This window comes from Strix uralensis, chromosome 6 (assembly GCF_047716275.1).
Source record: "Strix uralensis isolate ZFMK-TIS-50842 chromosome 6, bStrUra1, whole genome shotgun sequence".
NCBI lineage: Eukaryota > Metazoa > Chordata > Aves > Strigiformes > Strigidae > Strix > Strix uralensis.
The window spans coordinates 2449118-2590585 of record NC_133977.1 but is presented as its reverse complement, the minus strand read 5'-3'; the positions used below and the strand labels follow the sequence as shown (position 1 = coordinate 2590585).

The following is a 141468-nucleotide window of genomic DNA, read 5'->3' as shown; positions in this document are numbered from 1 at the left end:
GGAAGTCACGTCAGGCATGGTTTGTGCAAATGGAGGTAACAAATGGCTGCCTGCCAAGCAAGAAAAAGTTTGTATATAGTCTTCTCTGAACCATGAGCAAAGGGTTTTTCCAGAGGCAGTGGTTGGCAAAGCCTGTGCAGACCTTGGGAGGGCATTTCAGTAATGGTGGGTGAACAGGCCTGCATGTCAGCGGGAAGCTGCTGCAGTCACCCGGGTGATGCCCGCAGCAGGCAGAGTTATGGGAGCTGTGAGGGTGAAATGTGGCCAAATCCTGCATCCGGATGAGTCCCAGTGAGAGAGTTGCTGTGGCTGTCCAAAGAGCAGGAGTATCAGGAAGAGGAGGCAGTGGGATACCAAAAGCTTTTAGAGGGAATGTACAAGAAATTAATGCTTGAGGGGCTTCTGTTAGTCCTGCTAGGAAGTGAAACATTTCTCTCCTGTAGAAACTTAACTTGCTTGAAGGCTATCTCCACAGGTGGTGCGCCTATGAACTACATCTGTGAAACTTCTGTGCAGTCAAGACAAACTTAGCCTGTTAAACACAGCTGTCAGTGTGTCATGCAATCCAGGCCACTGGGACAACCAATAAATGCCTTAAATGCCACCATGACTGTAGCCAGCACTGGCTGCAAACAAAGTGGAAATGGTGTTTCTTCAAGGGTTTTGGCATTTGGAAAACTTTTCCTTTCCAAATGGATTTGCTTATGTCCTGTAGGTGGTTGGTGTCAACAAGAGCAGGGCTCCTCTGTGTGATGGGATGCTCTGGGATGGACACTAGCACAAGCACTGCCCTCATGAGTAGGGCACAGGCCCATGGGGATGCAGCAGCAGAGCTGGGTGTGGGTAAAAGGGTCTATGAAAAGCCTCAGACAAAGTGAGGGGGTGGACCAGCGCCAGGATCCATCCAGAGGTCCAGACAGGAACAGCAGGAGTTGGGGCTGTAGGCAGTGTTGCAGCATGGGCCCAAGGGGTCACCTGAGAGATGGGGCCAGAGGCAGGGCTGGAGACAGACCCACCTACCTTATAGCTCAGGCCAAGACTGGGTGTCCAGCACTGAGCTGAAAGGGAGTCCCTGGGCAGGACTGCAGGTGGAGGCCTCTGCTGAGGCTGCTCAGGGCAATTAAGGTCTGTTGGTACCATTGGGGCCCTGCTAGTGTGTAGCATGCTGATTTTTGTGGTTCTGCACTCAGCCATCCTCTTCCTTCTAGTGGTATCTTCATTGATTTTTCCGTATGCTGGTGCTATCTGGAAAGCTTGCTGTTCCCCGAGCTTGTAAGAATGGGAAATGTTTTCACAGATTAATATTGATTAGACAATGAAGTCCTGGTTTCTGACTTTCCACATTCAAGCAGTGTTCTCGGTATCACTTGGAAAAGCAAGGACAAAAATATAACAGGCAGCCTTTTCTGTTGCTTACGTAGGTCAGTGCCCCTATTTAATGAAGTCTGAGATTTCTCTGAGCTTAACTGCATTTTGACAGTAGATAGTCTTTTGAGGGCAAAGCTCCTTAGCTGAAGATGCTTTTGAGTTGTTTATCTACTCTGGTTAGGACTCTCAGCTGAAGATAATTGTTGCAGAAATAAATCCAGGTTTACCAAGTGAATTGTAGTATGCAATTTGGCAACTGTCAGCTGAGTCCTGTCCTGAAGCTTGTTTCCTTGGCTAATCCTTAGCTGGTCATCTCTTATAATTGGATCAAACAGCTCGAATACACAAAACAGAGCTGAGACAAAATGCCAGCCTGACAATTGATCACAGAAGTCTCTTCTCAAACACTGGTGGTTGGCTCTGCCAAGTTTATTATGCTGGGGACTTCTGACACTTTCCATGTGATGTACTGCACCGCTCGATGCTTTGGGATGAGACACCTTAAAAGCAATGGTAAGCTTTCTCAGAACTCAGCTGGGTTTTGTGCTCATGAATAAAATATTTCCTTCCTTGTTTTATTTATGCATTTTGTGTGCTGAGACATGAGTGGTGACAGAAGCAAAATCAGGAGACTGTTCTGTGAAATAAAAATAGGTTTTATTTCTATGGCTGTCAAATGGACTGAAGTTATGCACCCCTTGTAGCAGAAAATAGCTGTTGCATGCAGGGCTGTGCAAGTGGGGAATGTAACGCTGTTGCCTTGTGACAGGCTGACCAGCTCAAGTCAAGCTTCAGAGGCTTCTGGTCTTCTGTGGATTGAGTTGGGGTTGAGCTTTCTGCGGTCCCTTGGGCTGTCTTTTCTGTCCTTTCTCTTGCATGTGGCCCCTGGGATCCATTGAAAGACACAGAGGCCAGGTAGGGGTGCACTGCCATTCCCCACCAAGTAAAACACCCTCACTGGAGGAGGACTGGGTTAGGAAGCACTTAAACTGGAGATATGTAAATCTTGATGGGGATGCACCCACGAGTACTGAGGGAGCTGGCAGATGTCATTGTGAGTCCACTCTTGATTGCCTTTGGAAGGCCATGGTGACTGGGAGAGGTTCCTGGGGACTGGAAGAGAGTAATTGTCGCTCCCATCTTCAAGAAGGAGGATCTGGAGAACTACAGGCTGATCTGCTTCACATCAGTCCCTGGGAAGGTGGTGGAGCTAATTCTGGAAGCCATTTCCAGGCACCTGAAGGACAAATAAGTGGTTGGGGGAGTAGTATACTAGTTGTTAATTACCTAGGGGATGGGATGCAGCATCTCCTCAGCATTTCAGACAATAAAAAGACCTGGGGGGAGTGACTGGTACACTAGATGGATTGGTGTCATTCAGAGGGAGCTTGACAGGCTGGAGAATTGGGCAGAGAGGAGTCTTGAAAGTTCAACAAAAGGACAATGCTAAGTCCTGCCCCTGGGGAGGAATAATGCAGTGCACCAGTACTCACTGGGAGCTGACTGGTCAGAGCAGCTTTGCAGAGAGGGACCTAGGGGTCCTTCTGGACAACAAGCTGAGCAGGGGCCAGCAGTGTGCCCTTGCAGCAAAGAAAGTCAGTAGCCCTCCAGAGCTGTATTAGGAGCGCTGCCAGCAGGTCAGGGGAGGTGATCCTTCTCTCTAGGTGTCTGCAGTGAAAGCAGGATCCAGCTGCCAGCTCCTGCTGTCGCTGAGCACTGTCCCAGTGGGAGGGGCAAGGCCATGCAGGCCAGGATGGGGGGGCTCCAGGGGCTTGCAGAAGAGATGGCCAGATGCAGGGCAGGTATCATGAGCTGCCCTTGACCCACAAGAAGGTGATGCCAGCCTGAAAGTGAGGGAGAGAGCTCAGGTGGGGGCAGACAGGGGCTCCCTCTCCTGCCTGTGACTGCAAAGCCCCTAGAGCAACCCCAAACCTCTGTGACTTACATTGAAATTGGAGAGGCACTGAGGGAGCCCAGAGGCAAAAGGATTGCTAGAGAGGGGCTTGGGGCACATGAGAAAGGAACCAGTCACTGGCTAAGGCTGATGGGTAAAACGGAGACTCTGAGAGATAACAAAATGAATATGAAGGACTGTGTGGACCATTTGTGTGTCTCTTCAAACCTTCCACTAACCCTGGATGTTGGCTTTACGAAGGCCCAACAAATAGCCCCAGCAGTGGGACAAGATAAAACTACCAGCGGAGAGGCCATTTCTTACTGCTGCAGCAAACTAGCACTTCCCCAGCAGCAGCGTGGACATGTCTTACTGATCCTAACCAGTGCCCAGGGCACTGTGCCTACCCTACACCTGCAGATCTGCAGGTAGGGTGAGAACCTTTTGCCAGAAGTCACAAGATTCCAGCTTGCCCCCTTAGGACAGCCCAGTCTGCAGTCCTAGGCCTGGACAGCATTGTCCTCTTTCCCTGGAGCTCTGCCTAGGCCCAGACCTCAGCTGTGCCAAGGGTACTCATAGACATCCGTGCCAGAGACTGTGTCCCCATTCCTCCATCCCTTTTTTTAAAATTTACAGTGCAGCTTGACCAAAAATCCAAGTTAGCTTACTGCTCAGCCGTTCTGATATTCCCATAGGATAGCTCCTTAAACACATATATATGCATTACATTAAGTACAGATACAAGGCTTTGAAAAAAAACCACCCAGAAACCAACCCTCCCAAAAAACCCAAACAAACAAAAAATCAAAACCAACCAACCAACCAACCACTGCAACAGGCTATGTTTTTAAGCAATGCTGCTCATTGGAGTTTGCTACATGTTTGGGAAGATCAGTTTGACAATCTCCAACAATATGTATGCAAGGATTTCCACAGCAAGAGTTTCATTTAATGTATTCTGTATCTATACCGTTACTGCAGTGTCTGAGCCACTAATTATTTAAGTAATGTAAACACAGAGCGTGTTTCCCTGCATGGTTATTATTGCTGTAGATAACGTTTGCAGATTATCCATCCTCCCAGGGCTCCCCAGCTGGGTTCTCCTCTTACTTGTGGGACATCTAGTGGCAGAAAGGAGACTGGATTTTGCAAGTCAAAATGTTCTTTAGAAGTGATTCCTAGTTAAAAAACAGGGCTCTGAAACCTTATAGTTGTCTGTATGTTGCTTTATAAGGTTGAAATAATTGTGTGGATTTTAAATATGATATTTGAAAACGGTTTTGGCTCTTAGTCACAAAAGTAGTTTCTGTGGAAGCAGCAAGGACAAACTGCAACTTGCTTTTCTAAGTGCTGCTCTGCTGAGAAATAGCTTCAAGACTTGCTGGAACAGTTTTCCCTGAATAAGATTGCTCTTTGTTCCAGCTTAGGTTTGTCTCATTTATGACACCCAATTGCTCCTTCCAGAGGCTGTTTATACCTTTTTATGTTACATTGGTGATGTTTTTCTCTCTGGTATATCTACTTTTGGCCATGAGTTTCTAAGAGCAAGTGTGAGGCTCCTGAGCAGTTGGAACAGATTTCAGCCTGGCTATAAGTATTGTGGGAGTGAAAGTGAGTAGTGAGGGAGGGGCACAGGAGAAGCTCTTTTGTTCATAAGTCTTTCTATACCTGCAGGATATTCAACGTATTTTTGGATAGCCTCTGCTGGAAATACTTTGCAGAGTCACAGAATGATAGAATGGTTTGGGTTGGAAGAGACCTTAAATATCACCCAGTTCCAACCCCCTGCCATGGGCAGGGACACCTTCCACTAGACCAGGTTGCTCAAAGCCCCATGCAACCTGGCCTTGAACCCTTCCAGGGAGGGGGCAGCCACAGCTTCTCTGGGCAACCTGTGCCAGGGCCTCACCCCCCTCACAGGGAAGAATTTCTTCCTTAGATCTAATCCAAATCTCCCCTCTTTCAGTTTAAAACCTGTTACCCCTTGTCATATCCCTACACTCCCTGATGCAGGGTCCCTCCCCACCTTTCCTGTAGCCCCTTTCAGTACTGGGAGGCCACTCTAAGGTCTCCCTGGAGCCTTCTCTTCTCCAGCTGAACCCCCCCAACTCTCTCAGCCTGTCCTCACAGGGGAGGTGCTCCAGCCCCTGATCATCTTCATGGCCTCCTCTGGACCTGCTCGAGCAGGTCTGTGTCCTTCTGATGTTGGTGCCCGCAGAACTGGACACAGCACTGCAGGTGGGGTCTCACAAGAGTGGAGCAGAGGGGGAGAATCCCCTCCCTCGACCTCCTGCCCACACTTCTCTGGATGCAGCCCAGCACATGGTTGGCTTTCTGGGCTGTGAGCACACGTTGCTGGCTCATAGTCAGTTTTCCATCCACTAATACCCCCAAGTCCTTCTCCTTCCACTCACCACCCAGCCTGTATTTGTGCTTGGGATTGCCTTGACCATCAGAGGTCAAGGTAATGCTCAGATTTTTCAGCTAATCTTTCCATTAGGGCCCTTTACATAAACCCCTAGAACTCAGGGTCAGAGGAATATCAATTTGCTTTCTAAATGGATTCTGTGCCCTTAAGGCTATGGAACATAATGGAAAAAAAGAAAAAACCCTCAAACAGGTCATGTACTAGAAAGGTGATAAAAACCATGCCATTAAAGCAGAGATTTAAAGGCAGTTATATTATTCTACAGATCTGCTACTTTTATGAAATATCCAAGGCTGTTATGGAAGTTCAGATTAGCTCTTCCGACTCCATCAAAGAAGATAGTTTGCATGGGCTTTGCGAAGAAGGGTACAGAGTTTTTTTAAAAAACAACAAAAAAAAGAACAACATTCCATTGTTTCCACAATTTTTCCTACAGAGCCATAGGAAAGAAATGGAGCAGCCAAATAATGCCCAGGAAACTTCTTGCTGTGCAAACTCACTGCTATGCAGAACTCAGGGCTGCTGTCTTTTGAGGACACCTCTTGTGTCCATTATTTGGACTGCACTGCACCTTTCCCAGGGCTGGAGAAAGGAAAACAGAACAGTAAAGCAAGCTGTCCCATCCTATGTCATACCCATTAAAAGCCTAAGCTTCTTTCTTTTGGGGTCCCCAACTTAAGAAGGACATGGACCTTCTCCAGTGGGTCCAGAGGAGGCCATGAAGATGATCAGCAGGGTGGAGCACCTCCCTTATGAGGACAGGCTGAGAGAGTTGGGGGGGTTCAGCCTGGAGAAGGGAAGGCTCCGGGGAGACCTTATAGGGGCCTTCCAGTACTGAAAGGGGCTACAGGAAAGGTGGGGAGGGACTCTTGATCAGGGAGTGTAGGGATATGACAAGGGGTAACAGGTTTTAAACTGAAAGAGGGGAGATTTGGATTAGCTATAAGGAAGAAATTCTTCCCTGTGAGGGGGGTGAGGCCCTGGCACAGGTTGCCCAGAGAAGCTGTGGCTGTCCCCTTCCTGGCAGTCTTCAAGGCCAGGTTAGACGGGGCTTTGAGCAACCTGGGCTAGTGGAAGGTGTCCCTGCCCATGGCAGGGGGGTTGGAACTAGGTGATCTTTAAGGTCCCTTCCAACCCAAACCATTCTGTGATTTCTGAGCTCCATTGGTAGGTCTCTGCACTTCAGATTCTGAAGGTCATGGCTCTTCCCCTTGCAACCAGCACATGCCATGTAACACCACTGAATGTGAGCTGATGTGCACTTAGATGCTAGTTAACATCTTCAGAGAGAATGGAAGACCTGGGAGCCTGGTGAGGCTGTCCTGTGGCTTAACCCGTGTGTCTGTGTGGTGCTTAGACACCTATGCTCACTCCTTCTCCCCCCCCAGCAGAATGGGGAACAACATAGGAAGAGCAAAAGATTCTCCTTGTTTTTCTTGGCTGAGCATGATGCTACATGTCACAGACTATCCCTTTGCTCAGTTCAGGTCAGTTGTACCGGTTGTGTCTCTTCCCAATTTCTTGTGCGTGTCCAACCTACTCAGTGGGGGGGGCAGAGCTGGAAAAAGAAAAAGCCTTGTTGCTGTGCAAGCGCTACTCAGCAATGCCCAGCATGCTGGTGTGTTGTCAACACTGTTATAGTCACAAATTCAAAAGGCAGCAGCATACGGGCTGCTATGAAGAAAATTAACTCTGTCCTAGTGAGACCCAGTGCAGGCTCTGAGGTGATCCAGCCACTCCAGCGGCACACGGCAGAGGTGGTTGAACTGTGAAGGAACAAGGTGGGAGGTGCTGGAGCTGTGCGAGGCACAATGTCCATCTGTGAAGCTGTCTACCTCCAGCTTGATGTTCAAGGGTATTTGCCACCCAAGAGAAGTTGGAGCAACAATCAGGTTCATTCTTGTTACTCTTCCAGTTCAGTAAAAGGGGACTTCGAAAAAGCAATTGCAGGACATGAGCAGAGCTTGTCTAAGGGGAAAGGGAGGGAACGGCACGTAGGAAAGAGGTGTGCCTGGGTGTGCTGGTTTTGGCTGGGGTAGAGTTAATTTTTTTCATGGTAGCCAGTCTGGGAGTGTTTTGGATTTGTGCTGAAAACAGTGTTGGTAAGAGGGATGTTTTAGTTATTGCGAAGCAGTGCTTACGCAGAGCCAAGGCCTTTTCTGCTTCTCACCCCACCCCACCAGCAAGTGGGCTGAGGGCACACAAGAAATTGGGAGTGGACGCAGCCAGGACAGCTGACCCCAACTGCCCAAAGGGCTATTCCATACCATGCTCTGTCATGCTCAACATATAAAGCTGGGGGAAGAAGGAGGAGACGGGGGTACGTTTGGAGTGATGGCATTTGTTTTCTGTTACTCGTGATGGAGCCCTGCTGTCCTGGAGATGGTTGAGCACCTGCCTGCCGAGGGGAAGTGGTGAATGAATCCCTTGTTTTACTTTGCTTGCATGTGTGGCTTTTGCTTTACCTATTAAACTGTCTTTATCTCAACCCACGAGTTTTACTTTGTTTTTTTCCAAATCTCTCCCCATCCCACAGGGTGAGGGGAGTGAGCGAGCAGCTGTGTAGTGCTTAGTTGCTGGCTGGTGTTAAACCACAACCCTGGGAGACAGCAGGCTTGTAGGAGCAGGAATGGCTGAAGCCCAGTGGGCAATACTACCTCCTTAGGTGTCTTCCTGGTACCTGCACAGATTGGTGCTCCATGCTCATCTGGGAAAGTACAGGGGCAATGGCAGCTTCTTTCATCCTGGCGCTGAAGTGTTGACTCGCAGTGAGGGTAGTTGGTGGTGGTGGAAAGGCGTGTGTGCAGCATGCTGCCTCGGGGTGGCCTGGGCCTGGTGCAGCACAGCTCTTCTGCTCCATGCCTGGCTGGCAAACTTGCGTGCCCTCTGTTGGGAAATGTGAGCTCCAAACTGCATGGCTGTGGTGCACCCTACAAATCATCTGCTGTTCTTTCCAGATGGTGTGAAGTGCTACAGACCGTACTTGGGAGCCCAAGGAGTGGGGCATTTTTCTGTGTGTTGTTCTGAACCCTTACGGTCCCATACCAGAACAGCTGCACTTGAATTCAGGTTTGTCACGTGAAAGTGGAGCTAAGATATCTTTCCCACTGACAGGAATCTTCTGATTTAGCAGCTCTGGGCTTTGGTGGTATCCTGCATTTTAGGTGGGATATTAAAAGAGCCAGACAACTCTCCTCTTGATGCAGTTGCTGCCCATAGCTTATGTGTGTCTGGGAGCTGGCGTTTCTCCTCCCAGCCCATCTTTTGTTGCACTTATGCAGGCCCCCAAGGTGTTTTCCCACCTCTCGGTCTGTGTGATGGAGACACCAAGTCTGCCAGTGTGTTTTGTGGCTCTGTGTTGTATCATTTACTATTTCCATCTGGACACCAGGGAGGAAGGGCTGTCCTGTCTCAGCCCCCTGGAGAGGTGGTGTGGCTGGCTGGAGACATAGAGCGTGTGTGGGAGAGGAGCTCCCAGAGCACAGAGGGGGTGGACATAGGGCTTCCTTCCCGTGGGGCAGGAAGGCCAGGGGCTTCAGAGGCATCCACCCAGGCCTCCAACACCACAAGGCATTTTAGAGAGACTTGGAAGCCATGGAATTTGTTATTACTCAGAATGCTGGGGTGGGAGAGGTGGTAACCCCTCTCTGTGAGCCAGGAGAGAGACTTCTCTGCAAACCCTCTTTCTATTCCAACTGACCCTGTCTCCTCTAGTTGATCAGGTAGCAATTAAAGATCATACTTTGCTAATACCTAATTTTTCTAGTTTAAGATCTCTTTGGATGTTTTAGATTAATTCAATATTTAAATCAAAGAATAATCTGTGCAGTCCCAACATGGATCTCTAGCTCAATTCTCCTGCATACAAAGTTCTGGCATCTGACCTGTCCCAGCTTCAGCCATGTTGTCACAGATTTTACACAGCTGAGGTTTCATAGAATCATAGAATACCAGATTAGAAGGGACCTCAAGGATCATCTGGTCTAATCTTTCTTGGCAAAAGCACCCTCTAGACAAGATGGCCCAGCACCCTGTCCAGCTGAATCTTTAGTGTCCTGTGTTGGGGAATCCACCGCTTCCCTAGGGAGGTTATTCCAGTGGCTGATTGTTCTTGCTGTGAAAAATTTTCCTCCTGTGTCCAATCAGAATCTCCCCAGGAGTAACTTGTACCCATCACCCCTCCTCTTTTCCATGTGACTCCTTGTAAAAAGGGAGTCTCCATCTTCTTTGTAACTACCCTTTAAATACTGGAACATGGTGTAGGGTCTCCCTTAAGCCTTCTTTTCTCAAGGCTGAACAAACCCCGTTCTCTCAGCCCTTCCTTATGCAGCAGGCTGCTCAGTCCCCTGATCATCTTTGTGGCCCTTCTCTGGGCACTCTTCAGCCTGGCCACATCTCTTTTGCATAGCAGGGACCAGAACTGAACAGAGTATTCCAGGTGTGGCCTGACAAGTGCTGAGTAGAGTGGGATAATGACTTCTTTATCTCTGCTGGTGATGCCCTTGTTGGTGCAACCCAGCATCTGGTTGGCTTTCTTCGCCGCAGCAGCACACTGTCCACTCCTATTGAGCTGCTTGTCCACCAGGACCCCCAGGTCCCTTTCCACGGAGCTGCTCCCTAGCTGGGTAGGTCCCAGCCTGGGCTGCACTCCTGGGTTATGTTTCCCCATGTGGAAGTCCCTATGCTTGTCCTTGTTGAACTTCATAAGGTTCTTGTCAGCCCACTCTTCCAGCCTATGCAGGTCTTCCTGCAGGGTGGCTCTTCCTTCTGAAGTGTCCACTTCCCCACTCAGTTTGGTATCATCAGCAAACTTCATCAGGGTACACTTGATCTCATCATCCAAATCACTTATGAAGATATTAAACAGTGTTGAGCCCTGAGGGACCCGACTTGTGACAGGTTGCCAGTTTGAAAAGGAGCCATTTCCCACCACTCTCTGGGAGCAGCATGGTGGCCAGTTCCCCACCCACCCCACAGACCACTTGTCTAGGCCATAACGCACCAGTTGCTCTAGGAGGAGGCTGTGGGAAACTGTACGGAACACCTTGGAGAAATCCAGGTAGACAATGTCCACTGCTTGCCCCACATCAACCGAGCAGGTTACTTTGTCATAGAAGGCGATCAGGTTTGTCAAGCACAATTTGCCCCTGCTGAATCTGCGCTGGCCTTTCCCAATCACGTGCTTCATTTGGCTTGTGATAGCCCCCAAGAGGATTCGTTCCATAACTGCCCAGGGACTGAAGTAAGACTGATGGACCTATAATTTCCTGGATCCTCCTTTAAGCTGTTCTTGTAGACGGGGGTGACATTAGCCTTCTCTCAGTCTTCTAGGACATCCCTCATTCTCCACAACTTCTCAAAGATTACGGAGAGAGGCCTCGCAGTGACATCAGCCAGCTCTCTTAACACCCTTGGGCAGATAATGTCAGGGCCCATCAATTTGTAGGGGTCAAGCCTCCATAATAATTCACATACTAACTTTTCTTTCACTGATGGTGGGTCTGTGTTTGCATCAGCCTGGATTTTTGCTCCCAAGTCCTGGGGCCCAACAGTGCTGGTAAAGACTGAGGTGAAGAAAGTGTTGAGAACCTTTCCCTTTTCAGTGTTGGCGATTAATTCATCTCTCCTGTTTAACAGTGAGCCAATACTTTTCTTCTGTTTCTGCTTGTTGTTTACATACCTGAAGAACCCTTTCTTGTAGTTTTTGACATCTCTGGCCAATTTCAATTCGAGATGAGCTTTTGTTTTTCTAACCCTATCTCTGTACACTCTGGCAATGCCTTTGTAGTTCTCAACAGGTATTCATCCACTTTTCCATCTCTGGTATGCTTCTTTTGGTTTTGAGCAGACTCAGAAGCTCACAGTTAAGCCAAGGGGGTCGCTTGCTCTGCCTACTTCCCTTACCTTTAAAGGGGATGAACTGGTTTTATGCTTCCAGGAGAGTGTTCTTGGAAAAACTCCCAGCCCTCACTAGCTCCTTTATCCTCCATGGAAGCTTCCCACAGAATGACCCCCAACTGAGCTCCGAGTGAGTTGAAGTTTGTCCTTCTAAAATATTCTTGGGCTGCAGTCTTTAGGGTTACTCCTGTGTTACCAGCAAAGGGGGAAACTAAACAGATGGGAGAAACTCTTGGCCCTTGAAATGAATCTCTAGTCTTACGGGATTCATGGCAGCGCTGCTGTTACCAGCATGATGGTCAGCAGGCACTTTTTTCTCTGAAGTAAGGGAGTTTGAGGCACTGAGAATATGAAGTTTTGTAATTAGAACTGTGAATGTATGTCCTTTCTCACTCTAGGAAGCTTAAGATTTGTTGTTATGAACAGCAAATTACTGTAGACTAGCTTCAGGCTTTGTTCAAGTCTTTAATTTCATTTTCTCATGGTCAGAGATATGCTTGGCTTTGGATGCACTGGGCAGTCTTCCCTATAGCTAGTCTAGCTGCCTCATCATATTTTCCACCTTGTAACTCTCCTTGTAACCCTCCTTGTACCTGGTTGTGCACATACAAATGTAGACTGTATGGTGCTGTGGCATCTTCTCATGAAAAGATGGAACCCTTTACATGGAGACCCCTTTGGAGCAAGTATTTCTTCCCTTTATAAACCTGTAGTGGACTGTTGCCTCTGTGTCATCCATAGCAAAACTAGGAAAAAGATGGCTTTCTGTCTATATGAAGCAGCTGGGTTGTCTTCTGCTTTCATGTTTCAGAGGCAATCTTGTCCCTTAATTGTCTGGCTAAAGCAGCACCCCTCCTCTACAGACCTCCATGGACTTCTCTGCAGAGGTGTCTGCTAGAAGCCTCCTGTACATCTCCATAATTGCTGGGTCATCCATCTTTGAGCAGCCATTTTTTTAATAGAGGAAATCCCTTGCAGTCTGGCAGATTGCACTTTTCCCCCTGTTCTTTCAGGCCTGCTCCTTACACTTTCCCTGTGCTGTTCTTTGTTTTTGAAAAGTCCGTCAAAAGGCTTCATTAAACCACTTCTTGGTGTCCTTCAGATCCTTCTTGTAGCTGTCATTTGCCTGTGAGACCGTGACCGTTCAAGGTGACTGAGTTTGGAAACAGATGTCATGCGAAAACTGTCATCAGCTCTCTTTTTTCTGTGCTTAGATAATCCCTTCCATCCAATAGTTTATCAGTCTGAGGGGATAATAGCCCATGACTGCACCTCCCCATTAAGATGGTGCACAATAAATGGTGGCAGTGGATGGCAGGTTCAGGTTCTGCCTGTGATTCTGGTACGGCACATTCCTGGTAGTTGAAAGACAAAAGACTTGAATGAGTTTAAGCCGTGTTGTGCCCCTCTGAACATCCTCCTGTTGTCTAATGTGCTTATACCCAGGAACACTTGTAAGTCTGCAAGTTGTATTTTAAGATCATCCAAACTATAGTTATGAAGCCTTGTTTGAAAATGAGCTCTAGATGCATGTGTATTGGGGGAAGCCTGAACGAGTGACATAATAACTTGAACACTGTTTTTTGAGAGGGGAACCTTGGAATTTTGGTAGCTTATCCATACTAGTCACGCGTATTTCTACTAGCAGCATCTTCTGCTTGCCATCTGACAGCATTCAGACAGAAGTTGAAGTGCAGTTCTGACTAGCAGCTCTTGTTTCATCTACTGAATCTTCTTCAGAAATGGAGTCTAGTCCCATGAAACCTTAAGCACTCTCCTAATGTTGCTAACGTGTTACTGTCCTTTCTGCAGCTCCCCTGCTTGTGCCTCAGGTTTGTACAAGACTGTAAAGGTTCAGAGAGGAGAAAGCACTGAGATAGAGGCCGCAGTGGACTCTGTGGGTGTTTTGTTACTTGATTAGAGAGGAATAGTCAATAACTGCTAGGGTGAGAGTGGGAGCTGAGCTGATGCGAATGGTTCTTATTGATATGTTTGATCTTACTGCAAAACTTAGGCAAATGTTTCTGAACTAGCACTTCAAAGATTGAGTTCTTCAATTTTGTCATATTAACTGGACTGGTTTTGCCAGTTGTCTGTATCACACAGAAATATCTTGAATCCCAGATAAGTAAGGTAACTTGTCCTTACACAACGCTGGCAACTGGTGGAGACAAGTATATATCTACTGTGAGGCTAATGCATACACCAGCCTGCTGAGCTCAAGAAATCTCTCTCTGAGCTAGAGAACAGCAGGATTTAATGCAATGGCATGCATTTATGTCAGCTGTAACAACGGTGCTGTTGGGAATTTGATCATTCTTACAGCTCTGATGACTGGAACAAGTCTGTAGAGCAGCTTACGGGCTCTGTGAGAGGAGGAACTGGTCTTTCTGGCCCTGGAAATCCAAAGTCCTATGAAGAGAAAAGCCTGCCTCTCCCATTTCTCTTCTGCCAGGAGGTCTCTCTTCCTGCATTCATGCTGGTTCAGCCCCATGTATATGTACACTTGCTCCTGGTTTTCCTCCGTTACCCCTAAAATTGTGACAGTTGGATGCATTAAAAAAGGAATTTCCATATCTGACAGCGGGAGAGGCAGTACAGCAGGTAAGAGGGACGTTGGAGCTGACTGCTGGGAAGGGAGCAGAGTAGCATGTACGGAGTGGATTTGGATAACAAAGAAGGTCAGCACAGCTGCTGCTGTGCTGAAAACTTGCTTTAGAGATGGACTTGATTTTCAGATACCAAGTGTTAAGCTGGTCCTTTCATCATTTAACCTCACCTCCTATGTGATGGAAAATTACTGCCCTCATGTTCTCTCATTGTCCTGTTGTAATACTAAATACTCTCAGAGAGATGCTTATCCATGCTGTTAATGTGTAGTAATGGGATTGCTATTTTAAAAATCGATACAAATATCACACTAAAAAAGAAGGGCTTATAGATTGGTCTGTCAAGAGCTGTTTTAATAGATTTGTCTGACATTTGAGACGCTTTCCCCAAAAGTACTCTTTCAGTTTCAAATTACTTTTTAAATGTTGCTGGTTGCAGATTCCAGGCTAGCTAATACAAGTTGTTAGAGTGAAAACCTTTCTCTGCAGTTTCAGAGGAGCTAGAAATCATAAATGTTTTCCTTATTTTTTCAATTGATCAAGAATGTATTCTCTCACAATTTAGGGAGCGGCAGCTCCAAACCCAGGCTTTATTTCTGTGGTTTCAGCCATCTGGTAGACTGGAGAAGCTGAAGAGTTGAAGATGATGGGAAGGTTTAGAATGGATCTTTCTAATACTGCCACTTGCAGTGTGAAAAGCTGAATGATGCTGGCTTGATTGACACTCTTATTGAGATGCAAAAAATTGCTAGCAGATGGTATATGCATCTATAATGTAGGTATTTAAAGTAATCTTTAATATCCTTTTTATATTTTAACAATTTTTCTTACCCTTCTCATTTCCTTCCACAGCTCTGTGTGGAATGCACCAAGGATCCTTGCCTGTGTATTTGTAGCCTTTCTTTTTCTATGATTCCTAAAGGCCTATTAATTACCAATAATTGCAGTCGTTTATCAAATTCAGGGCCATGTCTTTGGTGTGTATGTTCTGCTGAGAGTCTGAGACCAAAAACCCTCACCAGTGAGGATAGCTTGAAGACTTGCAAATCTTTGAAAAATTACTGCTATTATTGCTCACTCCAAGGCTTAGCACTGCTCAGAGAAGTGCAAGAGTTTGATTTGGGCTATGTTTGACTTCATCTTAACATCTGCTGCAGTTTCCACTTTGCAAACAGGGAGGATCAAGGAACTAATGCAATTACGCCCTTCCCCTTAGAGCCCACAGCATCAGTGACAAGCAAGTAGATAAATGGAGGGAAGGAGGAAAAAAAGGTGATAGACATTCACTGCTGCAGCTGGGTAGTTCTTCACTCCTTTGGAGATTCTCCATTGAGACTGGAAGGAAGGTTTTGCTTGTTTGTGATCACCTTTGTCCTGTAGCAGGTATAAATAAGTTTCAATAGGGACTGCTAGGCTTGTTGGTGCCTTGGTGTGGATTAGGACACTCCAGTAGAAGACTGGGTGGTTGCTGCACTTTGATAGAGCTAGCAGATTTTGTGAAATGCTGTTACCTTTGGAGGTTGAATAAATGGAGCCATCCTGCTGTTTTACGTGCTCAGATTATTTTTATCTACACAACATATCAAGATATTTTGTCCTTAATTCAGCATCTTGCGAAGGGTTGCTATAAAGCTGTTTGTCGTAGGATCTGTGTGGAATGTCTACCTGATCTAGGCTTTCCCAAATACTCTATAATGCCTAATTATATGCTTTATCTTTAAAAAGTCTTCACAGCACAAAGCTCTCAGCATGAACCAGACAAAGACTCCACAACCACTTTGAGGTCCTTGTACTTTAATCAGTGTAGAACTGGATGCTCAAACTTTGACGTGTAGTGGTGGTGAGAATCACAAAGCTGGGGTGTTTGAGGGTAACTGCAGTGAAACAAAGAAAGAATAGATTTGGCCTTAAGTGTCCACAGGGCAACGGGAGGGTGAGACATGTGGGTGTAATGGCAGGAATCCACTGAACCTTGTAAAATTTGGCAATCTTTGAAAGATATTCAATTGTAAAAAGGGTCTATTTTAATACCCTTACTCTTAATCAGAAATAGTTGTCTAACATTACTCCAGAACCTGTATTGTGCAATTTCACAGTTCTTGATATTTGCTATGCATCGGGAAGCACAGCAGTTTCTGCAGAATTCAGTAAACACCCATTTAAAATCTCTCTCTAGCTTAAATAGGCCAGAGAACTTCAGCCTTGTCCTATCTACATTTTAAAGTATTTTTTAGTTCACAGACTTACTGTAGGGTTTAATGGCCTGGAAGGTAACTAACTCAAATGGCTTGTTTGCCTACAGGCCAAGTCCACCCTCAGGCAGACCAAGGACAGGCCTAAAGATCTTAATGCAAGCAGGGGAGGTTAATCCCAGCAACCTTCTTTCCCCCTTGTTTTTTTTATTCATTCTGCAGCAGTTCTGACTCTCCTCACTTACACTGGTCCACCCCAGTAGCTGTTTTTTAGGACACAAACCATTCCTGTCTCGTGCTGATCTTGCTTGATGGTTCTGTGGTTTCTGGCCAGCCCATGAATTAGTGGGACCGGTGAGGTTTGTTTCTTGTCATTGGCTCCATGGTGGTTTTGGCAGGTCTCTGTACATTTTGTTTCAGGTTTCCCCCTTTTTCCCTTGGTTTCCCAATTGACAGGGTCCCCAATTGGATAACCTTGCTGGAGTAAACATTCTCACACTCACGTGCCCTCATCAATTGGTGTGACTGATGAGATTTGCGCATTTATTAGTTTTTTTATTTATTTTTTTCCTTTGCTCCTCAACCCTGTCCATCACTCCCTCACAGGGCTGCTGGTTATTCTGTCCCTCCCAGGTCATTCCCAGTTTAAAGCCATCTTTACCAGTTCCCCTACCCTGCTGGCAATAATACCACTGCCCCATTTAGTGGTGGATCCCATCTCTCCCACGCAGAAGCTGATTTGCAGATAGTGTCCCACAGTCATAGAAACCAAACCCAACACCATCCAATACCATCTCTGCAACCAGCTGTTGACCTGCATATCAGTGCCCCCCTCCTCATGCCTTTTCTCCTCACCAGCAGGACTGAGGTGGGTGCCCCACACCTGGGTCCCCGTGCCCCTGACTGCTGCCCCCAGAGCTCTGTAGTCACTCAGTTAAGTGACCCAGATCCTTCACTTGAAGGCGCATTTGGATCCTCTTCAACTTGGAGGGTGGTGAACCTTTTCTGTTAAAATCTGTTCCAGCTGCAGAAGTAATTACAATGATAAGAAACATCAAGAGAGCGTTGAAGGCAACTGCGTTGCCCCTGAGAGCATACCTGACAAGCAACTGTGGTTTTTTTAAACTGTGGGGATATTTGCCTTTTTTCAGCCCTGTTGATTGCCCTAAGGTGATACCTGCTTCAGTATCATGGCTGTATTGTGAAACTTCTTTCTTCAGGGAACTGTTCAAGCTGGGACCAAGGTTTTTGGGAGCACAGAAGCCAGAGAGCTGTTCCTACCTTCACTGCAAGTTACTGATGGTCTAGGATAGACAGAGCACTGAATAAATATAGCACCAGGCTGTATCACGCTTAAACTTACTTGCTGTCCTTAATAGGAAATTTCCAGTCCTGGGACTCTGAGTCACCTTTAAGCTTGTGCATATGGTGTATTGGAGCAAGAATGAGTGAATGCTTTCTGCTGCTGACTTGCTAAAGATGTGCTGGAAGAAAAGCAAGCGTGACCACACTTGGAGAAATTACAAACCCTAACAGAAATGTGTACTCTGTGTGCAATACCAGTGTGTTCTAGAGAGTCATTTATTGTCAGAATCAATGGTGTCTGTTCAGACTAGAGAGAGTAAGAGGGGTGTTTCTGGTCCCCTTTTTGCTGCTTGTTGTGACTGCAGCTAGAGACTCTGGTTTTGGTGAAAGTGATGCTTTGTATTCTTCTCCACTCCTGCATGTGAAGTCCAGGGGATGTCTTGGAAGCAGCAATGTCTACAGAAGCAGCTCTCCAGAAGTATAACTACAGACAGGTCATGCACTTCACCTTTGTGCCTGACCTTAGACTTATGCTGTTCTTCCCCTTAAAGTGTGTCAAAGCCACCCACCTCCTCAGACACCAAGCTCCTTATGGTCTTGGGAAAACAATGAAATATATAAGTGAGTGGATCAAATTCATGGTTTACTCTAAAATGCAAATCTTTCATTATAAAGCTGCCTGATGGACATAAAATCAAATTTATAAACTACCTCTATAAAGAACAGACTGCTTAGTGTTTTTAAGCACATAGGCTTGACAGCGGCACCTGATTAATAATTTAAAAAATGGTTAATGAAAGAAATATACCTGTGCTAATCTATAATTACTTGGAAGCTTCTTCATACATTTTCCATGAGAGTCTTTTCCTTGTAAGACTCAAAAAGTATATTTAGTGTTTGTTTGCTTTCAACTATGGTTTTCAGCGGATATTCACTGAAACAGCATCTTAATCAGTCTGACCTCAGCCTCCAGGGGATTTTTTTCCATTGACTGTATTTCTTCCTCCTTGCCTCTCCCTGTGTGCTGAAATTCTTGTCAGAGCTGCTAGCTCTGTCTATTAATGCTGCCTTTAGTGCTTCTTATTTTAAGACTCTTTTTATCTCAAAACTTTTCTGAACATTCCCGTCTTGGTGGGCAATTCTTGCTGACTTTGACCTGAGCTGAATTACTTGGAAGGAGCTTCCTCCCATCCTCCTACTTTTCTCAAACTGACTTTCCAGCAGCAGCTCTGCTGAGAACAAAATTCTAAGTAATGCCAAGCATTTTAGAAGGCTTGAGGAGTCAAGTCTTCAGTGTGAAGACCACTTAAACTGGATAATTCAGTCAGGTTTTCCCATCTCAAACCTGGAGTGTAGCTTTTTTTTTTTTTTCTGTGGACTTGGCAAGGGTTCTTGTATTCTGTTTGTCTTTTCTACATTCTCTGCCATGTACTTTTTCATTACTTCCTATTTCAGCAAGTTTGTTTGAATCCAGCTTTTCTACTGCAAAACATAGAGGTGTCCTTGGCCTCTCATCACCACATTGTTTTTAGAAAACAAGTTGTTCAGAGTGATCTGGGGTGAATAACACTAATAATTTGAGATGCTTGTAGCTCTGAAGTCCAGTTCTTCAAGCAAAAGACCACTGTAGATACAAGGTACAGTGCTTGCTAGAACAGGAGCTCACTAACCCAAAGCAAGTGCCAAGGGTGGTTTGTCAAGTCATCCCCTTTGCTTGTGAAACATGCAGGGCTCGGGAGGCTGATGACCAAGGGAGTTCAGCTGATTAGGGTTTTCTTCATTCAACAGGTCTCCTCAGGAGTCACCACAATGTAAATAGAGCCACTGGCAAGTGAGGGATCAACACACAATGCACTCTTGTCACTACAGAGTACCCTAAAAGGCACGTGTTTACTGGGTGTACTTGGACTACATACTGGGAAGTGTCATGGGGAGTCTGTAAGGAAATGGGACAGGAGGAGTGTGCGATGGTGGTCAGGCTGTTGCAGTGCAGAGCTGGCTGCTCTCTGTGGTTACATGGACAGCCTTAACAGGTGTCTGCCAGCATCTAAGAAATTGGTTTCTCTGCCTCAGAGAGCTTAGTGTTGTTCTCTCTCTCCTGTGCATATCAGCCTCAGGTTAACTATAAATCCAGCTTTTTGCTTCTGTTGTCTCTCCGGTCATTGGAATCCTAGAGCATCTTGGGGCAGGTTACGGCTTCCCACAAAGTGTACCGTGGAATTGTGTTATACAGAAGGGCTTGAGAAGGATGCAAGTTAGGGTTCCTCCAGACAATGGCTGAATTAAGGAAAAATGAGTAAGAAATACCAGTGTCTTTGACAGTCCCGCTCTTTTACAACAGCTGCATTTGCATCTGGGCTATTTGCAACAGGCACTGCAGACTGGTAAGTGAATTTAGCCTGTGCCCACATGTGTTCTGTGCTGTTGGAGCAATAGTCCAGTATCTGCTGCCAGAAGGGCAATTTTCACAAAGTTGAGGCACCCTATATTTTTTACTCTGGATGGCCTGCATTTCCAACCACACTTTCCAGCTGAACAATTCTCCTGGCACTCTTTTCGTATTACTTCCATGAGGTTGATGATTGTTGTCCTTTTTTGTTCTGTGGCAGCAGGAGAACAGAAACAGAAAGCAACAGGACTTGGACAGGTTATCTCTGGTCAACCTGGTCAGGGATTGGTAATAGGTAGTGTGTTCCTAAGAGCTGCCAAGTTTGGACATGGGATATGTAATTGCCTGACTGCGTGCTTTTGGTCCCCTCCCTGGTAAGTCCTGTCCTAGGTTAATAAAAATGTCCTTAGATGCATCTGGGGGTGAAAAGATCTGTGGGCCAAAAAGTTGGATACGAGTCGGCAGTGTTCCCTGGCAGCAAGACGCCAAAGACATCCTGGGCTGTATTGGCAAGAGTCTGGCCAGTAGGTCCAGCAAAGTGATCCTTCCTCTCTGTGCAGCACTTTTGAGGTCACATCTGGAGTGCTGCGTCCAGTTTGAGGCTCATCAGTGCAGAAAACACCTGGATGTACAGACGTGAGTTAAAGCAGAGGCTGCCAAGGTGGCTGGGGCTGGAGCACATAATGCGTGAGGAGAGGTTGAGGTGAGAAGGTGCTGTGCGGAGATCTTAGTGGTATCTGCAACTGCCTAACGCAGGAGGGTGTAGAGAAAATGGATTCAGACTTCTCAGAGATGTGTGGGAATAGGGCAATGGACACAAGTTGGAACAAAGGAAATTGCAAGTAGACAGTAGGAAAAAAAAATCAGCCTGAGAGTGGTCAAACACTAGAAGAAGGGTCTTGAGAGGTTGTGGGATTTATGTTCTTTGATATATTGAGCCACGTGTAGTTCAGTTCTGTTTACCTGGACCTCTCGATGTACCTTCCCACTTACCTGTCTCTGATTCTATGATTTCCAAGGATTAAAGGTATTTTACCTAGGATCCTGTATTTGAATATTTGATTAAGCGTACCTTTTATAGCGGGGGATAATCAAAGGCCTACTGCCGACTCACACTATTATCCGCATGGCGGTGTGAAATTGGAAGAGATGTACAAAGTTTGCATGTTACATCCAGTTTCCAGAGAATGGAGGCTGAAATAGTCACAAACATATGTTCATTTTGACTGAATATGATTAGATGAATATTTTAATAATATTCCTCTGTAAAAACAGATGTACTTCTTCACTGGAGTAGTTTCTTTTGGTTAAATTAAAATTTGTGAAAGCTTTTTCTTCAGTGTTACCACTTGTCTTTGTGCCATATAGCTTTGATTTATGTATATGATCTCAGTGCATGCAAAATAGGCGTATGAATATTATGCATAAAAACACCTCAAAATTGAAAACTATATTGTTTATTGCTAAACTATATGTTTAGCATGTCTCTGTTATGAACTTTGCAACAGTGAGTGATACCAGCTATTACTAAGGATCATTTTATGAATCTTGCAACAATGTTACAATGAGCCTTCAAAAAATTAATTCACTTGATTTTTTTTCTTAAACATTCTGGGTATATTCAAATATACTTTGTTACTGAAGTACATGTGCTTCCTTTTAAAGAAGGTGGTTTTGATTAAGTTTGGTTTTGATTAAGTTTACTATTGATGAAAATAAGAAGAGAATTTATTACTACTTTCAATTTTTTTTCAGTTTTTAAAGATTCATTGCTGTTGTGTAAATGCAGTAGACTTTCCTGTGATAGTCATCAACCTGACTATTCTGGGTTAATGCACATTTTTATTTTGATCCTAGCTAAATTCAGAGAAACCCATATAAGTGTAGCAAAGCTAAGCTTGTGAGCCTACTGCATTGAAACTGGTGGGAGTGAGTCTTCAATTGACTAGTGTGCTTGAGGCTAGGGGCTTGCTTGGTTTTGTTTTGTTGTTTTTTTTTATCTTCTCTTGATCTAAAGTGTCCTAAGATCCTCTCCCCCTTCTCTTCTCCTCTCCCCCTTCTCTTCTCCTCTCCCCCTTCTCCTCTCCTCTCCCCCTTCTCCTCTCCTCTCCCCCTTCTCCTCTCCTCTCCCCCTTCTCTCCTCTTCCTTCTCCTCGTTTTTGAAGCTTGATGAAGACTTTCTCAGAACATTTCCATCAAATTAAGTGCATAAAAGCCTGAGGTGCACAATTGCTAGTCACTCTGAACATTCATAAGCTGAAAACTACATAATTAGTTTTGGTGGGTTTCTTTTATTTTTAAGGCTTTTACAGAAAGAATCTGACAGTGTTCTGTTCATACCTATTAATATTTCACACCAAAATGTGCTTTTAAAGCTTTCTGGGCTAACATGCATATCAGAATGATTTCACCCATTGTTCTCCAAATGCAATACACTCTCACACTTAAAGTAAATACAAGTGTCTGCATTTAGGAATCTAAGTTGTTAAAAAGGATTTTAAATGCTTGCGAAACATCAGGATAGGTAATAAGAGAGGGTAGGACCACAGCTTTCTGCTCAGTTGTAACCCAGCTTTCAAGGTCCCATAACGCTAGGTCTCTGTGTCTAGGAGACTGTCCTCTTTAAGTGAGACTAGGTGGACACTCAGACTAATAAGTGCTTCTAATAGATTTGGACTTTGTCAATAATCCCTTTTTGAACAGTTCAGATATCTGTAATTGCCAAAATACTGCCATTTTGCACTAGGTTATGTTCTCTTTAGTGTGTCATTGTAGATTTGAATATTCTCTTACATGCCTTGGAAAGGCAAATGGCTACAAATAACAAAATTGCTTTCAGTAATTAATATTAAAACCTTTGTGACTTGAGCAGCCAGGTGGAAATTCCACTCAAAATGAGTAAGAATCACTGGAGCTGGGTATCTTTTATGAAATTTTGTGAAGTGCTCTTTAGGCTTTTCCAAGATTTTTAAAGACCCAAACCCCAAAGGAGCTCTGCTATCTGTGTTTTTGTTGCCAAAGTTGTACTATAATGGGACTTACCACACCTATAATTCAGGTAGGACTCTGGTATAATTTGAATAGCTTCGCTGACCTTTCTTGCAATGAAGAATACCTTCTGCAGCTCCTCATTTTACTGAGCTTTAATATAACCCAGAAGTTAAGCCAACAAATTGCCTGTATTATCTGGAAGAGACTTATTGTAGTGTCTGGTAGGTGCATCCCAGTGGCCCACACACAGAGAAATAGGAGTCAGCTCTCCCTTTCTTTCCTAAAAAAGAGGAGGGAGGGGGAGGTGGGAGGAAGTCTATCCTTGTCCTTTTGCTTGATTTGAAGAGTTTCCTCTGCTCTGTCTCAATGCTTTTGTGGGGTGCTTGTTGCTAGAGTATTGGCCTGCCATCCATGGAGCAGCTTCAGATGTTCTCCTTAGCCAGAGCTGGGAAGTGGTAAAAGACACAAATAGGGAAGTTCTCGCCTTTTCTGAGAACAGCTGGGTGTTTAAGGAGTCAGGTGAGGTAGAGAGACAAAGCACATGGAGTTGAAATGACAGATAATTATCTTTAGGTCTTCCTAGGTTTGTTGTGCTCATGCTATGTTCAAGGTGCTTTTGAGGATGAGAAGTGCTAAAGTATTATCTCATAGTTCACATTTAAAAATTTTCATTGCTATCTCCCCCTCCTCTTCTAATTCTGTTGAGAAATGCAGTATCTTAGCTGGAAACATGATGAAACTGTTTTATTCTCCCCAGTGGTTATGAATCCAACGTCGCAACATAAAAAGGGTAAGGAGCCACACAGGCTGTTACCCCTGCTCAAGGTGAGTCTCTGCAGTTTGGATAAAAAGGAAAAAAGTGGGTCACTACAGCAAGCAATAAAAGCTGGTACAGAAGGCAGGTCATACACAGTAAATGAGCTTCTGTGCGCAACGGCATCGGTGTCTGTTTCCTGCTCAGGAGCAGGACCAGTGTTAACAGCTCGCAGCCAAAGCAAAATAAGTCCAGAGGGATTTCTGGGATAGAAATGTTCTTTGTGAATCTCCATGTAACACTTTGTTTTAGCTTCTGTAATTAGTAAGTACCCTGGCCGTTCTACAACAGTATTTGGCATTTTGTTCTTTCTGGTGATCCATGGGGAGAATTTAGACTAGGGAATTAGCACTTAACAGAATCAGTATTTCACCTTTTTGACGATTTGATCCATCATGCTTCGATAGTGCTGCAAAACCCATCTGTATTTTTGCTTGGGCTCTTCTCTGAGTTTCAGGTGGGAACAGATGGCCCAAGCACACCCTCAGCCATTGAATTCTGTGGTGGCTATGCTGTGAATCCCTGTATACAAACCTCTAGTAAGCCATTGTCTTTAAACAGTGTACTAATAATGGGTGGCTCAAAGCTTAGCTAAAACAAATTTGTTCCTAAAAAAGGATTTCATGGCCAGTAGTGGTGATTTTAATGCTGTCAGCCCATGACAGTCTCCTTGGCATTAAAAATTTCACTAGTTGTGGTGAAATGAGACTAACTTAGTTAAACAAACAAACAAATAAAAAAAAAACCACAAAGCAAACTTTACAAGAAAATTAATATATCGGTTAACTTCACAGGTGCACTGTCAATTCTGCCTTCACCAGTAAAAAAGCCCCTCTTATGCTCTCATAGGTCCTGGGATAGAAAGTAATTTACTGCCAACCACTGAAATGAATTCTATAGTACTTGGCTTTCTGCTCATTGGAGGCTGCAGGGTTCAGAAATCCCTGTAGCTCTTCAGGCACCATTTGTCTTAAATCTGCTCTCTTGCTTTATACTTTTTTTGTTAAAAGATCACAAGGTTTATTCGTGTGCGGAAGCACCTTTCTTCTGTACGGTCTTTGCTCTCAGAACAACAGAAAATGTTTTCATATCTATGTGAACTTCCATTTCTCAGTAATACAAGTGCTTGTTGTATTTTGATTCCTGCATAGGTAACAACACTGGTGGTCTGAATGCTGATCCTGAAGATGAGGGCTTTTACTTCACCGATCATAGAAACACATATAGCTCTTTGGCCAGGATCCACAGTAACACCTTTTCTGTTCTTCACAAATATTCACCTCTATTTAGTCCAAAACTGGTGTTATATACTTTCTGTGAATTGGGAAAGACAGCAAATTCTGTGCAGTTTGGCAAATTCTCACTGAAATCTCTCCAGTGGAAACAGACCTGATTTTGCCAGAATACGGTAAGTATTAGTGTATTTGCTATCACTTGGTATAATTACTGTAGGTCTGGAATACTTGCATGTGTGTTCTCAGACCAAGAATGCAGGAATGCTGGGGAGTGTAAATTATTGCCAGTGGAGGAGCTCTTGTCTTTGGAAAATATTGATCATCTTTGCCCAGGTAGACTAAAAACTTCCGGACACATTCAGAGAGCATCTCTGACTTATGCTTGGGGTGCCAAATTTCTTACTTGAGGTACGGGGGGATTTGTTACACTTGAGAGTTATAAAGTGGCTCCAAAAATCTGTCTGCTCTCCAGGTTTGCTATACATAATAGGACCAGGCAGGAGGGTTTGTTCCCCAACTCTGCAGCTACTTTTTTTAAGGGATGGTTGAGCTCCCATTACGTACTCCTTAGTTTGTCTTCTTGAGAGTTATCAGCCAGACTGGTTTCACACTGTGGTGACTAAGGAACTTACTACAGGTATAAACCACAATCAAGATTCACGTTTGGTACTTCAGTAATGTTGATGACCATACTGCTACTGCCTGCCCCTGAAAACTCTGTTCTTCTGAAATAGGATGATAGTACAGCAGCAATTTAGCTCCCCTTCAGGATTTGCTGCAAGTCTTTGATATGTTTCAGTACGTTTCTTAGGAGTGGTGGATCACTGGGATGAGTTACATCTTTGGGCTGAACACACATGTGGTAGAGGCCAGGTGGTCCCTCCTGACTTAAATAAAAGGTCCCTGGTGTATGCTGTTCTAGGAAAAGTTTCTCTCATGGATGGTGAACTTGCATCCCACACTATTGGGTCTAGGTTGAGTGAGGAAATGAAATAACTTTGTGTCAGTTTGGCAGCGCACAGCATACAAAATGCAAACTGAAATAGCCTCCAGTAGTTTAAACTCTTAACCGCTTTTTACTATCAGCTTAAGGTAGGCTTCATGTGATAATAGCTCTGAAAGGACAGGGGAAGTGGGGAGATGTGTATGAAATTACAGGTGTTAAGGCTTTAGTTAAGACTTAGTTTTGTGTGCCTCTCATTTTGTGATCCTAGTAACATTTAATGTTTAAACTTCTTCAGTCAATTTGCTACTTATTTCATAGTTGAACCAACTGGATAACCCAGCCGAGAAGGAAAGAAAATGGAGCAATGGAGTGCATGGCAGCTGCCTGTTCGTAAGTCATTAATTGCTAGTGTGCAGTATGTATTGTTGAGCAGACACAGAGCTGTTAGATGCTGCAGTGTAAAGGTAAGCCCCTAAGTGAAAACTCATGCAAATGCAGATGTGTATATGCCAAGGTAACAAGAGATTTAAGGTAAATAAAGCTATCTCCATTACAGACAGAAGGATTGCTCTGAGGCCAGGCTGCAGGCTGGAAAAATCAGCTCTGTTCCCTCTTCTGCCAGTGCCTCTTGGCAGAATAACTTGTCGGAATTGATTAACCTCCCCATGCTGCAGGTCCCTGCAGAGTAGCAATACCTGCCTCACCATGACTGCAGAGAAAAGTGCGTCTGGGGCTTCTCACTCCTGCCCTTGCAAAAGCTACAGAAGTACTTTTGCTGAGCTTTTTTGGTGGTTATACACTTACATGTCCTAGCCGACTGACTGCATGCTGGGAACAGATTCCAATGTGCATCATTCCCTCCATTTGGTTTCCAAGGGGAAAAAAGCTGGGAGCTGGGGAAGCAGAGGGAGCCCAGTGCGTGGCACCAGGTTCTCTAGTCTGGATGCTCGGAGATCACGGTTCAGAATGTACATTGAATGTAAATTGAACAGTTTAGAGACACCCCTGATTACCAGGAAGTAGCACTGTGAGCTTTTGACCATCAACAGAAACTCAAAACACCTCTGCTTGTTTTTCATGGTTGTGTTTTCAACAGCAGATCTTTAATTACAACACATACTTGTTTTGTCTTGGGCCTTTTGAATAGTATGGCCTTTGTTCTTTCCCTCTGCTGCTCTGGAATTCCTTATGGATTAGAAGCTTCTGCCCTCCAGACCTGGATGTATTTTCTCCTTGCATGCTCATCGACTGCAGTGCAAAGTAAAAATAGGATCATGGGGCAGTGCTTGAGCTGGTGGGGTGGTGACATCTGTCCAAAGCGGGTCATTAAAAGGATGTAGAAGGTTCTCCAGCAGCACACCAGATAGCTCTGCTTTCTGCAAGGAGAGTGGACTGGGAACAATCTGGCTCTCCACTGTGACTATCGAAGCAAAAGAAATGATGCTGACAAAGTGAATAGTTTTAAGGTAAGGTCAGAAGAAAACCAGATTACTTTACACTGATGAGTGTCAAACCAAAAAGTTAAGGAACTGAGAGTAAGATTGTTGTTGGGTCAAAATATCAGTTGTTGTAAAACCCTCTGTTGTACTCGCCAGTGCTTCAACAACCTTGCAGTAAATTAGATTAATAGGTGTTGATTTTAGAACCATTTCATTATTTTCTAATACATTAAAATCTAATTATTTATTCCCACAAGCATTTTCTTATACTCCTGGCTTTTTAATAGTGCTGCTGATTGCATGAATTAGGCGCAGTGCTGTTACCAGTTTCTGCAGTACATTGGCAGCAGGTGGGACAGAAGCATTGCTGTTCTCTTACAGATAACCTGCAACTGCTAGTTCCTGTGCCCTGCTGCAATTATGCCTGCCTTCATTATTAATTGGTGAGTAATCCTGCTGTTGCTTGCTCCTGTGCATTATCTCTTCCTCCGTGTCCTCCCTTAAAAGGAAACCATGACACAGATAAAAAAGGTGGGGCTTTGCAAGCTGAAGTATATCAAAACCTTCCTCTTTGAGTAATGATTTCAGAAGGCTTGCTGGGGCATATTCTGGAGACTTTGGTGAGTGTTCCACAGTGGTATGTGATTAGTCGTTGATTTTTCTGTACTTAAGAGTATATACTTTTAATATGCTGAAACTGAGGTAGCTGTGCATCTGAAGTTTGGCAACATCCTTTCCTTTTTCCGAGCTTTCACATAAAGCCTGTTGCTAGAATTATGTTAATGCAAATAGTGGTTACGTTTATCTGAAAGCTTTCTGAGAATGGAAGCTGGTCTTGCTTTTTCAGTTGCAGACAAGTTTTTTAAAGTCTTTATCAAAGTCTCTTTAGAACTAGTTATTTTGTCACTTTTTATTTTTTTAGTCACCTCCAAACTGAAGATTTTTTTGGAATATGCTCCTTCAAGTAGTGTGGAAGTCATAGTATTAGTCTTATACTTTAGAGGATTATTTTGGTGTTTATCTAATGGTTATTACTCTCAAAATGTGTTAGTTCAAGAAAGTTATGCTTTAATGCACCAGTCAGTGCTTTAAAAATGTCTTCCTATATATTTAATGAGTTGGAAATACAATAGAAAATGAACTGTGCCTGTTACGTAGACTGCAGCTGTGTCACATCTTTTAAAGTATTTACGATTGCTGTGTTATTTCTAACACTCACGGAGTTAATGAGCTTCACTCACAAATATCAGCTAAACACTGTGGTATCAATGCAGCTCTTCGGAATTTAAATTTAAAAATAAGTCCAGGGTTTTCAGGGTTCCTTTGCAGTCTTGCTAACTATTTTCAGTTTGTTTGCAGCACGTTTATTCTTATCAATTATTTACAAAAGCAGTGAGGCAAACTTGAAATCCTTTAGTGTTTTGAATGAATAATTTAATGCCCTTGTTTCCTTTTAATATTCTCTCTGTACAGTTATGTTCATAGTCACTTTTCTCATGTTAACTTATTAAACAAATCAACAAGTAAAGTAAAACTCTGTCAATAAATAAGTTGTATGGATCCAGACCAAAATGTATTCCCCCTCCCCGTGGAACTTTTGTCTTGAATTAATAGCTTTAAAAACATATTTACACCAAACATCAATCTTATGAAATTATAAGATTGCTTTCTGGGTTATTAGGAAACGTGTCTCCCAAGGCACAGCTGCCAGTCTTACTCAGTTAAATAAGTGATATGGTGGAGGGTGTGTGTGTTTTTGTTTTGTTGGTATTTTTAGGCACAATGCTCTCTCAGCCATCGTCTTGGTTATTACCAAAGTTAGCACTTCAAAAGGGCAGGATGATTGTTTTGTGGCTGTAGCCATCTAAATTCCTCTGGCACTGTGTCTTTCTAGAAGAGGAACTAGTTCTAGAGCTTCGATAACTGCTGCTCTGCTTCTAGCTCATGCCTGGAAGCCATCCTTGCACTAGGTAAAATGTGCAAGCTTGTGTCCTGCCTGGGGAGGGAAGGAGGGATCCTAAAATGTTTGGGGTGCTGAGTGAAACCTGTCATAACCCCAACACCGAGGTGAGCTGTTGTCCTGTAGCTTGCTTGCCCTGTTTGGAAATGCAATATGAGAGCTACCAGTCCTTTGCTGGAGGAATTCTTGTTCACCAGGACCTCTTGATCTGCTCTGAAGTCAGGGTCATACAGGGAAGGGGGCTGTTACATGCAGGACCCTGGGCTCATTTGGCGTTTGCAGGGTTTGTGAAAAGCCAGGCAGGCCTATGGGTGGACAACGGATGGTCGCATACTTAAGGAAGATAAAGCCAAGACTGTGTTTGCCCAGACTATAAAGCCAGAACCACTGTGTTTGGTCTTGCATCTGTCAGCGAACGAGTGATGTTAGCCAAGTCCCTGAATGATTCACAGGCCGTTCCTTGGGTCTCGCTTCGTGGGTGCCCAGCAGAAGGCTCCACTGGCCCTGAAATGGTCTTGGGAAATTAATGAGCAGAAATAGTAGCGTGGCTGCTCTTGGTAAGCTTCTAGTGCTTTGTATGCCTTTAATGGAACCCTTCCCGTTGGGCCAGTGGAGACGGGAGGTCACTAGTGCAGGCACACACATGACACTCTCGGGGTTCACAAGCGCACACGTGTTTGCAGATCCTTCGAGCACCGGCACAGCCCCTCTGTCTGCCCAGCACCACTGCCCAGATAGTTAAGAAATAATTTATTAACAAGATAGGAGAGACTGCAGTGATCAGGCACAGGGCTCAGCCAGACAAGCCACTGGCCCATTTCACATGCAAAGGGCCCCTTTTATACCCCTTTCTGCCTGTTCCTCCTTTGTTCCTCTCTGTCTGCCTTCCCCTCCTCAGCTGGCAGGATTCCACTGGCCCCCCCTCCACCATCCTTGAACCTCAAGTTTGCATTCTTACCAGCTGCAAAGTCCCAGTTTGCATTAAGTTTCTTGCTAAACGCATCAATTACTGTGACTGACAAGGCATTTTTTCTTGTCTTTTGTTTCCACAATGCTTGTGTGCTAAGTTGGAGCCTCTGTATATTTTGTGTACGGCTTCTGTCTTTTCCTTAGTTATCTCATTTGACAAGCCTGTCCTGTCAGATAACCTCGCTGGAATAAACTTTCCCACATTCCACATACCCTTATCAATTAGTGTGGCTGACCAAGTTTGGGTCTCATCACTCCCTCCCTTATTGTCTGTCAGTCAGGTTTTCCTCTCTGCATGTTCTAGTTTATGGCTTCCTCCTTTTCTTTTCCCCTTTTGCACTGAAAAGGCCCTTGAGCAGATACCCTCAAAGGAAGAGATATTCTCTCCTTCCACAGATCCTTGCAGTTCCTGGGCAAATAAAGGCATGCTTCTCTTCTGGAGATCTGAAGCAGGGCATGACCAGGCTGGTGGCCTCACTGGAGGTCAGTTCGTTCTAGTGTTTTGCTGTTATGAGCTGTTTTAGTTAGTTTGCTCTGAAGTCTTTTCCTGAATCTGGCGCAAAGCTTGCCAGACTTCTGTCCTTGCTCTCAAGATGGGAACTACTAGAGTAATTAATGTAAAGGAGATTATGAACTTCAAAGGAGTGTGTTCTATTTTCTTCTTCAGCTTCTACTTGAGAAACAGCATGACACCTTTCTGTAGTGCTGCGAGAGGAAATAAATTGGTCTGAGGCAGATCCACTGTCTGAAACCTTGAGCAAGTATGTAGAGCCTGACATTTATCTGCAGCTGAAGAGTTCCCATGTGGAAGGCTTAGGCCAGCACAACTGTAGCTCTCAGTGGCACGTGTTTTGACAAGCCACTTCTGGCTTGGTGTTTCAGAGTTGAAATTTGAGGGGGAGAGATTGTGATGGGAGATGAAGAGACATGAAGAGGTTATACACCATTGGGTTTCAAAGGAAAGGGTTTTTTTGTTTTTATTCCTCAGGGCTGAGGATCCCAGATACCCCTGGTGGGGATATGGTCAAAAAAGATCATATAATCATGGGATCATAGAATTATTTAGGTTGGAAAACACCCTTAGCATCATTGAGTCCAACCGTTACCCCAACACTGCCAAGTCCACCACTAAACCGTGTCCCTAAGCACCACATCTACACGTCTTCTAAATACCTCCAGGGATGATGACTGCGCCACTTCCCCGGGCAGCCTGTTCCAATGTGTGACAACCCTTTCAGTGAAGAAAATTTTCCTAATACCTAACCAAAACCTTCCCTGGTGCAAATTGAGGCCATTTCTTCTTGTCCTATTGCTTGTTACTTGGGAGAAGGGACCTTCTTTCAGGGAGTTGTAGAGGGCGATGAGGTCTCCCCTCAGCCTCCTCTTCTCCAGACTAAACCCCCCCAGTTCCCTCAGCCGCTCCCCATCAGACCTGTGCTCCAGACCCTGCACCAGCTCCGTTGCCCTTCTCTGGACACACTCCAGCACCTCAGTGTCTGTATTGTAGTGAGGGGCCCAAAACTGAACACAGTATTTGAGATGTGGCCTCACCAATGCCCAATACAGGGGGATGATCACTTCCCCAGTCCTGCTGGCCACACTATTTCTGATACAAGCCAGGATACCATTGGCCTTCTTGGCCACCTGGGCACGCTGCTGGCTCATATTCAGCCGGCTGTCGACCAACACCCCCAGGTCCTTTTCCACTGGGCAGCTTTCCAGCCACTCTGCCCCAAGCCTGCAGCGTTGCGGGAGGTTGTTGGGACCCAAGTGCAGGACCCAGCACTGAGCCTTGTTCAGCCTCATACAACTGGTCTCAGCCTGCCCAGGTCCCTCTGTAGAACCTTCCTGCCCTCGAGCCGATCAACATTCCCACCCAACTTGGTGTCATCTGCAAACTTACTGAGGGTGCACTTGATCCCCTTGTCCAGATCATTGATAAAGATGTTAAACAGAACTGGCCCCAGTACTGAGCCCTGGGGAAACACCACTTGTGACCAGCCACCAGCTGGATTCAACTCCATTCACCACCACTCCTTGGGGCCGGCCATCCAGCCATGATGAAATGCACTTTCCAGCCTTTTGCCTTTTCTTAGGTTTAAATCATTCCTATTGCACACAGAAGGTGGGTGGGAGGAATAGGGTTTTTTTCTGTGCTCTTTCATCACTTAACAGTGATAAAGAGTGCCCCAAGTAAACTGTTTTCACACTTGCTAGTTTTTGGATCTCAGAAGCCATGTATTTACACAGGGATGCTTCATCAGAGGTGGAGAATGTGAGTTCTGGTGTCTGGGAGTATCACCTGAGAGGCAAGCCCAGTGTGCACAGTGAGAAGAAAAGGCAGGAAATAAAACAGTGTTGGAAGGAGAACTAGAATTTGAGCTCACCATGTTAGCTGGCTGCCAGCCTTCCTTTCAGGAAAACATCTTTTCCAGTATTATTTTGCAAAGTAACATAAAAGGAATTGATTTGCTGTTAGCATAAATAAAATTTTGTTCTGTGCTTTGGTGCAAATGAAGTGATGCTCCTTCAAAGATAGGGAGGTCTAATACAGGCATCTGCTCTAGAGGGCAACTGAGGTGTGTCTGCTTCCAAGGGTAACTTGTGAACTTTTGGATCCAATACACTTTAAATCCACTCGCTCTTCAGATCGCACATGTTGACTCTCCTTGTTACAGGAGTGGACAGAGACCTGAGGGATCAGTGTTCAGGTGCTGCATCTACTCTAAGTTGACGTACTGCCAGACCAGCTTCTTTTTACACTGCAGTTCATTTTCTCTGTGATTGAAATGCTTCTTCTTAACATCCCCTTTAATTTGTAAATACCCTGGATTAGGGACTGCTTATTTTATGTTTAAACACTGAATAGCACAAGTCCTGTGCATGACCACCAGAGATGGGCAGGGAAAGAGACTTAAGATATGGCAAAGAATTGAATGGGATGGCATAGAAGGTACGTTCCTTTCTCAAAGCATGTTGGCTTGGTTCTTTTTGGAGTGGGGAAAGAAAGAGGAAAGTCTCTTTGTGGTATGAAATAAGAGAAAATATTTTCTCTGGATGTTAGTTTCACATTTTAGGAATCAATACACTTCCTAATCCTTTATGCTGGATTCAAATAACCTCTCCCTTGCTTTCCTAGGGTGCTAAGTGTCCTTGCTGGTTTTTATCTAGTGAAAGAAATGACCATTGCTCCTTCATCTACACCATGCTCTTTCAGGTTTCTATGGGCACCATGCGACACCGAAGAAATGGCAATTTTGAGAGTTCCAGACTCCTCTATTCCAGCATGTCTCGCAGCATAGACGTGTCCTGCAGTGATGCTGTGAGTATCTCCTTGATAAGCTTGGGGGCTGTCTTGGGGGTGGGCCACAGTGGTTATGAATTAGGTCATGTCAGGAGAAGGATGATTGATTTGTCAGTTTTTCCTTTATGAAGAAGTTTTCTTAGCCAGTGGCCCTTCAAGCAGTAGTGGTGCTTTGTTGACATGGTGAAAATCTAAGGATGTATTGCATTCCTTTTGATCCCTGTAACTCTTTATTGTACAGTTTTAGTCACTTCTGGTTTTAAATCCTTTTTCACTCAGTTAAGAGACAAATCCTCTGTCTCTGTAAAGAAGAACCCCAACCTCTTCAGCAACTTGATGGCAAAGGCAGACAACATATAATTATGTTAAACATCCCTTTCAAGCCTCAATGTTTTGCTGATCACAGCGATTGGCAGATTCTTTGCTTCTGATGGGCTTGCAAGAGGCCTAATGACTAGCTCTTAGGTCTTTAGCAAGTGGTTCCCCCTCCCTTTTATTTTTTTGGTCTTGCATCATTGTGGCTTTTACTGTCGAATTATGTTCTCTTCCATTTTCTTTGTTTTGGATATTATACTTTATATGCTTTTCTGCTTAGAATAACTTCCTCTTAACTGCGGTTTAACCAGAATTGTTCTGTAAAAATGGTAAACTAAACTATAGCTGTATGTCTTCCCTTTTCATCCCAAACTAAATCTTAGTTTGCAAACCCAAGCTGCGCTTAGAAACAAAAAACCCCTCCAAACCTTTATCAGCAAGTGAGAATTTTTTTTTGCTTTCCTATCTTGCAGAAGCAGATTAGGAATGAATTTCCCAAATTGGAAAGGTTCCCCTGGCTTGTGGAGTTTCAAGGTTAATATGAGAGTTAATGGTTAAATGAGCTGGAGAGACTTTGCATTCCACTGAGCTCACATAAAGCATGACTTTAAGTTGTTCATGTCTCCTGCTGGGGTCTTTTTGTGTTGAATTAAAATAACCCCTACCCAAGAGGACGTTAAGGTCTTTTTTTTTTTTTTTTTTTAGAAAAAAAACCCCAAACCAACAAACAAACCAACAAAAAACCCACCCCCAACTTGTGAAGAAACAGTGTTTGCCATAGTCTTAAGCAGTATCTAGACCACTTAACCCCTGTTTGAAGAACATTGTCAGTGCTGTAAGTGATTTGGAAACAGGGCAAGAATGCAAATGGAAATGCTCTACAGTCCACAGCTAAAAGCAAGACATTTTCTATGCGGGTCTTTTGGATTAAAAGCTGAAATTAAAATACACTCACTCAGGGCATCAATTTGTTTTGCTGTTCAAGATTTCTTTTTTTTTTTTTTTTTTTTTGAGGGGAAAGCCATACCTTTTGCATCTTTAGTATATATTGTGCTTGATAGATACGAAAATATTGATATTACATGTTTTTGGGAATACCTGTTTTTTATTTTTAGTAGTCTTTTGTGTCCTGTCAACTCCCATCAGTGCTTTCTAGTTGCCCTCCACCATCCACTTTGAGAAAGGAGACTTGTGAATTTGTACTAGTTTTCTGTGTTTAAACTATGCTGACTATTTCTGAAGTTTCTTCTATGAGTTACCAGGAGTAAACTTTTTTAAAAATTATTTTCAAGGATTTGGTCAACTTCATCCAAGAAAACTTTAAGAAGAGAGAATGTGTCTTTTTTACAAAAGACACCAAGTCAATGTAAGCAGACATTTTTCTCTTGTTTTACAGGTGTGGGGACCTGGGAGCTGAGGGTATTTCTGCTAAGCCATGTGACAGGGGTTGGGCGGGGAGCAAATTTTTGGGGTTTTTGTTACAGAGTCTGAATCTAGCAGTTCAACCTCACCTCAGTCTCACTTGTACAACTCCTTTCGTTGTCACTGCTTGTTTGGCTTGTTTGTGTATGCCTGGGGTGTTCTGCAGTTGTGGTCAAAAAAGCTGGAAGTTTGGTGGTTGGACAGAGACCCTGAAGTGCTTGTCCTAGCTCTAGACCAGTGCTCTCCAAACTATTTTGATTGCACACCCCATCAGTAAAAGATTTTTGAGCGTCCCCCAATATATGTTTGTTTATAAACTATATACATCTACTCCTGTAGTAATGATGTGTACATTCTAAAACCTACACCAAAAAAGCGATTAAAAAAGGATGAGATAAAGATGAAATAAACACTATATTTAATTTTTTTGAAGCTTATTTAATGTACCCCCCACTTTGGAGACCACTGCTCTAGGCTGTCTGGAGTTCGTGTAAAAGCTGTAAATATATCAGTTTGAATTACTCCACAAGTAACTTGATGCAAAACTAAGGGTCTGACCTTCATGCTAACTCTGTCAGCCTGCCTTCCAGCAACTCTGTTAAAGGGCTTTAATATCAAATTCCCTATCTGAAGCATAATTGTGGCACTATATAGGCTTGGGATGCAGTACCAGCACTGGTATTAGTGTATAAAAATGTATTAGAGGTTTGCATAACTGAAATTTTCCTTTTAAACCCAAATCACAAATTCCACGCACAAGCCTTTACAACACAGAGTCACTAGGTTTTGCTCAGACTGATGTTCTCTTAAGATACGATATTGTACTTGCTCTGTTTTGAGGCATAAGTACCTATGCAATGCAAGTTTGAGGGCCATAACGTTGCTTTTGGGTTTTGGGGTTTTTTTGTAATCTTAGGAGAAAAATGATTAAACTAATGCAGCTGCAGAAGTCTTAATACAGAGCTCTGAGGGCTCTCAGTAACCCCATTCTCCTCTGAAGCTGTGAGGAAAAAATGCCTTGGAGAGGGAGGGAAATTAGTCTCATTTCAGCAAGTCTTACTTAGGGTCCTCTTCTGGCATCTGAAATGGGATGTCTGGCAAAGGACCAGCAAAGGATGGGAGAGCTTCTCTTCCTACAAGCCCACTGGGAAAGGATTGCAAGTCATATTCAATACTTGCTGGGTGGTTTTGTCTCTCTATTTTTAAGGTAGGCTTGTTTTATTTGCAAGTTACAGCCGAGTAGAAGAAACCATACAAATTTTCTCCCCTTCCAAGGCATGCTGTGACTTACCTTTACCACGATCTTCACAGGAGGGCATTACTCAATCTCATGTTGGCAGTCTGCAACCTAAAGGTCACTGTAAGCACACAAATTAACGTTCTCATCTTAATCCTTTTGGGCCAATGCATTTATTCTCCCCCCCCCCCCCCCCCCCCCCACCTTGTACACTGCCAAATTGCACAGTGCTGTTAATAGCATTGTTCCTCTTGCTTTTCCTCCCCGCCTACTTTTTTGTAACCACACTGGGCAAGTGTTTACCTCATGTTGCTTGTTAACTTAGAGCCTAGGGGCCACCCTTGCTCCCTCCTACCACTGTTGATGTTGCTTACTGCACTTGGCTGACTGTAGCTCTCAGTCAATCCTTTCTTTCGTAAGCAATGACCCCTTCTCCATGCCCTCTGAGGAAGCAGGGATATAGGATTGTACTGCAGTTTTTCTTAGGAAGAGAGTTCTCCTCGCTTTCCCAACTAGTCCTGCACAACCAAAGTGCAGATTCTTCCTCCCCTTGATGCAATTTCAGTGTTGGTGAGGAGGGCATTAGTAGTGACTGCACGCCATGCCGTGCGGCGGACAGGGATGGGTGGGTGGGGAAATGTGCTGGGAACACAGCAAATGGCCTGCAAAATCTGATCAAAGACTTGATGTGAATATGTCTTGGGTGTGCTTAGACACCAGTTAGGCCCTGGATCTGCATGGAAAATGATTACACTTTGTAATTGTCTTCGTGAACTCTTCATATCTGGTTGAGAGCACAAAAAAGGGGAAGAAACCATTTGTACACATCAGCAGCAGATGAGGTCACTTCTGGTGGTGTCTGATGCCGAGTTCTGGTTCATTTTCTTTGTTTCTGTGCACAGTTGTAGGGTTTCAAATTAAGCTGCTGGTGACCTAACTTGGTTTGTGATAATGAAAGAGGTCACATAGGTAAGGCCCATCCAGAAGCGTCAGCTCATCTCTCAGGACAGAGCGGTTCCTGAGATGTACCCCACTCTATTGCCCAGTGCTAGACAGGAGCAGGTTATAGGGAGAAGAAGCATGACTAGGTGCTGGTCTCAGCTGAGAGTTAGTTCCTCTTAGCTGTTAATTTGTCATGTAGCAAATCTAAGTGGAGTCCCATGTGCGAGTGGTTCCGTAGCTCCACCTGCTGCTTGGCTTGTTGAGTTGTGTTGGTACAACCCTGCTCCCAGACTTTGCACTTGATGTGACTGCTACTGTAGGCACCCTGTATTCTACAAGCTCCAGATTTGTTGCAGAATAACAGTTCTTGGAAACGCCCCGATTGAGCAGAAGTTTTGAAGGTGGTGTCAGCTGTGAAAACTTTCTCTTCTTAATAAATGTATCAGAGCTTACTTTTTTGTGCCCAGGGTGATAACTGTGGGGTTTCATGTATATTCATTCTTCTTTCAGGGGTAACTTATGTAAATGCGGATACCCTGAAAATCAACACATAGAGGGCACTCAGATTAACACCAGTGAAAAATGGAACTACAAGAAGCACACTAAGGAACTTCCTACTGATGCTTTTGGGGACATTCACTTTGAAAACATGGGAAAAAGAGGGAAGGTAAGTGACTGTGTTAAGACTATATGTCAGGCCACTGTTGGGTGCACTGTATTCAGAGCCCTGAACCCAATGCCACTGGAAGCCCCTGAAAAGCAGGGAAGCTGAAGCTAAAGTCGATTTTATTCTAATGGGAATGGAAGGAGATAGGCTATAAAGGAGACAACCTGGTTTCTCAAGCTCTGAAAATAGGTAACAAAGAATAATTTCTTCTGTGTTATTTGTTTCATAGGCTGATGATGGGAATGACAGGAGGTTATCTGATTCCAGGCATGACAGAAGAATGGGTGAAGGAGGGTGATGCTCAATTATTATTTTTCTTTTTTTATGTAGCTAGTTTTATTGTAATTAGCCTGTAGTACCATTCTAAAGATCTTGGACTAGGAAGAAATAATTTTCATAGAATCACAGAATGGTTTTGGTCAGAAGGGACCTTAAAGATCATCTAGCTCCAACCCCCTGCCATGGGCAGGGACACCTTCCACTAGACCAGGTTGCTCTAAGCCCCGTCCAACCTGGCCTTGAACACTGCCAGGGAGGGGGCAGCCACAGCTTCTCTGTGCCAGTGCCTCACCCCCCTCACAGGGAAGAATTTCTTCCTTATATCTAATCTCAATCTCCCCTCTTTCAGTTTAAAACCATTACCTCTCTTCCTATCCCTACATCCCCTGATCAAGAGTCCCTCCCCACCTTTCCTGTAGCCCCTTTCAGTACTGGGAGGCCACTCTAAGGTCTCCCCAGAGCCTTGTCTTCTCCAGGCTGAACACCCCCAACTCTCTCAGCCTGTCCTCACAGGGGAGGTGCTCCAGCCCTCTGTTCATCTTTGTGGCCTCCTCTGCTTGAGCAGGTCCGTGTCCTTCTGATGTTGGTGCCCCCAGAGCTGGACACAGCACTGCAGGGGGGGTCTCACAAGAGTGGAGCAGAGGGAGAGAATCCCTTCCCTCGACCTCCTGGCCACACTTCTCTTGATGCAGCCCAGGGCACGGTTGGCTTTCTGGGCTGTGAGTGCACATTGCTGGCTCATGCCCAGCTTTTCATCCACCAGTACATTCTCCTCAGGGCTGCTCTCAATCCACTCACCACCCAGCCTGTATTTGTGCTTGGGATTGCCCAGACCCACATGCAGGACCTTGCACTTGGTCTTGTTGAACTTCATGAGGTTCACACTGGCCCACCTCTCCAGCCTGTCCAGGTCCTTCTGGATGGCCACACCACACAGCTTGGCGTTGTTGGTGAACTTGCTGAGGGTGCACTTGATCCCACTGTTTTAAACTAGATCTGTGATGTCCTTCACTGAGACTCTGTACCCTGACTATATCAGTGTGCAGTTACAGTGGCCACTTTGTGGTCCCTATCTATATGTCATGGTGTTGCAGAGCAGCTTACTACCCTTTTACCCATCTTTAGTGGTGAACCCAACATAATAAGTTTAAGTATCTGAATGATCAAGCTCCTGATAAAGATGCTTTGTTTCTGACTGTCTGACTTTAATGCCAAGACAAGGCTGTTTTTTAGAACATTGCACATTTCCAGAGTGGACTAACTTATGCTTTAGAAAGAAAATGGTATGCAGGCATGCACCAGTGCAACTCATGGGAGAGGAGCATGTGTAACATGCTTTGCCTTTGAAGGTGCAGCAGGATCCATGAGGTGATAACCATAGGGATTTCATGTCTGTAGAGATGTACGACCGAAGCTGCACATATGTGTGTGCTACTCCATAAAATCATCACTCATTTTTTGTAACGGCTTTAAAATTGTATGGCATGTCATTCAATGTCTGCCTACAGAGCTTGCTGACCTATGCTCCCTTCCTTCCTCAGTGTTCTATGTGCAGATCATCGCAGTCTGCAGACGTACAGTGCTCCTTTCCACCCAGTTGTATCTTAGGCCTTGGACTGGACACGCTGAAGGATGTTGTGAGATGTGGGAATGGGGCTTGTGTGTCCAACACTGTCATGGAGTAATTTTGTTTGTAAGGGCTCTCCGGAGTTTTCTAGCCAAAACTCTTGCTCAAAGCTCATAGACCAACTTGCTCAGGCCAATAAGAAATTGAATATTGAGTATTTCCCAGGGTGGAAATCCTACAATGACAGTAAATTTAATGGGGATTTAAGATATCAGTGGAACTTCAGAGGTTTATTCTATTTGTTGGGGGCTTTTTTGCCTGTGTTTTTCCTTGGTGTGGGGACAGTAGAGGCGTGGAAAGAAGGAAATAGCTGGTGTTGCAGTTTCTGATGATTTATACTGATACTGTGTGAGGCGTTGCATATGGCTGAGCTCATCTGCCTCTTCTAAATGACTGATATTTACCGCCAGCGCAGCTTGCTTGAGACAATCAAAATAAATGAGGAAAATCAGAGCGTGCTATGTAAATTAATTGGGTTTGTTTTATGCAAAGCAGCAGAAACAAGAGGCATTTTGGTGGGAAATAAGACTGAAGGTTTTGAATCACGCTCAAAGAGATCCAAGTACTTCACATATTTCTTGATACGCTTATTTTAGCTTCACACTACTGTGTTGTAAGCTGCTGTGTACCTTTGCTGAAAGAAGAAGTGTTTCATTCTGTTGCAGCATTTCTGAGTTCTCAAAGCTTAAATGTTCTTTCCTTAGGTTGTGTCCCCCTTTCAACCTTGGAAATCAATTTGTATGCTCATAGTTGTTTCATGAGGACTCTCAAGGCCACTGTGCATGTTTCAGAGCATACTTTATTCAGATACTGCATATAAGTCTCCTAATCCATCCCATCAGCACGTTGGCTGGAGTTATACCTCTATTCCACATTCTCATTTCCTATACTGCAAGGTACCTGCTGGTCTTAAACATTGCAAAATATTTTCTCTTGATCAGTAGGGAGGACTTCAAACCCAAGGTAACCTAAGAATTGCTGACTATTATCAGTGAGGGACGGGAAGTTTTATACCCTACATTGTACTTTTTAGGACAGATGAGTTCTAAAAAGTTCTGAGCAGAAATATTAGATGTGAACAGACCAATAAAATCTCTACACTTCATAAGTCCTGCTTGCGCAGGCTTTTTTCCTGCAGTGTTGCTCAGATCCTGTAACATCCAAGAACATTGCAGTTGCTGTATTTTATGTTCTGGTAGCCATCAATCTGAAAAATGTTTCTCTCAATACCTTTCCGAGTTCAGCTGCTGAAACACTTGGCATCGCCTGCGTTTTGAGGGTTGGATCGGTCATGGTTGGGGGTGCACCAGCCGGCTGTACCAGGAGATGGCACCGTTGTACCTCGGAGAAAGAAAGTGGCTGAACCGAAGGGTTCGCTCGCTTGAGTAGAGCCTTGCCAAGGACTCGAGGTGGCAAGTGCCAGATGTATGGTTGCTGGCACGTGGAATGAAACTTAGGTATAACTGAAGTGTGTTTGCAATTATACACCGTGATGATGTATGAGAGAACGACATAAGCATAAGGCAATTCAGCTTCAGCATCTTTTATTTGGTACTTGCTTTATATGGTTGAAAACAATTTGTATAGATGGAAACAAGTCATTCAACTGGAAAACCTAACTCTTGATGGAACAAAGGTAGTCATACAGACACTAGGTGCTTTGTGTATCATCAGGGTTTAAGAGAACTGCCTTCTAACTACAGCGCTAACAAGATTTGCTGTGAGGATGGCTTACTGGCTCTGTGGAGCAGTTAATTTTTCTGGCAGGCTCCCCCTCTCCTAGAGGGGACCCTATCCTGAAAAACACCCAAGGCTTCGTGTGGCTGATGCTTCTTAGAGCAGGAGCTGTGGGAGTCCCTTAGCTCTCCTGTGTGGCAGCTGAAGCCTGCTAGACTTCCTCTGTGGTGTGCTGTTCTGAGCCAGATGCAATAAGTTACTCCTGGGAACCTGTCCTGGAACAGGTGAATATGTTCTTTCGTTCAAGTTAAATGCCTCTCAAGATATGGACATTTCTTCCTCAAAACTAATCCCTTGGTTTTGCTTTCCTGCAGATACTGGGCAATCTATACAAAATCCTCCATGATTCAGGTCCAAGTTATTCTTTTTGATCCCCTGGTATGGGCTGTATAGGCATGACTATCTTCCAAAACTCCATCACACTAAACTACTAACAGTGATGAAATTGCAAAGGGGCTCTTGAATAGAATAGCAAGAAAAAGCCAGAGAGCCTTTTACATAAATGGAGACATGGTAGGTCCGTCTGAAGCCAGATTATCAATCTGGTGTGCTTTTTGGCATCCTCATACAGTGTTCAAGCTTTACTACAAATTTGATAAACCTGTTATGTGTTATTCTTAAAATGCTGTTATGGGTATATGTTAAGATAGGGACACCATGCACATGGAGCCTGGAATTTATAATTCATTAAATTAAGGCTTTAACAGTGTAATAAAAATACAACCATAATTATTATTAGTTCACTTACAACCATGCTACCACTAATCCATAATCTAAGCTATAAATAGCATTGTTACAATTAAAATTGTTATACCATAAACTTCCTCAGTGTTGTGTTTATTGTTCCAGTGTTCCGCTGAATCCCAAGGTCAGTGCTCTTGTCCTTCCTCTAGTGGAAGGTGGGTTGAGTGCCTGGTTTAGGAGGAAGATAAAGATGCTTTAGAAAAAGAAACAAAGACTTCATAATCACCCTTTGTCTGCTGGCTGTTGGAATAAGACTACAGAAAAAAATTCAATTCCTGGTCTGTTCCCAACTATCACAATTTATCTCTTGCTATATTTGTTTTCTTATTTTTTCTCACCCAAGTACATCCGTTTGTCATGCGATACAGACTCCGAAACACTCTATGACCTGATGACCCAGCACTGGCACCTGAAAACCCCCAACCTTGTCATCTCTGTCACTGGGGGCGCAAAGAACTTTGCACTCAAGCCCCGAATGCGCAAGATATTCAGCAGGCTGATCTACATTGCCCAGTCCAAAGGTAAAGACCTGTGTATGCGTCTGTATTATGTTATTGCTGCATAATACTCTTGGAGAGGGTCAGCAGGGAAGCAGAGCATTTGGTTTGTTTCTGTGTGGATGGTGCACTTGGGGAAAATGTGACATAACAGTTTGGAAGTAACAGGGTTGAGAAGTAGTCATCAGTTGCCCATGATGATGTAAGGTGTGTAGCATGCCTTCTGTGTTTAATTGAAGAATAAATGCCTCTTCTGAGGTAAGGTCTTGAGAGGGGACTGGGTTGTTGTATCTTAAAGGTAATCCATTAGGAGGGTGGGTATTCCACTACGTTCCCCCAGATCATTGGCTGTTGTCCCCAGGGGCCTGGATTTTCACTGGAGGCACGCATTACGGGCTGATGAAGTACATCGGGGAAGTGGTCAGAGACAACACCATCAGTCGGAGCTCAGAGGAGAACGTGGTGGCTATTGGCATAGCAGCCTGGGGCATGATTTCCAACCGAGAAAGTCTGATTCGCAGTGGTGATAATGACGTAAGAAACATGTATGTGTTGGTGGGGAAATAAAGAGAAGGCTTGGCTGTCGGTTATACAGGTTATGTCCCTGCCTGACCGCTGCTGTCAGCAATGCTAGGCTGAGGCTGTCGGCCATGGGGTGATTGAGTTGAGTGGTCAGTCAAGCTCTGCTTGTATGTCTGGCAAAGCAGACCTCAGCAGAATGCTTTCCAGTGCAGTGTTTGCGTAGAAGCACGTCTGTCTACTTAGCCTGAGCTACATAGTGCTATTGGTTCCTCAACAATTAAGCCCAGGGCCAGCTTTTCTTCAACATCCACAGCAGTGAGGTAAAACATCAGGTGCTCTTCCCAGAACTGGAGGAAATGGAAGCATTCTTGTGTTCAAGATGGTCACGCGTGGCAGGAGTGGTGGGGAGGATTTCAGCTGTGGGCTTAGCATGTCCGCATGGAAGTTCAGCTGCTCTAATTGCGTGTCTGGCAGAGCATTAGGGAATAGCTGCTGCGAAATCCCTACACACTAGCCCGTTCTGGGGATTCCCATGAGCTAAGACATGTACCTGCTGCTGCTGTTAAGGTTCTTGCTCATCCTATCTGTCAGATACACTGGCATAGCTCCCCTTGTCTCTTGTCCACTAGACATTATAGAACATGTCTAAAACCCATCCTGCTAAATAAATAAAAGCAGTTTAGTTTAGTGAGGGTTCTAAGAAGCTTTGAGGGTTGAACTGGGTGATCTCAAGAGATCCCTTCCAACCGAAAAAAATCTGTGAGGTGTTGAAAGTAAGTTTGCCGCAGATTTAATGTTTCTGGCGGCTGAAGGAAGCATGAATTGCTTAACAGGATCTCTGAAAGGACTAAACTGTTGCAAATAACTTCCACTGTTCCATTGAGTGAGGTGAAGTTATGAGAGGATCATTGCAAGTCAGAACACTCTTGTAAAGAAAAACTTCCTCTGCCAATATTTGTGCTGTGCTCTTGTATGGGGTTTCTCTCACTGTCTTCTGCAGCTGTTGGGACTGCCAGTGAGCAGTGTCTTGAGTCAGGAAATTCAGACTGCTAACTAATGAGGAACAGTTGGCGGGTAGGGGTTCAGCTGTCACTGGCTTGCCCTTGAAGACTTGTGCATGCTCTGCCCTTGGATCTCTGTCAAATGCTGTGCTTGTGCTTCTAGGGGTACTACTTGGCCCACTACATAATGGATGATCTCAAGAGAGACCCCCTCTATTGCCTGGATAATAATCACACCCATCTCTTACTGGTTGATAATGGCACCCATGGGCATCCGACAATAGAGGCAAAAGTACGAACTCAGTTAGAAAAGTACATTTCGGAGCGGGTTATCCCAGGTAGGTTGCAGACCTCCTTCTCCTTAGTTCTTGCATGCTTTGGGGCTGATGCACAGTGATTTTTCTGGGAACAAAAGAGTAGTGGTAACATCCCTTGGATGGTGAGCTGGAAGGAATGTGTTAACTGCGTTGCATCTCGAGCACTTTCAGGAACAACCAGCCCTCTTCAGAGCAATACCCCTCCCCTCATCTTCTTTTGTTTATGTGACAATAGTCTTTTGTGGGACACAGCAAATGATCCCTTTCAGCCATCCAGCCCTTCCTTCCCTTCCTGCTGGGCTACCTACTGGAAGCTGACCCTTCTACATGCTTCCCACCTGGCACTGAATTCCAGGTAGCTGAAGCACAGCTACACAGGAGCTGCAATTAAGCTTTTCCCAAAGTATTCATTTGTGAGGGTGATTGGTCTATCTGCAACCTGCTCCTAAATAGTTTCTCTTTCAGCTTCTTCTTTGCCAAAATGGAAAAACATCAAAAGCCTTGATAGGAAATTCTTAGTTAAAGAGTTTGTTTTCTTTTGTTTTACTGTGTACCTCAGCTGAAGCATACTTGCTTTATGACGAAGTCATGATGAAGCACCCAGAATCACTATGAAACTTGGTACATCTTTTAAACACTAGCTCCTAGAGTTACAGGATTCCTAGCTTTCCTTTATGATTGAAAATGCAAAGTCAGAGGTTTTGAATCTTCACCTTGTGATACAAACCTTGTACCTAGACTCAGAATGGTCAAAGCAGTAGGTGAATACAATAAGATCATGTTTGGGGGACTTTGGAGCTAGTAAAAATTATGATTGTTAGGAGGAAAAAAGCATCTGTTGGAAAAGGGTGTCTGAAGCCAGCTATGCAGAGGTTAGGCAAAACCAAGTTTTCATTAAAAACACGAAGAGCTGTTAATAGATTTGGCAAAATCAACAGTAAACTAGTATCAAAGTGTTTGCATGAACTGCTTGGAAATTCTTTCATTGTTCTCAGGAAAAATAAGTTGTTCAAACTGCATTAATGAGTTGAATCTTTTCCCTTTTTTTTTTTTTTTCCTTTTGACATGTTTCACAGAATCTAATTATGGTGGGAAGATTCCAATTGTGTGTTTTGCACAGGGTGGAGGGAAAGAAACTTTGAAAGTAAGTTTATTTCTTTTACTTATTTCTAGAAGTGACAGTAGGGACATTGCTCTAATGTTTAAGAGAGATTACTCCACAAGCAACTTTATCAAGTAGATCATTGTATTATTTACTGAAGCTTGCCCAGCACCTGCTATAGAAAGATCTTGCTTGCAACTGCATTTAAGCTTGTGAAGTTTGTTTCAGTTAAAATTTTCTGTGCAAAGTTTCTACCTCAGGCTGACATCCTGCAAAACTGTTGGCAGGGACAGTTCAGTTGTCTCAGTTCTTCCATTACAAATCCAGCACAAAAACGTTCATTTCTTGTGTTTATTTCCACAGCAATCAGGAGAGTCTTTGTCGGCCATGTAGCTCTTGATCCGTTTTATACAACTTTGCCTAAACTTTGGTTTGGGAAAACTTGTCTTGCCCATGCTCAGTGGAGATCAGTGCTTTCTTGTAATGTACAGGGAAGGTCAGCTGTGCTGGAACTACTCCAGCTCAGAGCTTGCATGAATTGACTTGTGATTGCTGCTCCTGAGAACTGTGGGCTGCACCTGGTTTAAATCTAGGCAGCTGAGCAAGGCAGGACACTGACCCTTCTAAGCCTAGAAGAGGAGGAAGCAGGCATCACCTTCAAATAGATGACAGGTAGGAAGAGGATGAACAGAACAGAGAAGGCAGAAATAGGTTTCTTGACACAGGATATCTAAGTGACGCTTGGGGAAGCGGGAAAAAGAGATGACTTCTAGATCTGTCTCAGTGTTAAACAGGATTGTTACTTCCCCCTCCATCTTGCAAGAGTGAAGATGAGTGGCCTGAGCGAGGAGGGTGTGACTGAGGGAGCAAAAGGACCTGGCACCAGGGGCTTCAAAGTGAGGGGATGTGCAATCAGGCTGTGTGGGAAGGGAACAGTAACAGTGAGGACGAGATGGCTCCGAGTAACAGCAAGAAGAAAAGCTGATGCAGCCTGAACTGAAGGACCTTGAGAAAGAGCTGAGAAAAAGGCTGGATTTTGCAAGAACATAGGATACAATGAAGAGAGTATGTCAGTGTCTGAGTCAGTAAAATTGAAGCAGGGTGATGTTTATAATTATTTCTTTTGAAGAAATTATCTTGGTACTACCTATTCTGACCAGAGCCTTGCTGTTAATATAGAGGCTAATCAAACTATTTTGCTTGTTGGGATGACAAACAACGTGAATGCAAAGCACGGTCTCTGTTACCACTTCACTGCTAACATTAATCAATTAGTCTGAACCACTGTGTAAAATTTCAGACCATTATCCCAGCCTCCCTGTATGTTTCCTGGATGTGTTGGCTCCATTCACATGATTAATTTCAGCTTTTCCCCCACGTAGATGTTAGGTGAACAGAAATGCAGAGTTCAGTGTGTTCATCAGAGGTCCGAAGATGAAGGTTTTAGAGCAGAGCTTTGCTGAAAACGACATGTTGAATACGCCCATCTCCTTTTAGCTCCAAATTGCCAACATTTAAGGGAGGATTTGGCCATCACTGAAGGAGCTGTTTCTATATGCCATGCAGTGTAGTTGGTTGGGCAGCCCTGTGGTTACACGTATATTATGGAGAGACCTCAAACCCACTGTTAAGAAATGATACCTAAGTCTGTGGACTTACTAGCTATCCAATCAGAATGAATAAAAGCCTTGTTAAATCAAATGCATAATTCCTAGCAAGAGGTTCCTCTGAAAAGTAACTGGATCATAATTCAATTAAGGGTCCATGCCAGTCTCTTGGCTATTTATCAGTGTTATTAGTACACGGAGACATTCGTGTCTGCCTTCTTGCTCATTTGTAGTGAAGCCATTTTCTGAAGGAGTAAATAGAGTCTCTGACACAGCAGGTTCCATGCTGTGGTCGTTCCGTCCTTGCCATGCCTTGGTCTTAGCGGTTGGCCAGGAAAGACTCCCTCTTTCTCAGCTTCTCTGACTGGTGCATGATGACAGGAATCGACTTTAGCAGAGAAGTAAAACTGTTTCAAGCTTCTGTTTTAAACTCCCTGTGATGTAAAACATGTACTTTAGCAGAACCTGCCTTAAGAAAACCACTTTGATCTAGTTGGTAAGAAAAAACATCTTGCTTTTGTCACAGACCCGCTATCCAATGGACAGGAGTAACATGCTCATGGTTTTGATGACTCCAAGTTGATTTTTTTGTTCTCACAAAACTGTGTTTTCAGATAGCTGATAGATATTCTGTCTTTCCAGTGGTTGACGATAAGCTGCATTGACTCCTTTTGCACACTTTGCTGTCAGACTGTGTTCTCAGTGGTAGTGATGCAGATGAAATAAATGTCTCCTGTTGCAAAGACTGCAACAGGAGGGCTAATGGTCCTTCCATCATTATTTCAACAACTTTTTTTTTTTTTTTTTTTTCTTGCCAATAAGCTGTGTACAACATTGCTGTGTGAGAAATCACCTAAGCAGCTACTTGGAGACATTCAGTAACACTAGAGTTTGATGTTCTCATGATGCTACAGAAGTGATCTCTCTGTAAAAGACTGTTGCTTGCATCTCCAGCAAATAAAGCCAGAGCCCTTGTACTCAGATGTGATGTTACTTGAGCAGTGCTGTGCCAGAAACCAGCAGTGATTGTAGCTGGGCAGTGTTGTAATGTGTCCTGAATGCCATTTCTGCTTGGCAATTTTCCTGATCTGCTAATCAACACTAAAATTTGGCAGATGGTGATTCCTGTCCCTCAGTATTTGTGGGGCTCTTCATCATTAGATGAATGCTGTTTTAAAGAGTTGTCACTGGTAAAGAAAGTATCAGTGGGTAGTAATAAAAATACTGCTCTGGACCATGGGTTTCTGGTTTTCTTGCCTAAGTCAAACCTACAATCTCTAGGTTTTCTTGCTGAATAGTAGGCTCTGATAACACAGTCGTGCTTCAAGTGATCACCTCTCCCTCTCCGGCTCCCTAGTCTATCAACGTGGCCATCAAGAGTAAGATTCCCTGTGTTGTGGTGGAAGGCTCTGGCCGGATCGCTGATGTTATTGCTAGCTTGATGGAGGCAGAAGGCAGTCTTGCTTCTTCATGTGTCAAGGAGAGCTTGCTTAGGTATCTGCCTCGCACCATTTCAAGGCTCTCGGAAGAGGAGACTGAAAGCTGGATCAAATGGGTAAGTGTGTGCTACTGCAGGGAGCTAGCAAGGCTGAAAGTGGGAGAAGGGTAGAGGAAACAGGAGGTCAAAAGCTGCTAGTGACGTCCAAATCAGGGATGTTGTTATCTGGTGATACCTATAGGATGCATGGGGCTACTTGCCATGACATATCCATGGGGATTTAAAAAAGAAAAATTCCAAACTCCTATAACTTATAGGGATTGGAGCAAAAGGAGTGGGGGATTGCAATCCCTTCCAAAGGAACACAGTGGGCACAGGAGAGCTAAGACCAGATGTTTTGTAACTGTCTGCTCCCTGTATGCTTGCGATTCCTCTGGAGCACTGGCTACTGGATGTGACTCTTGGCTGAAGTGCTGGTTGGTGTTGAAGTTCCTCTGCGTGCTTTGGGAAGATGGAGAAATTGGATATTTGCTGAATTGGGCCTCATACTGCTAAATCCTGCTGAATTGCTCAGAGAGGGGGTTATCACTGCTAGCCCATGGACTTTCAAATTGTAGCAATTCTACTTCAGGATTCTCTCATTTGTTCCAAAAGTTCTTGTCTTTCTTCCTGCATCCCTTAAGATATAGGGCAGGACAGATTTCCCTTACAGGCTAGGAGTGGGACGTTTAGGCCTAGAGGCTTACTTGGTCAGTATTTCACCACAGCAGCATCCCTACACCCCTCCACGGGGACTCTGTTAGCGTTGACTTACTGGTATTGTGTACGTGGGATGCTGTTGAAGGTACAACACTGTACATACACCATCAAATTCTTCTTTTGCTCTTGTTTGCCTCTTGACCAGTGGTAGAGCCTTCAGGGTGTAGTCACCGTTGTAATCCCAGACATAACTGTTTATTACAAGAGTGTTTTCTGGAGAGTGGGAAAACTGGAGAAGTGAGGAGAGCATCTGCTATCTTGGGTAGCTTGGGCTAGTCTCAGGAAACTGTTTTACTCTCTGGTTACTTCAGGTGGACCTGTTTTTAGATATACCTCTGCTCCCTTTAATAGGGACAGAAAAATGGAGCTCCAGAAAAATCTTAGTGTTCTGTTATTTTTCAGAAGTCTTAGTTCCAAGAACACTTCAGCCCAGTGAACAATCCATTAACTTGAGCTAATTGACTTTGTCAATTAACTGCCCAATGCTTTATTGTAGGGTCTGATTCTGTTTTCCTCTCTTGGTTAATTATCTCCTACCCACGCTCACAGCGGGGAGCGAGGAGTGGAGAGTGATTGCATATTCAAACCTCAGTTGAAGTTCATAATGGGGGATGGAAAATGTTCTATCGCTTCCTGTACACTTAAGGTCCCTTCTCTCAGCTTTCCACCCCCTGCCCTTAACTTTTTTATTTTTAAATATTTTTTTTTTATGAATGTACCATTGCAAGTTGTTTGCAGTCCCTGAAAAAGAATTCAGACACTCAAACTTTTGTGTGTATTTTCTTTGATGTAAACCAAGCAAAGCTTCTGGTATTGAAGTTTAGGTAGCTGTTGTTTTTGGCAAGTCCTGAGCCAAATCTCTTGGTCAGAACTTGGCAGAGTGAGTCCGTGGGACAACCTGCAAGTTCCACTGGGCAACCTGGTCCACTTGACCCTGTTTTGAGAAGTGGGCTTGGACTAGATCTCCAGAGCTATCTTCCAACCTTCACAATTTTCTGCCTCTGTAATAAGAAGTTTACAGGGAAAAGGGCAGGAATAGGGCATGGCCTTTTGTAGAGACAGTCCTGCAGAAACCATGTCTGAACTTGCACTTTGAGCCTGGGGGCTGTGGCACCCAACCTAAAGAGGAAGAACTGCCCTCTGAGCAGACCGTGAGCCTCTGGTTTCCAGAAGGAGCTCTGCACTGGGGAGTGTGGAGCTGCTGAGGGCAGTTTTCCCTGTTCGGTCACACTCCTGACAGCTTCTTTGCTCTTCCTGCAGTCAAGAATGGCTAAGATTATTTGTTTTCTATGTGCTAAAATGAAAGTAAGTTTATAAGGCTTGGTTATGTGAGAAATGATCTCCATTTTTGACAAAGCACAAGGAGGTAGAAACTGTTCTCTAATAAACTGCTAGGCATTTGTTGAAACTTGAGCTGTCACAATCTGTTTTTCTTTTATGAGTAGTTTCTAATTACTGAGACTATATCTTTTTGGTTATGATGTTCTGCATAGGGGAATCAGTTATTTGCTGTATGTTCAGAGGATAATTAATCTTGTACTTTGGTGACTTTAAAATAAATCTCATTATCTACTTCTATCTGGACTTGATTAAATTTTAACTGTATGTGGATGGGACTGATGAGAAGCAGCTTTGCTACGTTGTGATGGGAAATTTCTTTTAAAGATGCTCTAGAAGATCAACTACTAAACAGCCTAGATTGCTCTGAAATGGAACTTTTCTTTTGTAGATCAAAGAAGTCCTTGAGAACCCTCATTTACTGACAGTTATTAAAATAGAAGAAGCTGGAGATGAAATTGTGAGCAATGCCATTTCTTTTGCTCTGTACAAAGGCAAGTAATTGTTTTTCTGTTGTTTGAGTTTGGAGTTTTTTTGGGTTTTTGTTTGGTTTTGTTTTTTTAAAGATGGAAAAAGGTGGCTATTTTTTAGAACAGCCTTCCTTAGGGTAGTGCCATCTCTCTAGAGTTAAGCTCCTGCCACAGTGTGAAGCTTGTCTTCATCTGAAGTGGTGTGGAGAGGCTACAGCAGCATTATGCGACATTAGTGTGGGTGAGATGGAAACCCAGTCCATATAACCGGGAAGGCATTTAGCAGAGCTTTGGAAATGCTGGGATAGCATCTCTGAGAGTAGCACACAGGTATGCAACACAACAGGGAGTCAGGAAGCCAAGCAAAGGATCTTTTCTGGTTATAGTGCAGAAGTGCAATGAAAAAGTGTACTCAGCATCCTGCAACAAAAAATCAAGTATCTTTTGGTATATATGTGGATTGAAGAGGTTTGATCCACATCCAGCAGGGAGAGGAGTATCCAGTTAATTAATAGGTAATGTGCAGGACTGCTTCCCAACTTTTTCAAATCTCAGTGACTTGCTGCCACGAGTAATTCAGACCTGGCCTCTCTACTACTCCAGCAGAGCAGAACTGATACTCAGTGAGGGTTGCTGGGCTGAGCTCATTTTCCTGGCTGTGCATGGAGAAAGCCTATGCACGTTACAGCTTCTCATGACACTTCTTGTGTAGGGCCCTAGTGGGAATCCTGCAGAAATTCTTTTGTGTAGAGGATGCAGGACACTGAGGAAGGAAATGTGCTGATTTTGGTTGATGAGGTGCTCCTAGCAGCTCCGTTGTGGCCTATGTTGGACCATAAATATGTGTGTCAGCCTCCAGCATCCTCTAAAACTCAATCAGGGAGATGGGCATGAGTCTGGGGAAAGACACTTGGTTAGGGGTCTTGTCAGGTACAGTGTGAAAAGCAGAGATGAATAAGTATGCCAAGAAGCTCTTCTGTCTCTGGTCTTTTACCTAGAGGATTGTTCCTCCTCTGCAGCTTTCAGCACCAATGAACATGACAGAGATAACTGGAATGGGCAGCTGAAGCTGCTGCTGGAGTGGAACCAGTTGGACCTGGCCAGTGATGAGATCTTCACCAATGACCGAAACTGGGAGGTACAGACCACTTCTGTCCAAGCACAGTGACACAGGACAGGGGAGCAGTGGGAAGAGACACATCGTAACAGCAGCCACTCTTAGCACCCCAACCTCTGTTGATGATAAGTAAGAGTGGCTTTTCCTCCTTGCGCTGGCATCACTGATTGCAAAGGTTATCTGCCCATCGCAGAAGTACTCTAGGCCATCCAACAAAGGCAATTGCATACAAAAAAACCCTGATTCTGATGAAAATGTGGCAGCATGATGGAAAATGTGGCAGTTAGCCACATGTGTCAGGCCCTTAGGTAAGCTTTACATGTCTCATGTGCTCCCTAATATTTGCTTTTCCATTTCTTCCTAGTCTGCTGACCTACAGGATGTCATGTTCACAGCCCTAGTGAAAGACAGGCCCAAATTTGTCCGTCTCTTCCTGGAAAATGGCTTGAATCTGAGGAAGTTCCTTACCACAGAGGTCCTTAGAGAGCTGTACACGAACAACTTCAGCAGCCTGGTGTTCAAGAACCTGCAGATTGCAAAGAACTCCTATAATGATGCACTCCTCACATTTGTGTGGAAGATGGTTGAAGATTTCCGAAAAGGTCTCAAAAGAGATGACAAAAATAGCAAGGATGAGACGGAGATACATCTTTCAGTAAGTGATAAAAAAATTGGATTCCACTGTGCATCCCCTGAAAGGAAAAAACAAAAATTATATTTTGTTTCTGGTGTAGCAGGATTTGCTTTAACAGTCTCAGCCTTGTTTTACATTTAACATACTGCCCCATTTTACAAATGCATTTAAGGGTCATTTAACTGCAAGAAAAATGGGTGAGTTTGGGCGTTGAGTTAAAATGTTCTCTATTGGAGCAATCAATGCTCTAGTTATGCTTGTAATTTATACCAATATGAATTCAGAGTCTGGTACAGAGGTGCCAGCTGGGCATGAGGATTTTGGACTATTATATTTTGGTACATACTCTTGTATCTTAAACCTTGTTTGTTGCAAGGGTATCAAGCACCTTCTGGACTTTATTTCATTGTCAGATAGAACCAGACTTCTTAGTTATCACAGCACAGTAGGTCCAGACATCAGATCCGGATCTGAGTTTCAAAACTGGAGCTCAGACATCAGATAGGAAACTTTTGATATAGTTGTTGACTTCAGAGATGCGATGCAACACGTGTGACATTTGGGGGAAGCTTGGTTTGAAAATGCTGGTTAGCTTTGGGAGTTTTCACCCAAGCTTGTGGTTCTTAAAAATTTTGTTGCTCAGGAGTCATTCTGTGATGGCTTTGCCATCCCCAGGTGCTAATTGCTCTGAGGCAAATAAGTTGGTGGTATAGAAATTCCTCTCTGTTTAAGTTTTTTGTGAAGTTCAGGGTCTTGCTTAAAGACAAAAGACATATTGGTGTGAAGTTAGTATTCCTTTTAGAGGATGTGAATCTGTGTTCTCTAAACACAAAGTCAAGCTGTGAATCAGGCTATCCGAACTGCAGGGGTTGAAACAAAAAATTACTTTGGCCCAAGAGTCTTCTAATGCCAACCTTAGGAAAAACAGGAAGTTGGATTCTTCCACATCAAATAAGAAAATATAAGGCTTTAATATAAATATAAAATATAACCTAACTTACATTAGTGTGTGACAAGTGCCAGATAGCTGAGAGAGAGGGTTGGTGGGCTGGCTGTAAAAGGAAAAAAATATGAAAAGAGAATTGTGGCAGGCTAGGATTTGTTCCAGTTGAAAACAGTTTGGTGAGCTTAGGTCTGAGGAGCTGTCGCTCTTTCTTTCAGGATGAGTGTCCTATCACAAGGCACCCTTTGCAAGCTCTGTTTATTTGGTCAGTTCTTCAGAACAAGAAAGAGCTGTCTAAAGTCATTTGGGAGCAAGTAAGTTGAATTCTCCTTTATTCCTCTTTGCAAACAGTACAGTGGGGTTCCCTGTCTTTGGTTCGTAGGCCTTTGAAGGCTCTGGATCCATCTTCAAACACAAAACCACAAGAGATAATTGCTAGATGACTCTGTCAGTAGGTTTAATATTACTCATTTTTTGTTTGGTTGTGGATTTCATACTTTTCTTTCCTAATGTCATGTGCGAGTCAGCAGTTCAAGCTAGCATTTACCTATGTATGTTCTCATCTGTGCTCAAGCTCGGATGCTGAGTTCCCACCCATTCCACAGCACGGATGTGTTCTGATCCCTGGTATTTGATTGAAATCCATTTCTAATTTGGATTAGGCAGTACATTTAGTGATGACTGTATCAAATACATAATTTGCAGGCTGTAAATGTGAGGCTAATGCAAGCAAAGCCGATGGATGCTTCTGCTCACGTTGGTCTGCGTGTCCAAAACAGAGTGCTGCTTCCCTGCACATGTAGATGTTTAGAATGGAACGGATTAATGTAGTCTGGGCAGTTCTGGGTACACCCAACTGGTCCATAGTGGTGGACGGTGAAAATGGTGGTGTATCTTGTGACAGAGCAGATCCTCTTTTGTAAATGTCCAGCCAGAGATGCAAAGCTGATATATAACTAGTAAACACAAGACCTTTTCAGACTGGTCACAAAGTTATCTTCAAACACGTACACTGATGGTTACCATTAGTTTTGTGGGACTGGATCTTCATTTGCCAGTCTTGATGGGGAACTGACCAGCTGCTAAAGAGGGATAATTTTTAAAGAATATATCACATTCCCTTTGCAGAGGGTTTTGCATGACTTAACTCTCTCTCCATAGACCAGAGGTTGCACTTTGGCAGCCCTTGGGGCCAGTAAGCTCCTGAAAAGCATGGCGAAGGTGAAGAATGATATAAATGCTGCTGGTGAGTCTGAGGAACTCGCTAATGAGTATGAAACAAGAGCAGTAGGTAAGTGCCTTCTTTAAGTCCTTTAGAAATTTAATAGGAGGGGTCAGAGATCAGGAAATTACTACTTTTCTTGGAACATTACTTGTTTTAATGATCTCCAGGTCTGGTGTGTACCGATGATTGCGTAGTGATGTTTTTATTTTGTGCAAAGCTAAACTGATAACCTTCTGGTTTTGTTCAGCAAAATGCAAGGCAAGATAATTCATTCAGTTTGCCTGAAATGCTGCCCAGAAATACAGCCTGAAATTTAAAGAGGAGAAATGACATCTCAAAAGGAAGTAGAAAGTTTTATTTAGAAAACTAGATATCCAATATTAAATGCTTCCCTTTAATGTCAAAATGCGTTTTTACTGCTTGGAAATCTCTTCCACACCATCTGTTCCCAGTAGAAACTGTGTGTCCTGTCTGAACAGCTTGCCTCCAAAAGTGGGTGTTGTGGCGTTGGTTTTGGGTAGAAAATTCCTTTCATTGGGAAGAAAAGCTACCTAGCTCTAATGGCAAGTCTGAAGAAGAAGGGTGCCCAGAAATAAGGAGAATCTAGAATAAGAGAAGCTTTCTGCGTGAGAGCTGGTAATATTCAGGTTGAGAAGAGCTACCCTTCAGATTTGCAGGAGTACTTCTGGGGCGTGGGAATAAATTTCAGGTAAAAAGCGGATTGAATTTCTAAATTCTGAACTGCAGAATCATATACCTTCCTTGTCCTAAGAAGACAAGCACTACTGTCTCTCACTGAGAATGCAGATCTAGCTCAGTCATTTTTCTTCCTTTGTATGACCTTCAGTTTCTCCTGTTGGAAGGACTGCCAATAATTCAGAATTGAGCCCTGCATCTCATGGGCTGAAGTGACTAATAGTTTCTTATTTAATGAGGGTAATGGGTGACAGGAGAGCAGAGGGATTTTTTTTTAGGACTTCCATTATCCTGAGCAGTAATGCTGATGTTTCCTCAGTGTCTAGTTATACTGCAAATTATTCAGAGAAACATGTAAATAAAAGCCAGCACAGATGGCAGATATGAGGGCAGGGATTAATTTGTAGTACCCACAACTTACAAATTCAAGCTTACCTGTGGTGAACTCTGTGGAGCAGGACCTTGGCTCCTAAACTTGGAGGGAGATACAACACAGTGTTGCCTCTGGGGCTTTATTGCAGGTTATAGCCTTATTCTTTTGCCTGATGCAGAAAACAGTGGATCTGTAACCGCATGGCTGCCCAGCAATCTGCTGTCGTCGCCATAAATCAGATTAGGCAACAACTGAAGTGCAACAGCCCTGCAGGTTGAGTAGGGAAACAACAGAAATGTTGCTGGAAAGGGCTTCTGGAGGCCTCTAGTCCAGTCTTCTCATTGAGGTGGTGTTACCACCGGGACTAAATCAGTTCTGTCATGGCTTCATTTAGCCAAATCTTGAAAATCTCCGCAGATGGATATTGCTTTATTGCTCCTAAAAGCAGACTATGTTAGTTTCTTTTCTGGCGCTAATGGAGACTAGATTGACCTGTTGAACTTGAGCCTTATAGCTTTGCTGATATACACACAAATAAAAATTTCTCTATCCACTAACGAGTGGCACAAGGCCACACTGAAAATATCTTGCTTGTTACCAGAAAGTATCTCCTACGTCACAAGGCAAAAACTGCTTAAATAGACTTTCTTAAAGGTATCTGCATCCCTCAGGCCTGATTATTTAGGAAGACACTGAGAAGTGAACAGGTCCAGTTGAAGTCTGTCTATCAAGATCTATCTGCACATTGCTGTATTTCTGTATGCGTGCATCTTTGTAGTTATGGTAACACAGCTGTTTGTGAAATGCCTGGGAAAATGCGCTCTTGGAGAGAAGAGCTTCTAGTGAAGGTTGGTGTGTTTTATAAGAGGCTGGATCTCTCTTCAAGGCAGTTGTGCTCTGTCACAGATATGCCAGCAGAACTGCCTTCAAGTGGGAAATGTCCAGAGCTGGAAAGAGAAACAGTTTTTCACTCTACGTGCATTGTTAGTGGCAAAAATCTATGGGCAGAAGTGGCTCTTCTAAAACAACTATGTTTGCAATGCATTTCCCAGTGAAAAAGCATCAGATTCTGCACTTGTTCAACTCTACTGTTAATATGGGACTACTGAGACTGACTATAAATCATTAGATCAGTGCTAAATGAATGAAAAAAAGATGAAGCAAGCAAATATACTGAGTCATCTAAGTAGGGAGAAGTTCATATTTTTTTACTCAATTTTTTAGTGCAGAACTCAACTCAATGCTATCTCTGCGTGAGCTGATTTAGTATTACAGTTTTCCATCCAGACATGAATTCTGTATGAAAGCTTAATACATGCAAGCAGGGTTGTAAAGCAATGCACACATTGTTCTACCACACTGAAAATATGGGAAGTTGTTTCTGCATGCTTTAATATTACAAATATTATACTTTGGAAGTCACTGAAGACAATTGCACCCAAGTTGGTGGGATATTGAGTCTGAAGTTGGAGCTTACTGTGGGGCTGCCTCTTTCCTCCAGAGCTGTTCACCGAGTGCTACAGCAATGATGAAGATTTAGCTGAGCAGCTGCTGACTTATTCCTGTGAAGCCTGGGGAGGGAGCAATTGTCTGGAACTAGCAGTGGAAGCTAAAGACCAGCAGTTCATTGCGCAGCCAGGGGTGCAGGTAATGTCAGTGAAAAGAAGGTGCACAGATGATTAACTATTGTGGTCTGGATGGCTTAAAAAAAAAAAGAATATTCTTGCTGTGAAAATGCTACGTCCACGTGAACAGTCTGTGAAAGGCCAATGCTCAGACACTGCCCTCGTGGAAGTGAGAGCCTCCAGGTGAGGTTTCCCAGCCCTGTGAATACTGAGCTTTGGAGGGCGGCAGCGTAGCCATGTCCTGCAGTATGCTCACAGAACCAGCCTCTACAGTGCTGTGAAATGCATCCCAGAGAGCACTGACTATGGCTGGTGGGGGACAGGGTGTGTGGATCCTTTCCTTGAAATAGAAGGTGGCTGATTTGCCCACAAAAGCTAAGTCAGGAGGAAAAGACTTGATTTAGAGCTGTAAAACTTAATGAGGTGGATGATAAAGACTGCCTGAAGTGACTTCTCCCTTGGCACAACTCCCGTGCATGCACAGTGTGGATGTACTGCCCAGCATGAAGTGCCTTATAAATCAGGTCAAGTCCTCCTTAACCTCATTTTGAACTCCTCATCACGTAGACTGTAGGACGACTGGACTAAGGAACCAGCACACTGTTACTGATACAGAAAGCTTTCTGTATTGTTGAACTAGGAATCCCCGTTATTTTGATTGAAATCTCAAAGTTTTGGGTTTTCTTGCTAAATCAAATGTCCTCTGATAGCATTCCTAGGTTATTTTGTTGTTGTTAGAACAAATGAGGATATTTTCTTCTTCCCTACAGAATTTCCTTTCCAAGCAGTGGTATGGAGAGATTTCAAGAGATACTAAGAACTGGAAGATCATACTGTGTCTGTTCTTTTTCCCTTTAATAGGCTGTGGTTTCATCTCATTCAGGTAATCAACTGGCTTCTCATTAGCAGAAGCAAAGCAAGTCAATTAATCATAGAATCATAGAGCAATTCAGGCTGGAAGGGACCTCTGGAGATCATCAAGTCCAACCCCTTGCTCAAATCAAGATCAGCTAGAGCAGGTTGCCCAGGACTGTGTCCAGTTGGGTTTTGAGTATCTCCAAGGGTGAAGACTCCACAGCTGCTCTGGGAATCAGTTCCAGTGTTCAATCACTCTCAAATAAAGATATTTAATGGCTGAATGAGCTTTTGACAGATCATGTCCTCACTCTGATCTGGAGTTTAATGTGCCAATTTACTTGTATGCTTGAAGTCAGTGGATGCAGAGTGGCATTACCTTTAAAGTAATGTCCATGCTAGACTCTGCACCTTTCTCATTTTCACTTTGATGAAGAAAACAAATGTTTTCAGGCATAAAAGCTATGCTTTGAGACCTTTTCCCTCTTTTAATTCCTCAGGAAAAAGCCTGTGGAGAAGAGTAAGAAACTCTTCTTGTATTATGTGTCTTTCTTCACCTCCCCCTTTGTGGTCTTCTCCTGGAATGTCATCTTCTACATCGCTTTCCTGTTGCTCTTCGCCTACGTGTTGCTTATGGATTTCCAAAAGGAACCTACTGTCCTGGAGATGATCCTTTACGTGCTGGTCTTCATTCTGCTTTGTGATGAAGTGAGACAAGTAGGCAGCGCTTGCAAACCAAAAATGTTTAGTGCTAGATTAAAAGCCTTGTGGTTTTTCCCCTCCTAGTAGCGTAAGGCAGTGCAGGCTGCTTCTGAGTTACAGAGGAACCACTTCTTGGGAGATATGTTCAGGCAACTCAAGGCACAATTAATTTATCTTTTTTCTCCTCCCAATGTTTAATTCCTACTTGTGCCCTGATAGCTGCAGTGTCCGTGCACCAAGAGGAATGTGTATTGACTTTGAGGCTGTGTGGATAAGCTGATACCACTGGAGATATTTCTCAGGAATGCTTGGCTTGGATTGCCAAAGCAGTTGAGGATAGGAGGTTAGATTTAACATGTTTATCTGGGTGTATACCTCTAGATCAAGTGATTCCTGCCTCACTTCTCCACATCCCACTCCCACCACCCTCTTACCACCCTCTTTTTTTTTTTTTTTTTTTTGACCAATGAGCAATGTATCATTATGTATTTCTGTTTATCTTTTAATCATACATACAGTTTTTGCTAGTTTCACACAGTCCCAAGGACCAGCTTTGGACTCCCTGCACTTCTTGTGCTGGTGTGGTGTGGGGACTGCCTTTACAGCCAGCTGCATAGTTAATATTCTTCTCACTTCACATGTAAGGGGACATATAAAATATGTTGTTTTTCAGGCAAGTTGGTCTCTACCAGTCGATGTTCAGAATAGTGGGAAGATGCTGGGGAAATTGGAAGAGAAGTGGGTGTGTGGTTTCAGTGCAATGCTGCTTTCTGATTGTCCTCTGTGTTTGTGGGTGATCTGCTGGATCAGACCACCCAGCAATAACATTTCTTACATGAGCTCAAATGACATTGCTGAGTGTTGATATTACTGTGCTTAACTTGCTGTGTGGTCTTTTTCCTTTTGAATAGTCAAGGTGGAAGGTACCCTGTTTAAGGCAACTTTACTTGCCAAGCAAAATGGGGGAAAAGTTAAAGACTGTTGCAATGAAAACACTAATGGAGTGTTTGTTTCTGCTGATTTAGGTTCTGGTGTCTCTGGACCTGTCCTTGCACTTCCCGTGTGTACCCAGCAAAAGTCCTGGGGAAAGCCTTAGGGATAGAAACCTTTTTTCCTACCAATGTCACTATTTCTCACTACCCAGAGCAGGTAGAACAGCTTCAGATCCCAGTAATCCCATTAATAGCTGGTGGCTAGACTGTACCAATATGATTGTGGGAGTGGAGGCAGCTAAAACAGAGACTTTATTGAAGATTTAAAGTTATCTTAAGCCAGTGTCCTGGCTTCAGACCTATTTTGTTAAGGAGCAGAACGCAGAGCAGTGTCTAAGTCCTCTAAGCTTCTCAGGAAACTTTCTCCCTGGCTTCCTCTGAGATAGATTGTGTGTGCATTGGTCTAACTCTGCAGTCGAAATAGTATCTGTGTCCTTAATTTTTTAAAAAAAAAAAAAAAAAGAGGGATGTCTCAGATTTTGTTTTCACATCAAAAGAAAAGTAAGAGTAACATTTCCTGGGGTCCCACAGTAGCTGCTGCAGTCAGATACCTAGTTTTGGGGAGAAATCAGCCCTGATTAGAGAGTGGTGTGTCTGTGGAAGTGATGGCTACTAGACATTGTTTCAGATTTAAAGCAGATTGTTTCACCATTCAGGAGAACTGAACTGTATCTGAACAGTAAGCTACTGGCTCAGCCCTGTTTTCACTTCTGATGGTCCTAGAGATTTTTAACTAGCTGGAGCTGCTTTCTCATATCCCATTTAGAGCTGTCTTGGCAGTAGTGAAATCGGAGATGCCTTTTTCCTGCTATCTTCTTAGCCACATGGATGTAGCCTCCAGTCAGGTGAGTGGGTAGATTTGTGGGCTGTGCAGGAAAGCCCCATTTTCTCAAATGGAGAAGGAATCTGGACAGAACCTCCATGCATGTTAAGTCTTAGCAGTGGGAACTGCTTGATATTTGAAGGACTGAACTGTACTTCAGTCTCAGTGGTTCTCACTTGTTTACATGCATCTGCCTCTGTTTTCTCTCTGTTTCTGCTTTAGACCAAAACCTGATTCCTTTCCTCCATCCACAATTGTGCCCTTAATAGAAGAGGCATCAGGCTTAAACCTGCTGCATTTAATAAAGCTGTAGCGCAGTGATATGCTTGTTGCTTTGTGAAAGACATTTGGACCGTATGTGTCTAGCTGTTCACATAAAACACTGCTTCACTGTCACGTATAGCAAGACAAATTATGTTTGATTTAGGGAGTTGCTAGACAGAGGCAACCCAATGCCACAGGTGTCAGACATGCTGTCCTCACTCAGTGCTCAAACTTTGGTACCTTAAGTAGTAAGAAAGGTGTGTGTGGGTCCCAAGATGCTGAAATAGTGTCTGGTAATATCTTGAGCCTGACACCCTGGTAGTTGCCACAACTGTCCATCTTTAGCAATGCATCCCATCATGTGAAGAAAATGCAACAATTGTGCAACTGGAATACCAAAGTGGGGCGCTCTACTTATAGCTGCTTCTGCATTTTGAATAAAACTCCCCTTGATCTTTGTTTCCTGTAAAAGTACCGAGAGCAGAATTCCTTGGATGTGCCAGTTATAGAGAGATTCACTGATCAGTACTCCACTAAGCTTTGATTATTTCAATGAAAATTAAAAAGGATTATGATCAGGGACTCGGTCTATTTCTTCAGGCCTGGTGGGGGTTTCTCCCAGTTAAGCTACTTGTCCTAATGAGTCACCTCTGAATTGGATCCGGAGGTTGGTTCTTGCACAAACTTTGGATCCAGGGTGCAGTACCAGTCAGTCTGGGAGCAGGCAGAGATTCTCACTAGACTTGCAATTCAGAAATAGAGCGCTAGGTAATTAAAAGAATAAAATAAATCTGCATCTTTGATCTAGAGCATGTGCGAGTAGCCAGGGACAGCTTACTGAATTGAGCTCTGTGAATGAGCCAGAATACTTCAACTGCCCCAAAACAGTGACCCTCCTGCCTCCCCACAGTGTTTCATCTGCTCTTAGTGGGTCACCCCAAGACTCCATTGACCCATTTGGCAGGAGTGCTGCTGGAGCATACCATGATCTACCCTGAGATCCCCTAGCAGCATGTGAGCACTAAGTACATCGATCTCAGCTCTTGTCAGGACTGTCCCTTCCTCTCCCCAAGCACAAGGACCCGTGTGGTTGGGTTATGTTCTTTGAGCACAGTAGCCCACGCTGTGGTGCAGTGTTGGTGTCACCGATCTGCTTAACTGGTCCCAGTGCAAGAGCATTAGCTTAGGACATCTGGACTGCAAGAGAAAACGTGTTAAGGAGCCCTAAACACAGAAAATCATGATCCATAGTCCTATTAGTAGTTAACAGTAAAAACATGTTGCCAGTAATTTCTGGCATTGCTGGGTATATTTAAAACCCTCATTTTGGGGAAATTAAAAGCAGTCTGAACTCTGATGTACCTATTATCTGTGAGAAAAAAATTGGGCAAGGAAACAATCCTTACTGTTGCAGTGGGTGGAATATTTACCTGTGAGGACATCCAGTGGGGAGAGATGAGGGGAAGATGGATGAGCTCCCCATGTCAGTGGTGTGTGGTGGTTACTTTCTGCTCTTTTTCCTTCCCAGTGGTACATGAATGGCAGTAAGTATTTCTCAGATCTGTGGAATGTTATGGATACGCTAGCAATCTTCTACTTCATAGCAGGGATTGTGTTCAGGTGAGTAGTATCTTTTCTTGTGGCCATGTTATGGCTTTGCTTTCTTCTGGATTTTGACTACAACCTGTAATGGGATTTTGGGAAACAATGTTTTTCATGAAACTGCCTGGTCTTTATGAAGGCCCCAAGTACTTCCAAGTCTTGACTTTAAATCTGTAAAAGCGAATAAAGAAATAAAGTGATTAGGGAACATCCACATGCAATGCTTTCTCTTTTTTGTTTAATGGAAGTTGAGCTATCCCTGGAGTCAAAGGTGGCTTTCCTAAACTCAAATCTCTCTGGGCCAGCAGGACAGCCCTTCTTAATGCTTAGGTTTAGAAGAAGGTGATTGAAATAGACTTAAGTTTCATGACAATGCCTTCAAGACTGGCTGTATAGAGTGTATCAAAGTTGCAGGGTAAAATGGTTAATATCTCAGAGAGTCAGAAGTTCTTTGGGATTTTTCCAGTCTCCTATTGTTGACTATTTAGTATGGTAATATGGACTCTTTGAGCTTTATTATGTTGTTTTTAAGGGGACTGTAATTGTACCTACAGTAGTCTAACAGAATGTCAATAGCTCATATAAGCTGTTTTACATGAATGGGTGAGTTAACAACCATGACAAAGAAATGATGGAAACGTTTCACAGCGTAATTGTTCGGTCAACTGTAAGTTAGTTCTTGTTGCCTCAGTGCAGCAGAGCAGTCATTGCACTGATGTTTTTGGAGGGCTGTGGGAATAGCTAAAGGTACAAGATTTCCTTGCTGTTAGTAGTTTTAGAGGGGAGAGCAGACACAGAGATGATGTAGCTAAGATAAGAAGGGTGTAAACAAGGTGTGCTTTAATCAGTTCTACCACCTGTCATCAGGTGGAGAGGGTATGGGGCCCTGGATAGCTGTGCTCTGTTTTCCAGTTACTCACTTTTCACTCCCCATTTCAGTGTTTCAATGTATTTTTACCTGACTTCTGCATGCTTTGCCCAATGCTTCTCTTCATTTTCTTTTACTGTCTCCATCAGGCTTCACTCATCTGATGAAAGCTCTTGGTATTCTGGGAGAGTCATTTTCTGTTTGGACTACATAGTTTTTACTCTGAGGCTGATCCATATTTTCACAGTTAGCAGGAATCTGGGACCCAAAATTATTATGCTGCAGAGGATGGTAAGATTCTGGCAGCTATTCAAGAGAATCTAAATAAATGATGTGATGCCTTGTTTTTCCTCAAGAGTGAAAATCACCACCATTCTGATGATGGCAGCAAGTTCTCTCCTCTTAAATCTGCTAAACAGGATTAATTAAGATTTAAATAGGACCTAATTAAGAGCAGGGCCTCTTTCTCTCCCTCTGCACAGAGAGAGAATAAAGATCAGGCTGAAGAACAGAAGAGGAAATTTATTTCCTGGTAGCTTTTGTCTTCCATGTCTCAAATGCTTCAGCGGTATATTCCATCACTCTTGTTGCTCACATGAGCATTCCCCAAACAAGACAATGATGATAAATGGTATAGGAGAAGGATTTCTGTCTTCCACTATATCCATCACACAGGTAACTGGAGAAGTGGGTGGTGTGTGGCCTTGGCTGATTCTGTCCTTTGTAGCTGGAGGGGATGTTTGCTAGCAGACTGGGGAAGGTAATAGGAAGAGAGTGGGGTTCCTTATAATACAGGTATGGCTTGCTGTAGGTATGGGAATGAGGGGTTTTGGAGAGCTGGAGTACATCTGCTTGAATCTTCGTTCCAGTGATACCTCTGCACACACACACGTACACTCCAAAGAAAAGAGATTTGAAGTGCACTCGACACGGGGAGCATGTGGGGAATGGCACTTGAAGGGCATGTGAAGTGAGTGTTGCTAGATGTCCGTAGGAGAGGTTTTCCCCATCTTTGTGCATTTCTGCAGTGATTGGGTTGTCTTGTGCCATAGCAAAGCGTTGGCATATATGGAATTTAAAAACCAGTTAGGTGGTGGCAATAGGAGTAATATCGTGGTCCGCAGCTTACCCAGGAAGCCTTTATTTTGCCTTGTACCACTGCTGCAAAGCTGAAATCTAGAGATTACCTGATCCTAGAGTGCCTTATGATATGGCAGCAACAGCACAGTTGTTGTTCCTGTACATCTTTCTCTTGTTTAGCCTTCAAAAGGGAATGAGTTTCTGAGTAAGTCTAATAATGAAGATGCTTGGGGCTAGTGGAAGGGCAGGAGGAGGTGGATCTACAACAAATGGGAAAGCTCACCTGGGATACTACCAATCTTCAGTTATCTGTATATTGTTAAGAGCCAGAAATTCATGAAACCGTTAGCCAGAGTGTCTGGACTATAAACGCTGGTTTGAAGCCATCCCAGGTGGCATTTTCAGAAACAGTGGCTGCTTTCACCTGACACTCGGCTGCAGGGTCTGCAGCTACGGCTGTTGCATAAATAGTCTTTATATGTGACCTGGTTTTTGTGGGTGGACCTTGTCTGATGTCAGGGGAATACTCTGTATTCTGAAACGTGCCTTGGTTTTCTGGTTGTGTAAACATTTCTGAAGTTTCGTGAGTGGGAATTGTCAATTATTCGTGTGTGTGTGTGTTGGTGACTGTAAATTTATGAAACGGTGATCTGGAAACGTGCATTAAACTGGCGCTAACTGTGTAGGCTTTTCTAATATTTGTTCTCCACTCGAGTATCAAATCGGGGAGAAAAAAGACGTGTGTGGCTTGCAACAGGGATGCAGTGGGGCACTGATGTGCTTGTTGTCCTTTTTCAGATGATAGATGTCTTCTTCTTCCTCTTCCTCTTCGCTGTGTGGATGGTGGCCTTTGGTGTGGCCAGGCAAGGCATTTTGAGGAAGAATGAACACCGTTGGGAGTGGATATTTCGATCTGTCATCTACGAGCCATACCTGGCTATGTTTGGCCAGTACCCTGATGATGTTGACGGTACCTGTTTTCTGGTGGAAGCTCTCCTGCATGGGTGGAAGGCTCTGTCCTTTCAGTGGTTGTCCAGTCCTACATTGAACCCTTTCCTCCAAGCAGCAACAAGGCACAGTTTTATGCCTGATGGGGAGGTGGGGAAGGAGGAGGCCACACATATTGTGGTTAGGGCAGTACCTGGGGCTGGGCCCAACAGAAAGAGGGGGAGAGGGCTCACTGTTTGCTCTCCTTTCTCATCCTCTGAGGTACCACCTACAACTTTGACCGCTGCACCTTTTCCGGGAATGAGTCCAAGCCCTTGTGCGTGGAGCTGGATGCCAACAATCAACCCCGCTTCCCAGAGTGGATTACCATTCCCCTTGTCTGCATTTACATGCTCTCAACTAACATCCTCCTTGTGAACCTGCTTGTGGCCATGTTTGGGTACGTAGTACAGGAGCGATCGCTTGCTTGTGATCTCTGTATCAATATCCCTATGAGAAAGGGAATGAAGTCCTGGAAAACAGCAGGAAGCCAGCCTGTGGATTCTGCCTGTGTCTTTTGCAGAGGAATTGCTGGGAGTAACCTGGACAGGATTCCCAGCTTGAAACAGACCTCTCAGGTTAGGGGTGTGGTGTGGGAAGGTGAACAAAGGTGAGGTTTTTCAGCATTTCTCACAGCAGTCTGATCAGAACAGGTGCAATATCCTGGGGAGGGATTCCTGCCTGTCCTTTTACTACTTCTCTAAGCATCCTTTGCACACTGGGCTTAGTACAAATGCCTGTGGTTCACACAGGGGCTGATAGCTGGGTCAGTGCTTTACCAAGCATGAGCTGCTGCACAACTGACCTTGCTAGACTGAATAAACAAGTTCTTACTCCAGTCTTTTCATGACACTCTGGTTTTATTAACCAGAACTGCTGTGTGGTGATGATGGGTGTGTTACTGCTCTGGTGGACCCGATATTTATTATTCTGACTTATACCGCAGGCAATGGGCCGTGTCTCCTTGGGACATACAAAAGGACTTTCTCTTGAAAAATGCCATCACCTCTGTTTTTGTTTGGTAATTTATCTGTCTGTGGGTCTAGCAGTCAGGAGGCCTATTCTGGCATCTCGTGAGGTGTTACACCATGTAGATGGATCAGACACCTGAAATGTGGTGCTAGTAGCTGCTGACTGTATCACACAGCCAGCAATGATCTGCCAAATAAAAACGGCTGCAGTTGTGCACATTATCAAACATATATTGACTGCGTTGGGACCAGCAAGAGCAAACCACAACTGGTCCTCAGGGAAAAGTTTCCTGAGCTTCTTCCAGAAATCTTTGGTGTTTGCACTGCAAGCTTTGACACAGAGTTTAGTTAATAATGGGAAGTCCTTCATATCAGACTTCTGGAGTGTGTTTCTTTCCTGTCTCACTTCTGACTTGTGAATACATTTGGATCAGTGCTACGTCTCTGTTCCCTTTCCCAATCCTGCTTCTTTTCTGCTTTACAATTCCTTGCAGCCTAACAAAAAATCCTTACAACCCCTGGGCATCGTTCTTGAGGTCCACCCTGTTTATTTTTGCATGTTTTGATGGTACTTTGGCAGTGACATACTTGGCAGAGATTTGCTTTGGCAACAAGAGTATTTACAGGAACTGCTGAGGACTCTTGCTTTGCCTCGAGAGGATCTCCCTTCTGAATGCCAGTGCCAATTTTTACTGGCCTGAGATGAGATGTATTAGTGTGATGAGTCGAGTTGAGAATGCCTCAGCTTTGGGATCTGCCCTCCCCTCTGCTCTGAACCTTTCTTTCCATGCTGAGCTGGACTCCAAAGACAGACAGAAATGTGATTTTTGGCAAAGCAGCTAGGACTGGTGCAGCATATCTATTTATTGTAGCTATGTTTTCCTAACCTGCCCAGGATCGGGGGACAGAAGACAATGCTTATACTCACTAGAAAGGGTGAAGGCAATTTATATTAATAAAGGAAAGTATAGCAGTAAGCCAGCTCTACCCTAGAAGCCTTTGATATTTGTTAGAACACTTATTTTAAAGGACCTGATGGTAAATGCTCCGGTTTATACAGTTATGCCAGTAAAAACCTAGGTTTTGCCAATTCAGCTTATTTTGTGGAAGGACCCAGCATGAATTCTCTAATGACACTCTCAGAGCTTTGCATACTTCATTTTAACAATAGACTGAACAACTTAAGCAGGAGTGTTGAACTGTACTGAAGTCAGGAAGCTCAGTGGGCAAAGAGCAATCCCAGAGGGTTTTTTCTTGATGCAGTTAGAAACATGTGAAATCTGTGATGGCTCCTCTTATGACTAGTGTGTACACAGTATTTGGAAGTCTTTAATAATGCTGATGACTATTAGACACTAGTCCAATCAGTATCTCTGTATTTTGTAATTATACATTAATTTTAGCAACAGAGTATCTGACTTTTTCTTTGCATTCAGTATGCATTAGCTGAAAAGGGTGAATATTACATTTTAGATACTTCTGAAATTCAGGATTGTATTCATCTTCTAAAACAATAGATAATTTCCACCAAGTGAAGGTTTTAGCTTATCTCGTATAAGGGTCCATTAGGATGTCAACACAGACATTTTGGAAGCATTCATCTGCCATTTAACGTCAGCAATGAAAGGTCAGGCAGGCTGTGAGCTGTTTGCTCTTGTGGTTGTTGCTTTGCTGAGTTCGTACAGCACTTAGTAGAGTAGGTTTGATCCGTGCCTGGAGCATTTTTAATGTCTCCACTGAAAATCTGAGGAGCTTTTCATTTTTGTAAATGTTCTATTTTTAGGTTGGTTTTTTTGCTTAGAAAGAAGTTAGCTGATGAATTAATGAGACACAGCATCTTGCAAAGAAGCATCCTGTTCTCATGTGTCTAGGCTGGGAAAAAATTGCCTGGAGCTAAGGTAGTGAAAATATGTGGAGTATTTTCTCCCTGTTTCTAGATTTTCCAGTTTATTTGTAACTTCAGAGTTTGTTTTTTTTCTACCGTCTTAGTTCCTCCCATTTTCAAATTTCTCTCTAAAAAAGGACAACAAACTCAATAACCTCCTAATCAGTAAAAATTAACAGGTCCAGGATTACTTTACAAAAACATACCCTAGTATAATAAAGAGAAACACTGTGTTACTTGACTCTGAGATGGAGTTCTTGGCCTACTGGAGCAGGCCAGCCAGTCTCACTTTTGTGCCCAGCAAGATCATGGAGCAGATGCTTCTGGAAACTATGCTAGGGCACATGGAAAATGAGGAGGTGATTAGTGACAGCCAACATGGCTTCACTAAGGGCAAATCGTGCCTGACGAATTTTGCTGCCTTCTACGAGGGGGTTACAGCACTGGTGGATAAGGAAAGAGCAACTGATGTCATCTACCTGGACTTGTGCAAATCATTTGACACTGTCCTGCGTGGCATCCTTGTCTCTACATTGGAGAGACATGGATTTGATGGATGGACCACTCAGTGGATAAGGAGTTGGCTGGATGGTCACACTCAAAGAGTTGCAGTCAATGGCTCGATATCCAAGTGGAAATCAGTGACGAGTGGTGTTCCTTAGGGGTTGGTGTTGGGACCGACACGGTTTAATGTCTTTGTTGACAACACAGACAGTGGGATTGAGTGAACCCTCAGCAAATTTGCTGATGACACCAAGCTGGAGGGAAGGGATGTGTCATCCAGAGGGACCTGGACAGGCTGGAGAGGTGGGCCCGTGCAAACCTCATGATGGTTAACAAGGCCAAGTGCAAGGTCCTGCACAGGGGTCAAGGCAATACCCTGCACAAATACAGGCTGGGGGATGAGTGGATTGAGAGCAGCCCCAAGGAGAAGGACTTGGGGGTATTAGTGGATGGAAACTGACTGCAATGTGCACTCGCAGCCCAGAAAGCCAACCGTGTCCTGGGCTGCATCAAGAGAAGTGTGGCCAGCAGGGTGAGGGAGGGGATTCTCCCCCTCTACTTTGCTCTCATGAGACCCCCCCTGCAGTGCTGTGTCCAGCTCTGGGGATCCCAACATCAGAAGGACACGGACCTGCTTGAGTGGGTCCAGAGGTGGCCACGAAGATGATTGAGGGGCTGGAGCACCCCCCTGTGAGGACAGGCTGAGAGAGTTGGGGATGTTCAGCCTGGAGAAGAGAAGGCTCTGGGGAGACCTTAGAGAGGCCTTCCAGTACTGAAAGGGGCTACAGGAAAGGTGGGGAGGGACTCTGCATCAGGGGATGTAGGGATAGGACGAGGGGTAACGGTTTTAAACTGAAAGAGGGGAGGTTGAGATTAGCTATAAGGAAGAAATTCTTCCCTGTGAGGGTGGTGAGGCCCTGGCACAGGTTTCCCAGAGAAGCTGTGGCTGCCCCCTCCCTGGCAGTGTTCAAGGCCAGGTTGGACGGGGCTTTGAGCAACCTGGGCTAGTGGAAGGTGTCCCTGCCCGTGGCAGGGGGGTGGAACTGGATGATCTTTTAGGTCCCTTCCAACCCAAACCATCCTGTGATTCTATGATTCTCTGTTGAATAACTAATGCTCTGTGTATTTTCTCTTTCTTTGCCTGTTAGTTACACTGTTGGATCAGTACAAGAGAACAACGACCAGGTGTGGAAGTTCCAGCGTTACTTCTTGGTCCAAGAGTACTGCAGTCGCTTGACTATTCCCTTCCCTTTTGTCATCTTTGCCTACATATTCATGGTGATGAGGAAATGTTTCAAATGCTGCTGTAAGAAGGAAAGTAAAGAGCCATCTATTTGTTGTGAGTTGGATTATTCCTTACTGCCTAAAAGTCAGCTCTGTGGCAGGTGCATTGCAACTCTTCCATGGCATACTGTGCTCAAGTCAGGCAGTTAGTGTTTTGGTGGAAAATTTTCAAGGGCAATGCAGAACTTGGAGGAGGTGGTTGTGCTGATAACAAGGAGCAGTTCATTCATGTTCTCTATCAAATGCAGATCCACTATGTTGCTGCAAATCTTTTCAGTAAGATTCAAATCAAAGCCCCTGGTTGCTTCTCAGCCATGATCTTCCTTCAGTACTCAGTGTGAGCTCTCTCTGGGATATGGGGAATTTTACTCCTACCTCCTTATGCTAAAACTCCAGTTGAGCATTGTTGTGATCCCTGCCCCCCAGTAGCTTTGGTTTTGGTCAGGTTAGAGAGCTTTTGTGTTCTACCATGAGACCTGCTCTACTTGAGTACTGTGCAGAGTTATCTTTCTTGTCCAAGCCATTTTGAGGCAGAATTACTTCATGTATGTAAATCAATTAAATCTTCAAATCCTAGCATCTTAGGGCTGCCTATGCTGCTTCCTAGCTTTGAAAGGGTTGGGTTTTTTTTTGTATTAGAGCACTGAATGAATTCCTCCAGAGTCTGCAGCAGCTGTAAGTCATCTTCATGGTCTGCATGAAAAATTTAAACCGTCCCATTTCTCAATAATATCTGGTAGTGCGTCCCTCCTACACTGTTACCTAGTGGCAGAGATCCCTGATCTTGCATGATCTGAATATTTAGGTAACTAGTACAGGAGGTGGTCTCAGTCTCTGCTTGCCACTCTACCTTCTGGAGCTGCATTTCTTTCTGTCCTTCCATTACAATTTCTTAGCTAATACAGCTAGTAGCTGCTAGGGCAGCCTAGTGGAGGGCAATCATCTTCAGAGGCCCTTCTGCGTGCTAGTGACTGACTGAAAGAGAATAGTCTTCTGGCCCTCTGGGTATGGCCAAATGGGCAAACTGCCTCAAAAATGCAGGAGTGGCTGAGTCAGTCCTCAAGCTATTTCCCCCTTATTTACTCCATCAGAGGGCACAGATATGAATTGTTGTAAAAAGCTTTCCCCCCCCTCCCCCAAATGGAGTGTTTTCTCTTTTTTTAAGTGCCATTCAGAAGCAGATGAGGGAGGATTAAGTTAAGTTAATTGACAGACTTATTCGCATCCATCAGCAACCTGACTGTTGCCCTGCAGCACAGGCTGGATTTGTTATTAGTTTAGGAGACAGATGCCTGCTTTGGGGTATAAAATTCCTTAGCGCTGACTAAATAATTTTGGCTGTCCAAATCACTGTTTGGTTTCTTTGCTGGGGAGGTTGTTTAACGGCAGATATTTCTGCCCGGGTGATGCACAGTTGATGTTGCAGTTCTAAAAGCAAATAGAAGAATTAATTAGAGCCAGAATATTGTGATTGATCCAGTGACAGGAACTGAGAACTGCATGGAGAAAGCACACTAATGTGTTGACTTTTGCAAAATCCTGGCTTCCCCACTTAACTCTTATGGAAATGGTTGGGATTTGGGTGCTTAAATGCTTGGAGGTATCTGGAGAGCAGCTGAGGCTGTATGAGGTCAGAGGAGCACTGGGTGGAAGAAATGGGACTTCAGTCATTTGCCAGCTGTAGGCTTCTTCTGCCTCAGCTAACTTTTTTTTTTTTTTTTTTTTTTTTTACATTAAAACCTATGTGGTTTGTTCTGTCCTGCTAGAACAGGATAAAATGCAGAAGTATTATCCTGGAGGAATTAGATGCCTCAGAGTGGTTTGTTCAGTGTCACCTTTTAATTTACGGCATCAACGGGAGATGCTTTTTAGAGAAGACAATGCTTAATCATTTTGAAAGGTTTTAGTTCTTTGATAAGTCATACAACATGGATCCTAACACATGTTACACTTAATGATCCAATATGGGATAATGTAGAAGCAAATGGAAAGCTCAAATCCAGATAGGAGCTTTCTGGAATGTCCTATGCCTGTTGAAGTGGCTGCCATTTCATAAAGCACTCGTGTTAACCACGACTCAAAAAATTCCAGAAAGACTTTTGGAGTTTGTTCATATTTTCTTTCTTTAATCAACTCCGGTTGCCCAGAGCGTACAGTAAAATGTATTAATGTCATGTTTGTCGGAGTGGTGTCACAGGTGGGAAGTGGGACTGCGAATGCACTGGATGCAGAGAAGGGAATCATTAGCCTCTGAATGCAAGCACTAACCCAGCCTTTTTGCATCTTAGCATTGGAAAGACAAATTAACTGAATCTAGTGTTGTTCTTTTTCACATACATTTTCTAGGCTCCAGAAATGAGGACAATGAAATTCTGGCATGGGAAGCTGTCATGAAGGAAAATTACCTTGTCAAAATCAATACCAAAGCAAATGATTCATCAGAAGAGTATGTCTGCCCTTCTTTGTCTTCATTCTCTTAACCTTTGTTGAATATTTTTAGTGAAGGCAAGTTTTCAGCAGCTCTAAATGTTTACAAACTAATGAGAAGATAGATAAACTCAGCATAAATGTGCCTTTTTATTTTTTTAAATAAAATAATGGCTTTTTTGTCCACTGCTGCAGACTGTCTTCAGAAATAGTTGATTGGGCTGGTAAAATGCTGATGGCAATATTACAAGGGTTATACTGGCATATTATGCACACAGTAGCTGGGTATGTAGCTTGGTAGCTTGGTCCAAATGTCTGTCACAGTATTTCTCAAATAATTTCACCTTTCTGTACTTGAGTCTTTGCCTTTTTCCACCAGAGGAGAAAATGTCTTCCTATAGTGTTTTGAGATCTCATCATGGAAAGCAGTGCTATAGCTGACTAGTTTTGTAACATTAGAGGTTTAGATTGGATACTAGGAAAAATTTCTTCACCAAAAGGGTTGTCAAGCACTGGAACAGGTTGCCCAGAGAAGTGGTGGAGTCGCCATCCCTGGAGGTATTTAAAAGATGTATAGATGTGGCGCTTAGGGACATGGTTTAGTGGTGGACTTGGCAGTGTCAGTTTTATGGTTGGACTCAATGATCTTAAGGATCTTTTCCAACCTAAATGATTCTATGATTATGCAGTTAGTAGAGAATACTTAGTGTTAGAGCTGGAATATCATGCATTCCCAGAGCATCAATCTATATGGAGGTCTGTACTTAATAACATGAGTAGGGAAGACCTCTGGGGAGGGGAAGATGATATTTGGAATGATGGTATTTGACGTTTGGTGACTTGGACTACTCTTCTTTGACTGCCAGCTCATGACATTTTACCTTTGGGATCTGTCTCGGTGTTTTCAGAGTAATAGTATAAGAGAAAATAATATGAAGAAAGCTAAAAAACAGAACAGTAACCTGCTGTGTTGATGGCTTAATTTTGTAGCTAGTTTCCAGCAGCTTGAGTATTTCCCTAAATCAAATGTAAGGGAAGAGCTGATAAGAATGGGCAGGAAAGTCCAGACTTTTCCACGCCCCTCTGCCCCTGCTGTGGACATTGCTGTCCACAAGTGTTTATGTTAAGACTACCCAGAGGCACTCAGCATTGGATAAGAAGCCAAACAAATACCAAAAAATAGCTTTTATACTGGAAGCAGAAGCATCCTGACAAGGAAAATGGAATAACACAGCACTAACAGTAATTCATATGTTAGTTAATATACCTGAATAAAAACCAATGCCAAACCACTTGCAGCCCTGCCTTCTTGGGGGCATGAAACACTGGTGTTCCCAAGCAGGGGTGTCTGCAGACAATCTGGTTTGTAACTGACCTTTGACTACATGCACAGAGGGCAGTCTTCTGACAGCTTCAGCGTCTGTAGTTGCCTTAGCTCCACTCTTTGGCCAAAGGTGAGGACTAGATTTCTTAGCTCCAGATAGACTTCTGCTGCACAGGTTTGCAAAGAGGGGATGGTTAGCCAAGGCTTCTCTAATACCTGGACTCAGTCCTCTACTCTGTGTCCTCTTTCTATTTTCAGGATGGTGCATCGATTTAGACAACTGGATGCAAAGGTACTTGTGTTTCAGACTGCTCTGGGGAATGTTCTTCTGTCTGGTAAAGCAGGTAGTGGTCCACAAGGAAAATGAACATCACTGAGAGGCATGTGCAGTCTTTGCTACTATAGCCAGGACCCCATTTTAACTGAGCTTTTTTGATGTGCCCCTTTGCACCTTTGATTCCATATGTAGCTTCATATTGTGCTGGAAAATGAAGTAGAAAGATACTTGCTTAGTATCTTGAAGAAGTGTTTCTCAGTATTCCTTATTGGATGGAATAGAAGTAAAAATAACTTCTGTCTTACACAGCAGAATATTGCAGTTTTGTAACAGGCCCATGAAACACCGACGGGAAGAAGGGGCATTACACACTTAGAGTATGCCCTTCTCAAACACGTGTTCCGTTGAGTTTAGCATCTAGTGCCAAAGACATGAGGTAATTAATCCTACTTGTTGCTGGTGTTTTACCTCTGCTTATAAAATGATGTGGCATTTAAGATATATTGTGGCAAGCCTGGTGGTGCTTCACATAGCACAGGCATGGTAAACAAAGGAAAACAGAGATAGGCTCCATGCGTATTGCAGGGTAGGAAGACCTTGAATTACAATTAAAATGACCAGTTCTCATCTGATTCACAGAAACATCCTGTGTTGAAGCAATATAAAGCTAGCAATCTACTAGAGAGCACATAATTATCAGAATTGTCATACAAGTATACTTTTTATTACTGTGATACTGAAAAGACCTTCACAATAGCTATTTTTTGAGGCTTGATTGAATGATGTATTTTGCCTCTGAAGTGGGGAGTTGCTTTGGTGTGAGGAACAGACTTTTTAGAAGTCCAAGGGTGAAAAGGCCCACATATACTTCAAAGTACTTCTTTTGATAGCTGTCAAATAATTTAGATTGCAAAATAATAGCTTACTTTCAAGATTGAAATGGAAATGGTGAGTGACCAAGTCTAGTGATGGTCCTCTTGAAACTGAACGAAAGTATGGTAACCTTAATTCTCTACTGAAAAGTAATACCCAAATTGTGCCTCTTACTCTGTGAGGGAGTACCTTACAGCAAGCTGTTTTGTCTATTCATGCCTTCAGCTTTAGTGACAGAAATGTACTGAGGCCAATGCTTAGGAGTAGTACCCTTGATAGCAAAGCACTGCAGGGGTATCTCACTGGCTCTCACTTGAGACGAAATCCTAAAAACAAGTCTGAGAATGTAACTGAGTCCTAGGCATGAGCCTTGATCACGGGGTAAACTTTTCTTTAAACTTGATGCGAATATCCCAAGAAATAATGGACTTCAGTTACGGCGCAGGGAGGGTTTGAAGGCAGCTTCATGTGTCAGAATAAATGCTCCACAAAACTCCGCTGATCTGCAATCTCTACTTTGAAGGAGCACAAGGAGATGGAGGTAGATGAGAGCTTGTAGCTGTCATGATGCCTGCTTCTTAACTAGGTGAAATACACGTGCATTAGGGCTCACGGCATTAATTGCATTGATGAAAATTGTAATTGGGAGTGTGCTTTCAAGCACTGTTGCATTTGGTATAATATTTGGAGAGGCAATTATTTGTTACTCATACTACTTATTAGCATTGTTTTCCTGTGAAAAGCAACATTAATGCTGCTTCACTTGCCACCACAGTGCGACTACTGAATACAAAAAGCAGTCAGTTAACTGCTTTTGAAGTAGTGGCCGGTGTTCACAGGGCAGCCAGGGAGGCAGGAGTTCAGATAAGGGGTTTTATGCCTGTTGTTGCTGATGTGGTACAGTATTTTCTAGGGTATGTACGTTCTAGGGTATTTTAAAGTACTTAATACTGCTTGCTTGTTTTGTTCTTTTCCTCTCCCTTCACCCAAGCTGTGATCAGCTGTTGAAATGAGTTAGATTGACTTTACATAAACAAAGTTTCTGTTGGTTTTTTTTTTTTTTTTTAAATTTTTAAGCTCTCTGATTTGAAAGGCCTTCTGAAAGAGATTTCCAGCAAAATCAAATGAATGCAGCTGAAATCCAAGAGCAGCTACCTGAGCAGGGTAAGCCCTCTTTAAATCCATCCTCTGACTTGAATAAGTTATCAGCATTTGTGATGTTAAATCAGTATGTCTCTGGAAGAAGAGTTAGTATTAATTATTGATGCATGTATTGATGTTGTCTAATATTGAAAAAGAAATAAAAGCTAAACTCTCTTCCCCATTTGCTTTAAGAAATAAAAACTAAATTCTCTTCCTCATTTGCTTTTTCTGGAAAGTACAATTTTCTCTGATATTTCTAACAATTTTTGGCACGGTTTAAAATATCTTGTTTTGTTGCCTTGCCTTTGAAAAACTGTGAATAACCCAAAGTTATTGTCTTTGTGCTGGAGGCCCTCTGGAAAATTACGAGCTGCTGTGCTGGATCCTTTACAGTTGGTTCATTTTAACTCTGAAGAACATAAAAAACAAATAGAAAAGACAGAATTGTAGGTAGCAATATGGTTTATTTTCCCACTGTCAAAGTGGGGCATTATGGCAGATCACTATAGCCTTCCTGTGTCCTAGATGAAAAACTGCAGGCTCTAGAATAATGGAACTCTGGAGGTCATCCAGTCCAACCCCGCTCAAAGCAGTGCCAGTTCAGATCAAAGGTAGCTGCAGTCTGGCTGAAAAATAGGTTGCAATTCAGTAAGAACAAATGCTAATTTTACAGTTACCTGGGAATTATTGGTTACACAGGCACAAAATGGGGGAAAATCCGATGAGACAGCAGTTCTACAGAAAAATGTCTGAGATGGAATATTAAACAGCTGGCATGTTGTTGTCTGAGAGATGTATGAAATAATCCTCTTGCTGTTAATAGTGCAGTGAAGCCTCTGTTGGGCACAGCATCCAGTGTTAGCATTAACCTTCAAGGAAGATGATGGAGTGGCTGGAGAGTGTTTGGAACAGTGACAAGAGGAACTGGATATCTAATAATCTGTAGAAAGGAGTAAATGAATTATGGTTAGCCAGCCTGGCAAAGATGATACCTGTTCCCACAAGCTCCATCATAAACCATCTCTTACTATAGATAATAAGTGCCTTGAAAAGATGGAGTCCCTTTCTAGTTTATGCCTGGTAAACTATCTAGACGGCACCCCGGTTGTGATCAAGCTGTTTTGCACGTGTCCTGACTCTGAAGCTGAGCCTTGGCAGTCCGCAGTACTAACATCATGGTGTGAACAGGGAGGTTAGTGTCTCGTAGGAAGGAGGTGTGTGTATTACGCTCCCTCATCTGAAAGGGAGTGCTTGCATCTGCGCTGACCATCCTCAATATAAGATGCTGGATTGGCCATTCCAGGTACTTTGATGCAGGTGTTTCTCTTGCTTTCTCTTCCTGACAACTAGTATCTCTGCTGCTCTGCTAAGACACCGTGTTCTGGCCAGGTGCTGCAATCCCGAGCCATCCCATTTTCCGAGCTGATGTCATGAGGACGAACACAAAACATTGAGGTGGGCTAGGAGCTCTATTCTAAAATTTTTGTTTTGCTCACACAGGTACTGATTCATCAAGAATAATTTCTCTGAGCTGGCAGTAACCACCAAGCAAATGGTAACTGATCCACCAGAGCATCAGTGTCTCAGCAGGAGTTACTAGGATTTCTTTCCTTTTTTTTTTTTTTGATCAAACAGCCCCATCTGCAAGATGATGATAAAACATTAAGACGACTGTTTATCTCCTGGCAGGACTCCCACATTACCCAAGCTCTCCTTTTTCCTCATCTCCCCTGATGTTCAATGGCAGCAATTAGTCCTTGTCAGCTGCTGTTAAAAAGCACTCCTAATTCCAAAGATTCTGCTGCTGCTGCCAAAATCACTTTGCTTTTCAATTTCACTCAAAGGGGTCTGTTCTTGGGTTTCCTTTACCCACTAATTGCTTGTCTTAATGAATCAATCTCCCTTCCCTCTTCTTTGTGTAGTAGCCAGATCTAGCTTGTTGCTTGCCTGGCCTGTCTGTCAGTCCTGCTGAAGTCTGTAATGCTGGCATGCCAGAATACGACGTATATCAGCATCATCCTCCGGAGGAAAGACAGCCTTTGGTCCAACCATGCACCCACATCTCAGACTCTACACGAACAGTGTGGATTTCTCCCTGCTCTACCTGGAACTGTGCAGCAATGCAGAAGCTCAACTATTACAGCGCCAGAAGGGAGAGACTTAATTCACCTAGAAAGGGTTTCCAAAGGCCTCGTGTGCAATTCTTGCTTGTTTCTTTAGTGATATTATGTATACTTGGAGCATTGCAAATGCTGTTTGCAGATGTTTGCATTTTGAAATGGAGAAGAGATTTTTGGTTAGCATTCAATATTGTGATGCTTGCTATGGTGAGATTGCTCTTTCTGCTTTCTGTCTAAAATAGCAGCTGAATTTTGTGGCATTTTGTGTGGTATAACTGGGTGCCTTACTGACTGAAGGGAACACACTACAAATGGCATTTATTTACCTTGCAAAGCATGCATCTGTCTTCATCCCCAGTGTCTAGGAGTGCTCTCCCAAGATGTTTGATTTTTGAAGGTTTAGGTATTTTCTTTTTGCCTGGCAATAGCTATCATAGTCACAGAATCACTCAGGTTGGAAAAGACCCTCGGGATCATCGAGTCCAACCCTCAGCCCGACTCTACAAAGTTCTCCCCTATACCACATCCCCCAACATCTCATCTAAACGACCCTTAAACACATCCAGGGATGGTGACTCCACCCCCTCCCTGGGCAGCCTATTCCACTGTCTGGCCACTCTTTCTGTGGAAAATTTTTTCCTAACGTCCAGTCTGAACGTCCCCTGTTGCAGTCCATACACTTTACCATGACTGGCAGCTAGTTTGAAGGCTGTCAGGTGGAATATGTGGGTGCCACAGGAGATCTCCAGATGAGTAGGTGGAAAGGGAATTTCAGCTGAAGCAGAATACACCCCAGGTGAGTCACATTGGCCAGTGCAAGCAAATACAGCCATCTAGCCTGCTAGAAACCAAAGCCTGTGTGCAGGCCTGCCTATGTGCACAACAGCATGCTCCAGTCCTTGTCTGCTGTGAAAACATGTTAGTCCAAGATGGTGAAGACAAGACAAGACTGTCTTGTGTTGGACCAAGACGGTGAAGACAAGACAAGACTGTTCTGCGTGCTTTGGTGTTTGCTTCAGTACAGGGATATGAAGTGCTGTTGTATGTGGGGAATGTTTGTGCTTTAGGATGCAACTGATTGAGGTGCAGCTTACTGACTGAGGAGGCCAGCACATGCATGCATCATTTACTGGAGCTGCTGCTCTGCTTGTCTTTGTAGCTGAAAATGGAATAGTTTTACAGGGAAAAACTGTAATGGGGTCTTTATCAGAAAGGTTACTGCTCTTTTTTTCCTGCTTCACATGACCTAACTTTACTGTATGCCATTCATTACATGATCCTGGGGGATATAGCACTACCAATAGCAGTGTTACTCATTTACGTGTGGAAATACTTGTGTTTTCCTGTTAAAAAGTTTATAAAGGACTCAGGCTTTCATTGACTTCTGTGGCAGTTAGCTTGCATCAAAAACTATTGAGATAAGTTTCCTTTCTAGAAATTACTTTTTCCTATGTCATTTCTATGCCTTGAATGTGAAAATTGTGCTTTCAGTTCATTCCTTTCATATATAAAGCCTGCAGTGTACTTGCCAGCAGCTCTAGTGATCTGTTCTCTTGTGAAATGGTGAATGTAGTTTGGAACTATGTTCTGAAAACTCAAAACCCTGGAATCTCTCCCTGCCCACCGCTTCAGCCCGTCACCGCTGGTCTGCACCCCACACACACTCCCGTCCCGCAGGCGTGCTGCCCCGTGGGCTCTTCTCCAGGCTCCTCTTCCTCCCCAAGCCCTGTGGTGCCCACGGAGCCCCGGCCCAGCTGGGCTTTGGCATCAGGGTGGCACCACAGCTCTGCAGGGAGCCCCCAGCCCTCCGCCCCCTCCAAACCCCGGCACCAGCTGGCTGCTGTCTGGGCATCATGGGGGTCACAGAATCATCTGTGGGCAGGATCTGTGGCAATCAGCAGCAGCAGGAATCGGGCCCTGTGGCTGTGGAGCCCCAACTACCCGATGGGGCTCCCCGCTGCCCTCGCCCACCCCTGGCTTGGGGAAGGCCCCAGGCTCAGCCCTGACAAGGGGCCAGCGGGATTTGTGATGGGCTGTGCCTGCCTGGGGCTCGCTGGCAGCACGAGAGGACAGCAGGAGAAGCTCCAGGTCATCTACGACGGTGAGTGTGGGCAGCAGGGGCTGGCGGGGAGGAGGGAAGACCCTGGGCAGGAAGATGCAGTCCTGCCTTTCTTTTTCCCCATGTGCTGTGTGAAGAGACAGAGAGGAACAAGGACAGTTCACAGCTGAAAGGTCCTCCAGTAGGGTCAGTCCCTGTTCTAAGCTCCCATCACCTTTACAGATGCAGGAGAATCTTTCTCCATCTGGCCTGGGTCTCAACGCCACAGAGGAGAAAGCTGGCAATGGATTTTAGGAGAATGGCGTTCTCCACACAGATGGGTTTGGCTGCCGAGCAAGGGGTTGCTGGCCTTGCAGAAGGAAGTCCTGGAGCTTCATTCCAGCTGTTCTCTGCATATTTCCTAGGTGTTCATTGCTGAGAATAACTGCTACTTCATCTCCTGCCCACCCCTCCACCAGCCAAAGGGGAAGAAAGAAGGCAGAACAAGAGACCACCCTGGCTTAACAATGAGTTCTGAGTGTGTTTAAAAGCAGAAAAAGCAGCATACTGGCTGTGAAAAGGCAGCCAGGTAGCCATCGAGGACTACGAGAACCTCGCTAGGGCAGGCAGAGATGCAGTCAAGAAGGCTAAGGCTCAGCTAGAAAATTGGCCAAAGATGTCAAGTGCAAGAGAGGGTTCTTCAAATATGTGAGCGGAAAGCAGAAACATGGGAAAGCCATAAACCCATTACTAAACATGGCAGGGAAGCTAGTCATTAATAATGCTGACACAGCAGACACACCCAATACCTTCTTTGCCTGTCTTTACTGGTGTAGTGGGACACCAGATCACAAGATCAAGTAGCATGTGTCAACTCACCAGTAGTGGAGGAAGGGCCAGTCTGCAGGCTCTTGGAAGAACTCAACCCACATAAATCTTTGGGCCTGGATGGAATCCACCCCAAGGTGTTAAGAGAAGCAGCTGATATTGTTGTAAGGCCTCTATCTATAATATCTGAAAAGTTGTGGAGATCAGGGAATGTCTCTGATGTCTGGAAGAGGGCAGATGTCATACCCATCTACAAGAAGGGCCCATTAGTCTTACTCCAGTCCCTGGGAAAGTAATAGAACAAGTCCTCCTAGAAACTGTTACCAACCAAATGAAGCAGGTGACTGGGAAAAGCCAGCACGGATTTACCAAAGGCAAACCATGCCAGACTAACCTGATCACCATCAAGAAACTAACATCTGCTGACATGGGAAGAGCAGTGGATGTTGTTTACCTGGACTTCCGCACAGTGTTTGACACAGTTTCTCACAGCCTTCTCCTGGACAAACTGTCAAGAAACAGATTGGGTAGGTGGTCTGTGAGATGGGTAGGAAATTGGCTAACAGGTCACACTCGTGGAGGGGGGGGTAATGAGTGGGGTCCCCAGGGATTGATACTGCTCCCCCCATGCCATTCAACATCATGGGTGATGGGATTGAAAGCACCCTCACCAAGTCTGCTGATGCCAGCAAACTGGGTGGCAAGGTGAACATGTCAGAAGGGAGAGAGACCTGGGCAGGCTGGAAGAGTGGGCGAGCAAGAACAGTATGAAGTTAAACAAGGCCAAGTGTGAAGTCTGGTACCTAGGACAGATTAACCAAAAAGCCCAGTGCAAGTCAGGATCTCAGTGGCTGGGGAGCAGCGTTGCTGAAAGGGACCTGGGGGGCCCAGTGAACGACAAGCTGCATGTGAGTCAGTGGTGTGCTGCTGCAGCAACAGGCAGGTTGGATCCTGAGCTGCGTCTCCAGGGGCATTGCTAGCAGAGACAGATGCGTGACCATCCCACTCCACTTAGCGCTGGTCAGGCAGCACCTGGAATACTGTGTCCAGTTCTGGTCCCCACAACTCAAGAATCCCAGCACCTGCAGAAGCCACAGTCAGAAATCAAACAAAACAAGACCAGAAGTAGGGGACCTTTCTAGTCTGTCTCAGACATTACTGCAAAACAGCTGAAGGTGCAGCTGCTGCTTCCTCCCCACCAGTATTTGGGGTTTGCTGACACTGGATCTGAGCCAGGTTGTGCTCCATTGTGTGTTCAGAGCAAGCACGAAAAATGCTATACGCACAGTGGAGAGTCCTGGATATTGCTTAAAAGAGCATCCTGTAGGAACAGGGATCTGATCTCTCGCTGAGAACAGATGGGTTTTGTTCTCATGACTGGAGGCAGGACTTCAGAGGTGTGAAGAAGACAGCAGCCAGCTTGTGTTTGTAGCAGGCCTGGGGCTTTAAGTCTGAACCTACACCTGGAAACACACTTAGAGAAGTAAGAGCTAGAATGCCTGTTCTGAAAGGACCATAAGTAATTCAGTCTTGCCACAGTTTCTTAAGTGTGTGTTTGTTTTCCCCAAGAAAACTACTAATTTGGGTAAATCCCTTTGGAGGGAAGCGGCTTGCTTCCCAAAAAGTTCCCAGTAATTTTGGTAGAAATGACTCTTCTGGATCTTTCTGTGGTCCTTCCACTCCTCCTGGCCTGTTGCACTTCAGAGAGGGGCAGGGGAAGGGACAAGTCTTGGGTTCTCCCTGCAGCTGCAGAGACCAGCTCTAAACGTGGTCCATCCCAAGCGCCTGCCAGCAGGGTCTGTCACCCACCTTTCAGCTGAGGTCTGAGCAGGAGCATCTCGGTCCAGCTGAGAGCCCCAAAGCAAGGGGGACACACAACCCCTGTCACAACAAAAGAAATCCTGCCGGGGGGAATGACTGCTTTGTTGTCAGTGAATTATTCAACATTAAATACACTGTCGTGGTGGCTGGCTAGCTCCTGGGCCATGGGCCCAGTGCGACAGCGAGGGCTGGGAATTAAAAGGCACGTTTTACCCGCACGCTTACGCACATTTTATCTATTAAGGCTTTTTTAATCCATGGCAATATGCATTTGCCTGGCTTTTGCTGCTGTGCCCCAAGAGGTGATGGATCTATCCTGCTCTTTACTTCCTTTGCACACTAATCTAAGCTGTGGATGCATAAATTTAGTGTCATGGAATTCTAGCGCCTGATCTCTCTCTAAGCTTGTGCCGCCTCTTCTGTGCAGATGGAGATGGTTGCAGACAGATGGAGAGTTAGTTACAGCCTCGTCCTTGGTGGAAGCTGCTCTGGCCCAGAGCCAGCACAAAGTGGAGATGCATGGGCCTTGCACCTTGGAGAGTCCTTCTCTGTATGGCACCAGCTGATCTTGATGTGTTCCTGGCCTCAGGAAAGGGTTGGAAGGTTTGGCTCCCAAAGCTTCCAGCTTATTGGCCCTTTCTGTGCATCTTGGGGAGAATGAGGTAGGTGGTTTTGGCAGCTGTTACTACTGGGCATTAGCAGACCTTAAAATCAGGGCATGTTCTTGATCAAGCACAGCTTAGACATCCTGAAAGGAGCTGAATGCTGTTTGCTCTTCTCTGTTGACATGTGAGGGTTTGTCTGGTTTCGGAAGGACACTGGACTGTTGTAGGTATGTGAGGGGGTGCTACGTGTACACAAGTTGGCCTTTAGACAACAGCCAGTCCTGTCACCCTGCGTCCCAGCAAAACCTCCTAGCAGTCCTGCATCCACGTGTGGATGCTGGTCAAGACTTGGTTGTCGTGGAAATTGAGGCAGCTGATTTTAAACTTGCATGTCAAACACAGTCACGTTCCTTCAGCTATCCTTCAGATCTCCCCTAATGTGATGGATGCCTTCCACGTCGTGTGGTACAAGTTGCTTTCCTGGGGAAATGTCCTACCTCTGTCCCAGAGATGGGGGCCCTGGCGTGGGATGGAGCATCACAGGGATGGGAGGGTGCATCATGGCCCACTGCTGATATTCACGGCTCCTGGAGGAGCAGGCAACGCCTGAGGCTGCGCCCCTTGGTTGGGAGGGATGCGTGTGCTGCTGGAGCCTGCTGTCGGAATCTCAGCGTGAAAGCAGAGCCTGGGTGTTGTAAATAAGCCAGTCTGTATTTCCTCACAGAGGAGGTGGCTTACATGTTTTTGCCCCTGGCTGTCTCCTGCTTTTCCATTATTAATTTGATTTAAAACATTGATATGATAATGTCCCAAGGCAACTTTGTGTCGAGTTATTTTCCTGCATTCCCAGTATAAGTGGGTAGTAGCTCTTGCTTTATGCCATTCCTTTTTTTTTGTGTGTGTGTAGGACGTTAATGTATTTCCAATAACAACATTGTAAAACTGTCATCTAAGAAACATGTAAATCTAATAATCTCCCTCTTAATTTATGATATGAGTTTTCTGCTATCAGGAAATCTTTCTTGTGGAAAGGGATATTAATGAGATTATATAAAATGCTTTTTTTTTTTTTTAAAGAGATATTTATTTTGCTTAAAAGATGTAGATTTGCTCTTCATGGTAAATAGCTGAAAAACATTGTGTTTTATCTGCAATGTGGGCTTGGTCTGGGAGACACTAAAATGACATACGGTTAAAAATATTGGCTCAAGCAAGGATATATGAGTAAGCAAAGGCTGAAAGCATTCTGCTCGCTTAGGCTGGTGGCTGATATGCAGGTATTGTGAAAAAGGATTTATGTAATATAAAAATTAACCATGGGCTGTAATTAAACCTTGAGTGCAATAAATTTGCTTTCTGTGAAATCTTGGATTTGTAAATACAGGGTGGCTTCAGCAGGAGCCAAAATGCAGAATGAGGTTGTAACCATGTGGCTGTATTGACTGCAGCAGAACTGCTGGAGCTGAAGCATTTCTTGGTTTCTACAGCATTCCCCATTTTGGCTGGAGTGCCCCAAATTGCTGAAAGAAAGGTCTAATATATAATGAATAATTTATTCACAAACTTCATCTTTCTTTCCTTTTCTGCTCACAAAATAGTGAGCAAATAGACATTATTTCTTAGAGGTTTCGTCTGGATATTGGAGATGTTTTTTGATTTGTGACTGTGTAGAAGTGTAGAAGTTGAGCTACACAGTATTCAGGATGTTTGTGCAGTGTTTTGTTCTTAGCTTGTACACGTGTGCTGATGCGGTTCCAGTGCTTACGCTGCAGTGTAACTGTAGAACTCCCACAAATGTCTTCTTCAGGGAAACTTGAACACCTTGCTGGAGCTGTACTTTTATAGAATTAGTTGCTTTGGATATCTTTTGCTCTAAGACCTGTGACAGCATATTTCCCTTAAGGCCTTGCTTCTTGCAGTTTGGGAATCTCCGCTTAAAAGCAAGAAAAAAACCCCAAAGCTTGCTGCAAGCCCTTGAAATGGCTAGCGAGACATAAATTTGACCTGTAAAATACACAAATCCAAAGACAACTGTCTTTACCCCTTCTATAATGTTCTACAATCTTTTGGCTTTCTGGGGTTTGATGTACAAATACTTGAATGCTGAGAATCCCTGGTGTTGGTGGTGACTTTGATACTGTTCCAGGCACTGAAACCTCAAGAGGCAGAGGAACTCTTGATGCTACTACACTGTTGAATCAGGCAGTACTTAATGCTGCAGAAAATGCTTCAGAAGCACCACTCGTGTCACCGTTGGAGTTGGCTTATCCATGTTAATGCATATCTTTGTGCTTTCTACCAGTGCCGTGCAATTGCATTTTGCTAGCGTGAATGCCCTTAGGATATTTGTTCATGTGCTCAGTACATCAGGAAAAGTATTTGTGTTATTTCCTTGGAGCTGGCCATTGCAATCAGGTTTGTCTGCTAAATGCAGCCACTCAGGGAACAGGGGCAGTATCATGCAGTTGGTGATGGAGTGCAATGAATGGGACTGTGGCAGGTTGACCCCAGCTGGCAGCTAAGCCCCCACCCAGCCACTTGCTCACCCAGGATGAGTGAGAGAATGGGAAGGGCAAAAGCAAGGGGGAAAAAATCAAAACTCAAACCTTCCAGGTTGAGATAAAGGCAGTTTAATAAGTGAAGGCTAGGAAAAAAAAAAAAAAAAAAGTGATGCAAAAGCAATCACTCATCACCAGCATGACCAGTCCCTGAGCAACGGCTACTTTGGAAAAACTCCCCCCAGTTTTGTTGCTGAGCATGGTATCAACGGCATGGAACATCCCTTTGGTCAGTGTGGGTCAGCTGTCCTGGCTGTGTCCCGTCCCAGTCTCCTGCCCACCCCCAGCCTACTTGCTGGGGAGGCAGCATAAGAAGTGGAGGAGTCCTTGATGCTGCGCAAGCACTGCTCAGCAATAGCTGAAACATCCGTGTGTTCCCAGCACTCTGTTGGTCCCTGGTCTGAAACACAGCGCTGTGCCGGCTGCTGTGGAGAATGCTAACTCCATCCTAGCCAAACTCAGCACAGCAAGTTATGGTTTGGAACAGCAAGCTGCATGTTTAAGCAAACTTGATAAAATAATTATATACCTAGAAGAGACTGCAGGTGGTGAAACAGAGAACTCACTTGGAAATGGTTGCTCAGTTTGGCTGGAAGCAGAGTTGAAGAGTGTGGTGAATGATGCTTGAAGATCCTGATAGATGCTTGCAGATAAACTTTTGTGAGTTTATTGTGAAACCAAACCGAGGATTTCATGGGTTTCCTCCAAGCGTAAATGGAGGAAGAAACGTTGCAGAAACTCTGTGAACCAGGGAGGGTCAGTTAGCTTTTGTGGAATGGGTGCAAAAGCTGTGTTGCACGATAGGGAACCCAGATTCAACTCCTGTTCCCATGGTAGGGGAGGGGTTTAAGCTTTGTGTACATGCACGTGCGGGGGGGTGGTGTGATGAAAACAGTAGAACTACAAGAAATTATGATAGTGCTGCCAAGGCTCTGCCTCAGAAGAAGGGTGATTGAGCAAAGTGCCTACTGACTGTGATCAACCAGGATCTACTCTGGGTCCCCAGGTGGGCCGTGGGGTACAGGTGTTTATCAGGAGTGGTCCCTGCTGCTGCCTGGGCTCTCAGAGAGCCTGGTCTCTGCCCCCTCCCCAGGATGTCAGGCTGTGTCTAGACTGGATGGCTCTTGCTTGAATGGTACTGACAGAATTAGGACAGTCTGATAGCGTAGAGGGCTACGGCAGGTGCCCCATGGCTTTTCTGCTCAGGCCTTTTCTGCTGTGGTCCTGGAGCTGATTTGCTCTATAAATCTATAATGAGAGACACAGAGGAGGTCCAGCAGCTCTTCTTTCACAGAATCACAGAATCGTCTAGGTTGGAAAAGACCTTGAAGATCATCTATTCCAACCATTAGCCTAACATTGATAGTTCTCAACTATACCATATCCCTCAGTGCTATGTCAACCCGACTCTTAAGTACCTCCAGGGATGGGGACTCCCCCCCTGCCCTGGGCAGCCCATTCCAATGCCCAACAACCCCTTCTGCAAAGAAATACTTCCTAAGAGCCAGTCTGACCCTGCCCTGGCACAGCTTGAGGCCATTCCCTCTTGTCCTATCACTTACTACTTGGTTAAAGAGACTCATCCCCCCTCTCTGCACCCTCCTTTCAGGGAGTTGTAGAGGGCGATGAGGTCTCCCCTCAGCCTCCTCTTCTCCAGACTAAACCCCCCCAGTTCCCTCAGCCGCTCCCCATCAGACCTGTGCTCCAGACCCTGCACCAGCTCCGTTGCCCTTCTCTGGACACGCTCGAGTCATTCAATGGCCTTTTTGGAGTGAGGGGCCCAAAACTGAACCCAGTCATCAAGGGGCGGCCTCACCAGTGCCGAGTCCAGGGGTAAGATCCCTTCCCTGTCCCTGCTGGCCATGCTATTGCTGATACAAGCCAGGATGCCATTGGCCTTCTTGGCCACCTGGGCACACTGCTGGCTCCTGTTCAGCTGGCTGGCAATCAACACCCCCAGGTCCCTCTCTGACTGGCAGCTCTCCAGCCACTCCTCCCCAAGAAACTTTGTACCGTTTCTTTTTTCTGTGTGGGTGTAGGTAGTCACCACTGGTTGTTTGAACTCTGGAATATCTTGTCTTGCTTTCCTTTGCTGTACTTGCTGAGTGGCTGAAGCTCCTACTGCAGCTGTAATGGAGGAGCACGGTTATCCTTGTTGCGGAAAGGATCAACACCCACTGGGGCCAGGCTGTCCATCAAAAAGGAGGACATGAGATGTGGAGAGCAGCTGGCCAGCACTGTGCTCTCTCTGCATCATACAGTGTATCTTGTCGCTTCTGCTCAGGTAGTGCCCAGGATTAGGGCTAGCAGCCAGGACACTTGCTGCCTGCTGTGGCTAACTATCTCAGTAATGAGTGGGCAGGAGGAGGCTGCAGCGCAGGTAGGAGATGTCAGCTGGGACTGGAGTGTATTGATGCCAGTAGGGAATCCCTTAATGAACAAGACTTCCCAGAGCTGAGGCATGCTCCCGGCGGAGAAAATGTAATGCAAAAATGAATTTTAGGCTGCTTGGGATTCAGCTTTGTAAGGAGAACGTGACCAGCTGTGGACTGTCTCCTGAGGAGTCTGGGTTTGGAGTGTGTCTGAGGGAGGAGAGGACTTATCCTAGCTTTGGGCTTCTGTTGGTTGTCAGATGCGAGCTTAGGTAGCCTGGCTTGAATGAGATTGGGCTGATAACACCTCTTCTGAGAGCAGTGCGCTTAGGGTCAGAGTTGATTCATAGTGGCCCTCAGCAATTCATAGGGAAAAGTGTCAGCAGATGTGCAAGACAAGTCCCTTTAGGCTGTTTCATTTAAGCAAATGCCCAAGCACAGCCCTTGAGTGAATTCATAAAACTAATTGCACTAGATAATTAAATGAGTCTTACTTAAATACACCACTTTGCTGTATCTTTTCAACCGAGAGGACACAGGTGCTCACACCATGTCTAATCGGGGAGAGCAGGGTCTGTGTTGTCCATGCTGGGGGAAAGGGATGATTAGGACAAGGCTTGGTTGGTGGGATCCAGAGTAGGTCAGATAGTGTTGAAGGAGCTACCAAGCTGTTTCTGAGTTTCGTGTGCACTCCTAGCTGTGCTTGTGCTGAGTGGTTGCCTGGAGGTGTGTGCACATGTGCAGTGGGAGGAGGAGGGTTGGGTACCTGATCTTTGTGTACAAACTCACCGAGGGACTGGTGTGCTGTGGTGCTCTGTCCTTGTACATTTTTCTCCAATCCTACTCCTACTATTTGCGCTTGTTTGTCCTCTGTGGTCTCGGGTAGACAACTTCTGCAGTCAGTGAGCTGTTTTCTAGGAGTGACTCTGAAGAACATAAGGGCTGGTCCATCCCTGGTTTTGGTGGTGGTTCTTTTACAGAAACCGTGCACCATCTGTTGAACCAGGACCAGAAGTGATTTCTTGGGTTTTTCTTTGCCTCATTATATTGACCTGACCCCTGTACAGTCCAGCCCTTAGGAACTAGATTGGTCCCTTTCAGCACCTGAAAGTCTTTGTGGTTTCATGTGTACCCTAATCCCTTGCTAAGTGCCCAGCTGCTGCTGGGCAAGACATGAGACAGAACAGTGCCTGGAATAGCCTGTCTGGCTAATTCTTGGTTTTGTTGCTCATGACTAAAGGAATTATCTAAAATATATGCTGAATTAAAGCCTGAGCTCCCTGCCAGTGACATTTTATCTAATGTCTAAAACCTTGTGTAACTGGTCACTCTAAAAACAGAGATGAAAATGACTGCTTTAGTATTTAAGAATCCTTGAAGGTTTTTTGGACTTCTGATTTTTCTGGTTATGGATCTTGAAACCTCTGTGAAATTACAAAAATATTCTAAATTTTTTTATTGAGAGAAAGATTGTAACTTGAAGAAATAACTTTTTTAACAAAATGTAACAGCTGAACTATCTGAGAATGTGCCCTGGGGATAGGGAGAAAACCTTGAAAATTATCATATGGTCAGCAAAATTTAAAAAAAAATAAATTAAAAAGAGACATAGCTCTTTGGCTTTTCAGGTGACAATCTTTGGGTCTGGAGGTAATGTTTGCCTTGCATCAGCTACAGATTTGTGCCAGTGACCCTGTAAGAGCTATTACTGCTGACCTGGCAGGCACAGGAAATATAAATATTTAAAGTTTCAAAGGCTCAAAGTAATGAAGTGAGACCTCTGAGGTTCTGCTGCAGCCTGTGATGTTTCAGAACAGCCAGCCAGTGTGTGTTATTGAGGTTTGGTTTGCTGTAATGTGTGCCTTCTGTTGCTTCACTCTCAAAGTCCACTTCCAGCAACAGCAGTAGAAACTGTGTAGGCTTAGGTTGTGTTCATTAGACCAGCATGTCCGGTGCACCTCAGAAAAGGGGTTAGGCACTGGCTCTGTGTGCTTACTGAAATGTTTCCTTTAATCTTTGTAAGAGTACCATTAAGACATCAGTTACAACGGTTTTCAGTCTTGACACAAATAACTCAGTGAGTTCCGGAGCAACAACAAACTTTGCAGAGTATGAAACTTCCACGACATAAACTCCAGACTTATGAAATGCATCTGTTTGCATCCTCAATACTGTAGGTGTGGGAAGCTGAGGTGTCACTATATTCACTTGTCTTCCCTTTACTCTCCTTTTGACCACTAAATCTTAAAGTGTTTTACAGTGGAAAGCTCTATGCGGGGTTGAGAAATGCAGCCAACACAGCAGAAGGTACCATCTTATGAGGGTGTGAGAGCAGTTAGAGAAATTGGAATAACGAAGACTTATTCTCCTTCCCAGGTGGTCAAGGACTGGAGAACATTCAGCTGTACGTCTTCTGCTAGTTTCTCAAGGGTCATGCAGGCAAGATCTGATTGGAATCAAAGCCGAGTCTCTGTTGGTGTCTATGAACTATGGATCAGTTCTCAAAGCCTCTGATAGTCTGAGCAAAATCTAGAAGACTTTCTCCTACCTGTATCAGCTGATGTGAATACAACAGTCTTCTACATGTGTGGTGAAGCAGTTACCCATGCAGAAGAACCTTTAGGAAGCCTTTTTTGTTTTGCCAATGCCATGCTGTGAGAGCTGGGGAGGAGGCAAAAAAACCCAACATGCTGCTTTTAATGTCCAGGGAACAAGGGATCAGGAATAGCTCCTCAGTGCCTGGAATGCTGTTTAGACTGTTTTCAGCATACAAGCATGTGATGATGCCGGACAATTTACATTTTAAATGAAAATGCATCTTGTAATTATCAAAATTTCACTCACAAAGAGAAATTATTGTTCTCCCAGTTGTCTGGGAACAGAGCTGACTTGATTGCTGGGAGTGAACATGGTCTGAAAATAGTCATCTAATAAAAGCTCTTTAATTTCCTCTTTTCTTAAATAGTGCATATCTGTTTGCTGTGTAGATTAAATTGGATACAACCCCCTCCCTCTGCCCCAAGTTGCTTAGCACCTGGAACTTGCTGGTAGCAGGGTCAAAGTTTAGTCCTTAAATTGTGAAAAGTCTTTCTTCACTTTGTCCCCTCACAGGCTTCAAGAGGTTTTGTATTCTTGGGGGTTTAACCACAACATTTGTCTTTTCTAAAAAGATGTATGTGTATGTGTCCATATGCTTCTTCTGTCCGCTCTGCAAGCTCTCTCTAAAAGTCTTCTCAAACTTCTTCAGTCTGGTTAATTGGAGGGAAAAAAAAAAGTTATCATTATCTGATATCTGATCAGAGACATTGTGAGCTCTGCTGCAACTAGAAGCCTTCATAAAGCTGCAGACTAAATCTGTGGCTTCTCCCCAGTGCTGTGTGGTGCCTGGGTCATCTTCCTGTAGAAGCCTGTATAATTCCCCAGGGATGTGGAAAGCAGCAGCAGTAGGGCAGCAGGCAACACGTCAAAAACATTAATTGTCTCATTTTTCACACCTTCTCCATTTTGTTCTGCCCTGGTTTTGGTTTGAGGCAAAGGCTTTACCTTTCATCACTTCTCCACATGCCAATGGCACCACTCGCCACAATGGCTTGTAGTACCTAGTAATCTGTGGCAGGGTCCTTATTGGCAAATGCCAGGAGCTGGTCTCTAGAGGAAGGGAAGGATGCTTTACTCTTTCAAGAGCATGTAGTCCTCGGTCTGTGTGGTCATTCCTGTAGCTTCCTTAGCATAGATGAAACAACAACCTTCTGTTTCAAATATGCCAATAAGGGAAGAGTCTCTTGGGTTCAGGAGTTTGACTTTGGAGGCCTTCTGCAAAGTATTGACTTTCAGTTGAATTCCAGTTGCTCTTCACAAATTTAGTGGCATTTCCTAATCTGATGCATCAGTTACAGTCTCCAGTGCAAAGAGAATGTGGTGAAAACCTCTGACCTCCTCAGAAACCCAGAACTTGGGGCACTTCAAGTCTGAAAATGTAAAATTGGTTCCACTGCTTAAATCCACCGAAACCAGAGGTTTCCTGAGAACGCTTTTTTCAGTCCCCTGCCCCAAAGAAAAAGACCCTATCCTTCTCTTGTTGTTTGCACCTGGCCCCTTAGCTCTAGGCAGGTGGTACCCACAGGGGTGCATTACCTGTGAGTGGGGACAATGCTGCGCCCTGTTCAGTCTTGCCTTTCCTACTGCCAGTTCGTGCCTGAGGCTGTTTTGTCCACAGACTCTCCCTTCTCCCCATTCTCATCCTGCCCACCCCCAGTTTCTACCTCTTCCCTAGCTCCTGTCTCTGTTTGGGTTGAGCACCCTCAACCCAAATGTGCCTTTGACACGGACAGTGGATGAAACCAATTTTGCTGTAACATGAATCTACTGGAGTGTATAATGTATCTGTGGAGAGACAGGAGAAATATTTACCAAGTTCATTACAGACTTAATGAGCCAAGCTTCAGAGAAGTGGAATAGCAAACATCTCCATTCTCTGGATGCCACAAAGCAAAGCCAGAGCTCTGCAGAGGAACTTTCATTTCATTAAACAATTTTATTTTCAAGCCTCACTCAGCATTACTACAGTCTTGCTGGCAGCATTTCCTAGTAGCTACTCTAAGAGGAAAGTCTTTAAACTTTGCAGTTCGTTCAACAGTTAAAGTTGCTATTGGACTGGCTACAACGCTGTGGCTCAGCAGTTAAGAAGCAGTTTTACATATTCAGGTTCTGGTGGAATATTAACTGGTCCCGGCATACAAGAGGCAGATGGTTCCTTTTCTAGGGATGAAGTCAAAAACTAAATGTTATCCAGACTGCCGCAGCAAGTTGGTGGTGAAGCATGCTGGAAAACAATAAGTACCTTGGTGCTCTGAATGCCAAGTTCCTTCCATTCAAGCGGTTTGAGCGGTCTCGTTTCTTGTGTTTCCTTACCACAGCAGCAGCACAATTGATTGCAGAGAAACCACCCCAGGAGCAGGTCAAACATTGTGTCGGAAAGTTTCCTCCTTGATCTGAGGGAGCGTGGTCTTGGCTCTGGTTGCAGAAAAGTTGGGCATAGCACAACAGACTTTGTTCTTGAGAATCTCCAGCTCAGTTTAAATCCTCTGCGTTGTGGTTCTCTGGCATGGCCTGTAGCCACAGAAGAATATTACCAGCCTCCCCGTGGCACAGACAGCAGTTAAGGAGAACTGGGAAGCAGGCAGGGCAGACCCTGCTGCAGATGAGTGTGTCCAAGAGCCGGGAGAGAGTGTCTTCAGCTACAGGGAGCAAGGAGAATGGAGGTACAGAAGAGGCTCTGGCTTTTGACTGGGCAAAGTTTCAATCGGCCTTTTTGATCATGTTCCCAATGCTGAAATCCAAGTTGGCTGGTAAAAAATGCCCACCCCTTTTCTGGAACGTGCACCCGCATCCACCTCTCTCAAACCAGTGCTTGGGTGGGATGGCACACACGTGGTGTGGCACTAGCCAGTGATGCGGCCCCGGCGAGATTCCTGTTTGGCCCTGTGTCTGCTTGTCCCCCCAGGCATGGCTTGTGCCTGGCGCAGTCTCTGTGCTCATGTGCAGCTCTACCAACTGGTACACAAACACTTTCCTGGGGTGTACCACTGCTCAACGAGTTCTTTTTCTAGGATCTCGCAGCAGCAACGGGGGATGAATCCAGTGAGCATCAAGGCCCACACCTGGGCAGTTGTTTCTCTTTTGTCTTAGAACTGCGTTGCCTTTATGGGTCTTTGCCTTAAAGAACTTGCAGTATGAGTGATACTTACCTGACTCCATCTGTCACCTGAGGAGTCAGATCCCTCCTCAGTGTGCAACCTCGTGATCGGCTGCCATCCTGCAATGCAACAACCTAACAACCAGAAGCAACTTTATTCTCTTCCTTATTAAATCTGAGCCCTGGTACTTTGCAAGCTCCCATGTGTTTCCTTGAGTGCTTGCCATTTGGGAAGTTCTTAAAATGGCCCTGTGCCACATAATTCAAGTGGAACTGCCATTTGAAGGTTAATGGAGGAATTTCACACGCGGGATCCTCAAAACGAACATGGTTAGACACATCTCTGCCTTGTGAGCAGTCAGCAATGGGTGAGCTTGTCTGAAGGCAGCAGTTTCCCTCCCAGCTCCCATGGATGGCCTTTAAGCACTTAAAACCCAGGTGCATCTCTGAACGTTACTAGAAGGGTTTCAGCAGCTCTGCTGTGGGGTGGTTGTGGTAGAGTGCTAAGATACATTGCCTGTATCTGGAAACCAAGACTAGCAAGTGGCTCCATTTAGCTAAGTGCTGAGGTGTCGTGTCTAGCTTGACCCTGTAATTCCTTATGGTGTTTTCAGTACTGAAGTTAGGCCATAATTTTTCAAAAAAACCATTAATTTCTGTGCTAAAACTGAAGCCTGAACATCAAGGGGATCTGACAAGGGGAACCAAATGTCCATGGCTTGTTTGGTCAGTGAGGCTCAGGCTTGGCAAGAGTCAGAGCGATGTGGGAGCTCTTCTGGCACATTCTGAATAGCAGAAGTCCCAGGAGCTTCCATGGCAGACGGGGGTGTCCCAATGGTCTGCCATGTGCCTGGGAAGTTTCTGTTGGGTGCTTTGTCCTGCAGAGTGGTGGTGTTGGACAGGTCGGATTCCTATTCCTGGGATTCCCATTCTGTGCTGGGGAATCGTCCCCTCCTCAGGGAACACCAGCTCGTAAGTGCTGTCAGTTGCTGCTGAGACACAAAGGTGCTGGGTCTGGTGCTAAGGAAAGAGTTGATTTGCCAGCTTTAAATGGATAACTAATGGCTAAAAGTAAACAAAATAACTAGATTCTGCCTTTGGATGTGGAGATATCAGGAATTCAGTGTTCCCTTTTAGTTGCAGTCCTGGGAAAAAGACACTGTGGCCCATCTCTTATCAGAAACCTACTGCTAAATGGAGAAAAGCTGTGGCAAATATTTACTCTCAGATCAATTCTGTTTAAAGTGCAATGTTTGTAGCAGAGCTTGGACACAGGAAGGTCAGGTGTAGGATCAAGGCTGCATTTATATAAAGACAGAGGAATATGCACTGGAAATCCTTGCTTAGAGAGGGAAAAGACCAGAGGATTTTGAAATGCACGCTATGAGGATCTTAATTTTTGTCCTCACACTGAGTGTTTTCTCGTGTTCAGGTAAGTTGCTCAGGATGGAGCCACGTCCTCTTTCTTACAGTGGTTTAGGGAGGAAAAAAGTACAAGACCACAATGAACTTCTAACAGAACTGTGCCTCCGTCTCAGGGTTTCCAGTGTACGACTATGAACTCCCTGTCACAGAAGAGGCTCTCAATGCTTCCATTGCAAGGATCAATTCTCAGTCATGGGGGACAAACCTGTATGGTGTTGTCAGGAGCCATGTCACAAGAGTAAGTGCACAGACAGCGGAGATCCTTTACCTCAGATATGCTTTGTGGTGATGCTCTTTTTCACCCAACCCTAGAAGCCCAGATTTACTTGGAGTTTTCTGATGCTGCTTGGAAGAGGGTGGGTTTGGGGCATTATCTGAAGTTATGGCTTTAGGAGCCTAAATTTTCTTTGTATGTTGGTTTGTAATTAAAAATACTTTAGGAATTAAAATTTTCCACTCCTAGAATAGAAATCTTTGAGGGATGTCTTGTAGGACTGTATTCAAAACTGCCGTTTTAAAATACCTCCAGCTAACTGCTTTGCTTTGGGCATAAAATAACTTGGTTCATCTGAAGGTCTCAGCTGAATGTCCGCACTGCTACATAAATGCCACCACAAACACATTCAGGATTCTTTCTCCAATCTGTATTTATGTCATCTGACTCTGTACACCAGTTCTGGTTTAACTCTGCTTATAAATGTATAAATGCAGGCAGGAAACCCATATCTGTTTTAATTTGCATTGCTAAGAATTATATTGGATAGCCAGAGTTAAGGAGTTAAAGCTTCCTAATTTCAAGTTAGTGAGTCCGTGTTCCTGAACACCCTCAGAACCATTCTGTTTCTAGAGATGGCATGTATCAAGTCTTCTGCAAGAATGAATGATAAGATGACTTTTGGATTGATCTAGTTTGGAAAAAAAAAAAAAAGTACTTGAAAACAGTGGGGATTTGTTGTTTGTTGGGGGTTTTTTGGGGGTTGTTTTGGGGTTTTTTGTGTCTCCCATCTTGAGCTAAAACACTGATTAGACTGTGAGAAGGAGAAAAGAAAATCCTAATGTGTAAACAAAAGCAACCCAACTCTCTAAAGCTTGCAGTGTTGCACGGATGCTGCCCATCGAAGCACCTGAGCTGACAAGGAGCAACTCTATAAACTGCATTAATTCAATTGCTTGCAGTTGTGTGATTTACTTTCCAAGTCATGTTTTTGCAATAGACTTCCTAGCAGTCTAAATATCCAAAGTAGAGCTTTTAGCACCCTGATTCCCACAGAAGAGGGGGTAGCATGCAGGGGTAATGCTATGCTTACCTGCCTTTGACAGCTATAGTTCCCCCTCAACTGACTCTGAGCAGTAGGAGGATCCTGCAATGGCTGTGACGTTTCAAGTTAAACCCCCGTGGAAAGATGTTGCTGTTACCAAGTCTGCCTGAGAGTAACTCCTGAGCACAATGAAGTAGCTGTTCCCCCGCACAATAATCTGCTCTAAATTGGGCACTGACCCATAATGCCCTTACATCTTGCTTCTGCTTAACAAAGAAGCAAGGGTGCCATGTAGTGGGCCTAGAAGAATGACAGGCACTAATTATATGTTGTGTTGCCCTTCCTTTTACCAGGTTGACATGTGGAACAGTGATGCCTATAGACTAGAGCTGCAGTTCAGCATTCGTGAAACTGTGTGCCCAAAAGCTTCAGGAAGAGACCCGTTCACATGTGACTTCAAAATTGGGCCTTTCGTGGTAAGTGAAGCCCCCCCCTTCCCTGCAGGATATTCTCAGGACGTGTTGAAATGCTACTGGTGCTGAAGAATGAAGAATGTCTGGCTTTATGAAAACAAAACCAAATCCAAATACAACCTGTAGCATGGAGTGGGTGTTAGGTGGGAAGGGTCAGTGCTGGGAAACTCTTCTGCCTGGTCAGTGGGGAACACGGGAACTGCGGTGAGCTGAAAAGAGGATGCGTGTTTTGGAGCAGCATGTAGTGAAAGTGTCTGTGTGCTTTGGGATCAAATCCTGAAAGGAAGGTACGGCTTCTTTTCTAAGATAAGAGGGTAGAAAAACTGTCATTTGACCTGCTTTTGTCTGTCATGCAACTAGGCACCATATAAAGGCTTATCTTCTTATGTAGTGACGATTCCCACTCTGTGCTGACAGCGCTAATCTTTTTCAGATTTTCAATTATCTTTTCAGCCTGAAATAAACACGGATCAGGCTCTCGATATAGCTCTTGCTGTGCTATGATTCTTAGATGACTAGCTTTGGTGTAAATACATCATCTTGGAATCTGGAGTTCTCTGTGCACAGTTATTTTTGCCAAAACATGGCTCCCACTGCAAGCTTCTGAGTGGTTGTGTCCTAACTGCTTACACAAATCTTACAAAGCATGTGGAGTAGCTCTTCCCTCCCTGTGTGCATTGATGCCATAGTGTGTGTCAGACTTCCACAGTGTCTGCTTCTTTGTGCTGCTCCTAGCTGAGCTCTTCTCACCTCTTTTTCCTCTGTGAATGGCTGCCAAACCTCTTTGTCCTTCCTGGGCCCAGTCTTTAGGGAAGAGGAGGGATTCTGGGAAGGCACCAAACAGATGGCACAAAGGCTTTCCTCGTAGCTTCTGAGCGCTGCTACTACCTCAGGAGGTGGCTTGCCCCGTGAAGAGGGGGGTAAACATGTCTTCGAGTATCACTACTCTTAAACTGAGCAGCCTCTGTGTGTGTGTAGATGGGACAATATGGAACTGATGAGTGTTGCTGCGAAGTTATCACTGTATCCTAAACAAACACCATCCCTCTTCTTTACTTCTTGGGGCAATACGGTATGAAAGATAGCGTGAGGATCTCTGTTTTCCAGACTTGGGTGGTAGGTTTTACTGGAGCTTCCGTCAAATCGTAGAGACAACTTCTTTAAAGGTAGTTTAACTTCCAGAGCTGGAACTGCCGTTGGCATAGCCCTGCACAGCTTTTCTTTGTGACTGGTGATGCCAGAGCCATGAAAAGGATTTGGAGATTTTCTTCAACCTTGAGCAGGCTCAAAGGTTTATACAGCTAATATGCAATAAGTTGCATATTAGCAAGTGGAGCAATGACTTGTGTGTAGTCATATGCTGCCAGAATATATTCACCTGGCTGCAGTACGCTCCAATAATTTGCTAGGTGTATAATCTTGCTTGAGTTTCTTCCTTTTGGAATTTGTTTTTAAAATCCCTGTACAGGTTCCCACCCCCAACGAAAATCCCATGAGAGGGTTTGTACTGTAGCTCTGCTGTACAATATTTGCTCTATTTTGATCTGTTACAGCCAACCACTTTCTGCAGAAGTGTTGTGGAAGTTTCCGGTGAGCTGATCTCAAACATTATTGTGCAGTGCCATCATGGCACATCCAGTTCCGAATCGATGAGCAGCGAGGAGGTAAGGAAGGGCAAAACTGATATTTGCTGCCTGGGGGAACGAAAATTCTGCTCGTCCTCTTTTAAGAAGTCAGGTGTGAACTGCAACTCCTGTTGCAGTTGGAGGTTTTGATCAGAGAACTGAATGTGGTTTGAAATCCAGCTGTCTCCTATAATGCTTCACTTCCCATCAGCAGAGAGGTTTGACCTTGCTTGATGGATGCCTGGGGAGAGTGTGAATCCCTGCGGCAGTCTGGCACATCCACCAACTCCGACACTCTTTCTTCATTGACGTGTAGAGTATGTGCCTGGAGAACAGTGATTGGCACATCTTACAGACAGAAACAAATACTGATGGCTCTGGCTCTGTTACCAAACCCAGCTCTCAGCTGAGCATGTAGTCACAGTGTAGCTGCAGAACATTTGCTCTGCTGAGATTTGTGTTCCCTTTTTGAGCTCTTATTTGGTTTTTAAGGTGTAATTAAAGGCCGACCCAACCTGTGAATTCCTGCTAGCTGTTTTCAGATCACGCCAGTGTCCACTTTTTCTATGAACTGGCACCTGAACCTGGGTGCCTGCACTTACAGCACAGATCTACAGTGGGTGTTGTGCTTGAGGATTATATGTAGGGAATAAAGATAGTTTCACAAGCAAAGGTGCCAGAGGATATGGACCGCTTTTATTTTTGGAGAGTGCAAGTGACTAAATAAATAACTTTAAGCAAACAGGATTCTGTCACCTTCTCTTGGTTTGTATTGCCAAATTAGCTTGTAATTATTTTTTGTTGTTGTTGTTCAGAATCTCTAGTCAGAGCTAGCTAGTGACTGCACCACAGGAAGTCTTGATTTGCAGGGCAGAAAGGCTGCGTGTGAAGTACTGAAATATGTAACATAGCCTTGGATGATCAGTCTGTCCTCTGTGGGTTAAGCATAACTCTTGTTTAATAGGGCACTCAGTATAAACACTTGCTTTTACAAGCAGACATCTTCCTACAAGTCTTCTTTAACCATCACTTACAATTCAGTACTGCTGCCAATATTCCTGCCAGGGAATATATTTCCTATGATGTTAATAAGGAATAAATGCCAAAGGGAATTATTGTACGTGAAAAGGAAAGTATTTCTTTCTCCAGAGGGCTGCAGCAAGTGCACTGTAGCTCTTGCTCTAGAGCTGTAACTCAGTTCAAGGGATTTCAGCCTGGCTGAGATGGTGTGGTGTAGCTCCCGTAGTGCTGGTGGCTCTTTGGTTAGGGCAAGGAATTGTGATTGGCTGAGGATGGGATGTTGGATAGAGACCAACAAAGAAAGAGTATGGAGAGCTTTTAAAAGAGTAATTTGGGATAAATGAGTCAAAGAGGTGCCCTGTGTGACTGCAACACTAACTCTGCTCTCCAGGCTCTTCTCTCCTGGCTGTATCTGCGCTACAGGAAGGTCAGGTAAGGTATTAAGTACAAAAGATATTGACCTGAGAGCCTACCTGCAACCGCAGACTTCCTTAGCAACATCACTGCTTTGCAATAGTATCAGCAGTAATCTTGTTTTCAGAGAAATTAATAATGAAGTTTGGAATTTCTTCAGTGATCACACAGGAAATGAAGAGAGGCGGACTTCTTGACAGATGAGCTTTTTAAGGAAATGTCTTTGGTTTACAGATGATGCGTATGCCGATAATGAATCCCAACAGGCGAGGCAACAGTCGCAGAGAAGGTAAGCCTTTTCTGCCACGCTGGACTGTCCTGGCACATGTTTGCCTTTTGGATCATCTGTTTGGACCATCGGAAAGTCATCTGTCTGGGGGAGAAGAAAATATGGAAGACCAGCAGTTTGCTCAGGTCATGGCCAACCGCTTTTTCCTTTGCGGAGGGGTGTCTCACTGAGGAAGCAGTGAGGGCGTTGGGCTGCAGCGTGGGGCAGTGCTGAGGTTTGTGTACTCTATGTACACATTTTCAGGATTGCCAGCTTAGTGCTCTCATAACCAATGCTTGTGTGCATCCTCGAGGTTGTCTTGATGCTGTGCCGAATGCTGAATGAACATGTTTGAAAGCATATAACACTCACGTCTGTCTCCGTGTTCTTTTTTTTAAAAGATGTATTTGCTCCTGAAGCCTTCCCTTCAAGAGGAAGAGGCAGCAGCCGTGGAGACTGGCATAAACCCAGCTATTTCAGCTCTGACAAGATTGAATAATATGGTTTGGGTGAGTACAATTCAAAGTGTAGCTTTCATACACCCTAGGTCTGCAGGTTTTGTGGCAGGGTGGGAAAGTGACTGCTCAGGATAAAGGACCTCTTTGGGAATGTGGTTCTTGGCTGCAAGTGTGTTAAAAGCCATTTTACTCTAGACACTTGTAGGACTTGCTTATAGGGAAATTCAGTGACACAAACACCACTAGCAGCACCATTGATAGATGCTGATGGGGTGGCAATCTCTGGTACCTATGGAAGAGCTCACAGAACAGGGCTCTGGCCAGTTGTCAAGGCAGCAGAAGACATTTTTGATTTTCCTCTTGTTGCTTCACTCCGAGGAAGACTGCAGAGCTCATGGCTTTCGCTCAATCTTGAGTAGTCCATCCCATATAGTCATGCAAACTCCAGTGTCCCGGTGTGCAGGTAGTGTGAACAGCATGAAAGAAAATCAGTCTTCTGGACTGAGTTTAGCACAGGGCTCAAGCCTTGAGCTACAGTTCTGCCTCCGTCTGTCTTGGCTGACAGAGACATGTTTCTGTCTAATGTTTTATGGATACTTTGAACCTTATCCAAACTGTTTGCCCTTAGCATGGATGTATCGCTTGGCTGTGGGGTCTGGAATGTGCCCTGGCTGTGTATGGCAAAGACACAGATGAGTTGTCGGGTGTCCCCATCCTTCAGCAAGTCGCCTGCCATCTTTGTGCTGGTGCTCTCCTCCCACCCATGGCTTGTTGTGTCTATTTATACTGCAGACTCTTTGAGGAATGGCCATGTCTTTGTGCTGAATCTAATGCGACAGGTCCTCAAGGGTGCACAGTTCAGCAAACAAAAAATGAACGTGGTAGTAAGGTATCCAGGAGAACCAAGATGCAGTTTACCCAGGGCAAGTGTTTGTTGCAGAGAAGCTGTGAAGGAGATGCTTGGAGCCCGATTGATGGGGATGATAATGAAAGGCACTTGTGATTCATTGGAACTGGCAAGGCCTATCCTACACAAACCACCTTTGCTGACTTACTTCTGAGGCTCTATGTGGGAGTAGCTCTACTTGCTGCTGATATTTTACCTGCCGTCTGATGGAGTTAAGCTAAAGGGAAGCGGTTCTGAAAGACTTTTAGCAACACGGAATGGAGATCATTCTTTGGCATGCTAAACAGTTTTAAAGTAGTTGGGAAAGGAAGAGGAAATTACTTAGCGCTATGTCTTTGTGATTAACAAGGTTTTGCACACTCGCTTGGGTACATATCATTAGCAGGTCTCTGTCCCTGCAGACAGTGCCAGAACTGAATGCTCCATGTGTGTGGAGCTCAATTCAGGCCTGCTGCATTGGAAACAAGACAGTTTTAGATGTAATTTAGCACCGATGACTCACCAAAAACTAACACATGTTACTCATAAGCGTATCCGTGGTAAACCTATATGTGCTGAAGGAGACATAGCCCCTGCTCTCCTAGAAACTAGATATGAAAGGAAAACCCAGTCATTCTGCTAGGTCAGGTCTTCGTTTGTAAAAATGATTTCATTAAATCCATATGCTATTTTAGTTTATCCATGAGCCAGTAAAGGTGATAGGCTGTTTTAATCACTGCCTTTCCTCTTATAGGAATCTCTAACTTTTCTAAATGTCTTTGAACTTCCTTGAGCATATTGCAGTGGCATTCTGGTGTGCACTCTGTGTCCTTCTGGGTACCTTTAATCCAAGGAGATGGTGTGGAAAGACTGAGGCTTACTGAAGAGTAGCATAAGGTTGACTTTCTGTTCCAGAGAGGGACAAATTTTATAAATGCCTGACCATTGCTGGCTTCTGAGAACCAAACTGTCTCAGTCTGGCTGGGTGAATTTGGATTGAACTTTCTTCAACCGATCTTCCAGAAAAGTAGTGGGGAAGGAGATCTACATGCTTGAGATGGGGACACATCCTTTTCTTTGTATTTGGAAAATGCTAAGTATCTTAAAATTAATTCTTTGGCTCTCAAGGGGAGCTATCCCCACTAAGCAGTAATCACAAATGTTTTGTGTTCCTGTATCTAATGTCTAACAAATCTCTGAACAAGAAGCAAGCTGTAAAATCTTGAAAGAGAACATGAAACAAACGGGAAGAAATTTATGGTTCTTGAAATCCTGTGCAATTCGAGTTTTAATACCTTCTGCTTGCTCTTGAATATAGGTTGCAAGTGTCATTTATGGAGCTGTGTTTCATAGCAGCGTCCTAGGTTTTGGACATCTCAGAGGCAGATACATCAGGATATTAAGGGAGAATTTCAAAACCCCTCAAAACTCCTTATTTCTCTTCTTTTTATTGATTTGACTTGGCTTTAAAGTCTGGAGAGGATTCTTACTTCTCAATTTCACTTCTATCCAGAATTAGAGGATTTCGTCCATGGGTTTAATTTGTAGCCACACGTATCCAAATTATTTCATGCGTTTGAGGCCAGGGAAAGTTATTCATGGCTTTTTATCCTGTGTTTTGGCGCCTGTGTAATCATGGCTGTCATTATTACAAGCCATGCTGTGATGGCAGTGTTTGGTGGGGCATGGGAAATATGGGCTGTGTTTTGAGATGGCAGTAGCTCAGCTGGCTTAGCTTAGCTGAGAATATTTTGGGGGAGGCTGGGCAAAAAGCAATTTAATAATAGAAGACTTTCATCTCTTACTCAAAGAACCTGTTGTTGACAGACAATACTAGACAAGTTCAGGTAAGAAATGAAATGTGATTTTTTTTACGCAACAGTATGGGTAACTGACTGCTGCTAAAATTACTAACTCAAGTGACTGACAGAGCTCTTCATGCTGGATTTTACATTTTCTGAACTAGATCTTATCTGTTTGGCTACAGGAATTATTGCAGGGGAATCCTCTAGATCAAGAAGCTAGGCTATCTCACTGGTGCTTTGTGGCTCTTTATTTATTAGAATGCGCTAAATATTCAAGAGAAGAAATCACTGCAATTGTTATATAAAGAAGAACTTTTTCAAGTCTGCAGCCTTCAGACCCACTGGTCTGCTGGTGCCTGCAGGAGTTAGCAAACTGCATATGAAAGAACCACATCAGTGATTAATGAGCTTACTTCGGTGACAAGTCCTAATCAGATTTTCTGGATTTATTTCCTAGTGCATCTCTGGAACTGGGGAGATTGTAAAATTCACATGTCATGCTGTGGACCAGTTTTTCCCAACAGATAGCTCGGGCACGTGAGTGAGTGACAGCAGGAGAGCCAGCTCCTGTACAACAGCTGATCACCAGTTAACAACCTTAGCCTGCAACAAGCCTTAAGGTCATTAGTTAGCTTGGCCTGCTAGGTATGTGCAGAGCTTGTTGGAGCTGTGACAGCTGCCCCAGTGTCCATAAAGGGCATGTGAGTGATGCAGTCAATCCCCTGTTGAGCCTCTTGGGGAGGAGGGACTCCTGCTCTGAAAGGATGCTGTTTAGCATGCACACAACATGAAAAGCTTTGTGTATGTGCACAGGTATAAGGAATTATGGCTTCCATTAAGCTGGAATCTGCTTAATGGTGTTTGTGGCTCTGAATTGCAAAGAGGAGCCTAAAAAATGGCTCAAACTCACTAACACCTTGAACCCCATAAAGAAAAGAGCCCCAACGCTCTGCTCTTCCAAAATCAACTGCCTAAGGCAGGTTTTTTTTTGTACAGGGTGGAGTCCTGCCTATGACTTATGTCTGGAGTCTCACCAGCAATGTTTCATTTCCTTGAACAATAAAATTAAGAAGAAAGCTCCTGCCTTTGCTTGCAATATACATGTAGATTGTGAATGTTGATTTTCTCTCTGTCATTAATCACACAAAGAAAGTAGATTTTAACAGACAATCAAATTCCTTCTGTATCAAGCCAAGGGGCTGTGATTTCCTCCTCGAGTTTTGTGCATTTTTCTTAAAATGACTCTCTGGCAGAGTTCTTACCTGGCTTGGCTCACTGCTGGTGGGAATGTGGTGACGGCAGTTGTTACAAGCTGATTAACAGCCTTGCAGAAGCAGGGGTTTTTTTCCAGTCGAAGAATAACTGGCAACATTGGGCCTCTTCTCATACCCAGGAAATTCAGGATATGGTGTAGCTGAGAACAGTCAGTGTTAGGTTAATGGTTGGACTAGATGAACTACAAGGTCTTTTCCAACCTACATGATTCTGTGATTCAGAGTGAAATGGATTGCTTGTTTTTCTGTCTTCTATAAAATAATAATGGAGCAGGGTGCATAAGCCTCCTGGGGCATGGCAAAAAGAGCTTTTATTCCCAGTGTCCTCATTAAGAAGCTGCTTGATTTTAGTTCCAGTTTTGTATTCTCATGGCTTCATATATTCTGTCTTTATTTTTTCCTCTCCGTTCACCCACCCCACTTTCTACAGTTCTCAGAAAGCGGCTTATTGCTTTCTGGAGAAAACAGCGAAGCATCAGAAGGAAGGAAAATCCCTGCAGAATGGGATCTGTTGCATAGTGCATGAGCTCCATATCGGATCAGCTTTGAGAGTGAGAGCTAGAGCAATTTATTGCTTAGGCAACGTGGAGGAAATGACAGGCTACCCTTATATTCCTCCTGCCTTGGAGTCAGTCTGTGATAGCTCAGTCCTTGGTGTCACCCAGCATCAGTGATATGCTGTAGCAGAGAAGACAGCATGCTTCCATCTGTTCAGAGCTGAAGGACTGAAACTGAAACAGACCCAGGCAGGACCTTTGCTGATGTTCAGGTCAGATCGCGGTGCAGGGATGAAGCAGAGGTGTTAAAGCAGAGAGGAGAATTTCTGTGACAATCTCTTGTTGGTATTCTGAATGGCCGTGATTTTTGCCTTGCCCTTTGTCCACCTCTTCTGGACCTGTTTTGAAGGATTAGACCCACTCATGCACTGAGGAAGTTGTGTCTGCTTCTGGAGGGCACAGAGCTTGGATGATTCCTTAGAGTTCACTGTGTCTTTAAGGCCTGATTGCAAGCCCCTTAATCTAATTCCTGGAGAAAACCAACAGGACTTCACTGGAGGAGCAGAAAGGGCTCTCAGCTGTCTTCCAGCCTACTGCTCAATGTTGCATTTTGCAAGCACTAGAAATGAGCTTGTCAAAGAAACATGCAGGTTGGGAAGGACCTCTGGAAGCCCAACCCTGGCTCAAAGCAAGGCCAGGTTCGTGAGGCTGTGTAGCTGAGGTTTGAATATCCCAGGATATAGATCTTTCATCCTGGCTGGGCGCCAGGTTCAGTGTCAGAGCACTCTTGGGGGAAGATTTTTCCTTAAACTGACCTGGAATTTCTCATGTTCTCACTTGTTCCTGATTCTTCTCTTGTCACTTGGTCCCTGATGATGAATGTAGCGGCTGCTTCTGGTTCTTTGGCCTGCAGCCCCCATCTCCAGGGCTGGGCAGGACCCAGGCGCTCCTGGACAAGCTTCTCCCAGTGGGTCACTCTATCTATCACTACCACATGTGTGGACACTCCTTTCTGGCACAAATCTATCCCTAAAATTTTACTAACAAAATTGGCTTACAGAAAAATTTCAGGTTGCCATGGTGACAAACTTGCTGAAGATAACAGTGTAGGCTACAGACTGCTGTAGAACCAGTCACATGTTCCCTTAGAAAAACATATCTCAAATTTCTTCTGCATATTGTAGCTCTTAATTCAGATACATTTCTCAGAAGGCCATACATCAGCTTATAGCCTCCACCATCTCTGCTTTTGAGAATTTACAATATGTGTTGATATGTGGCCCATGTTACTTATTTCACTGTTGTTAATTTTTCTAGCAGTCTGGGTTTTTGGTTTTTTTTGTTTTTTTTTTCTTTTACACTAGCAATTGACATGACATTTGTGCACATGTGAAGTGTGTTGCATATGCAGGTTTCTTTTTGCAGATTCCTCATGGTGTGATTCTGATGCTAAACAAATTAATAAGCAACTCAGTGAAGCTGAATAAATATTTTCCAAGGCCATGGATGCTTGGTTAGTTCTGTGAAGTATGAGATAAATTTTGAGCTATGACATTTCTCTCCCCTCCCTTTTTTTAAAGTAGATTGGAGAATGAGGAGCATCGAGATTCAAAGATCCAGCATGGGAAGAAAGAACCTGGTGCCATTTCCTTTCCTCTTTTTGTGAAAAACATTTCTGTAATGAAGTGACAGTCTTTCCCTAAACTCACTTTCTGCTGTAATGTCAAAGGGCCGTTGGATGAGCTCATGAGATGCTAAATGCACACGCTTGATAACCACCTTCTGATGTGTTAGAGCTCACTGGGAGGACTATCTCAGACACCTAGCCTAACTGTGTCAAGTATGTGTTGTACAATCTCATAATGATGTTATTAAAGGATCGTTATTCCATCTGCTCTGCGTTGCTCTCTAGTTGCTTGTAATTTTCTGTAAGGCCTGTAGCTAATTATTGATTCATTCAAACCAATAAAGGCAATTAATTCCTCTTTCTCTGGGGTGGGACAGCTGTGGACAAGGTGTCTTGCTACAGATCCAAAGCTTGAGTTTTAGCCCACCAGCAATCTAGCTTTAATGGGTGCTTGACAACTAATGTGGGGAGCTGAGGGAAGTTAATGACCCTGATGGTCAGGTCCTAATGACTTTCTGTTTCTCTCCTGGTTTTTCAGTCTTGTCCCTTTCTCTCCACTTCATGCCACAGAGCCTCCACCCCACCCTTTGGGAAGGGAAATGTTACTGTGCAGTTCTGGGGTTTTCTTGTTTGTTTTTTAAGGCTTTCCCACCAAGTTTGTTCTTTGGTTATGGTTATGGTATAGGCTGGTATTAGGGGTGTGCTTCTATGCATCCCTCATTCACCTAGTACAGATGTGACCCCACTGGACATATTTGAGTTATCTGTAAACAGGCAATAGAAGCTGCTCCTACAGAAGCTGTCATGTTCATAGCGAAGGTCCTGAAGAGGTGCTTTGTATGTAGCTGGGATAACAGCAAAGCTTCACCCATATGCTGGGTTAGTCGTGCTGGTGCCTGGATGAGCAGGATTATAAGGACTAAGCAGCCCTGCAGTGTGGGGAGTCTCTCCTGACTGAGCTGCAGACCCTTCAGACTGCACACTGGAGACTCTTGTTGCAGCCAACCTGCTTGGGTGACTTGATTCCCTGAATGTTACATGATGCTGAGATCCCAATGAAATAGGTTTCCTCTTACTGAGCACTGTGAAGCATGGCTTTCCACTGCTTCTGGCTGCAATGCAAAGAAACCAGGTGAGGAATTTGCAATTCTGGGACCAAATGTGTTTTTCTCCCTGTCTTTCTCTATGTTTTTCTTTCCTCATTTACATCTCCATTTTTCTGGTACGGGGTGGGAAGAGGACTCTGGGGGAAGTGCCTGTTGCCTGATCACTAGAGATCCAGATAGGTGTTTTTTACCTTGCTTATGATGGATTTGTGCCAAACTGGATCAAAGTAACAGGTGAATTTTCTGTGGCAGAAACAGGCAAATTAGTTGAATACTTGGCAGTGCCATTTAGTGCTGAAGACATCTTTAAAACCTGCAGACATAGCAAAGCTGTCCTCTTTAGGAAGACATATCGCTGGGTTTCAAGATCTGCTTCCATCCCTGTTCACTCCCACCACACCACACACTGCCTTGGTTTGCAGTTGTGCTGCTGACTCCCTAGTACTCGGCTGTCTTTCTCGGTAAGTGGCGGTCATGGGAGCTGCAGAATTGATTGTTGACTCCTTATCAGTTATGCAACCATCCCGCCTTTCAAAATCAACTGATTTTTCTCTCTCTAAAGCAACTCTCCCATCCAGGTTGACTCTCAGTTAATTTTCCTTACTGATTGCAGCAAGGTAACCTGATTTGTAGGGATTCTATCTCATAAACGTGACAACATGTAGTCAGAGGAGGCTTTGATGATTACCCATAGCAGCAGCAGGGAGTAGAAGGGGGTGAAAGGTGCTGATAAGGTGTGGAGTAGAGGTCCAGCAGAGGAAGGGCTGTTTTCCTTACTCATGGTGGTTTTGCTTTGCCTCTGTCAACAGGACTGGGAACATCACCCCTTCCTTCATTGTGAATGCACGTCTCCAGAGTCCTCGCATAATCTGTTTCTCTGCTGCAGTAGAGTAATTTTTGCTCAGCATCTTCTTCCTAATAAAGGTGACTTCACACCTTTGTGCTGATTTTAGGTAGAACCATGTCTTGTGGGGAACGGCTGAGGGAACTGGGGGGGCTTAGTCTGGAGAAGAGGAGGCTGAGGGGAGACCTCATCGCCCTCTACAACTCCCTGAAAGGAGGGTGCAGAGAGGGGGGATGAGTCTCTTGACCCAAGGAACAAGCGCCAGGACAAGAGGGAATGGCCTCAAGCTGCGCCAGGGCAGGGTCAGACTGGCTCTTAGGAAGTATTTCTGTCCAGAAGAGGTTGTTGGGCGTTGGAATGGGCTGCCCAGGGCAGGGGGGGAGTCCCCATCCCTGGAGGGGTTGAAGAGTCGGGTTGACGCAGCGCTGAGGGATCTGGTGGAGTTGGGAACGGTCAGTGTGAGGTTAATGGTTGGACTGGAGGATCTTCAAGGTCTTTTCCAACGGAGATTATTCTGTGATTCATGACTCTCCATTTAAAAGCTGGTGGAAAGAAACAGCTTAGTTCCTTTCAGAAACTCCTGAGCTCAAGTGATTGTGGCCTTTCTCTTCTCATGTAGACATGTATGTCTTCCTGTCCTAGACAAAGGCATGAGTGAGCAGAAGAAATTCCTGGGATGTTCCTCTAAGACCTGACTTTGTCTCCTGGAAAGGATGAGGTGGATTGACACATGAGCCTGCTTCAGCTGTGCTTGGACTCTTCCCTATTTCACCCTTGTTTTTCCCAGTTCCCAGCAGACAGTTCTCTTGGCCTAAAAGCAGTCATATTTTGCTGATAGAGCATAGCAGCAGGCCTCTGCATCAGCGAACTAGGCGGGGAGCATGTTTGCTACAAAATCCTTATATTGTGGCTCGGTATGTCAGGGAAAAGAGACAGAAGAGACTACTGAGTTTGGTAGTGGGTCTTTCAAGACCTGGAGTAGAAAACTTGTCTTTGGACTAAGGGTAGGCTAGCCGATGCTGGAATGATGAACAGAGCCTGTCCCTTGCTCTTTCAGGTGCAGTGTGTTTGGGGAAATAACCATCTGTAAGCAAACAAGAGTGGAGCACAGCTTTCCTTCAGGAAGCTACTTTCAGCATCATTAATTTACCTTATCTGCCCTCTGCAGACAGAAGTTCAGTGGCAGGGATCTGTCCCTGCAGGGATTTCCATCACTCATGGTATACACTGCCAGTACATTGTCACTGGCAGTGCACGGACATTCAGATTATTATACATTCACAGTTATTGTCTGAGCTAAAAAGTCTTACTACTGTTAAAGAATGAAAACCGAGGTTGCCTCTGACCTCCAGATGTGACCCTTGTATAGAAAAGGTCTTCTGCTCTCTTAGCATTGCTAACACAGGTGTCCCACAAGCAAAAACTTCTCAGAAAGCAGGACTTTGCAGTCATGTCCCTTGGGAATGAGGGCAGGAGTCTGTCTGCAGGCACCATTGTAGCACATGCATGGGCTGTAACATCTCCTTTTGATAGCCATAATGAAAGGCCAGCCCTCTCCAGTATACACGGGACACCTATATGCTAATCATATGCACACTTCTCTAAAAAAAAAAGCAAAGAAAGCACTTTTTTTCCCCAGCAAAATGGATTACAGGTGCTTTAAGCTCCTTGTTGCATGTATGCAAATACCTTCACACCTAGAAGCTGATGTGGCATCTGCTGTGCAGATGTTTATCTGGCGCTGGGGAGTGATATTTTTCTTTGTCTGCATTATTCAAGTCTTTTGTGGTCTCAAATTGCTGACTCAAGCACTTATTGCTCCAACATACCAATGATAGTTACTACGGATGTTCCCTTCCAACTCCCATGTCCGAGAGTTTGGTCTGAAACACCACAACCGCGTCCAAGAGCAAATCTCTCCTCACTGTGACTAAAGCCTGAAATCCTACAGGGGTCCTGGTTCTGTTTGTGTTCAGCCACGTCCTCACACTTGTGGACTCCCAGCCTCCAAGTACACTGGTGGGCTCCAAAACTGCCTCCCTCAGAGGCAGCAAACTCAAATGGAGAACTTTATCATCAAGCCCTTTTTGGACTCCTGCACCAAGAAATATTTTGACTCATCCATTCGCATGCTACATTTTCCATGGCCACCCTGCCCAAGCTATTACAGTGGCTTTGCTACGTGAGAACCTATGTTGTATGAGGGACATCAGCATTCTGTGTTTAGCACAGAAAGGAGGAATGCTGCAAACAGCAAGATGCAGAGCGGAGTACACCGAGGAGGAGGCAGGCTCTGTCTAAGCAGACCGCTAGTTTTGTTGTTGGGTTTTGCTTGGAGAGTGAAGATTTATGCAGCAGCAGGGACAGGGAGGGAGCTTTCCCCACACCGCTTAGAGATGCTATTTGCAGTGGAAGGAATGTGCAGAGTAGAAATTCTCTTCTTGTAGACTTTGAGGTTGTTCAGAAACTCTTGAGATAGCAAAAACAGGAGCTTTTTCTGAAGGGAGACAGCAAAACCATGGGATATTAGACTGGGGCTTGCTCCCTACAGGGGCTCTGTGGCACTTTGTTTGAGCCTTGCCTCACCAGAAGGTAAAAACATAGTCACCCTCTCAATGCAGAGCATCTGCAGTAGTTGTAGGCTGAGGAAAGAAGTGAGGGCTTGTGCTGATTTGGACTCGTGCTATGATTTGGGCAATGAGTAGGAGCTACCCGCTGCAGCTGGGGCAGTGTCAGGAGATCTTCCACACAGTGAGCGTGTCCTATACCTCCAGCACCTCGCTTTGTCCCTGTGGAAGGAGGGAAACTGCTGGTTTTTTACTCTATGAAAAGACAGCAAAACCTGCATTCATGACAAGATCAGTTATTTTATATGCATGTTCCCTTTTATTTTCTGTACACCCCAACAATTTTTTTTGCTGACAGTGTCTGAACAGGAATTCCCATGATGTGGTATGGGTGAAGGACAAACCATACAGTGGTGTTGTAGAAAAACTGGGTTCAGTTCCCTTCTTGCCCTTCAGTCAACACTTGAGGAAAAACAGTGGTATTTGGGCTCCAGGTTGCCATGGCATTTCATTTCCCAGACCGTCTCTTTGCCGTCGTGCCGCAGATGCTCAGTGATAACTGCTGCATATAGTGCTTGACACTGGTATGGTTTGTGCCGCCACGGGAAGCGTGCTGGTGTGTTGGCAGCCCCAGAGCAATTCTGTTCATTTCGGCTAGCTGGGAACGGGTAGAATTACCAGCAACTAAGAGGGGTTCAGTGCTATGTGAAACTAGTCTAAAAAAGTTTCTCAAAGGGCAGAGATCATCTCGAGTGAAAGCTGGAGGGAGCCTAGCCCATGTTAGGAAGAAAGTTATTGCTCATCCTGAAGGAATGTGGAGATTTCCTGGCATACACTCTACTGTCAGCAACCTAATCTCAGGTGGGTGACAAACCGGCCTGACCCCTGGATGATCTCTCTGAAGTGAAGGATAGGCCTTAATTGCCAAGCCCGTGTCCTGATTCAGAGTAGTGAGATGCTGGGATCAGAACCTGAGGATTTTCCAGTCTTGACTCCATAGAACGTGCAATTGTCGGTACGTCTGTGAATTCAGCACGGAGTCTTGGGCGGGTTTAAGGAGACACAGCTGTGCTATGGATGGAGCACATCCCTCGTGGCAGAATTAGTAGCTAATGCTGAGCATCAGCATTCCTGCCAAGACTGTTTGTGAGCGTGGCTGGCCACTTCTGCTCCTGCTTCCCACCGGTGGTGATGCCCACTAGGTGTCAGAATTGAATAAATGCAAGGCTGGCACAGGGGGGACAGTATCCCGCTTTTCAAATAATTCTGATTTTTTTTTTTTTTCATACTGAATTTCTGGCCTGCTGTGTGATAAAATGACTTTTGGGGAAGGAGGATCTGTTTGTTTAAATGGTGAAGGGAACAGAATAGGAGGAGTAGAAGTAACTGAGACAAAAAATCCTGGCCAGATTAGAGTGTATGTTTTGTATGTGGGAGCTCAGAGTTTCAATTCTGCTCCCAGCACAACAATGGTTTTGCTATTTACTTCCAAGGACGGTAGACTTTTCCCTGTCCTGCATGACAAACTTATCGTTTTTGATAAAATGATAAAATTTTAATCAAATTTCCCAGCCATCCCTTACCTTGGACTACAGGCTGTAAGGTGCCTTTGGTAAGAGGAAAGCTAGAGAAATGTTGGTTGCAGAAAGGGTTTAATTTTATAGTTTAAGTTTTCTACCTGTTCTTCTCACCCCTGCTTCTCGCTCCCGTCTCTTTTCTTGTTCAAGAGCTCAGCTCATTCACTGCAGCTGATTAACGTTAGCGAGGGCATCATAACAGCTCTGAAGATTGGGCGCATTAATTAATGCTTGCACAACCTGCAAGAAATTTGCTGCTGTCTGCCACTGTGCTTTCTCTTTCAGACCTTCTGCTGGCTTTAAAATCCTCTTTTCTCCTCTTCCCAGGACAAATTGTTGCTTCAGTCTCACAGTGCAGTGGGGACTTTGCAGGAAAGAGAGCACCAGCAAATCACTGGAACATCAGACCAGTTCTCTTGAATGAGAGTCTGCCCATACTGCTGGTGGGGTGTGGTGGTTCAGCTGCCATGTGAAGACCCAAGAAGGTCTCCCAGCTGATCTTGGCCAAGGTGGCATGTTCTTGTAGTTTTCTTCCTGTGGCATTGGCAAGGAAAGCTCATTCTCCTTTATGATGTTCTCACATGCCTTGCTGTCTCAGTCTAGGGTGACCTTGACTGGTCTCAGTCAAGGGTGGCTCAAAACATCTCTCAGGGAAGGAAGCACTATGTTGAGTGACTTGTTGAATGTGCTTGTCCTGGCCGTAGCTGGTTCTTCTCTTCCCAGAATATGATATTTCCTTTCCACTTATCTTGGGTTTTCTTCATACTGTCTCTGTGTCACTTTGTTGGTGACACAAGAACTTACCATTAGTGACCCTCAGTGTACTTAAGAGTCCAGCCCTGTCTTTGTTACTGCTTCTGACTGAGCTGTAGGTCTGAATCTTTAGCAGCAGCAGCCAAACAAAACACTTTCCCTAGCACGAGGAAGAAGCAAAACAGGAATCAATCCTTTACTGAGGGGCTGTGATGCTAATAGCATTAGGTGAACACTTTTTTTTTTTTTCCCTCCGTTTGTTGCTCTAGTCCTGTTTGATTCCTCAAGCACTAAAATCCTTGGGGAACTATCAGATTCATTAGTCACTGAGTACCTTGGCACATGCCCTTCCCCATCTTCCAAAACCTGTTTGTTTTTCAGACTGATACTAAAGCGAGATCCATCTGTGCATTTCTGCCTTGGTTGTCAACACGTGTGGCACTTGTTGCAAAGACCAGCAGTGGATTTCTCCCACAGCTTTAGTCCAGGTAACATCAGATGGCTGATAGTGCACTTGGCAGTCCTCCATGTGGTGAAGGCTTCTGAAAAGGTGGTGATGATATGTCTATGGGCATTGCTTCTTCTCAAGGGAGAAGCAGGGAGTCTGTGCTAGAAAACCAGTGTTAGACCAGGCAAAGGAAGTTTCAAACATGGGTCTTAACTCTTTCAACTAGTCATGCTCCTGGAACTGGTCTAGATGTTCATTGCAGATTAAGTCAGGGGGAGGTTAAGCTGGAAGAAACGGAGCCCAAGAAGGAAATTAGGATTTCTTGTTGGCCTCCAGAGACCAAAGAGGTTTAGGGCATTAGCTATCTGTGAGACTTGGAGTTGAAGAAGGAGACCACCAGGAAAACCACAGAGCCTGGCAGGGTCCCAGGGATTACAGGCCATGATTAATGAGAATTTAAAAAGAATCTTATGTGCTTTTGGAGACTGAATCTTTTTCTGAGCAGTGGGGAGGTGCTGCTGCTGGCTGAGCCTCTTGATCTGGAATGAATAATGGAGAAAAAAATAACAGCCTCCCAAATTGAAGGCTGTTGATTTAAATGAAAAAAAAAAAAAAAAATCCATGATCTCATCAAAAAGAGGAACTATGCAGAGGACTGTGGGCCAGAAACATTTAAACCTGGAAATTAAAACAGTAAGCCTCATGTCCACACCAAGCATATCAGCTGAATTGATCTTGAAGGTATATTTGGAGTGTAACAATGTAGTGAAGTCTTGCCAGTGCTGTTTCTGCAGAAGAAAGCTCAGAAGTGTTTGGGATGGATCAGGAAAGTAGAAGCCTGATCTAATCTTCCCAAAAGCCTTCTGACAGGCCTTCCTAAAGGAATATTAGAGAAATGAAATAGGCATGATGATACAAGTTGAAGAAGTGTTACAGCTCAAAAACCGTCACAGATGTAATTACAAAGTGAGTGGAGGGCACTTGACAAGTGCAGCTGGAGCAGAGGTGGTTGGTGCAGACGACCTGTTCTGTTGGTGCCCTTACAAACATTCTAGAATAAGGCTGCACGACACCTGTGTGTTACTGGGATGGGGCAGCAAAGGCTCAATAATTTTTTCTGTGCGTGTTTTAATTTTCTTTCCTGTTTGAATACTGAAGGCAGTCTTGGTCACCAGTGAGAAATCTTCATTAAGTAGGTTTGCCAGGTATTTTGTGAAATCGAGATGGGGAAAAAAACCAAACCAGACAACCCTGGGATGGTCTCTGATACAGAGGCTACTAAGGAATATTTTTATACCTTTCCTGCTTAGTGGAACTGTCTTGCAGAGTATTTTGAGGGGAAGAAACACTGACTGTAAGAAATGCTAGAACTGATTGCAAGAGCCTTTGACTTGTTTGGTTTTGTAAGCTGGTTAAAACTGTTGTTTTATTAATTGCAAACTTTTTATCGTCTTGGAAAGAACTGAAATAAACCCTTGTCCATGGAATTGTTTTCGGTTTCTTGAGCTCCTAAATGCTTTTAAAGGATTCACAGGTCCTGATGGTGAATTTTCTGGAACAGGCATTATCAAAAGATAACCCAGGCCTCACACCATGTTTCCTAGCAGAAAGAAAATCATTCAAATAGATGAGGTTATTGCATCCAGAAAGACTGTCACAAGAACAGGAGCAGTGTTCAAAGCCTGCCTCTTTCAAAGGGTCGAAGCAGTGGATCTGTGCATCTGCAATGTGTTCAGTGAACCAGAACACAGCCTTTTGTCCAAAAAGCTTACGTGCCAAAGCCTGCAAATATATCTGCTGAAGTGGGGGTGTCTGGGGAAAGACCCGAAGTGAATGGTTGGGTGCTGTTGCTGTTTGCCTGTGGTTTAAATAGTGTCACAGGTTTAGTTCTTTCACTGAAAGAGGATGGAACAAAAGCCTGAAGCTGAAATATTAGGCCTTGGGTTTCTGCCCCAATTACATGACTGAATCTTCTTTAAAATGACTATTCATTATGCCTATTTCATAATGAAATTACTATTTCGTTGCTATCTGCCGTTGCACAACAGGCTGTGTTCTGACACTTCTGAATTTCTTGTCTCTGGCTGAAATAACTCTGCAAAAAGTTGCCAATAATCTAGTTTCCCTAAAAATCCTATTTTTAGGAGAACTTACTATTTATTGAAAATGTTGCATGGTCCCCCTGTGAACAAAAGCACAGATACTCAGCATGGTGCTCATCCTGTCATCGACTGACATTTGCGGTTTTGGCTCTGCTGGAGAAGAGCAACTTGAAGCAGAGGGCTGGAGTTCCACAGGGACATGCTGGTAGGCTGGAGTCTGCCATGGTTTGAATGTGAATGCTGCTGGCAAGGCAGGAGACTCCATCTGTTTTGTATTCGTACCCATGCTCTGAGGATAAGGCAGGGCTCTGGGCTTGGCCTTGCAGGGGCTTCAAAAGCCAACGTGCCCAAGAGCCTGGCTTGTAGGATTGGAGTGTGATCTCTGCAACGTGCACCTCCGAGCAGCCAGAGAAATTGCAGGACTCAGATTTGGGTTTTAAAGCTCTCTCTTTGTCTAAAGTACTTGATGCTGGGGCTATCAATTTAAGGATAAGGCATCTGTGAGACCTGGTGTTAGTGTTTTTCCTTCCGACCCTGAGCACTCTCAGATCTGCCCGCCTTTATACAGCCCTGGTATGTGCAGTGGTGGAAGGAAGTGGGCTTGTTTCATCTGGTAGCTGTCAGATCCAAGGGCCGATTTGGCAAAAGAGGGGGTTTCTTGTGCTTGTGCCTCCTCTTTCCTTCTAGAGAGAAGGAGAAACAGAAGAGATCTGTGTTTGCAGGAAGAGCTGCTTTTCAGTTCCCAACTAAAGGGAGGCATGAAGGCTTTCTTTGCCCATATGTGTGACTTGCCAAGAGTGGGAAATTTACTCTTTAGCAGCCCATGACATATGGCAGAATTCAGTAAAGGCTAAGCTGAAAGTCTTGTAAGCACTTTCTCTTGTCCTTCTCTGAATGTCTTCTCTCTTACCTGCTGTCCCTGTGAGTGTGGAGTATAACGTGACTGCTGTGCCACTGGTGTCCTCAAAATACACCTCCCCAGCCCATAATGTGTTAAAAAATATTGCAACGGCTCATTGCAAAGTTGGTAAATGATGTTCTGAATGGCTGAGCCTGGCATGGGCCAACATTCTTTGCCAGTTTCCCTTGCGCTAATCCCAATTAATGTAACCACAGGACATGCTGTTGCATGAAGATACAGTGAACAAATGCTTTGCAATGATTAGGGACCCGTACACACTTGCTAGTGTGGAGTGCTGCCCAGTTTGAAGTTACTTGCTCTTTTGAGTCCACTTTTAGAGTAGAATTAAAGAAGTCAGCCACCATCTGGTTCCAAGACACTGAGTTTAGCAAAAACAATAAAAAAGTCTGGCTCCCGTCTTTTCTCCCCCCTCATCCTGCTCTTCACTGATCAGGGACAGCCAGTTCAAATGTGCAAGTAAAATGCGAGCTGAAAACATGAAAGGCAGGGAGACAAGGCAGCTCTGAAACTAGGTTAGAGATGAAATGAGCCTGAAATTTGGCAGCTGTAGGCAAGGCTGGGTGGCCCTAGGGAAATGGCTCAAAATGATTGATGAAATAAATGATTAATGAAATGGTGTGATCAGCCTATCGCGGGATTGCATTGCTGTTTGGTTCCCAAAGACAGAAACTGAGAGGAGCCATGTGGGTGTGAATGATGTAGAGGAAAGTGTGCAAGAGCAGCATCTCCCAGAAGACAAGTAGATCCCTCAAGTCAACCTCGCATTGACTTTATTGCACCCCACGAGGTCTAAAATATGCCCCTTGCTAATACCCTGTTCAGAGGACTGAGTCACCATTTGGTATTGAGATTTCCCATCTGCACAGCTATCCTTTCTCTGTTTAGGCAGCTCAAAAAGAAGACATATCATTTTATGCATTGGTATTTGCTCTTACCTTTGCTGCCATCCACTGAACACCTGGGCAGAGCAAGTTTTGTGGTGTATCAGGAGTATCAGGTCTCCTGGGCTTCCAATGGCTTTTTGTATAGGGGCAGTAACAACCTTGGGGGTTCAGATCTCATTCTGCTTTTTCCTGGCAGATTCTTATTTCAGGGAAGCAGAATGTTGGTGTGAGTTGTTCAAAGAACAGCTAATCTGTCATGCCGATAGTTGTGTCAGTGTGGTCTAAATAAGAGATCAATCTATGTTTACACCCCCCGCCAACTTCTCAGAGAGAGATTTCAGAACTTGGAGAGTGGCTTGTGGGAACTTGTTGCATCTGCCATTTGATTAATAGATTCAGACTTTGGAATGACATAATTATGCCCTCAAGGTGTTGGTTTTGGTTTTGTTTTTTTTTTTTTTTCCAGTTAAAAACACAAATAGATCACTGTTGCTCAGGTCCAAATGTCTACAGTGCAAAATACTGCCAATCAGACTCCTGTTCATTAGGAGTTAGCTTGAAGAACCAGTGTCTGTGGACCCATCAGATGACCTCTTTATTTCCAGAACTGCAGACACATGCATTGGCTTTCCATGGCTAGCATGTCCTAACAAGTGGCCACCTCCTACTGTACAAGCTTATAGCAAAAGCCGCACCAGGAAGATGTAATTTCTCCCAGAAATTGCAGCATCTTCTGGTTATTTAATGCTAACTGGCTGGGATGGCTGGAGAGTAAATACGTATGTGTATGTATACACATCTAGATATAAATGTGGCTATCTTTAATATCTACAAGATTTTCTTCTCCCCTTTTGCTCTGCAGTTCTCCAGCTGTTGTTGTTTAGGAGGACACTGTTGTATAGAAACCATGCAGTATAGAAATGCCAGATTTCTTCACCTTTTCCTTTCTGACATGAGTGACTTCTTCAGCACAGCCTGGTAGCTGCAGTGGTATTCTGAGCAACACCAGTCTGGGCTTTGTTCCTGCTTTTGCTGGTAAACAAAGAGGCAGCTAGCTTTGCAGCCCCATATTGATTCCAAGAGCTGCACAGGGAAAAAGAGCTCTGTATAAAGGTTGATTATTTCCCTAAGGGCAATAAACTTACATGGAATGGATTGCCAAAGGACTAAAAGTTGGATTTTTAAGCAGTCCGGAATTTAGTCCTGGGTAGCTGTGCTATAGAAATGGGGTATGCTCAGTCTTTTGTAACTGTGAGTGGAGAGCTTGTAGTGTTGGTTACTCGCTAGGCTAGATGTAAGCTCTGGTCTGACCTGGAGAAAGGTTAAGGAAAAAACCCCATATTTCTGTGTGTCTGTGTTTTGCTCTTTCTTTTCTTTTTCTTAACAGCAAGACTGCGTTTTGGGGAGCGTATGCTCTTTCAAAGGCTTAGATGGGACTCTTGGGCTGGGTGACATCACCATTTAAATGCTGAGGTGGATTGCAGGTACTTGTTAATTTGGTGAGCATGAAGTCATGAGCTGGTGAACTTGGCTGACCTTCTGCAAGCCACTGACATCAGGAGATAAAGACCTCTTATGAAACCACTAGGTGTTACACAAGAGCCATTCCCTTCTCTCAGTCCTGCTGACAACAAGGCTGTTTGGGTGGGTCCTTGACAAAACTTTGTGAGACTTTTGTGAACAATTACTCATAATGGTTTGCCTCCAAGGAAACTTGCTCTGATTCCTGCCATGCACTTGGGCTATGTTATGGTTAATATCAGTGGGGCGGTGTGGCCATGCCTCTTTTTGGCTGACCATCAAGAGGCATGCATCCAAATGTGACTTCCTTTGGTCCTCAGGAAAGCCAGACCTTGCAGCCTTTCCTTCGCTGCAAAGGCGTCTTTTGCTGAAATAACCAGGTAATTGTCTTCAACTGAAACCTCCAGGGCATGGAAAGCTACCAAGTGTCATGTCATCAAGACTCTAATGTTGGATTGCTGCTGAGCAGGCTGGAAAGCCCTTGAGACTGAAAATCTCTAAGATGTGTCATCATCATGAGACAGAGAGAGAAAAAAAAAGAGCTGTAGAGAAGCCAGGCACACTGGTCTCTTCTTGGACGGCACTGGTAGAGATTCTGTGGCACAAGGAAGCCATCTTGTTTTCCTGCAGGACTGCTTTCCTGTCAGGTCTTGGGAGCAGAGAAGCCTTAGGAGGAATGTCATAGACCAATTTCTTGCTCTCAGACTCTCTTCAACCATTCCCTGGCTTCTGCAAGGGCACATCTTGCAGGCTCACTGGCATGCTGGGAATACAAAAGGTAACGCTCAGCTGCTCTTCATGCTCTTTTCCCTGCCTGTCCTCTTTTTGTTCTGATGGCTATGACACGTACATCTCAGGGCACTGGGAATCCTGACAGTTGCTGAATTTGGTTTCAGAAGCCAGGCTGCACTTGTGATTTGAGGTTTCTTTGCGTAAAGTGAAGGATGGAAAAAAGCATTTTTTTAAAAAAGGTAGTTTATTAGAAGAAAATGGTGTAGAACAAAATAAAACGGTATACTGAAAGAGATTGACAAGGTGGTTTCATCAGCTGCTTGCTCTCACAATAAGTATATACTTTTTTATCAAAAACTAAAAAGCTTTTCCAAGCGAAAGGTATCTCCAGTGCAGCATGCTGCACCTTGGCTTCTCTTGGTTTAAGTGAAAGGCAGTGATGACTGCTTCTCTGAAAGCAGCAGTGAACAAGCCAGTTCTGCTGCCTGCAGATTCCCAGGGAAAAGGCATTGTGCAAATGTCAGAAGAGTATCTCAAGACTTGAAAAAGCAGCTGTCACTGCTTTCCCCTTAACGTGAAATAATATGCAGGGGGTGGGGAGAGGATAGGACAGACAAAAACTGAACTCCAAGCCAGAAGTAGGTCTATCTCTGAAAGCAGTTTTCTGATCAAGAGGTCACTTTCTCTCCATATGTGGTGAGTTGAGCCTGGCCAGCTGCCAGCCACCTTCCCAGATGCTCTGTCACTGCTCCTCCTTGGCAGGACAGAGGGAGAAAATAAGATGGAAAGCTCACAGGTCAAGATAAAGATATGGAGATCATTTACCAGTTACTGTCATGGACAAAACAGATTTGCCTTGGGGGAAATTAATTTACTGCCAATTAAGATAGATTTGGATAGTGAGAAACAAAGACAAAAATTAAAACAACACATTCTCCCCACCCCCTCTTTTCTGACGTTCATCTTCACTCCTTCATTCCCGACTCCTTTACCTCCCCTGTCCCCTGAGGGATTGGGAGAGGTTGTGGTCAGCCCATAATAGCTTCTCTCTGCCAATCCTTCCTCCTCACACTTTTTCTCTGCTCCAGTGTCGATCCTTCCCATGGGCTACTGTCCTTCATGATAAACATGCTTCTACGTGGGCTCTCCATGGGCTTCAGTTCCTTCAGGAAACATCTGACTGCTCTGGCGTGGGGTCCTCCAATGGGCTGCAGTGTGGACATCTGCCTCACCATGGTCTGCAGGGAAATACCTGCTTCCCTGTGGTCTCTCCATGGGCTGCAACCCTTCCCCCTCCTTATTCTCTGGCCCTGGTGTCCACATGGGTTTTTTTTCCCCCTCACTGCTCTCTGACATTTTTTGCCCATTCTTAAATATGTCATCCCAGAGGTGCCGATGGGCTCAGCTGCGTCTGGAGGTGTGTCAGGCGCCTTGCCTCTTACACCCAACACACCGCATGTGCAATAATCGCTTCAATGCAAGATTCCCCAAAGCTCCTGCATCAGTTGTGGCCTCTCAGCCTTACTGGAATGTTTTTGCACATCAGCCTCTGGTGCTTTGTTGATCCAGGCAGCGTGCTTTTACAGTTGCACTCTGCACCCAGCGCCTGCTGAGTACTGGTCAGAGGCAGGAGAGCAGCTACAACGGTAGAGAATAATGGCCTGAGACATCAGAAATCTAGACTGTGGGGAAAATGAATTTGCCCCTTGGGGCTTTAATTTCTGAGTCCAATGGAGGAAACAACATTGACCTTCTTTTGTGAAATATTTGGGCTTCAACTGGTAACTGTCCTAATTGAGGGTGTAGTGAGATTGCCAAGTTATTTAAAATTCCTATTTCCCTGTTCATTCTGGCCTTGCAATGTAATGTTTAATAAATCCTTTACAACACTGAGAGTTAAAGACAGTTTAATAGGTTGTCACTTCAAGTTTATGTTATTTTAGCATTTGCATAACTGCATTCAAGATTTTGGCACTTAACCCGAAGCCACCATAGAAGTTTAAGCTTCTTGGCTCACCCAGCAACAGAAAGCAGGGTTGGGGGTAGATTGCAAGGGTTGATTTTCCTGTGGGGTAGGCAGGAATGTTCTCCATGCTGGTAAAAATAGACTGCTTCTAGTTCAGCTAGGCTAGCGTATCTGAAGCAAACGCAAGTCTGTGGTCCTCCCACTTCTCTTCTTTCCTGGCAGCTACTACAGCAGTAACAGCTGCTTGTGGGCCTTAGCTGTAAGAGCTGCTTCTTCAGTCCAGGCAGCTGAGATCTTGTTCCAGAACAGAAAAATCTGGGCCCAATTCATCATCTGTGTTAAATGTGCCCAAGTCACATCGTACCAAGTTGAGCTCGATGGCTCACTGAAGAAAACCTCCAAGTCTCTGGAACTTTCCAGTACTTCAGTTGGGTATCCGGAGTAAAGAACCTTTTTATCTTCCTCCTGGTTTTGTTTTCCTCGATGAGCCGTCAGCCACGTTTTGTCAGGAAAATGTGTTTTAAGAACACAGTCTGCAATATCTTGGATGTAGACCCAGCTTTTTGTTTAGAAGGAGTTTTTTGGATATGCCAGTCAGAACTGGCTGAGGCTTCCAAAAGATTTGTAAACACCTAGAGTAACCAGTGCCCTGATTTAAAATCAGAAAATGCATAGAGCAAAAACCAGACGTGTGCAATACAAGATGCACGCTCCAAGCATCTCATATTGCATACAGACTTCAAAAGCACGTTAGATAGATGGCAGAAAAAACGATTTGTAATTACTTCTCGATGGTGTCTTTCTGGATGAGGCAGCAAAGTGCTGAGTTTGACAGTAGTACTGCTGAAATAAAGGGGAGTAGAATACCAGGAAAATGCTGGAAGCAAAATGAACTGGGAGTTTTCATAACCAGAGTCTGAAAGAAGCTGAACTCCAAACAGTGATGCAGGTCTGTCTCACAGAGCTTGAGATGTTTTCTGCCTGCCAGAAGAGGATGAAAAAGGATCTTTGTTACGGAATGGATATTGAGCTGCCATTTATGGAGATTTTCTCACCTGTGATTGTCCTGAGATCACCTTTTTCAGCTGGTTTCAAAATCTTAGAGAAGAACTTCTTTCCCAAACCCCTGACTTGAGCTTTAGAAGTATATAGTGCTCTGTTTCCCCTTGTCCCTGTTATATTATGCCGCATTGCTATTCATGTATCTAACCTTACTGAGGTTGTTCTAAAATCCACAGTAAACATTTTTATTTAGTCTATCAATGTGAATGCATAGGCACTTTTCTTACTGTAAGGCAGATTCCTTAAACTCTTCCAGTTTCTGGCTTATTTCTAGGAAACAGCAGGTGTCTAGTCAGAAAAACACCACCAATAGAGCCCATTTGCCATCTTGTTTTCTGACAATTTTCCCACATTTGAAAAATCTTTCAGAGAGCTCTTTTAAAACCATTTTTGGAGACACTTTAGCTTAATCTTGACCTCAAAATATCTGACTGAGCCAATATCAGATTTGATACTCTTCAAGGGGTTTTTTTCTTTTTTTTTTTTTTTTTTTTTTGTATGGAAACTTGACACTTCCTCTTAGCACCAGCTGTGATGAAGGAGATTTCTTAGGATTTCTGTAGGAAAATGCTCCCTGCTAATGTGTTAGGAGGATGGTAACAGCTGCTGTGAATTGGCAGGGCCCCTGGAGGCTCCTGGAGTTCAGACAGTAAGCCCAGAACAAGACAAGAGAAGGTGAAGCCAGCAGCTGGAGGAATGTGGAGAATGAAAACAAATGAAGAATATCCTTTAGTCATGCCAGATATGAATGTGAACACTCTGTATCACTGACATCAAAATAAAAGCGGGAAATGAATGAGCTAATGAGATGCTGAAATTAATGCAACATGCAAGAATGCCGCTGATCCAGAGCAGCTTGCTGAGCAGGGATGGAAAGCAGGTAAAAGTTGAAGTGAGGTGATGGTTTCAGAAATAGCTCCCAGCTTATCTTTTGAGCACTCTTGCAAAGCCTTTGTTGAATTAGAGAGGCTTGAAGTGTGTATCCTATCTTGCATGCGCGTGTTTGCTGTTGTTTGTGTTCTCTGATTTTAAATTATTCAGGCTGAATGGAATAGCAGCTTGTTAAACAAGAAGCCTGTTAGAGAGCGAGACCTGTGCTCAGAAGAAGGCAGAGGGAAAGGATCGGTGGAGCTGTGGTGGCCCCTTCATGTGGCTTTGATCCTAGCCTTGATACCAAGACATGGGGAGGAAATGTGAAAGTCCAAGGCTGGCCACGTCCTTGGCACAGCCTTTCCCCATTTGCTCCCCTGGAGCAATCGATGCCTTTCCATAGCAGAAACAACTGCTGCTGCAGTGCTGTCACTCCTGCACATCCAGAAAGGGTTCTGGTTTCATTACCCTGAGAATGACTCAAGCAGACACTAAAATTTGACCCATGGCTCAGAAACTTGAGAAGTAAATGAGCTTAAATGTGTATTTTTAACTTTCTCTGCATTCATCAGAGTTAAAAGCTGAACATTCTCTGCATGAAAGCGGAAATTTTGTTGATTGCTTGAGTCAGAAATGGAGAAAAAGAACCTCTCTTCCCCTTCCTTAACCATCAATGACAGACTGTAATTGTAACAGTGTGAACATTGACATCTACTACTGCATTGCCAACCAGAGCTGCTAGGACTCGCTTCTTCCAATGTTTAGTTCTTACCAGGCTGCAACATGTGAAAGGGTTTGCAGTGCTCACCCGAGGGGTTGGGCTATGCGTAGGATGTCTCTACCCTGCAGCAGCAGTGGCTGACCTTGATTGCATATGGGTGTGGGATGTGGTTTTGGAGGTGCTGTGGAAGCCCTGTGTTTGGAATACTGCTGCTCACCATCTCGCTGGGAGTCAGTGGCAGATGGCAGTAAGCATCAGTTGCTGGTCTCCAACTGCACAGTAGCAGCTTCTCTTATTTCTAGCCTTTTCACACCAGATGTGTACAGCAATGGATAGTCTCGGGTCTGACCTAGTACAGCCCCCAGAATCTTCCTGCAGTAGTTAATTTTCCTCAAATTCTTCATAGCATTAGCAGCCTGTTTAAATAGTGGTCATGTCTCAGACTTTTGGGGGTGGATGATAGAGGCTGCTGTAAGTGGTGTGACTTCAGTAAATAGCTGGGACAGAGTTGGACTCAATGCAGAAATACCACTAGAGCTATCAAGTATATGGGTTGTCTGCCTTCAGCAACCTTCAGAATTTTTCTGCCCCAAGATAAACTTTTATCGTGCAGTATGAATCAGTCGTGCCCTTAAAAAAGCAAGCAAACCCATAAAATTTGAGTCATCGCTCTTTGCCTGCAGTCATATCCTGGTAAGGCCAATACAAGTGGCTGTCAAATGGGGCGAAGCATCACTTGCATCTACGAGTCTCTCTATACACTTCAGTCATGTTGGGAAGTAGGGGAAACTACCCCTAGCCTGGGCTCCCTATCCTCCTGGCAGGAGCCTTTTTGTAAAGTGTTGAGATCATATGGAGAGTGACCGTGCATACATAAGTTTCTGGTGATTCCTGTTTCACCCTTTAGTTAACCAGTTTTCCAGTAGTGTTTTTACCCACCCAGTTATGTACCAGTTAAAATTTACCTCTGCAAAACTTGTTTCCCTGTATATCAACCAAGAAATGCTCGGACTTCTGAGTGCGAGTCAGTAAAGCTCTTGTGGGGGTAGAGATGCTGATTCCCGTGGACAAACCCAGCACCATCCTGTGCTGACATTTCTGGCTCATGTCTGACTGCGAAGAGTAAGTCAAACCAAGCTCTAACAAGCTGTAATACCTATCATTACTCTTATCTGGAAATGGTGTTGAGGAGCAACTGTCAAATATCCCGTTACACTTACAGTCCCAATTCCGCTTCAGCTTTCTGAAAGCAAACCACTTTGTGTCACATGTAAACTCTCTATTTTGGGTTATGTGGTTGCATGCTGTTTTTCCAGTAAGTCACAGAAAAGTCAAAAAAAAGCTACCCAAAAATTTTACACTTCAAACTTGACTAGTCGTTCCAAAATCAGGGTCAGCTTTGCTGCCTGTCACTTTTCAGCCAAGGTGATAAAATGCACTTGGACAGGGATTTTGAAAGCTTTCTTTGCAGCAGTAATTGTGGGAACTTGGATTCTGCAGGACCCAAATGCCAAGCAGCCTGCAAGGAGTCTTGAAATCACCTTTGATATGCGAGGGCTCCTTCTACATGAAAGGTTGTGAAATCTGCCTGAGACATCAGCAGTTTTCCCAAGAGGAACTTGGTCAGCAGGGAGGATGCTGTATGCCCTTGTCACCTTGTGTAGGCTGTAATAAATGCCAGTGGCAGCTGCGTGCTTAAGGTACAGATCCCCAAAGAGCATTGAACAAAGTCAACTCATGGTCCACAACCCCTTCCTACCCAGGAAAAGCACTCACTGAGCAGAAACCTCTGGATGACATGCCTAACTCCAGTCTTTCTCACAGTTCTCAGCAAGATTTTTGGACATCCTTATTCCTTCCTTCATTTAATTCAATAGTGAGACCTTTGCCTCCCACAGTTGTCTTCTAGTGTGGTATCTTGCAAATGGTGGGAAGATGTTTTGTGTGTCCTGTGGGTGTTTTGGCAGAGTAACCAGGGTTTTGATACAGTTTGCAGCAGGTTTCTGAGAGACATCACTAGGGAAGGAGCAAAACTCAGCATCCCTGGCACTCTTTGGGGTGTTTCAAATGACTTTAGCACCAAAATGATCTTGTCTTTTGAGGACCTAAGTGGGGTGAGACTAACCTGGGCACCTACCTGTGTAACTGGAGAATGACCCTTCTGTAATGCATGTAGCTAGAGGGGCTTTTCCACTTGCCAAATTATTGCTTAACACTCTGATTTGTTACTCAAATTAGAGCTTTACATTACTTACTAATTTATGCTACTTATTAATTAACAGCAATAACCAATTGCACTGTAAGATAATTATTTTGTCCAATAACAAAATACTTTCCAGGAACTCTCAACTTTTATATCAGCTTGCCCCTGGCTTCTCTGCTGCTTTCTTTCAAACTTGACAGCTATCAGTGGCTTTGTAGAGGCTTTTTCATATGAATGTTTGTTGTCACGCTTCTGCGATGATTGCTCCTCTGAGCTAATACAACCGAGTGTGTTCCCTGAAGGTCTCACTGAGACCTGTTCATGCAGCTTAGACTCTGTAGCTGTCGGGTATTTCAAAGATGCATAAGCAATTGCTGTACTTCTGGACTATTTATTTCCTGCTCGACTGTGGGTTTTATGGTGGATTTTTTTCTTTGTTCTCTTTTTTATTTATATGGGGAGTTGTGAAATTCTCACTGGAAAAGTGCTAGTGGAGAGCATAGCTGAATTTTAATTCTGCCCATCACTGGCTTGATATATGGGCTTGAACAAGTCATCTAACCTGGCTGGGCTTGAAGCTGTGTCAACACATTGAAAAGCACTAATTGAAAGCACTGTAATTAGAAAAAGATATCCTGGGAGATTTTCAGGATGCTTCTTATATTTTAATATAGGAAGAAGGAGAATGCCAAAGGGATGTACAGTACCTTATAGGAATAACTGCAAGAAATCCTAGGTGGAAAATTAGAAGCACAACCTTTGTAATCTTACCAAAATAGCAGTAGGGAGCATTGCTGAGAGCTGTCTGTGAGGGAGGATCCAATGCATGTCAGATCCTTGCTTCAAGTTGACAGCTCGGCTCTAGCCGTGCCTGCCTTTCTGTGCTGCTTTCTTCAGTGTCCCACCCGGTGCTAACTCTGCTGAGGTTTCCTCCAGTGCAGAGAACATGCCAAGTGGACATTTTTAGCTTATTTATTGAACACTAGGAAGAGGATTTATAATTTATTTTTTTTTTTAAATGCACCTTTCCAGTATCTTCCAGCCATACAGCTTACACCGTAGAAATTGAAATGCAAACTCGGAGCTTCTTGCAAGCTTTTGAACTGCTAGGGACATCTGTTGTTAGTGCCATGGGCAGGCTCTGGAACAGACAGCGCTGCTGACAGCAGACAGGAGAAGATCTGTCCGGACAGCGTTAATCACAGTCTTTGGCAGGCTGGGTATTTGAAGCCAAGCACAGATGGCTGCCCATTCTGCACTCACTTCCTTCAAGTATGAACTTGCCATTATTTGTAGCTTGGTGGTATTTTGTGAATCTATCTCATTTTAGCACATTTTTTGTCTCATGCTCTCACCAGACAAGGATTGCCATAGTTCTCCTCTACAGTGACACTGAACTGGCAGCTCAAATTTGATTCCCCACTGTGCTTCTCTCCCATGTTGAGGTAGGATGTCTGTCCTTGTGGCTGGCATCTCATGCCATTTAAATGCTTTTTGTCTGAAGGGGCTCTGCTTTACAAGAGAAATAGATCTCTTTCAGCTTGAGTAATACTTCTGTATCTTCTTTCATCTCAATCAAAATATCCCTGGGAACTTGATTGGGAGGAAATGTAAAGCAGATCATCGATGAAAATATTCTTTAATGGCTTTGCATCTGGAAATGATCCTAGAAATATCATTGTTCACTGACAACTGATTAACAGAAACTCTTCGCATCGTCATTAACACACCTGACTGATCAGCTGTGTTAATGCTCTCTTCAGGGTAACAGAGGAGGCAAGTCAAATCTCACAGCACGTTTTCAAAGTCTCTGTCTAACAGAAATGTAGCTGTGAAGGTCGTCATCTCAGTTGCCTAATCTGAGTGGTGCTATCACATCAGCTAGGCACTTAGAGCTTTCCTGCTGTTAAGACCCTAAGTGGACAATGGAGATCTCAGCCAATTCCTCCCGTACTCCCACACTGTTGTTACCCAGGCCAGTTTTAATTCACTAGCACCTGTTGGAATAACGCTTTATATCTTTTATTACTTCCGAGATGGAAGTAGTTTGTTTTAGCCCAACGGCTGCTCTTTGAATACAGATGAATCCTTTATTGATCCCTTTGTGTTAAGCGATTCATACTGTGTGCGGGTGCCCAGGATCTGACAGCAGGGGCTGCACCTCTGGGAAAATGACATTTAAGCAAGGGCAAACACACCTGAGAGCAGTAAGGAGTGGAGAGAAAAGGTGAAGAGTGATCAGTCTGAAAAGCTAGTATTAGCAGTCTATGTGTAAGGAACAGACTCTCAGTGAAACAGCTTTAGTGCAGAATTTCTAGGTGCTGGTTAAACTGGTTGGTAACTTGTTCAAATAAAACTACCCAAAGTGCATGTATGATTGTAAGCTCTGTACTTGCATGTTTACAAAGTACCTAATGTAAAGATGTTGTTCTGTCGAGGACGATCCTATTCATCGCTATCAAAATGCTGATCTCCTTTTGTAAAGGTAAGTCTGTGTGTGTACATACATGCCTCTGTGTGTGCATGTAAAATGAAATTAAGCAGAGAGGGTTTGCTTGCTGATTAAAATCAGTGTCTATAAATAATTCTAATGTTAAATGCTGCCTGTGCCCTGCAGAGTTGTCAGTTGATGTATTCTGTTAGTTCAGCACTTAAATAGGAGTCTTAAGTGAATCATTGTTTGAGTGGTGGCTAACTCACCATCCATAGCCCGGGGGAATATAGGGCGGTATTGCATATAGCCCTGGTATCAAAGTCCAGCTGTGGCAGAATAGCAGAATAGCAGAAAATACCCCTCCTGCTTCAAATGTGGGAAGGCTCAGTGACCGGTTTCTTGGTGGAGCGCTCTGTTGGCGTGGGACTGCATCACCACGCCGAGCAGCCTGCTGGGACCCCGGCTCTCCCCAGCCTCCCTGCGCAGCCAGGAAAACTCCTTCCAGTGCTCCACATCCGTGTTTCACCAAATTATGCCCTTCAGTACTTCTTCTTGCAATGATTACTCACTCCAACAAGATGCATAAAGACCTTCAAGGATTGTAATTGTTCTGGAACAAATACACGATATCTACTGGAAAAGGAAGGATGTGAGTTATTTTGTAGCATGATATTTCTTCATTCAAAAGCATCACTTTTGCAGGCAATTACACTGTGCTAGCAGAACAAATTAGAGTGAGCAGTTGATAAAATTCATAATTAATGAGCTTTGGCTACCACAGTGCTGATTCTGTTCAAAATAAGCTCACATTCCACACTTGCTTTTCTAAATACTAATGAGTCTGCCATTAGTAAAATCAAATGTCATTTAGACATATATAGCCTAGGGGGAAAGTACATTCTTCAGCTGTTTAGTACCTGTCCCAGTCTGTTTTCAGGGATACATTGATTTTGGGCACAAAGCAGTAAGAAGAAAAACTTTCTTCCCTATTCTATCTAAAATGCTGTCTGTAAGAAAAGACCAACTTATATCAGATGAATACCTAAAGCATGAAATGGACAGAGATGCCTGTGTGACGGGCTGTCTCATTTGAAATCTGCATCTCCCTCCCATTGTTTTCCTCTCTCCCAGAGGAAATATCTACAGACCTTTTCTGTGGCTTGCCTGAAGACATCTCTTCCCAGCCAGGTAACAGTGGAAGTGGTGGGCTAGGAGGATTAGAAAGGCTTTGAGCTCTCCATGCAAAGGGGGAGAGTAGTTTTGAAGAACCTTCACCATAAGAGCCTTGGAGAAGATACCCACAGAACCAGACTCTTGACCTAAAGAAGGAACGCCAAGCAGTGCAGGAGACAGCATAGAGAAGGAGATACCACTTTCCATGCTGGAGTCAGCAGTGGAGAACATCACCCTGCCTCTTTCTGCTGCATTTTGCAATGAGTGCCATGGTAATTGAAGCTGATAAAACTGCAGGACAAAATCTTCCCTGGCCTTATAGGCTTTCTTTGGCATTTCTTGCTCTCCCATTTGAGGTTGACCAAATAATCAAGTCATAATACAGGAAAACTGACAAGCTTCAGACAGTGGTAGCAACAAGTCCTGCCTCATTTTGTCAGTGACAGCAGTTGAAGAAGTGGCCAAAGGTGGTGGTTGTGTTGCTTTTAAGCAGTACTAGCTGGTCCTGCAAAGCAACTGGGAGGTATTATAGATATTCGTATAGGTATTCATGTACATTGCCTGGTGCTATGATGCTGTGTTGCCTCCTTCTCCCCAGAGCAACCTTATTTTGTTCCCACAAATGGCCACTAGAAAACTGTTGTGCTGGGAAAGAGGGATTTTGAAATGAATCTGCGAAAGCTCTGGTGTTCAAGTCTTTCTACAGGCAGATATCTTGACATTCTGGAATGGCACTCTAAACCAGCAGACACTTGCCAGAAACTTGGTTATACTCCCTGTATTGTATTTTCTGGGGAGAGTCATATGCAGCACCTTGCAGAAGGAAAACTCAAACACTGGTGCAAAGCTCATGAGTCCATGGAGAGCTCTGTGTTACTGCTTCAACATGTAAAAGTTTGGATTTCCCTTGTTTGGCTCACGCTTCATAGAGCAAACAAAATAATGGCTTTGAAATAGCAACAAAAAAGGCTTGGGCTGTATGTTGGCAAAGCAGATAGGACCATGTGAGATTGCACTGAGATCAGGCAGATATGGGCAAACTTGGAGCGTGAGACTAATTGGTAACTGAACCAGAGTCATTAAAGTGATTAACATAAACTTAACTTTTATAGAACTTTTCTCCCTCTTGTCTCCCACTAGAAGATAAGGGATGAGCCCTGTCTACAGCTGCTTACCCTTCACCAGTCAAGAGGTGCAAGGCGAAGTGCTCTGCCCTGTTTCTCACCGTACAGAAGCAGTGTCATTCTGGCTAATGGGAGAAAGGGAGGCTGCATTCATGAAGCGGGTGCTGGGATACCGTGGGAAGAAGAAAAAGATGCTTGTGACTCTAACATCTGTTGTTTTGAGGGGTTTGGTTTGGTTTGGGTTTTTTTTTCTGATTCTGCTAGCACTAGTGCAGGTGGCCCAGCTCCCTGATGTGGCTGCGAGTCAGAGAGGGACCTGGGGGTGTTGACTGCCAGTCGGCTGAACATGAGCCAGCAGTGTGCCCAGGAGGCCAAGAAGGCCAATGGCATCCTGGCTTGTATCAGCCATAGCGTGGCCAGCAGGGACAGGGAAGGGATCTTACCCCTGTGCTCGGCACTGGTGAGGCTGCCCTCGATGAGTGGGTTCAGTTTTGGGCCCCTCACTCCAAAAAGGCCATTGAATGACTCGAGCGTGTCCAGAGAAGGGCAACGGAGCTGGTGCAGGGTCTGGAGCACAGGTCTGATGGGGAGCGGCTGAGGGAACTGGGGGGGTTTAGTCTGGAGAAGAGGAGGCTGAGGGGAGACCTCATGGCCCTCTACAACTCCCTGAAAGGAGGGTGCAGAGAGGGGGGATGAGTCTCTTGAGCCAAAGAACAAGCACCAGGACGAGAGGGAATGGCCTCAAGCTGCGCCAGGGCAGGGTCAGACTGGCTCTTAGGAAGTATTTCTGTCCAGAAGGGGTTGTTGGGCATTGGAGTGGGCTGCCCAGGGCAGGGGGGGAGTCCCCATCCCTGGAGGGGTTGAAGAGTCGGGTTGACCCAGCGCTGAGGGATCTGGTGGAGTTGGGAACGGTCAGTGTGAGGTTCATGGTTGGACTGGAGGATCTTCAAGGTCTTTTCCAATCTGGATGATTCTGTGAAGACTTTGAGCTTTATCAAACTTAAGGCTGCCAGAAGAACTGATGTGCCAAGTGAGCTCCTCTTGCAGACAGCGCTTTGGTAGAGAGCTGTTTCCTTGCTGGCAGGTTCAGTGATCTGAGTGAGCGAGTGTCTTTGGAGGATGAGCAGTGGAGCCAGTGACTTGCTGCTGAGAACTGGCTGAGTCTATAACACAGGGCTGTCCAGGCTTTGGCACTCTTGATTGTTCAGGCTGGCATCAATGGATTAATTGCTTGCAGAAATCTGCAGAACGATATAAATTAATGCTGGCTGCTCAGGTAACCGGGAGAATATTCATGAAACATCAAAGCTAAGAAAAGGTGAGCTGGGAAAGTTTAATTGGTGAAAATGAAGGAAACGTCAGCAGCCAGCTCAAGTAGGGTTAAGAAGCACAGTGTGATTAGATGCTCACATATGTCATGCCAGAGCAGGGTTCTTAATCTTCAAACCAGCCTTCAGATTAGCTCTGCCCTGGCAGAGATGCTATAATTTGTTATTTTTCATCTAATTGAGTGAGATGGTTACCTTAAGTGTGGCAAGAACATATCACCCACGGACCTATCGAGGAGGGCAGACCATTTCCCCACTTTTCAGAATTTCCTATGTGTCTCATAGGAAATTAATATATGTCTAAGGAGGCTCGATTTTTCTAATGAAAACTACTTCATTTCTTCCCTACTGTATCTGCTGCAAATGTTTAGCTTTGGCCTGCTGCCAGTCCTGTTGGAAAGATAAGCTGGCTATGCAACTTTTGTGTTTAGAAACCAAATAAATTCAGGTTCTGAGGCATGTCCTGTGTGGGTGCACATGCCAAGTGATGTCACGAAGACATACATGGTCATTTAAATGCTGTAACTTCCATTTACGAGTGAGCCAAGGTGGGGTCAGGCCAGGACAGAAACCCCCAGGAGCTGCCTTCTCATGGGTGGGAGGTCCTGGGGGCATCTGAGGTGGATGGAAAGGGGCAACAAACTAGAAGCTGCCTGTTGAAAATAAGAAAGCCAGCTCTGGATGGCAGCAGAACTGGAAAAGTAATGCTGCTTCAGGACTTGGTGAGCTTTTGGAGGTTTTTTTTAAGACTTTGATATCCTGTTTGGGACAAGCAAAACCCATGAGTCTGAAATTCTCAAGAAGCAATTCCCTATTCACTGCTTCTTTTTAAAAAAAAAAAAAAAAAAAAATCCCTATCCACCTGTTTTTTAGCTTTAAGAGCTTTAAACAATCTTTCAGGTGGAGTGGAGCATGCAGTGTGGGCATAAGCACCTGGTGCCTCCCACAGACTTTCACATGTTGGCAAAGGGTTTAATATTCCTTTAGTATCCCAGGCTCTTTATAGTCTCATGCAGTTTGCAGGGCATGAAAGAAAACCCAGTTTCATAGCAGGATTCAAAGGGAAAATAATGAATCGTGGTCTGTTTCCAATAATTAAAATACGCAGATATTTAGTGATCTAACAAGAGGTATGAGAGAGTAATTTGACACTCTGTCCAATTTGGTTTAGAGCTAGAGTTTGAGCACTCTAGTATAAAATTATAAGCTATGAATTAATCACAAGAAAGTTAACTGGATCTAGGTCAAATCCACACGTGAACCTCCACAAAACTTTTGCTTCATTCAGCTTTTTCACAATTATCTTTACTTTCTGGTACCTCAAGGGAGGAAAAAACCCTTTGATTTTTTACAGAAAAAAAAAAAAAAAGACGCTTTTTTCCCAGTTTCTCTTTAACTTCTCCTCCCTGCCTCATTTTTAAAGTAGAAAGCTTTTTCCTTTAAAAAGGAAAAAAAAAGATTTGTTTTATGTATGTTTTTCACTAAGGGTTGCTCAAATTCAACCAGTCCTATTGTGGCTGTAAAGGAGCCATAAAATTTCATTACAGCCTTTGCACAGAAACCAATTCAAGTGTCCTAGGCTTAGACTTGTGGTTTAAAGATCTCTTTCTAGAATTGCTGTGTGCCTCTTTTCTATCCCTGTGTGGCTGCCAGGTTCAGTTCATGTTTACTGAAGTATTTCTTTTGGGACTGAAACCAATTAAAACTGTGATGAATTAGAGGTTCTGCTTTTGGGTTAGCTCTAAATCTTGCCTTTGTGTTCATGAGCATCTCACTTTGCAGGTTGCCATGAGGTTGGATGTACCCTTTCTCATTCTGACTTATACAGAGACTGAAGAAGAGGAAGCTGTGTTGTCATCTAATATTCTGTTTCTAGCTGAAGATCTGAAGAGCGGTTGCTTTTTGGGTGGTTGGTTTTTCTATTTTTTTTTTTTTTTCCCCTGTGATAGACACTGCTAAAGTGTCCTCTTTTGCTGATGCTACCCTGGTGAGGTCCAGCCTCAGGGCTCTGTTTGAGAGACTGAAATACTGGCCTGCAATTAGTCTTGCATTTTCTCCAGGGAGACTTTTTAACCGACTTTCTATATCAGCAAATGGAGCTGTTCTTTGCATGAAATGATGTAGTTTGTTTTGTTTCAAGTATTTGTACTTTTTTCCCCTCTGAACTCCTTTCCTCTTTCTCTGACACCTGCAGCTGGTTTCTCGTCAGCCCTTGATGGCTGTGAGCATGTTGAGAAAATGGAGTTGTACGCGCTGCAACGCTCGTGTGTCTGCATGACCTTGGATGTGCTGGTTGTGCATCTGCAGGGCTTTGCTGGAGACGCAGTCCCACAAACCTGCGTGCAGCTACAGAAGTCTCCAGCCTGTCTCTGTTAGCCTACGAGATCTTTGTGAATATGCACTGTCTTTTTGGTGTAACTTGTTCCAGCTGGAGAAACAGAGAGGGTTTAGCACATGTCTATAACGGTATATCTATAAACAGAGAATGTCAAAGCTCATGTGGATACTATATGCTCAGCATTGCCTGTTTTGGGGTCTGCTCCTGCATTAAAGTCAGCCCCTACTTGATCTCCAGTGGAGTCAGAGGGCAGTAGCGGGTGCCTCCATAGTGCTAGAACAAGATAATTTCCTTCTCACCAGGAATACTGTGTAGGAAGGTGCTTATTTATTTATTTATTTACTTTGGAGGTGGCAGTACTGCACTGTGGTCCTTCCCTTCCCCAACTATGATGCAGGCACAGCAATTTGTCAAGCCTGTCTGCACTAGGGAACAGCGGAATGAACTGTATGGGACATGGTAAATGGTACAAAGAAATCGTATTCCACTCATATACTAGTGATTGCTCTGCATCAATAGCCCTTCAAAGAGCTTTAAATATAAAGTGGCCATAAAAATAAGAAACAAAACATTCAGTTTTAGCTCCTTTTTTTTCCCTTTTATGTTAAAGCTCTCAACACCAGATTCATTTGGAAATGTAACATCTCTTCAGGTTTGAGCCACTAGGAATAGTTTCCATAAATCTTCAACCTTTAGAGGACACACATTCCAGAAAACTGGTGTTTGAGAGTGTGTCTGGAATATTTTGAGTCATTCTCTTGGCAAATGATGTCTGGGATGTGCCAAGGCCGGGGGTGAACTCCTAGACCCATGAAGCTGGGGCAAGATCCAGCACATACTACTTCTTTGGTATATTCATTGCTGTGAGTAGTAAACCAGGGTGTCTTGGTTTTGGCACAACTACACCAGCATGAATTGCAAAGCAACTTACACGTTGCTACCCAAAAATTGTGTGCTCCCAGGCTGTTTGTGGCAGCTTTTTTACTGAACCATATACAAAGCCTAGTGCTGCATGTTATATTTCTTCACATGCCAATCAAATGTATTTGGTAGCTGTACAGCTGAGCTGGCATCATCTCAGAGCATGCATCTTATTTCCAAAGCTATTCCAGCTTGCACAAGCAATGCATGAGGGGTTATGGCTGTGTTGGCTTGGTTCTATTCAACTCCAGTTACTTCTGCAGCTGCTTTCAGCCTGGTCCCAGCCTGCATCTTTCAACCTCCCGCTTCCAGCTGGGCAGGAGGAGAGAATGAAGCACAACCCTACCATCCTCTGGAAAGCTTTCATCTATGTTGCAGGAGTTACTAGCAGTAGATTGACTGATCTTCCTCCTCCTCCCCTGGTGTCCTGAGATTTGCCTTTTGACTTAAATGTGCAGCAGAGCTTGAAAAGATGACATTGATTTTTCCTTTATAAGGCTGCTACAGCCTTGCAGGAAAGAAACACTTCTGCCTCATTGGCCTTCACTGGCAGCATATTCATCTCCTGCATGCTCCTTCAATAATGCTAAGAAAAAAAAGAAAGGAAAGGAAAAAAAAACAAAAAAACCCAACACCTTCCCCCAAAACAAAACCAAACCTTAGGCAGGTGTGCTGGGTTTGTGTGGCGGGCTTTTGGTAGCAGGGGAGGAGGCTACATCAGTGGCCCCCTGTGAGAAGCTTCTCAAAGATCCCCTGGCTCCAAGTCGGACCCGCCTCCAGCCAAGGCTGAGACAATTAGTGATGGTGGCATGCCTCTGTGATAACATGTTTAAGAAGGGGAACCTGAGAGGGGGCTGGGACTTTGAGGACAAATTATGAGAAGAACACCTATGCAAACACCGAGGTCAGTGGAAGGAAGGAGAAGGAAGGGGGGGAGATGTGCCGGAGCAGAGACCCACCCTGTATCCTGTGGTGAGATGTCAGGGCTGCCTCCCTGCCACCCATGGAGGTCACCAGAGGAGCAGGGATCTGCCTGTGGCCTGTGGAGGACCCCCAGGAGTCTGAGGGAAAAAGCAGTCCTGGCTGTTGTAGATCGGTGCTGGGAGGACTGCAACATGCAGGGGTGACCCACGCTGGAGCATCTCAAGAAGAATGCATCCCGTGGGAAGGACCCACAGCAGGGAGAGTTGGTGGAGGACTGTCTCCCGTGAGAGGGATGCCTCATGGAGCAGGGGGAAGAATGCAGAAGAGTGCTTCCCCCACCTTGGAGGAAAAAGCAGCAGATTGACTGCACCCCCATCCCCTGCCCCTGTGCTTCTGGGAAGGGAGATAGAGATATCAGGAACAAAACTGAGCCTGGGAAGAAGGGAGCGGGGGGGGGGAGGTGTTTTTAAGATATGGTAACACTTCTCACTGTCCCATTCTGTCTGTTAAGTGTTGTTTTTGTTAGTGTTTGAATTAAAGTGATCTTTTTTCTTCCCTTAATGAGCCTGTCTTTTGCCTGTGACCATAACGGTGAGTGACCCCTCCCTATCCTTATCTTGATTCCTGAGCCTTTTGATTCATTTTTCTCCTTCCCAGCCCTGGTGGGGAAGGGGTGAGTGAATGGCTTCGTTGTGCTCAGTTGCCCTCTGGGCTTAAACCAGGACAGCAGGGGAGTGGGATATGCTCATGTCCTGACTCTAATGATATGACTCATCCATACAACTGGTCGTACTAAAACACTGGCTTAAAATACCTCTTTACTCTTTCCAGAGACTGCAATTTGAGTCAGCCTATAAATTCATCTGACCGTTCTGCCTTGTATTAAACTTGCTCTCTGCACCAACTTGCTTCAGTTGCTGACCAGTGCAATGAGGCCTGATCCCTCTTGAAACATCCTCCTCTTGTGTCCCTGAGTGATTAGCCTCCTCTGTACCCCTTCCCCGGGAGCAGCAATATGGCAGCAGTGGCACCATGGCAGGAGAGTTGTGGCCACTTCATTTATCTACTGAAGGCTTGATTAAACTCGAGAGGACTCCAGTGAAATTGCTGCTTGTTCCCTTGTAATTACAGCCCATGAGGAGCCCAGACACAGCTCTTGCTCTCTGTTGAGGCTGCTAGCAGGCGCTGCTCTGCGTTGCTGAATTGCATAAGCAGTGACGGAGGTTCATGACTGGGTATCCCACACGTGCTAAAGGTGAGATGTCACCACACGGCTACTTACCTGACCCACAGTGAGGAGCATCTTTTCTTTTTCAAGTGCCCCTGCTAGTTGCAGGCAAGGTTACACGTATTTCCCAGGTGGCCCATGGGCAATAGTGCAGCCCTTAATTGGAATAGACCCTTCTGACATCCATAGTCTGAATAAATATCTCTTCATCACCAGCTTTCCATTCTGATTTTGCTTTCCCTGGTGACTTATGCTCTCTCACCACCACCAAGAAAACAGATTTATTTTTGAATGTGTAGCTAAGTTAGCAGCAATGTAACACCTTTTCAGCTCTTGCTTGGTGTAACTGCAGGAATAAATAACTGCTTTCTCTTTCTAGTCCCAGGAATATTTGATCTTCCCATGACTTTTTGGTATAATTAGATTTATAAGTGGTTGTAGCCATGCATTCCTTGCATCTGACCTGAGGAGATATTTTTTATTGCTCTGGAGTGATAACTACAAAGGGAAGCTGAAACCCCCAACATACAAGTCCCAGTTGATCCCTTGTCTTGAGCACAAGGGCAAGGCAGAGAAGTTTGCTTCTGCAGAGAAACCAAGGACTAAGGAGACCTTGATGGGCTCAGGGGAGCTATGGGCTTCATGAAGTCCAAGATGCGAGCAGGGGAGCTTGGGGACATGTGGAGCAGCAATGTCCACTGCTGCACCCACAGCTGCTGCTCTGGCTGGGTTTTGCCATGCTGGAGGAGCTGGGCCACTAATACAGGTGCTTGTGGTGGTCGTTCCATGATGGAAGAAAAACGAGCTTGGACGGGCCATCCGGGACCTACCTGAGACAGGGACTTAGCCAGGCTGTGGTAGCTGAAACTTGACATAACAAATGAGTTAATGGGGTGAAAACCATGCAGTTTGGGTTGAAAGAGAGATGCAAAGGTGTTACCTGCTTACAAGAAGATAGCTTTAAGTTAAAATATTGAAACAGTGGGGGAATCTAGCACTCGTCCCTTTGCATGGAATGAAGGGGTTGCAGCCAGAACTTTCAGTCTCTGCAGCCCCAACCTTCACTCTGAAGGTACCTCATCTTGAAACATGCTTTTCAAGAGCAAAACAGACAAATGTTTGCTGGTTTAGATACACTTGTTTTCTCTGCCCATGGGAGGTGCAAGGCAACCTGTGCTTGAACTCCTTGTGCCCCACTGTCACTGCCTAAAACATCTTAAAAAAACCCCATGTGCTTCCAGTTTGAGCACTTCTAGGTCTGTAAGTCTTGCTGTTTCCTCGGGGTGACTGTGGGAGAACGTGATCTCTGCTGAGAGGCTCTGCCTTCTGTTTGGTAGCACTCGTTGCCTTTCAGACCAGTTTCTGCAGGTTTATGGCCACCTGTACAAAGATTTGGTATGTGCTTGACCAATAGCA

At 44.5% G+C, this 141468-nt stretch overlaps 2 protein-coding genes across 3 annotated transcripts; both read left to right on the top strand.

Moving 5' to 3' along the window:
- Window positions 1–27860: 27860 nt before the first annotated feature.
- TRPM8 (transient receptor potential cation channel subfamily M member 8) lies at window positions 27861–80888 on the top strand. Of its 2 annotated transcripts, XM_074872503.1 has the most exons (25): window positions 33643–33759; window positions 35349–35422; window positions 38168–38324; window positions 43055–43232; window positions 43570–43742; window positions 44895–45069; window positions 46125–46192; window positions 49115–49312; window positions 51684–51786; window positions 52782–52900; window positions 53244–53534; window positions 54675–54770; window positions 55618–55747; window positions 58252–58397; window positions 59146–59258; window positions 59731–59947; window positions 63540–63631; window positions 64631–64772; window positions 66360–66531; window positions 66771–66948; window positions 71057–71247; window positions 73539–73638; window positions 75202–75235; window positions 77171–77257; window positions 78737–80888. In XM_074872503.1, the coding sequence occupies exons 1-24, from the start codon at window positions 33643–33645 to the stop codon at window positions 77219–77221; spliced, it is 3315 nt and encodes a 1104-aa protein (XP_074728604.1). In that variant the 3' UTR covers window positions 77222–77257; window positions 78737–80888. The 2 variants fall into 2 exon arrangements, with proteins under 2 accessions (XP_074728603.1, XP_074728604.1); XM_074872502.1 differs by lacking the exons at window positions 52782–52900; window positions 53244–53534; window positions 54675–54770; ... (11 more) ...; window positions 77171–77257; window positions 78737–80888 and adding an exon at window positions 27861–27951 and having other exon boundaries at window positions 33655–33759; window positions 51684–52066.
- Window positions 80889–96603: 15715 nt separating this feature from the next.
- On the top strand, window positions 96604–108567 carry SPP2 (secreted phosphoprotein 2). Its single transcript, XM_074872245.1, has 7 exons — window positions 96604–96705; window positions 96812–96936; window positions 98311–98433; window positions 99984–100094; window positions 101724–101778; window positions 102159–102266; window positions 108261–108567. Exons 1-6 carry the CDS (start codon window positions 96648–96650, stop codon window positions 102254–102256), a joined length of 570 nt encoding a protein of 189 aa, XP_074728346.1. The 5' UTR covers window positions 96604–96647; the 3' UTR covers window positions 102257–102266; window positions 108261–108567.
- Window positions 108568–141468: the final 32901 nt, after the last annotated feature.

Bases quoted from the DNA above. Each gene is read 5' to 3' on its own strand.
- TRPM8 (XM_074872503.1), top strand. From the start codon at position 33,643: ATGCTCTTTCAGGTTTCTATGGGCACCATGCGACACCGAAGAAATGGC. The intron at 38,325-43,054 runs GTAAGTGACTGT...TTCTCACCCAAG, and splicing joins ACATGGGAAAAAGAGGGAAG to TACATCCGTTTGTCATGCGA. The intron at 53,535-54,674 runs GTAAGTGATAAA...TCTTTCTTTCAG, and splicing joins AGACGGAGATACATCTTTCA to GATGAGTGTCCTATCACAAG.
- SPP2 (XM_074872245.1), top strand. From the start codon at position 96,648: ATGCACGCTATGAGGATCTTAATTTTTGTCCTCACACTGAGTGTTTTC. The intron at 96,706-96,811 runs GTAAGTTGCTCA...CCTCCGTCTCAG, and splicing joins GAGTGTTTTCTCGTGTTCAG to GGTTTCCAGTGTACGACTAT. The intron at 100,095-101,723 runs GTAAGGAAGGGC...TTTGGTTTACAG, and splicing joins AATCGATGAGCAGCGAGGAG to ATGATGCGTATGCCGATAAT.